The sequence below is a fragment of the Pteronotus mesoamericanus genome, unplaced genomic scaffold, assembly GCF_021234165.1.
Source record: "Pteronotus mesoamericanus isolate MK-2021 breed Mesoamerican mustached bat unplaced genomic scaffold, CSHL_Meso_final scaffold_21, whole genome shotgun sequence".
NCBI lineage: Eukaryota > Metazoa > Chordata > Mammalia > Chiroptera > Mormoopidae > Pteronotus > Pteronotus mesoamericanus.
Genome location: NW_026555310.1, coordinates 36,874 through 169,920, shown reverse-complemented (window position 1 = coordinate 169,920; position 133,047 = coordinate 36,874). Strand labels below are relative to the sequence as shown.

Below are 133,047 nucleotides of genomic sequence, written 5' to 3'. Positions count from 1 at the left end.
GCTGCCTGTAGATGTCAAGCATGTGTTAGGCACAGGAGTGGGAGGACAGCAAGGCAGGGAGGACAGTGTCCTGCCCTCTGCCAGCAAGCCCGCACTGTAAAGAAAGGCAGAAACCTCTGATGTCAGCTGGATGAGTTCAGAGGGAGGGACAGATGATGCCTCAGCCCACAGAGGAAAAAGAAAAAACCAATTTCACAGAGTTGGGTGGTACTCTCAGAAGCGACTTTAGAGGAGGAAGAAGCTCTCAGTTCCAGGGATGAGGAAAGGCCAACTGTAAACAAAGAGAAGTTTACAAATCCATGGCAGGTTGGGATTGGGTAGCTCAAAGGCCTCAGGAAGGATGTGGTGAAAGATGGGTTAGGTGGTCTGAAGTCAAGATTAAGAAATTTTATACACAGAACAACCAAGTATAATGCGTGGTCTTTGATTGAATCTTTGTCAAACAAACCATCTGTGAAAGATATTTGGGGAACACCTAGGGAAATTTGAATATAAACTGAGAATTAGACATGAGAAAATATTTTTATTAGCTATGATGATAATATGATTATATAGAAAAATTACTCTTTTTTTAAAGATGCATACTAAAATATTCAAGGGAGGAATATCATATCTGTAATTTGCTTTGGAATACTTCACAAAACACTAGGTGAAGCACAAAGAAGACAGCCTAGGTGACAACACTATTGAGAATGTAGAAGGTTACGTTGAGTATGTTCTAAAAGCAATGGAAGATGGAGGGTATAAGGGGGATAAATGGTAATGGGAAAAAAACAGACTTCCAGCCAAGATGGAGGCATAGGTAGGTACACTTTGCCTCCTCGCACAACCCAAAGAAAGAAAACAACAAATTTAAAAAAAAAAACAGAACTGCCAGAAAATCAAACTGTATGGAGGTCCAACAACCAAGAAGCTAAAGAAGAAACATTCACCTAGACCTGTAGGAGGGGTGGAGATGGGCAACCAGGGCAGAGACAACATGCAGCAAGGGGGCCGCTGGCAGATCACACATTCGCGTGCGGATAAACCATGAGGAACAGCTGAGGAGCGAGATAGACTGCTCAATCCTGGGGTCCAGTGTAGGAAGAGAAAGCCTCAAAACCTCTGGCTGTAAAATCCTGTGGGGGTCATGATGGTGGGAGAAACTCCAAGCTTCACAGGAGAGTCCACTGGAGAGACCCACGGGGTCCTAGAACTTACACATCCGGGAATCAGCACCAGAAGGGCCCAATTCACTTGTGGGTACTGGGGCGAGGGAAGTGACTAAAAGCTGGCCGAGAGCTGAGCAAATGGGCATTGATCCCTCTCGGACCTCTCCCTTACACAGAGCATCACAGCACCGGGACCTGGGTTGCCCCATCCTGGCGAATACCTCAGGCTCTTTCCTTCCCAACTTAACCGGCACGCTGAGACAAAGAAATATGGCCCAAATGAAAGAACAGATCAAAGCTCCAAAAACAGAACTAAGCAATGAATTGATAGCCAACCTCTCAGATGCACAGTTCAAAACACTGGTAATCTGGATGCTCACTGAATCGGTTGAGTATGGTCACAAAATGGAGGAAAGCGTGAAGGCTACACAAAGTGAAATAAAGAAAAACGTACAAGGAATGAACAGTAAAGAGAAGAAAACTGGGCCTCAAATAAACAATTGGGAGCTGAAGGAAAAGATAAACATTCAACCAGGAGAGAATGAAGAAATAAGAATTCAAAAAAATGAGGAGAGGCTTAGGAACCTCTGGGGCAACTTTAAACGTTCCAGCATCCGAATCATGGGGGTGCCAGAAGGAGAAGAGGAAGAGCAAGAAATTGAAACCTTATCTGAAAATATAATGAAGGAGAACTTCCCCAATCTGGTGAAGAAAATAGACTTCCTGGAGATCCAGGAAGCTCAGAGAGTCCCAAAGAAGTTGGACCCAAGGAAGCACACACCAAGGCACATCATCATTACATTACCCAAGAATAAAGATAAAGAGAGAATCTTAAAAGCAGCAAGAGAAAAGGAGACAGTTACCAACAAAGGAGTTCCCATAAGACTGTTAGCTGATTTCTCAAAAGAAATCTTGCAGGCAAGAAGGGGCTGGAAAGAAGTATTCAGTCATGAAAGGTAAGGACCTACTACATCCAAGATTCCTCTAGCCAACAAAGCTGTTGTTTAGAATGGAAGGGCATATGAAGTGCTTCCCAGATAAGGTCAAGTTAGAGTTCATCATCACCAAGCCCTCATTATATGAAATGTTAAAGGGACTTATCTAAGGAAAAAAAGAAGGTCAAAAACTATGAACAGTAAAATGACAACAAACTCACAACTATGAACAACTGAACCTAAAAAAAAAAAAAAAAAAAAAAAAGCAAACAACTAGAACAGGAACAGATTCACAGAAATGGAGATCAGAGGGGATGGGGAGGGGGAGAATGGGGGGAAAGGTATAGGGAATAAGGAGCATGGATAGTAGGTACAAAACAGGCAGGGGGAGGTTAAGAACAGTATAGAAAATGGAGAAGCCAAAGAACTTACATGCATGACCCATGGACATGAACTAAGGGAAGGGGGTAATGCTGGGGGGAGGGGCAGTGCAGGGTAGAGGGTAATAAAGGAGAGAAAAAATGGGACAACTGTAATAGCATAATCAATAAAATATATATAAATAAAAATGGTAATAAAAATAAATTTAAAAAAATAAAGGCAATGGGGAGCAGTGAGTGAACTATCTTGGCGTTGGGCTTTCATTGAAATGAGGCAGAATGAATGCCGCGTGGCCTGGAAGACAGCTGGGACAACACCGCCACAGTCCAACCAAGAGCTGAGGAAGGTTGGAACCACAGAGAGGGGGGAAGTCTGAGGAGGCATGTCAGAAGCAAATCAAAGGACTGCTTACCTGTGGGAGAGGGATAAGAAGTAGGGAGAGTCCCAGATGAGTCAGAGGGATACCCTTGCCTCTCAGCACACAGTAGAGCCAGGTGCCCTCCAGCTCCACCACCCCTCTACCTAAGTTCAGCAACGGGGCATGATGGCCAGAAGTGTCCCAAGTGAAAGTGGTGCCATCTGAGAGCACATAGGCATTAGCCAGAGCCAGTGCAACGCAAAACACCTGTGTGCGAAGCCTCCTGAACCCCACCCATGTCCATACAGGGTCCCCAGGCCCCCTGCTCTGCCACACTGGGAGGTGGCCTGCCCAGGAATGAGGTTCACAGGTGCCCTAGTAGGAGAGGCCCAGGAACTCAGAACTGCCACATCTACCACATGCAAAGATCAGGGCAAGGGTAGGGTGGGGGATGAGGGGCAGAGAGACGGGGGTTGGGTGGGGGGCATCAGAAAGGAGAAGAGGAAAGAAAGAGAAAGAGAAGGGCCGAGGAAAGTTGGGAGAGGGGTGAGGAGATAGAGGAGAGAACAGGGGATGATTCCCTGGCTGGTGTGGCTCAGCGGATTGAGCCCCTGACTATGAACCAAAGGGTTGCCAGTTGGATTCCCAGTCAGGGCACATGCCTGAGTTGCAGGCCAGGTCCCCAGTAGGGGGCGTGCAAGAAGCAACCACACCTTGATGTTTCTCTCCCTCTCTCCTTCCCTTTCCCTCTAAATAAATAAAATATTTTAAAAAAAAATAACAGAGGAGGGTGGAACACATGGCGGGATATAAGAAGGGAACATGGACATGAGAAGTGGGGAGAAGGAAGAGGAGGAGGCCAGAATGGGAGAGAGAAAGGAAACAAAGGGTGCCTCTGCGTCAAGGCCATCTCACAGAGGAAGGTAGGGTTAGTGGCTGGAACTTAGTGTCAGGGGGTTGAGTCTGAATAAGGGGCCTGAGATTCAAATCTAGAGTCCCAGGTTTGGATATGAGGAAACATAGGGACTTGATGGCAGCCCCCAGACTGCAGGGTTAGATTAAAAGCTACGGCTCTACAGGTCCTGCTGGTAGAAAGGCTCATGGACCACCCCAGCAGAGGCTCCCCGGAGAGTCAGTGATAGCCCCTGCTGTGCACCAGGGCTGAGCACAGCCCTGACAGGAAGACACCCCACACTGGCTGTGTGAGGGACTGGTTGGTAGAGCCGCCACGGTGGCCAGCTCTGACTTCCCTCAGCTGTCTGGGCAAGACTAGGTCATGGGTCACACCATGCTACCCAGGAGAACATCATCATTGCCAAAGTTCCCTTACATCCTTGCTTCCCTCAGAGGCAATGTGAAGGAAAGAACCAGGGTCTGGACACACAAACTCCAGTGCTGAGTGTACCAGGCACACTACCAGCAAAAAGCGCCCTGAGATCAGAAGCCTTAGTGCGAGACAGGTTCTGCCCCTCCCGCACCAGATGGAGTGATTTTACTAAACTCTCACTCTCCTTGAGCCTTCCTTTTCTCTCCTTACAGGAAGGCTAAGGATTACAGAAGAAATGAAGGAGACCACCCTGACCTTGTGGCTCAGTTGGCTGGAGTTTCATCCTGTAATCAGAGGATTGCAGGTTCGATATGCCCTGAGGATTCCCAGTCAGGGCATGTACCTAGGCTGCAGGTTCGATCCCTGATTCAGCCATATACAGAAGGCAGCCGATCAATGTTTCTCTCTCACATCAATGTTTCTCTCTCTTCCTCTCTCATAATAAATAAATAAATAAACATAAATACAAAGGCAAAGAAATGAAGGAGATTGGTTTTGTTACCTTAAGAATAATAAAAGCTTTATCATACCCTGTTTTTAGACACATGGGAATTAAAATGATTTTGCTTTGAGAAATATCTGGACTCCACCCTTCTTAAGGTGGCCAAGGAAAGAATTGAGAGAGGCAATCTGACCTCCTTCACCCCCTCGTCCCCAACTAGGCCTTAGCCCAGAGAAAGCTCCTGTTCCAGGGCCAGCAAGCCCCACCCCCCACTGCCAGCTCCGTCCTCAGTGCTCTGCTTTCCTTCTTGCCTTTTCCTTTCCTTACTCCTTGGGCCCCCAAACCCTGACTTCTGTCCCCATATTCTCACCCTTGCCTGGCTCCTGTCCCAGCCACTTCCCAGCCAGTGTCACTATTAACAATGGGATAGATCTAGCTGCCCCGCTGGTGACTGAGCAGGGTGGGCAGCTCCAGCCCGTGGCCGCCTACTGTACCGCTGGGATCAGGAGCTCGGCAGCTGCGTAGTTCTGGTCTAGGACGGGCTCAGAAGTACAGCAGTCTCCATGGAGAGTCACAGACCCTCATACTCAGTTTCCTCTGGGATGCAGCAAAGATGAACATGGGAGAAATGAGAAAGAGGCAGTACTGGAGTAGGATGGCTACCTCAGGTTTCTGTTCCTTGGGGCTGAGAGGATCGGAATGTCTGCCTAACCAGAGGCTGAGGAAGAATTCATTCATTCACTCTTCCTTCCAACCATCCATCCATCCATCCATCTGTTTACAGAAAGCCTTAACATGTCAGGCACAGGGACTATACAGAGAAGAATAAGGCATGGCCTTTCCTTTAAGGTGATTACAATCTTAAAATGCAGTGTGGTGAGGCCTATGAGAAAGAGTAACCCTGGATACTGGGAGCTATTTAGCACAGGTTGGGGGGGGGGGGGCGGTGGCAGCAGGACTTTACAGGCCTTGGGGGCATTCACTTAGGCTTTTCTCAACTGGTTGGACTCCTCCGGGTGAATGTGGCTTTGCAGCTCAGGGAACTAGGGATCAGGAGGTGAGGAAGGGTTTGAATGGATGGGAGTCACACACACACACACACACACACACACACACACACACACCCTCATCTGGCAACAGCCTTGACCTTCACTGTCCTGTGCTCTCTCCTGGAGGTTGAATTCACCCTGAACAAGCTTGCCTCCAGCTCCCCTCTGTTTCCCCACCAGCTCCCCTCACCTGACGACCCACGTCTTGCTTTGTCACCTCTGGGGTCCGCACATTTGCCAGTGTTTTGAAGTCCCTGAAGAAGATGTTGTACTCAGAATCCTCATTTTCTTGACGAGCAGCTGGAATAATGGTGCCTCCAGCCAGCATAGCTGGCCAATGGGGCCAGCTTAGGCTGATGTCCCCAAGCAGCACCCCAGCAAGGGTCTGGAGAGGGAGCAGTAGGTGAGAAAGACAGGCAGAGGTGGGGAGGCCTGAGGAGAGAAGAATGAAGGTGGGAAAGAATTGGAGGGTAGGCCTACCCTAAGAGGGTAAGTGGGAAAAAGTGATGGGGGGACGGTGTCTTCCAACAGCTCAAAAGGCACAGGAAGATGTGACTCCAAATGATTCTCAGAGTTCCTCGCTTGTATCCCACCTCTCTCCCAAACACAAACTCTTTGGCTCCCTCCTCCCAACCTCCAACTTCTCTTAGAGGGCCTTGGTAACAGGGCGGATCCAGGAAGGATAATTATAGGGGTCAGGATGTGGAGTGGAGAAGACGGTAATTACAGTGAGGTCCTGAAGGGGGGCGGGGGGCTATCAGGGTTTGTGGGAAGAGATCTGGAAGAGGTCCATTCCACCAACAGAACACCCCCAGCCCAGAAGAGTCTCCTTCCCTACACCACATTCCAGAGGCTTATGCTGAGAGTAGGGGAAGCAAGCCTTGTAGGAAAGCTCCCCCTTCCCTCAGCTGCTTCTCAGTGACCCAGCCTATCTCCTCCTTGGAAAGACCTGCCATGTCTGGGAATGAGTCCATCGACCCTAAAAATAGGGCCATTAGGAGGAAAATTGTAGAAGGGAGAAAACCAGGAATTCTGAGTTACTCCCCACTGAGCCCAGCTCTGAGGAACAGGCAGTTTGAATGTGGGGGTTGGCCTGTGTGGAAAGGGTTAAAGAAAGCAGGAGTCCCCTCTCCCCACAGTGGTTCCCCTTTCTGGGGTCAACTCTGAGAGTGGCCCACATGTCTCTGCCCTGAACTCGGATGACTGGCGCCCAGGATCAGCAGCACCTCTTCTTAAAGGGGGGGTTCCTCTACCGGGGGCTACACATGACTCTCTTTCCTTCAGCAGCTTTTGAAAGCTCATTCCCTCCCACCACAACCCTCCTGCTTCTCTCCCTGCAGCTCACACTCTTCAAACTTCAATGCCTCCCTTAGGCCCCGACCTACATTTTCTATGAACCAGTCAGGACCTTGAAGGAGGTGGGCCCGAAGGTTGCTTGGGTAACGCAGGAAGAGCGACACCTCTGGCAGGAAGACAGTTGCCAGGGAGATGAGGACAGTGGGCGGGACCCCAAACCCGAGTTAGCCCGTCTTGGGATAAGGAAAGATCTAAACGTCCAGACCTCTCCCAACTCCTCTTCCGTAACGCCAGCGGGGCTCCCTCCTCGGGACTGGGTCTAGGGAGAGAGGAACAAGACTTAATGCATTATGATAAATAGCTTCTTGGACTAGAAATCTAAAGTGAAAATATGTGAAGCATGCAAAACAAAACGAAAAAACAAAAAACGTTTTTAGTCCCACCTCCAAAAAGCGGAAATTCCTGATTCTATCACCAGATGGCAGTCTTGCCTATTTATTGGGTTAGGTGCCGGTTTGGATCCCTTGGGGAGGAAACCAGGAGGTGGAAATCTTTTCCGATTCACAAGTTGTGCCTGACTCTTGCTCTCTGGTACTTGTCAGGTACCCATAATTCCTCATGACCAGAAATACAGTTTTCTCTCCACATCCTGGCTCCAACCAAACCCATTCAGCAGGGTTCATTCATTCTTTATTTCATTCATTCTTTACTCTAAGCAGCTAAGGAATAGAATACTTTGGTGAGAAAACTAGGGTGGGAAGTTGGAGTAACAGTAATGACTAATGAACTCACTTGGACTTGGTGTCAGGCATTTCATTCCCATAACTGTATAGAATAGGTACAATATTGTTTTCCCCATCTTATAGATGAGGAATCTGAAGCATAGATTCCAAGTTCACAGTCAGAAAAGGCGGTGAGCTGGGACTTGAAACAAGGCAGCCTAGTTCTAGTCTAGAAGCTATGTGATTAATCCCCATATCACACAGAATGGTGCAGATAGAGCTAGGATGAGCATCTCTCTAGACTTGGGAGTCAGGAACAAACTCCTGGAAGACATAGCTAAAATTTCATCTGTACTGAAAACTGAATAAGGAATGAATTTGGTCAAGAGAGTTGGGGAGTGGAGCTAGGAGGAGAAGTTGTTCTAGGAAGAGAAAGTAACTTGTACAAAGACTCAGGGGTAATCAAGAGAAAGAAAAATAAGGCTACATCCAGGTTTCTGGCCTGGATGATGGAGTGTCAGTCACTAAAAATAAAAAACACCGTGATGGAACACATGTTAGGGGGGGAGAAGGGGTTCTCTATTTATCCTATTTAACCTAGGATGCTTTTTTTCTTTTGTTTTGTTCAAATACATTTGTCTCCATTTTCCTGCCGCCACTTTCTAACCGAGGATGCTTGAGTTGTCTTGTTGATTTGGAGCTTTGGCCAGTGCTGTTCACCTAGTGTGTTGTCTAGTCTACATGTTCTCTAAGGAAAGAAGCTGTCTTACTTACCTTTGCCTCTCTCCTCTACCACTAGATACATATTTGGTGGAGAAATGAAGGCTGGGCCAACTTCTCTGAGAAGGAAGAAGGAGGTGACACCACCTCTGCTCTAAAGGAGTTTGCAGTTTTGCTGAGGAAATGATACCAGAGAATATCTGGTAGATCAGAAAAGAAAGGGGAAAGAAAAACATGAGCAATGAGCCTATAAAGTCCACTATTAATTAACTATGTAATCCTCACAATCAGTTGAGGGTAGACACTGTGATCCCCATTTTATAGATGAAGAAACTTGATGAAATGTTACCATGTCCATGTCTTATACCAGAGCAAGGAAAGGAATCAGCTGCCTAAGTTTTTGTGAGGTTGGGTTTGTTTTGTTTGTTTGTTTGTTTGTTTTTCCATTCTGCTGCAGTCTTAGTTCCTATCCTCTATAGAAACGTATCATCTCTTCATAGCTTCCCAGCGAGTTCTTCCTAATCCCTATCCATCTCTCCTCCCTTGTACCTGGAGCCCCAGTTTCTTCCTTCATTCCACTCCAGCTCCCCAGTCCCACTCTATCCTTACACCTAGTGCTCCATCAAGACAACTTTTAGACACTGTATTGAGCTCTAATGCACAGAGGAAACCAATGTCACTCTATTCTGCTTGAGAAGCCCAATAATGTCCTTCCATTGAGCCAATAAATGTTGTGTTTATCAGGAAACCAGCAAGATGTAGTCCCCTCCAACATTTTCAATCTATTTGTTGCCTATTGACCTCTCAGGCTTTAGACTCAAGAAATAAGCCTGATGAAACTGAGGTCTGGAAAGAGGACCAGAAGCATTTCAGGAGCATTTTAGTACCTTGGCAATCTCCCACTCTGCCCTCTGGCTGTACCCAGTGTCACACTTGAAGACTAGGGTTGGTCCTGTATCTCTGGGTTCCTTCCTTTGGAACTTGCCATCTCCAACTCAGGCATCTGAGGGCAGATCACTCTTATTCTCATCCCTAAAACTATTAGCTCCCTCTCAGACCTAAGACCCTGCAGATTTATAAGTATAGTTAGAAAACCAGAGATCCAGATTCCTCTGTAAGTATAGTGGTCCTCACCCCTGCTTCTTCCTAATTGGCCCCCAGGAGCCCCCAGTTTCTGCCTCTTCCAACCTGCTTATTATCTTATCCTTTTCAAGTCTCAATTTCAAGCTAATGAACTCTTCCCAGCTCTAAGTCTTCCTCTTGACTCAGGGCTTCCCAACCACTTTACCTTCTCAGATTGTCCCTGTCCAAAGAGACTCCTAGTCTCCCTGGCTAACGCCTATCCCCAAGTCCTCCTCTCTCTTCCTGATTCCTTCCGCCCGAGGCTCCTCTCCATGGCTTCTTTAAACAGCTTCTTTGGGCAACCCTTAGTAGTTAGGGCTCTTCTGGGCTCAGATTCTCCACCTACTTCCCCTCACGCTCTCCATGCTCCCACTGACTCCTGTCACTGTGCTGTCTCTCATTCCCTCAGGAGTCTGTCTCCTCACCCCTGCCTTCCCTCGATATTCTGTGTGGGCCTCCTCCGGGCCTCCCTAGGTATCTCCAAGTCTCTGCCCCTCTCCCTCGCCCCTGCCTCTTTCCCAGAGCTCTGGTCCCATCAGTTCCTCTACCTCTGCTTCCATCTCTCTGCATCCCTGACCTCTTGAGGTCTGGCTCTGTTAGACCTTCATCTCTCCCCCTGTCTAACCATACCTCTCTCCTCTCTCTAGTCTCTCCTTTATCTTTGTCTCTGTCTCTCCCCATTCTAACTCCCCTACTAGTTGTGCCTGTCTCTTTCTTTCTCTCTCTAGCTAAGTCTCTGCTCTCGGTGTCTTCCCCTCTCATTCCCCATCCCCTTTGTCTCTCTCTCCTCCTCTTCCTTCTGCTCTTCCTATCTCTGATCTGTCTCTTCCCTCTTAATTTCTCTGTCTTTCCTTGGTTTCTCTGAGTCTCTCTCTCTCCCTTCCTCTCCCCCACCCCAATATTTCGGTCTCTCCATCTCTCTCTGGCCCCTTGCTCCCTCCCTCTCTCTCTCTTTTCCACGGCTCTCTCCGGCTCCCTCTCTCGCCTCGGATGACAGCGCTGCCTCTTTTGTTGGCTCCGCAGCCAATCGCGGCCGCTGACGACACGGGGGCCGGGGCTATAAAGGGCCTGGCCCGGGCTCGGGCCCCCCCAGCCGCCCGCCCCGGCCGCCCGCCCGCCCCGCCCGCGCGCCCGCCGCCCCCGGCCCCCCCCGGGCCCCCCTCGGCCGGGCAGCCCCCAATCCCGCGCCGCCGGGACCCCCTCCTCCTCCTCCCTCCCCCCTCCCTCCGCCCCCTCCCCGCGGGACTCCGGCGTCCCCGCCCCCCAGTCCTCCCTCCCCTCCCCTCCAGCATGGTGCTCGCGGCCCCGCTGCTGCTGGGCTTCCTGCTCCTCGCCCTGGAGCTGCGGCCCCGGGGGGAGGCGGCCGAGGGCCCCGCGGTGGCGGCGGCGGCGGCGGCGGCGGCGGGGGTCGGGGGGGAGCGCTTAAGCCGGCCGGCCCCGTCCGCGGCGCCCGAGCCCGACGGCTGCCCCGTGTGCTTGTGGCGGCAGCACAGCCGCGAGCTGCGCCTGGAGAGCATCAAGTCGCAGATCCTGAGCAAACTGAGGCTCAAGGAGGCGCCTAACATCAGCCGCGAGGTGGTGAAGCAGCTGCTGCCCAAGGCGCCGCCGCTGCAGCAGATCCTGGACCTGCACGACTTCCAGGGCGACGCGCTGCAGCCCGAGGACTTCCTGGAGGAGGACGAGTATCACGCCACCACTGAGACTGTCATTAGTATGGCCCAGGAGAGTAAGTGGATGGCCGGGCGCGAGCGGTGGGGTGCTGACCCGGACTCCGGGAAAGTGAGAGCCTCCCGCTCCGAAGCGGGGCGCTCCCGGTAGCTCCGGCCCGGAAGCCTTTTCTGCGAAAACTTGACGGATTGCGGGGCTGGGGCTGCTTCCTAGAAGTTTTTCGAGCGGTGGAGACGGGCTTTGGAGTTGTGTGCACGCCCCGTTCCTGGAGGTGGGGGGCGGCCGAACGAGAGGGTTGCGACATACCGCTTTCTAACCCGGAATGTGTGAGAGGGACCTGTGTTACAGGGAGTCTGGGGAAGCTGGGGCCCGCCTGCAGCGGAGGGAAGGGGCACCACCTGAGTCCTGAAAGAGTCGTGGTGGAGAGGCTGGAGACCAGAATCGGGAGGCTTCCGGACCCCCGCATAACTGGCAGGGCTGCAGTGCTCTCTGCCTCCCAATGCCCCTGGCATCAACTCTCCACCCCTTCCACCCTGGGCTCCGCAACGCGCTCACCGGGCTACAGAGAACTCAGTGCCCCTCTCCCTCTCCCAGGAATGAGACCCAAGAGCCCCGTGTCTCTCCCGGTACGCAGCCCAGCTGGCACACATTCCACTCGGAGACCTCTGACACCCGGTCTCCCTAAGGAACAGAAAAGCTGTGCCTTCTCGGTACGGACCGAGCTCAGAGAACTCAGCTCCATTGCGCCGGGGTTAAGGGCATCCGTTTGGCTGCTCAAACCGTAGTGTTCTATCCCTTATTCATCGTCCCCTACTGAACTCGGACTTGAGAAGAGAGAGGACCTAGGGAGAAAAATAAAGGAATAGATGGGGAAGTAGGAGGAACCCAGGTATCCAAGCCCCTGGCCAGATGAAAGATGAACATGTTAATAGACTTGAGCTGCTTTGAAATTTTATGGCCTGGAAAATCCAGGCCAACACTCCCCCCAGCACCCCCAAACTCCCCAGCCCTCCCTAGGGTAAGATGACTCCCTTTCCCCTCCCCCACTACGGTCTACCCCCCAACCTCCAACTCCGGGGGACCAGGCTCTCTCTTACTCCCTAGAGGTTTGGCAGAGTAAACTGACCCCCCCCCCAAGGCGCGCGCGCGCACCCCCCCCCCCCCCGTTTGGTTTTATGGCTGTGAACAGAAGAGGGGAGAGACTCTTTTATTGGCAGATGGGTCATAAAACTGGGGGCTGAGGGGAGTCCTAGTGGCCTACCCCCATGGGAGAGGCACAGGAACCCAGGTGTGTATCTGGGAGGCGGAGTGCCTCACACTGCCACCAATTTTTCTGCAGAGCCAAACTCCACAGTACTTGGTCAGGGCTGTAAAGAAAAGAAAACTCAAAGAACTAGGAAACTAATTTGAGAGTACGGTGGAGGTGAAGTCCTGGGATCTGATCTTGGGTTCCCTCCGTATCCCTTCTGTTCTTAACGCTTCTGCTTTATAAGAGGCTAGGGTTAGTCTGAGATTGAGGGCAGCTTGGGGGTGGGGATTTGTGGAACAGAGTTGTAGAGGAATTCCGAGGAAGGAAGAGTTTGCTAGAAAATGAAGGGTATGGAAGGAAAAGGTCCTCTCTGGTCTAAATGGTATAGTGTGTGTGAGTATTTGAGTAGATAGAGCTGTGGGCTTCCCCTTGACGATTTCTGTCCTCAGCATCCTTTAACCAACGGGCCTAAGTCCAGAGTTAGCCACGGTAATGGGGATGCGGGAAGTGAAATGGACTCTGCATGCCTGGATTGGAAAGTGCAGGCTAGGCTGGGCTGGGGAGAAGGGAGAAGAACTACAGCAGGTGGGGTTTCACCCCCAACTGCCGCCCTCATGCCACCCCAGGATTTAGATAACTAGGGATTGGGTCTCCCGCCAGGTATTGTACGTCCCCTTTAAGAACCTAGCTGAGCTCTTAAGAGAGGGAGGGGGAGTGGAGGGGAGGGGAGGGGAGGGAGAGAGGGGAAAAGGAAAAAGAGACTTTTATAGTCTAATCCCCAGGGACCCGCTTTAATAAGAGACTTGTGCTCTGCTAATCGGGGGAGGTGTTTGTCAGCAGAGATGGCCTCCGATCCCCTCCCCCTTCTCCCCTCCCCCAGCCTTCAACCCTGGACCCCAGCCCCCACCTCTCCTAGGCTGCAGTGCCTGCCCTAGTTCCCTCCACCCTCTCAGGCTCTCCCACCCCAGCCTTCATCCTGGGAACCCAGCCCCCTTGCCCTTCTGGGAACCAAGCCCAGCCCCTCAGTTTCTCTCTCCTCCCTATACCAAGAGGCCCCCGTCCTCTCGGCCCAACCTCCTGCCCCTAGGCCTTCCAGCCAGGGTAAGAAGAGTGTGTATGGGGGTAGGGGGGAGGGTGAGGTGGTGAGCAGTGAGGGGGTTGGGCTTTTGCTGAAAATAGTGCAATGACCTCTCTCCAGACCAGCACCGCCTACTAAACCTGACCTGCTGCCTGCCACCAACCCGATCAATCCAACACAGATGTGGCTCCTTCCCCTCCCCTTTGGGAGCTGGGCCTATGTGTGTGTTGGGGACTCTCTGAAGCCCCTTGTTTCCCTCTGTGGCTCTACCTGCTTCTCCTTTGTTCCTCCCTGTGTATCTGTTCTATCCCCTCTTTTTATCCCATTAGGCTTAGCTATCATTCATTCTCCTTTTGCTTCTTAACGTCCACCCACTCCTTTAAATTCCCCCTTCTCTTCCAGTGTTCTCCAAATCCCAAACTGATTTCTTCTCCCCCTACCATGATCCTCCCTCACTTCTCTCCTCCACGGTCATACACTGTCTCCGTCCTGTCTCCTTGTAGTACCTGACTGTCCCCACATCCACTGGATGGGAAGGGTACGGTGATTCCCTGGGGTGGGGATGGGGGCCTCTGCCTAAAGACTTGGAGGCCTGGGGCCCTTGGTGCCCAGTCCCCTGTCTCTAAAGCCTTGGGTCAGCTTAGAAAACCAACAATAAACCAAAGTTTATTGAGAAGTTAGTACCATTTTCACATTCTTTATTTAATGTTCAGCACTCCTATGGAGCAAGGATTTTTTATCTGTATCACCGAGAAGTTTGGTGGGTAAGGTCACATGCTGGTTAATGAGAAGTCAGGGAGTGATTAAACCCACTTCAACCGTAGCCAAAGAACACTGTTCAGATGGCTGGAAGAACTTTCAGGCACTGGCCTGTATAATTTAAGATTGGGAGTTAGGAATTCATTCAGCATTCATTTACTGAGCACTGCCTCAGACTGTGGTAGGCACTGAAACTGCAATGAGCAAAACACACAGTATCAACAGTGTCCACACTCATTGAGATTAGTACCTAACGGTCAAAACAGACAGCAAAATAAGACAATCCTTACGCTAAAATTAGGCGTAGTATGCTATTTGGATTGTTGCTCGTCACTTCCCCTGGCTTTCCTGCCTCAGCTCTCCCAGTGTCTGAAGCTCCACCAACCCCACCCCACTGTGCCATCACTGCAGCTCCAGGAGGAGGGTTACTGGGAGGGTGACCTGCGCCCTGGGATCTCAGTGAAGAACCAAGGGAAAGGAAGCTGCAGAGGAACTTGGTGTCCTATGTCTTGAATATATGAAGAGCAGTAAGCACTTTCCTCCCCATCTCACTTGGAGGATCCTCCTGCTGCTAGGGTGGAGATGGGGGAATGCTGATGGGAGACCGCAAATGCTAAGTCTGCCATGATTATGCAGAATGCAGAGACCTGGGCATGATACATAAGGGCTTGGACTTCCTAATCATACTTACATGGTTCTGGAAGCTCCTTCCTGATTCTTCTTCTTAGTCCATTTAGAGTGAGAATGGGTCTTCCTGACCAATGGAAACACGATTTAAGGCATTCCCAACTAATTTAAGGGATTAGAAAGGGGAACTGAGGGGAGCTGCAGTGGAAGCAGAGGCAGGTATTGAGAATCATCTTTTAGACCAAGAAGGGTCAGTTTGTGTCCAGAACAAGGGGAAATGGGCCAAAATATAAAGTTGGCATGTTAAACCTTTGTAAAGACTTACTAACACTGGACAGGAAGCTCAGGGGAGAGAAGAAGACTGATTACAGTTAATCTGGTGTGTTGAATATTATTTCTAATGTTTTGGGCAAGTAGGAGGAAACCACAGAGAGCTAGCTTTTCCCTTCCTTAAAAGCTGAGGTAGAAATGACAATGAGGAAGGGGCTGAGGAAACTGGTTTTCGGGTTAATGGGAGAGTCAGATGCACAGGAGCATTTGAGTAGATACATTCTTCTGGTAGTGTTATTTCTAGTGGGAACAATGCCAAGAAACCTAGGTCTGAATTCTGGTTTACTTCATGGAATAAGTTTAGCTCATGCTCTCTACCTGAATCCTAAGTTGTCCAGTCTCAGAGGCCATCTTTTTTCGAGGTTGGGGGCAGAGCTGTGCCGGGCTCCACCTGGCCACCAGACAAAACAGCAAAAATGGGGGCAGGTGACCTGAAGAAAGCAGGTGTGATATAAGCTTTGGCTTCTATGAAGAGCTTCAAAGGATCAGAAGTTAGAGCTCTACATGTTGTGGAAAGTTGGAGAATTATCTAAGAACTATCTTTGCAGATCATCTAGTAGGGGAGAACCTATGCTTTAGGGTAAACAGGTTAGGGAATGGGTACAGATCAGTAAAACCTGAAAGAGCATTCATCCTTTAGAGAAAGACAGGAGACACTGTTCTGGGTACCAGTCACATGGTAGTCAATAAGACAGGCATGGGAGAAGGGAGAACTGGAAAACTTAGGCTGAGGATTCCAAGTTGTCAGTGCCACCCAGGGCTGCTGACCCCCTTCATAAACACACTTTGCTGACCTTGTACCCCCTTTTCTCTTATCAGCGGACCCTGCGGTGCAGACAGATGGCAGCCCTCTCTGCTGCCATTTCCACTTCAGCCCCAAGGTGATGTTCACAAAGGTACTAAAGGCCCAGCTGTGGGTGTATCTACGGCCAGTGCCCCGCCCAGCCACAGTCTACCTGCAGATCTTGCGACTGAAACCCCTAACTGGGGAAGGGACTGCTGGGGGAGGGGGCGGAGGCCGACGTCACATCCGTATCCGCTCACTCAAGATTGAGCTACACTCACGCTCCGGCCACTGGCAGAGCATCGACTTCAAGCAAGTACTACACAGCTGGTTCCGCCAGCCACAGAGCAACTGGGGCATCGAGATCAACGCCTTTGATCCCAGTGGCACAGACCTGGCTGTCACCTCTCTGGGGCCAGGAGCTGAGGGGCTGGTGAGCAGGGAGCCTGAGATGGTGGCAGATATGTGTAACCTGGCCCCGAGGAGGTGGGATGTTGGAAAAGATAGATGAGGAATGTGAAGCGGGTTGGGGACCAGCATTATTTACCCGGGGCCAGAAATTGATTCTAGAGGAGGAGTTTGGGAGGGAATAAGGGGAGTAGCAGCTATTACTTTTCAGAGATCCAAGCCAGGCAACAGCTGAAAACTGGATTTGGGGTAAAGGTATGAGTTAATGGGAGATCCGTGGGAACACAAAAATGGGCTGTTGAGGAGGCCCCAGGCCAAGGGGCTGATGAGGGTTAGGTTGCTAGAAGAAGAATTAGGAAAGGTGAATTGGAGGAGAGATGGCTATCTAGCAAGAAAAGTAGGCAGAATATAGGGGCTGGGGATGGAAAAACTGAGAAGTCAGTGGTCTCTGTTCTCATGCCCCTGCTGAGGAGCAGGTGAGAAAGGAACACGGAGGAGGAACATTTCAGGGCTCTCTCACATCTCTTTCTCCTCTCCCATCCCAGCATCCTTTCATGGAGCTTCGAGTCCTAGAGAACACAAAACGGTCCCGGCGGAACCTGGGCCTGGACTGCGATGAGCACTCAAGCGAGTCCCGCTGCTGCCGATACCCCCTCACAGTGGACTTTGAGGCTTTCGGCTGGGACTGGATTATTGCACCTAAACGCTACAAGGCCAACTACTGCTCCGGCCAGTGCGAGTACATGTTCATGCAAAAGTATCCCCACACCCACTTGGTGCAACAGGCTAATCCAAGAGGTTCTGCTGGGCCCTGCTGTACCCCCACCAAGATGTCCCCAATCAACATGCTCTACTTCAATGACAAGCAGCAGATTATCTACGGCAAGATCCCTGGCATGGTGGTGGATCGCTGTGGCTGCTCCTAAGGTGGGGGACAGAGAGAGGATGCCTCCCCCACAGACCCCACCCTTAGATCCCAGCCCTGACCCCTATTCTCCCCCAGGCCCTAGATCTCCCTCCACCTCTTCTCATGAACATCACACCTTGTTCCCTGCCCAAGCAGTGTGCAATACAACAGAGGGAGGCAGGTGGGGATTGAGGGGTGAGGGGTTTGGGGGAAAGGGAGAAGAGGAGGGGGCAGGGCAGGTGGGGAGTGTTTGAGGTTTGCAGGTGAGAAGGTTTGGCAAGAAGACAGAGAGACATAGAGACAGAGGTAGAACAGAGGGATAGAGACAGAGGAACAGTAAGAGCAGCAGTGAGAAGGCAAAGGGATAGAGAGGCAGAAGAGCCAGAGACTAGGCAGAGATAAACAATGAGAAAGAGACCGAAAGGGAGTAATAAGAGAAAGCCCCATATCAAGTCTCCTTTTCTTTCACTGGCAAGGAGAGAGGCTTGGTATGGTTTGGGGAGACCCCCTGACTACCATTCTCAGTAGGAGAGGAAATCAAAAATCCATTCTTAGTTTCTTCCCTTTCTCTCTCCAGCAGTGGCCTGGGGAAGGGAAGTGAGGGCAGGGGCAAAAGTGAGGATTTTGGAATTTTATTTATTTATTTATTGTGACTTTTCATTTTTTGGTATTTGGCTTTACTGAAATAGAAGGGCCCCTGCCCACTGTGCCCCATTTGTCCCTTATTCCCCAACCCTGTTGTCCCTCCATACCCACCTACTTAAGCACTTGTGTAAAGCCTCCAGGGTTGGGAATGGGAGTAATGGCAAGAGGGCTGACAAATGGTGAAGCTTCCAATCCATAATCACCCTACTTAATTAACCTCCCTGAGCCAAAGGGGTTGAATTGAATTCCAGCAGTCACGGAAATAGTGAGGTTAGGATTTAGGAGCTGGGGGATGGGGGAGCCAGCCCTCAACATCCAGGATCTATATGAGAGCCACTAAACTAACCCTCAGGTCTGCCCTCACAGCATTGAGTTATTTAGCTGGAGGGTATGGCCTGCTTATCCCCAAATTCTCCCCAGCCAAGAGAGAGACCAAAGAGCCTGTGGAATGCCCCTGCTCCCAGCCTTTATTTTCAGGTCAATAAAAAGATGAGTATGGAGAACCCAGAGTTCCTGGGCCTGGGGAGGGTTAGGAGGGGTCAAGAAAGGAGTAGTCAGGAGGCTGATGGTTACAGGGCATTTGAATCCAAATCACTGCTCTGGGCTAGGGAATAGACCAGCAGACCAAGGTGGAAGGAATTCTGGAGGGGGGACACTTTAATCCCCCAACCCCAAAGCTCAGGGTGGAAGGGGAGAGAAAAGGGAGCAGAGTGTCTATAATTATTTTTATGTTTTATTTTTGGAATCTAGCAGTACCTGGCAGCAGGGATGGGGACAATACAGTTGGGAAAAGCATCTGACAAGGCCAGTTAGAACAGAGGATGGGAAGGAAGGGGACTCCCTGGTTCAGAAGGCTAGAAAGCAGGCAGGGGCTGGTTACCACTCCAAGTCACTAGCTGGGCCTATTGATTCCTCCCACAATCCTGACCCACCCTCCTCTGGACTCACTGTGCCTCAGTTTCTTCCCCTCGATGGAATGAAAAATAGCAGCACCCGCCACAGCCAAGAGATGAATTCTGAGCACTTACCACGGGCACTTTATGGACATAAAATACCTCTCGCTGTGGGACAGATAACCAGGGCACCAGAGTAGTGGTGAAGAGATGTGAGGCTTAGAGGAGTCGCAGGCTTCAGAGCTCAAGTTTCCCTCTGCCTCCCAGCTGGACAGTGCCTGAAGCCAAGGAGCTGAGAATCTCCTGATCCACACCCTATCCATACCTCACCACCAGACCTCTTGACTCCAGGCAAGAGCCTAGAGGGTCAGGAGAGGAGAGGGAGAGAACCTTCAGTAAAATTGTTACTCTGAAGTAGAACCTGCAGTTACGGTTCTGATACAAATGGTACTGAACTAAAGTTAAGCCCCAGCTGGAGAGCTGACTAGGAAGGCTTGTTCTTCCCAAGAGCGTGACTCTTCCACCTGGCCCAGCCAGTGGAAGGGGCAAAGGTATGTGACCACACTTGGGAAGGTGATGTTGGTGAGCTTTAGCATCTTATTCCCATAGTGAGAGAGGTGTTTCAGTATAGGAATAGACAGGGGCTATTAAGCATGTCAACTTGCCTCCTCCCATACAGCAGCTATGCTAACCCCCCAGCCTCTCCTGTCTGACCCTATTCATTCTTCTGGCCCAATCTTGGAGAACCGTCAACACCATTCACCTTTTCTTGGTGGAAGGAGAGGAAGAGAGAAGTGAAGAACAGAAGATGCCTTCTCCAAGGTCAATTGCTGATGTCTCTTGATCTTGGTACAGGGTGGGGGTTGGACAGTAGGCATCAGGTGACTTCCTTCTACAAATTCTAGAGAGCTGGGGCATTAGACTTGGGGACACTTAGAATATGCCCCTTTCATACCACCAAATAAAGACCTTTGGGGGAGGGTCTTTCTCTTATAAGTCTGTGAGTTGAAGTCTCCTTTCCCTAGTCCTCCCCATCCCCAAAGAGGCCTGGAGGCATAGCCCAGTGGCCTAGTGGGAACTAGCACCGCCCCCCCAACCACCTTAAGATGTGTGTGGACCTGACCAGTGCCCTCAGATCATAATTAGTGTAATTATTATTTACTTTGTGTATTTGTTACACTGTGTGCGTGATTGCCTTTGTTTGTTAAGGGTGTCTGAGGAGTATGGGGCTGACAAGGGCACTGAAATGCCGGGAAAGGACTTTTTCACTGAGATCAACGATTCCTGGAGGGAACCATTGCAAAAAGGCCATCAGGCAGTTTTCAAGTTATGTGACAGAGGGCAAAGATGGCCATAGGGTGCTCTGAGTTTTGGAATGGTCACATGACACAATCCAGCACTTGAACCTGAAAAGAGAAAAATAAAAGCAGTCAAAGAATTTAGAATTCAGTGATGAGCTCTTCTCCCTAACCAAGTGCCATATTTACACCTCAGAGACCAGGAACAGAAGAGGATCTGAGAGAGGATGAAACCTTATGCTCAAGAACTAAGAAGACGGGTGGGGTCTTTGGGGGAAGGAAAAACCACTAGGGGCATTTTGGAAGAGGGCTGGGACGTGCAGCCCAAGGAAGGAGACCTAGAATACCACCTCTAGAGAGCATGATCCAAAACAGTCCCAAAGATTAAAAAACCCTCTCCCAGCTTCCAGAAAACGAAGATGTAAACGTTCTCAAGGTCCAGCTAATGTCTATCCTACTCTGCAGTTCCATGATCCTAGGTTTCCTCATCAGTTTTACTAACACCTATAAACTAAACGAACATAGCCATTCACGTTACCAATGTACCAAGAGTGGTCGAGAATCTCAAAAATTTCTCCTATGTACCTACAGCACACTTCCAAAGCATGAGTTGGGTGTACCAAATGAATCTTGCCTTTTATTTTTTAAAAAAGGAAAGCTACTGTAACATCTACCTGATCGAGAATGAGGGGACAGGGCTACTGAAGGTTCAATGTGCCACTATTGCCTTCCCTGTCCCGTCAGTTTTACTGACAGATTGACTCCACCTCAAACCAACAAGACTGATGTTGAGAGGACAAAAGTACTACATACTGTAAACTAACAAGGAACTGTTTTATTCACACCTACCCCTCCTTTTTACCTGAGCTAAAAATAGGTTGTCTCCCCCTGCTGCTCACTGTTTCCTACTTTGAGAAGGCACCCAGGAGAAATTGCAAGATGACTTTTATCCCCAAACATCTTCCAACCCAATGCATGAGTAGCTATCCTATACCCTATCTTTGTTCATTTTTGGGATGTTGGGTGCCCCAAGCTAAGTACCAGTAGACAGTAGCAATTACAGCTTGTGCTATCTAGTGAGGCAGAAGCAGGGAAGTCTACCCCAGGAAACAATGTCAATTTTCCAGCCCGAGCTACCTGTAAGGGACAATGAGGACTCTCCCAACCTCCTAATGTACCTGCACATGTAATGGGTATACACACACACTAATTTCACTCAACCCCTTACCCTCTAGTTGGAAGCTACTCAGGGAATATCCTACTGTAAATCACCCGGTAAAATTAAGAGCTAATATTTATCAATTACTATGCAAATTACGGTAAGCAAATTGTGCCAAGTACATAATACAGCAATTCTGAGTTTCTAAAAATCACACCTAAGTAGTTGCTACACAATATTCCATTCTAATACATTCTATTAATAGTGATCTGAGAGGTGGAAAAACTAATGGCAGGGACAGCTGAGAAAAGACAAGAATAAAACTGGAAGCACCCTGGACTGAAAGGGTCTGCAAAGGTGTGAAGACTGCCATTAATTTGTAATTCCTTTGGAGTTTAGAAACAATGGACATGCAGCAAGAGAGGTGTTTAGTTTTTGATGGATTTCAATAATCAGGTGAGTGACCACCTGTCAAAGGTCCTTAAAGAACAGGGGAAAACAGTTCCTTCCTTCCCCTTCATTTGTTTCTCTCATCTATATGACAACAAGACTCAACACCAAGAAGTCCTGCTCTTACATCTTTCTTTCTATACCCCTCACCCCCACAGAAGCTTCTAGCCTTGTTATCTTCAGAAGTTCCCAGGAGCTGGGAAAGGGCAGTTTAGAATGATGTTGGAGAAAGAGAGAATGATCCTGAAGAACCATAAAAAGGTACAGATTTACAGCTGAGGAAGCTAGTTCCCTCCATATCTTTTATAGACTCCCTCATTAAGAGCTTCCAGGTATGCAGAGAATGTCACGGTTTTGGGACAGAAAAGAGAAGCCTCAGCCAGCTCACCACACCTAGATCTTGGATCAGCTACACTAGGGAGACCCAAGGATAGGAAGGAAGGTTACAAGATTCCAGATAAAAGGATTGGAAGCCTAGATGCATGTTAATGCCTTTAAAAGGGACTTACTATTTAAAGACTAAATTAGTAAAAGAAACGAACTATTCATGTTCAAAAACCATGTGTAGAACGACTATGAAATAGGAAGAGCAACATTTGGTGATCAGGTTTAGAAGTGAAAGACTTCTGACCAACATAAGTAAGAAGAGCTGCAGGAATGAGATAAAAGTTAGTAAAAAATCCATACTATCAAGGATTTGGGCAAAGTGAGTTGAGTTGGGGAAAAGAATGATTAGGCTTTAGAAAGAGAATCCTGAGGGGGAGACTGAGTGCTTTTATGGAAGGTTACGAAGGAGGCAAAGTAAACTTCTGAAGGATCTATTGCTCCAATCCATTATCACCATCTGTTCCATTCCTTTACCTATTACTACTTTTTATCATCCTTGGGTAGAAAACCCTAACTGAATCTGTAACCGCTCTGGAGGTGCAAAACAAAACTAATTCTCTCTGGTTCTCTTTTTAGAAGGGAGAGGAAAAGCTAGCCTCAATTCAGGGCCTGGAAAAAAGAAAAGAGAGGCAGACAGAAGAGGCCAGAGGAAGGAAAAGTTTAACCAGGATTCCCTTTTGTTCACTTTTCTAAAGTCTCAGAGTGGGGCAAAACTCACAACAAACGGGCAATATTTGGATTTACTCTCCAAGGCGGTTTTCCTAAAGTGTCTAAACCTAGGTCCCTGTCCTCCTCAGCAACCAGAGAGACTTTGTGCAAAGAGTTTCTTGTTAGGAAGGGGGACAAACCATTAATGTCTATTAATCACAAAACGAGACAGGTGGCAGTAGAAATGGGAACAAAGAATTACACTACAGCAACACAGGATCCTATTATGATACCAAAACCTTCAGCTAAGGAGCCAGGCTCTTAAGATTAAATAGCAGGTCTCAGATCTAAGTAAAACTTCAAATACAAACATGCAGCCTGCTTAGGGCAAGCCAAACCTTTCTAAGTAGGAGCCTAAGCAAAGTACAATGGATTTTAGTCATATCTAAGATACGTTAGCACCAAAACTGCAATAGTATACTTGCTAGCAAAGGGCCTGATTAGAAAGTAGAAGCCTCCGGTCCACTGCTTGTATTCCCAATGATCTAGGCAACAATGCTCAACACCTCTGACATCCTGTCAGGCTTTGATTCCCTATACCTCCTTCTGGCTTGGAGGGGTACCCAGCCCATCTCCTTTACTGAATTGCCTAACCAACTCCCACATATTGGCTTTGGCTGAAACCAGGCAGTACACACCAGGTCACTTTTGAAAATAGGGCCTTTCTGGACTCCAGACAGGGACTCTGGACTCTATTCTATAACAGACTACCAATCATTAGCCCTTGGATTTAAATCCTTTGCAACTCCTAAAACCCAGTGTTTTCCCTATTTCATCCCAATGAATCACATGAACCTGCTGAAGCAAAGACTCAGGGTGAAATCTGGCCTCTTCATGGAGGATAAAGAGGTAAAAGGATGCCTGTGAATGAGACTATAAATAGGCTTAAAGGGATGGACTCAATCCTTTTCCTTATCATCTTTTCTAATGGGTACAAAGGCATTATGGACTAACTCCGTATATTTGTCCCTGAAGTTTCTCATATCTCATCTAATTTGGTTCTAAAAACTCAAAGGAGCACCTCATAAAACACACTGTTCTCTTTTCTATTTTTTTTATTAACAAGCAAAATAATAATTAAAAAAAAACAACACAACAACCACAATCTTAAAGTTGGAACAGCAATAAGTCAAATTGCTACTGTAGTTCACAGGTGTGCCTGGGGTACATGTTCTCCTATTGCGAGGCAGGACCTAGGCACATAACTCTGTATTTAGGTATATATGTGACCAACAAAATCAGAGAGATGGAAACCACTGGAGAACAGAAAACAAGAGTTTCTCATCAGGCAATCCCAAAGCGCTCTGCTCTTTTCCTCTTCTTTGCCTATAAGGAAGAAGCAAGAAGAAAAAAAAAATTAGAATGCAAGATGACAGTGACCTAGGTTCCTGGCTGCTTTAATCCAAACTCACATGGACTGTCACAAGGTCCAAGAAGAAGGGAAGGCCCAGGCTTAAGCTTGGCAGCCAAAGACTTCATTCCTGAATTTCTCTTGTTACCCAGTTAGAGCTGGGGGAAGTTTGGTGGAAAAGGAGGGTGAGAAGGGGAGAAGATTGTAAGGAGTCGGGGTGGGGGGAGGGAGAGGAAGAAGAAAATAGTAGCAGAAAATGGAAAGATTCCTGAAGGCAGCCAGCCTTGTAGCAAGTTAGCTAGGAAACAATGGACTTGTAACAGACTGGGGAAAGTCTTCTGGTCAGTGAAGAGATGGGAGATCAGAGGACAAAGGGTTGACCAATGCTATTTTGGGGAGGTGAAGGGAATGCCCTTTTGGGCCCATGCAGCAGCTATTTGTTAGGCCACCAAATACAAAGAGAATAAAAGGCCAACATAAGTGGGGAGAGGAGGGGAGTCCCCAACATGTATCTCTTAAGGGAGGAAACATTTGAGAAATGGCACAAAATGCGGTGAGGAGAGAAAAACATTTTTGTCCTAAGAATGACTCAAACAGCACTGAATCCATCCTTACTCCAACCACTGCCCCCAGCAAAAGGGGGCTTCTTTTTCATTCCATTCACACAGGAGGTTTAATTGAAATTAAAGAGAAAAGCCGAGTGTTTACAGACCCAGACCACTCAATGTGGATTATTAACACAATTCTTTGGAATCAAATAAAAGTCATCTGGTTCATATAAACTCCATGAGCCTCAGAAGCTACTTTCTTACATACACTGACTCAACAAAAGCTGATATTCCTTGCCATCCAACAAAATCCTAATCTGCCTTATCTTGCAGAGGCCAAATGTACCAGCTTAGTGAGCATGTCTAGTTTAACAGTATCCTTGGGAAAGAGGGAGTAATTTTAACTGGAATTAACACAAATCTAGGTTTATGGTTTACTTCTAGCTCATCCTGGCTAGTCATTAAGTAAGCAGATACTAACAACAGGTAATGATTTATTCTGAATTAGCACCAAAAACACAAACCCGTTTAGTTTTTCCCTAATGAAGAATGTAAACTGATTGGACTCTAAAATTTTCAGGGTTTGTTTTTATTATTCCTAAAGAAACTTAAGATGTTGAGTGTGCGAGGATAATAGATTTTCAGAAGATACCTCCAGAGGTAGATGGAAAAAAGGAAGTAAGTTTGGATTAAATGAGAGCAAGAATATTCCAAATTCCTCAACACCCAAAAAATTTCTGTAATTCAAAACATATTTATTATTTCAAATGTTCCCTATGTACACTTTAGGCAACACTTGGTCTCCATTATACTGGGTTGGCCAAAAAGTCTGTTTAGTTTTTTTCCCCATAAAATAAAAGACATTAATTTTTATTTTCACCAATAACTTTATTGATTTGGGTATGTTGAGCAAGTCGGTTATTTTCCGCCATTGGCTTCTAGTGGGTACAGGCTAGGGCTGCTGCTAAACATCTTCCAATGCATTAGACAGCCCCACAGCAAAGAATTACTTGGCCAAAATGTCAGTAGTACCAAGAAACTTTGCAACCACTTTTGACACATTCAACCAGTGACAGGGCCTTCTCTATACACTGCACAAATCTTTTTTTTTGCATTTCAGTTGCAATTTTACCTTTAAAAAAAAAGAAAAGATTTTATCTATTTATTTTTAGAGACAGTGGAAGGGAGGGAGGAAGAGAAGGTGAGAAACATCCATGTGCAAGAGAAACAGTGATTGGGGACTTGGCATGAAACTCATGTGTGTGCCCTGACTGGGAATTGAACCAGCAACCTTTCAGTTCGCAGACTGGTGCTAAATTCACTGAGTCACATCAGCCAGGACATGTTTTTACCCTTCTTGAAATAATAAAGCATAATACACTGCAAATGTTGCATATTTTCTTCTGTCTTCAATATTAAAATGGATGCACAGAAATTCACCAATTTTGTTACGTTAAAAAAAAAAAAAAAAAAAGCATGCTGAGCCTTGGCTGGTGTGGCTGAGTGGACTGAGGGCCTGCCTGCAAACCGAAAGGTCGCTGGTTCAATTCCTAGTCAGGACACATGCCTGGGTTGTAGGCCAGGTCCCCAGTTGGGAGTGTGTGAGGGGCAAAAGATCCATGTATCTCTCACACATTTATGTTTCATTCTTTCTCCCTCCCTTCCCCTCTCTAAAAAATAAATAAAATCATTTTTTAAAAAAATGCATGCTGATATGACAGCTGCCACAATACAATTTTAACAAAGTTGTTTTGAATGAACTCTTTAAGCACTACTAGAGACATCGTATGAAAATACTAAAAAAACTTTTGGCCAGCGCAATAAATACTTTCAAATCAGCAAATCAATATTGTCTATCAATGTTCTGAGCAATCTTTCAATGTTTAGGAGTCTCAGTGAATGTGAGTTACTCCAGAGGAAGATGGAATATGGATGAACACAAGTCTTAATTTAAAAAAAAGAGAGAGAGACAAAGAGAAAGAGACGGACTGACTTCCAGTCAAGATGGCAGCATAGGCAGACATGGCTTACGTGTTTACACAACCACATCAAATTTACAACTAAATATAAAACAACCTGATCACTCAGAACCGTCAGAAATTGAGCTGAATGGAAGTCTGACAACTACAGAATTAAAGAAATCACATCCATCCAAATTGGTAGTGGTGCAAACATGGAAAGGGGCTGGTCCCACACCCATGAGTGGTAGATAAAAATTCTGAAGGGGTATCTCGAGAGCGAGGAGTCCCTGCTCCACATTAGGCTCCCTAACACTCCAGCACCAGGAAGATAAGGCCCCACAACTTCTGGCTGCAACAACCAGTGGAGACCGAGTCAGTGGAAGAAACTGCTGGCACCCCAAGCAGTTCCTCTTAAAAGAACCCACACACGGACTCACCTACTCAGACTCACTCTTTCTGAGCTCCAGTACTGGGTAGCAGCCTGAAAAGCACAGTGGCATACTGTGAGAAACTGAAGTGTCTGGCATCAAGGCAAGCACAGGCCATTGTCCATTTTCTAAACCCTCCCTGCACAGAGCCAGAGAGCCAGCAAGCTGGTGCCATATCTGAGATTCCATCTACCTGGCTAACACTGCTTAATCTGCCTTGGAGAGCCTCAGAGACTCTGCCCCACCCAAGCTGCTTTTCCATATGAATGGCTGATCTTGGCTTACACTATACAACTTCCCAAATCCTCTCAAACAACAGCTGGACTCAGCAAGCCCCAGGATCCACACTAGCAGCAGCCAGCTTAGGTTCACAGTCTGGCTTCTTCACCTGGGAATCCCCAAGCCCAGCACAAGTAGCAGCCATTTCAGATTACTTTACAGCACAGGCAGGGTGGCCCAAGGCAAAACACAGGTGATGGTTGACCCTGGCCTGCACCACCTGGGAAACCCCAGGGCCAGTGCACCCAGTGGACAGCTACAGACCACGTCAGAGCCCCACCAATCCTGCTGGTGCACAGCTGATCCTCCACGGAGGGCGGAGGTTGGTGGTCAGTGGTCATAGCCAGTCCTTGTAGCTGACTGAACTGAGTGAATCCCTCCCACTGATCTGCCAACAACAACCAAGGCTCAACTGCAAGAGCAGGGTATATTCAGCCCACACAAAGGGCACACCTGAGTAACCAACTAGATGATAAGGGAGGCTGTGACAATGAACCCTACCTACAGGACACCTACTACATTAGGCCATACTACCAAGACACGGAGTCAAAACAACTCTATCTAATAATACACAGAAACAAACACAGGGAGGCTGCCAAAATGAGGAGACAAAGAAACATGGCCCAAATTAAAGAACAGACCAAAACTCCAGAAAAAGAGCTAAACGAAATGGAGATAAGCAATCTATCAGATGCTGAGTTCAAAACACTGATTATAAGGATGCTCAAGGAACTTAGTGAGGACCTGAGAAGCATAAAAAAGATCCAGTCAGAAATGAAGGACACATTAATTGAAATAAACAACAATTTACAGGGAAACAACAGTAGAGTGGATGAAGCCGAGAATCAAATCAATGATTTGGAACATAAAGGAGCAAGAAACAACTAATCAGAACAACAAAAGAAGAAAAAAATCCAAAAATATGAGGATAGTAGTTCTCTAGGAAAACTTTAGGAGGTCCAACATTTGCATCATAGGTGTGCCAGAAGAAGAGAAAGAGCAAGAAATCAAAAATCTATTTGAAAGAACAGTGAAAGACAACTTCCCTAATTTGGTGAAGGAAACAGACATGCAAGTTGAGGAAGCAGAGAGAGTCCCAAAGAAGATGGATGCAAAGGGACCCACTCCAAGATACATCATAATTAAAATGCCAAATGTTAAAAGACAAATAGAGAATCTTAAAAGCAGGAAAAGAAAAGAAGTTAGTTCTAAAGGGGAGTCCCTATAAGACTGTCAGCTGATTTCTCACAAGAAACTCTGCAGGTTAAAAGGGATTGGCAGGACATATTCAAAGTAATGAAAAGCAGAGACCTACAGTCAAAATTGCTCTACCCAGCAAACATATCATTTAAAATTGAAGGGCAGATAAAGAGCTTCCCAGACAAGAAAAACTAAAGTTCATCATCACCAAACCATTATTATATGAAATGTTAAAGGGACTTACTTAAGAAAATAACAAGATTAAAATCATGAACAATAAAATGACAAAAATATGTATCAACAATTGAATCTAAAAAAAACAAATTAAGCAAACAAGAAGCAAAGAGAGAGAATCACAGATGGAGGGGAGTTAGGTGGTGGAGGGATTAAGCAAAAAGGAAAACGTGTTCATGGATATGGACAACAGTGTGGTGATTGCTGGGGGGAGAGGGTATAAGGGGACTAAATGGCAATGAAAAAATATAATAAAGTTTAAATTAAAAGGAAAAAAGAATTATGGTTACAGAGAGCATTTTCATGGTTGCCAGATGAGAGTGGGGTGTCAGGGAAGAGGTGAAGAGGTGAGGGGATTAAGAAATACAAACAGGGCTCTGGCTCGTGTGGCTCAGTGGATTGAGTGCTGGCCTGTGGACTAAAAGGCTATCAGTTCCATTCCCAGTCAGGCCACACGCCTAGGTTGTGGGCCAGGTCCCCAGTTGAGGGCATGTGATATGCAATCAATTGATCTATTTCTCACACATCAACTTTTTTCTCCCTTTTTCCCTCCCTTCACCGGTCTCTAAAAATAAGTAAAATCTAAAAAAAGAAATACAAATAGGTAGTTACAGAATAGCCACGGGGATATATAAGTACGGTACAGAAAATGGAATAACCAAAGAATTTACACACATGACCCATGGACATGAACAATGTTGGGGGGATTGCCTGAGGGAACAGAGGGTGCTCGGTAAAGGGGTGAAAGGGGGAAAAATCAGGATGACCGTAACAGCATAATTAATAAAATATAATTTAAAAAAATTTTAAATATAAAAAACAAAAACAAAAAAATCAAAAAACAAAAAAAGTGCTACTTTCATGTTGAGAAACTACCTGTAAATAAAGTGGTAAGACCAGGATGTATCATGAGTCAAATTGTCCTATTCCAGAGGGGAGTTAGGCACAATTATACCTGTGTCTGGGTCAGAGAGTCTTCATTAAATAGTTCAAGAAATATGCCTGGCAGATTATCAAACACATTACTACTTATTGAATACTCAAAGAATGACAGGTGTTGTCGTGTTAAGTGTTCTATATAAAATCATTCCTTTTTATGCAGAAATATTTCATGCTTAAACTACTACTTCAAAGTAGGTATTACTCTCTCTACCTCCCAGATGATGAAACTGAGGCCAAGAAAAGTACCGTAACTTGTAAATATTCTGTAATACTAAGCGGCTCAGCCACTTTTCAAATCCAAGCTTATTTGATTCCAAATCTTGTTCTCCCTCCTACCAGACTAACTGGTTCTAACACTGAATAAAGTATATTGATAGAATTCTGTGGCCACTTTATCCAGAAAACACTTTCAAGCAAGGACAAAAGATTTTGCCATTTGAGCATTTAAGAAGCAGGCTGGAGAAACAATAGTGTCTCTCCACTCGTTTGCTCACCCCCTTTTCCCTTCAAGGGCTCTATGAAGCATGTATGTATTTTTTTACCTCTGTATCCTCTGTGGTTCCTGTTCCAGCTGAACTTGTTACAATTCCAAATCGCTCCTTCCTCTTTTTCAGTTTCTCATCATCTTCAGACTGTTCAGGGACAAAGGAAAGGGTTGAAACAAGCTAGCCTCCATTAACAAGGTAAATGGGAATTAAACTACAATTTATGGATCACAATATGCCAGCCAACCTTGTGGTAAGAACTAAGGATCACACAAACAGAAAAAAATAAGATAAGAAACTGAATAAGCTAACATACAACATGTTGTCCTTAAAATAAACAAAAACTTTAAGAACAGCTTGAAGATCCTGGAGGACCCCGGTGTTGCTGACAGGACCTTGGAAGCTCAGGAAGATCAAGAAGCTGATCAAGTAAAAGCTTGGAGGCAGCCCTTAGCAATGGCACAAACGTAATATTAATCATTCCTCCCAAAGACCAGATTTCACCAGTGGCAAAAATGTCGCCAGAGTTTGGAACTGTATAACATAAAGCCATGAGTAAACCACCTGGGAGGCATTACATTTGTATAACAAAGACTCAAACTTTAAAACAAAATACCTCCTAATGGCTTGGCTGTTTATTGTGGTACAACTTTGTAACAGAATAAGGAAAAGAAAGTCAACATTGACACAGAACTTTTGAAACAAATTAATGCATTATTGTATTTGTGTGACAACAAATTCCATAAAGTTCTTCCAGCACTACTTTCAGATGATAGCAAGTTTGGATTCATTGTAATAAATGGTAGTGGTACACTTTTCGGCACACTCCAAGGAAATACAAGAGAAGTCCTGCACATATTCACTGTGGATCTCCCAAAGAAACACGGAGGAGGTCAGTCAGCCTTGCGTTTTGCCAGTTTAAGAATGGAAAAGCGACATAGCCATGTCAGAAAGCAGCTGAGACGGCTGTGCAACTGTTTATTTCTGGGGACAAAAAATGTGGCTAGTCTCATCTGGCTGGATCAGCTGACTTTGAAACTGAACTGAGTCAATCTTATGTTTGATGAGAGGCTGTAGCCAAAAGTTTTAAAATTAGCTGATATATCCTATGGAGGTGAAAATGGATTCAACCAAACTATTGAATTATCTATTGAAGCCCTTTCTAATGTGAAATTCATTCAAAAGAAGAAATTAATAGGATGATACTTTGATAGTGAGACAGGACATGGAGGAGAAAATTCTCTATTTAATTCCAGAACAAGAGAAGGATAAATCTCATTTCAAGGGCAAAGAGACAGGATAAGAACAGAAACCAACTGAGATCATGCCTGCTGGAATCGTTTGCTAACTATTTGGAGCTAGAATGGAAATTGCCACAGATAGGTCACAAGAAGGATCCCAACTTGTGAAAGGATCTGCTGAACTGTGGTATGGAGTAGATTTCCAGGGAATGGAATATCAAGGAGATAATGAATTTTTTGAACTTGATGACTACTGAGAGCTGACATGGGTCTTGCAAAATGTGCCTCACCCTCCAGCATCTAACCCCAAGGAACATACCCATGGTGAAATCCAAACACATCCCTTCCTTACAACTGGAACATCTCCAGAACTCACTCCACAAGTATTGGATATTGAAAAGAAAAATGAAGCAAAATCAGACCCAATCCCTATACTTTGCCTTGTCATGGTTTCAGCACTGGAGCCTACAACTAAATTCCTAAATACAAATTTGGAATAATTTAAATGAGAATCCCAGTTTTCGACCCTGGCTGGTGTGGATCAGTGTATGGAGTGCCGGCCTGTGAACCAAAGGGTCACTGGTTCTATTGCTAGTCAGGGCACATGCCTCGTTCAGGGCCAAGTTCCCAGTTGGGGGTATGCAAGAGGTAACCGATTGATCTCTCACACAACAATGCTTCTCTCCCTCGCTTTATCCCTCCCTTCCCCTCTCTCTAAAAATAAATAAAGTCCTTTTTTTTCAATCCCAGTTTTCACTTTTACTCAATGGTAACATTGGTTGCTCTTACATTTTATGGAAAAAATTGTAATTTTTTAACCGTCATACACAGAAGCAAAAATAACTGCTGTAAACCTTCAAAATTTAACAGAAACGAGATATTTTAAAAGAGTAGGGACTCAGTAATAACGAGTAAAAAAAATCCAAACAAAAAAAAACAGTAAGAAATATCCATAAAACAAATTTCTATGCTGAAGAAATTTCTGTAGTGTAGAGACTTGGGTTGTTAAACAAATTGAGCAAGGAAAGCTGGACAGCTGCCGTGCATTTGACCAAAGAAGAGGCTTCTATGATCATAGTTTGTTTAAAGGTAACTCCTTGGTTGGGGTCAACAGTAGAGGTATTTAAAAATTTCTGTTACTATAGATCTGTTCATTGCCTTTCCTTTTCACTGTGGATCTTGGGACACCCAGAGACACAGTCTGCCTGCAAACTGCAGGAATATGAACTCCTTGTGGGGTGGGGGGGGGGGAGGGAGGGAGGGAGGGAGGGAGGAAGGAAGGGAGGGAGGGAGGAAGGAAGGAAGGAAGGGAGGGAGGGAGGGAGGGAGGGAGGGAGGGGGAAGGAAGGAAGGAAGGAAGGAAGGAATCCAACTCAGGAACACTGCACAGAAGCTTTGTTCAAAAGTTTGGCCCTGGCCAGGTAGGTCAGTTGGCTGCAGTGTTGTCCCAATATGCCAAAGTTGAGGGTTCGATCCCCAGTCAGGGCACATGCCTGGGTTGTGAGCCACATCCTCATTAAGGGGCGTGCAAGAGGCAACCACATACTGACATTTCTCTCCCTCTCTGCCTTCTCTTCTAAAAATAAATAAAATCTTAAAAAAAAAAAAAAATCAACCAGTGAATTCATGAATAGATGGAACAACAAACTCATGTTTCTCTCTCTCCCTAACCCTCTCTCTAAAATCAATCAAAATAAAGTTTGTTTGAAATCTTTTGACCTGACCTTATGTTGGTTACCAAAGAAATTAACCTGGCCCATAGTGAGGGTATGTGCGCATGTAGTAGAGGGTCTCTTGACATGTATGAGAGAACAGATTCTTTGTTTAGATGTGCCAAGTTCAGGGAAAGGGTTGGGGCAGGGAGAGATGAGACACCCAGGGAGCCCACCTGAGTTTAGATGTTTACTAATTCCAGGGCTAGGCTTTTGATTACTGGTGAATAGGTATGCAGGGAAGGAAAGAAATGAGAAAATATCTGTTAAAGTGAGATAAATAAAATAGCAGATTTTAGGTTCTGATGGGAATATGTATGAGACTCTTACATTGAACAGTACTGGATGTGAACAGTAGCAGCTCAGTCTTTAAAACAGCTCTAGGAGAATGGCCAGCTTCAATTCTAATTCAGTGAGCTGAAACATTATCTCTAGTTACAGGGCAGGCACCATGAGTCTCTTGGATGCTTGGAAAAGATGCAGAGCATCTCTCTCTTTAGAGAGTTGGCTGCAGCTGGTTCCTTGACTCACCTTATTGCGAAATAATTTCAAACTATTCAGAGCTCTTTCAGTTTGAGAAACATGTTCATTTTCTCCCTTTTGCTGCACTTGCTTTTTCAGGTTGGTGGTTATGAAGGACTGAAAAACCCTACATATCAGTTATCATTTAATTATATTCTATTAATAACTAGAATATAGCCTACATAATTTTTCTGCCTTTTTCATTATAACCATCAACAAATCTGTAGTGGCTCCATAATTAATATAAACTACTATAAAACATTGAGCCAGGTTTTAAGAAAAAAAGTATCTTGTCTTTAACTTTAAAAATCATAAATTAACAAAATATTATAGCCACTAACATTTGAGTGCTTACTATGTGCCAGGTACTACATGAAGTTCTTTACAGGTAATATCTCATTTACTCCTTACAGCAATTTTAAAAATAGTAGGTACTATGACTAAATTCATTTAATAGATAAGAAAATCAAGGCTTAAAGAGATTATGTAATTTGCCCAAAGTTTCACAAATAGTCTTACGGAGTAAGTGGGAGAGGTAGGAATGAAAGCCAGGATATTTTAGCCCCTTTCCTAACTTTACTATCTCCTCAGATATCTCACATAGGCATTTCTTTGGAACAACAGTAGCAGAGTGGAAGAAGTGCTTAATTCCCATGGGATAAGGATTAGTAGGATCCTTAGGTAAAAGTAGTTGTGAACTACTTTAATGATTTCCATATCACTCAAATAACTTGACTCAATGTTAGGATCCTATCCTCTTTCAACCATACCAAATGCCTTCACTATATAACTATATAGGGATCTAAGGAAAGGACTGTCATTAGTAATTTTATTCTAAACATTTTTCTCAACCAAATTTGTTTCTAATTCTGGCTAGTTGGTTATTCCATCTTCTGACCTGTAATAAAAAAAATTAGGGTTTCCAATGAATATAGGCCTTACTACATTTTTCCTTACCTAAGTTAGTAGGAAAAGCTTTGTCTACCATGTAAATGGAAATTTCAAAACAAGAGCCTCTAAAGAATATTCTAGATAAAGTATCCCCATTTCACTAAGTCTCCAGGCCAAGCAAGAAAAGAGTTTTAAGGGAAATAAAAAGAACGTTCCATACTCTTCTCAGGGAGAGACAGGACTACCACACCACGTACTTTTTCCCATTCTATTCAATGCTGGGGGTACTTCAGTCAATTCAAATTACAGAGAGGGAGATGCTACCTGAAACCCAGCCTTTCTCTCTCTCAGCACAAACCCTGGGGCCACTCTTCACAAATCTCCATTCAGAATGTGTGGGACCACCTTTATTTTGGTCCACTATTTTGCTATATCCAGAAATGGGAATTTTGATTTCTAAATTAAATTTCCTGTGTTTCCTTTTGAGCTCAAACGTGAGGCAAGAACAAGGGAGGAAAAAGAATGGAGGGAGGAGAGAATATACTTCTCTAACCACTAGGGATAGTATCAGAGATTTCCCCATGAGCTTCCTTAAAAAAGAAAAAAAAGAAAAAAAAATTCCTCACCCAGGGATATATTTATTGATTTTTTGAGAAAAAGGAAGGGAGAGAGAAACATCAACTGATTGCCTCCCATATGTGCCTCAACTAGGACTGAACCTGCAACCTATGTATGTGCCCAGACCAGGGATTGAACTGACCACCTTTTGGTACACAGGATAATGCTCCAACCAAAGGAACCACCTTGGCCAGGTGTCATGAGCTTCCTCTTTAATCAGATCTTTGGTGCCTCTCCTGGAGATCCAGGCAGAGCATCTGTTCCAAATCTACCAGGGGCTCTAGAGGAAACGAAACCAAAACATACAGATCCCCTACACTTCCCACTCCCTACAAAAAGCCTGTCCACCCCTCTCCCACAGAGACCAGTGAGGGTTTATTTTGTTCATGCCTGCTCTTCCCTCACCACCCAGTGCCCCACAATTCCCCTCCTAAAGCCTCTTTCCTTCTTGCCCTGCAGGGAAAGTGCACAACAGGCCCAGTAAATCAACACAGTTCTAATGATCTCTCTCACTTGACCCTTCTAGTGTGAAGGTGTCGCATGGAAACAAACGTACAATAAACTTCACTCCATCTTTAGCTCCTTGCTGACAGGCTTTGATTCATGGGATGGTGAGATCCATCTAAGGGAAATTATCTCAATCAAAATGCATCTCTCTCTCTGCATTCATCAGGCCAATGCTCCCTTAGGCCATGCTCAAGTGCACAAATGGGGTTATGCATCTGCAGGCTGCACTGACCCCTGTAGCTCAGTGTCATATGTATTTGCAAACCTTTCTCTTCTTCATCCCCCTCCCCAATTCCCTCTTGCAAACCCTCAACCACTAACAAATTTTTATTCTTCCCATGCATGGTCCTGCATTAGAGAAATAGTGGTGGAATCTGAAGTGGCCTTATTTCCTATTAATTGAAAACTCCTAAAAACAAAACATACAACTTGCATCCAAAATCAGAGGAGAAACCTGTCCTGACTAAACACAGGCACTGGACATTCAGATTAATCCATATTGTTTTCTCCCATCCTGTCACTCAAGATTAAAACAGCAAGCCAGGTGACTAACATCAATAATTTTAGCATACATGATAATCCTATTTCTCCAAAACTGCCTTTTCTTTTTAAAAGCTCACTGAGAAAAATTAAAAAGAGAACTGTGCAAAAGAGAGAACCCACATATAAGCACAGGACAGAAAGTAAGATGTATATTTAATAAAGCCAAATACCCCCATGAATCACTATCACTGTATTTTCTATCATGGAATAAGATAGTTCCAAACAGAACTCTTCAGAAGACATCCTCCAACTTTTCCAAATTCACTTTTTTCCTTGTTCACCTTTCATATTTCCAAAATCCTCAGGCAATTTAAAGAAAATAATACCTATTCAGGGAAAACACAGAAATTCAAGGCAAGAATATAAATTACATGTGTGAACATGCTCAGTACATAGGAACGATCATATAGGTATTTAATATTAGATATTACTGTTACTGCAACATACTTTCTAGTCCTTGAAACCAAGTCTGAGACTACCAATAATTTGAAGCTAACAATGCCATACATTCATTCTTCTACATTAGAAGTCAAGTCACCAAAAGTTGGTAGGAATCAGACCTATTACAAAGGCAAAAAGGAAACTCCCTTTAGCTATGAAGCAAATGGACGAAAGACTAAACTTAGGATCAAAGTGCGGCAGAATAGTAACTGGACAAAACCAGAGTCTTCTCTACCAAAACCAGAGTCTTCTCTACCAAGTGCTATTAACCAACTTCTTCTGGAACCCCCCAAAAAATCTATGCTGCCAGGTTTTATTGATTTCATCATCCTTAATAATTAATGACTACAAAAGAAGGTATCTATATAAGGAAGTATCCAAGGGAACTGAGCAAGGATCCAATCTCCTAACTCTATGGACCTAATCGCAGCTACTCTAAAGGCACCTGAGGAACTGCTTTCACTGAATTACCTGACATCAGTTTATACCAACATTTTCAAGAACACTGAACTACAAAATTAATACATTCACCCACTAGTCATTCAATTATCCACTGAGTGTCTATTTTTGTGAGGCAGTGTATTGACATTGGGAATAGAGAAAATGAGTAAAACAAAGATCCTTAACATCATGTGGCTTATAACTCAAAACTGAGTTACTGTAAAGATGTATGCCATTGTTCACTACAGCACTGCATTATAAGGACCCATGGGAAAATTTTCTTTCTGGTCCCCAGACCCAAAATAATTATGCTTTTGCTGAGTAACTTGTTAGTTCTTAACTCCTGAAGCCTGTGAATAATTGTAAACAGTACAACTGCATTCTCCTTTCTCTACTGACTGTTATAAAGTTTGAAGCCAAATGTGTGGTCTCTTTCTGGCACGTGATTTTTGAAAATATTTCTATTAGAAAAGACAGGCCAGGGTATTCTAGTGAAAGAGAAACATGAGATCCAGAGATGGAGATCCAAAAACCAGATCTCAAAGCAGAACCTCAGAAGACAAGATGAAGTGCAGTTAGTTACACCGTTGCTCTTGTACCCTTAAGAACTTTTTCTTGCCCTGGCTGGTGTGGGATTGAGCGCTGGACTGTGAACCAAAGGGTCGCTGGTTCGACTCCCAATAAGGGTACATGCCTGGGTTGCAGTCTGAGTCCCCAATAGGGGGGTGCAGCAGAGGCAACCACACGTCGATGTTTTTCTCCCTCCCTTCCTCTAAAAAAATGAATAAAATCTTTAAAAAAAATTTTTTTTTAAAGATAAAGAACATATTCTTCTCTAAATACAAAGAGATTAATTTAAAAATACCTTAATGCCCCAAGAAGGAAAAGGAGAGGGTAAGGAGGTACTAGGTTATAACTAGAAAATTTTAAATTAAGGGCTCTTGTCAATGGAATTAAGTCCCAAATGGAAAATCAACTGCAATAATTGGCAGCCTGTATATCATAGATGCTTTTTCTAAAACAACTGCCTCTTTTTATGGCAAAGAGTACCAATGATAAGCTCTCCAAAATGGATTTCTATCTTTGTTATGTTCCAATCCAAACTGGTATTTTCAAGATTCAAATTCAAGAGAACATTAAAAAAACAAACAAACTTACTAATTTTACCCTGAATACAATAATTACTGTTCCAAGCTTAGTGTTTTAGGGTTGCCTGCTCTGCCCAAAGGAGTCCACTTTGATTTAATTACTAACAGCACTCCATGGACTACGTGTTGAAAGCACTCACTTTCTTTAGTGGTATTACCAGTGCCACTCTGGATCATATAAAGAAACTAAAAGAAACAAAACAGTAAGCTAAATGTAACCTAGGCTTATTTAGGGAATGTGAACTCAGCAATTCCCAAGACACAAAGCAAGAGTATTTCTGAATTCAAGTAAGAGACATACTCACTATTCTTAGTGGAGCCCAAAGGATTAACCAAGCCAGGCATTTTTCCTGGTCAGTGCTACAAGCTCACTCACTTATATAATGTGTAGGAAGCAGAAATTTCCATCTAAAAAATTCAGAGGCCCTGGCTGGCGCGACTCAGTGGACTGAGCGCCAACCTGTGAACCAAAAGGGTCTCTGGTTCGATTCCCAGTTAGGGCACATGCCTGGCTTGCAGGCAAGGCCCCCAGTGCAAGGGCACATGAGAGGCAACCACACACTGATGTTTCTCTTTCTCCCTCCCTTCCCCTCTCTAAAAATAAATAAAATCTTAAAAAAAAAAAAAAGATTTGTCAGAGATAGCATTACAAGTAGGAAGGGGCATTTCAGGGAAGCTCATGTACTGCTGTGAGTTGGAGCTGGCCATTCTCCTATAGCTGGTTTTTAAAAAAATATGTGTTTATTTTTAGAGAGAGAGGTGAGGGAGAAAGAAAGGGAGAGAAACAATGTGCTAGAGAATGGATCAATGTGTAAGAGAATGGATGGGTTACCTTTCTCATGTGCCCCTACTGGGGATCTGGCCTGCAACCCAGGCATGTGCCCTGACTGGGAATCAAACCAGCAACCTTTCAGTCCACAGGCCAGTGCTCAGTTCACTGAGCCACACCAGCCAGGGCATTCTCCTATAGCTGTTTCAATGACTGAGTTACTGTTCACATCCAACACTGTTTTATGTAAAAGCCTCATATAATACATTCCCATCAGGACGTAAATGCTGCCACTTTATTTATCCCACTGTAACAGTTATTTCCTCAGAGATCTTTTCCCTGGGGTAATGAAAGAGAGGCTAATAGTGACCTAAGATGGTCACACTTTGCAAAAATAACCATCTGTCCCCTTTTATAAATGAATTACCATACTATGTTAATAGTTCTCAGGTCAATCTGATTTTTCAAGGGAATGTAAGGTAAGAGTGAGGCATAAAGGAAAAGAGCGAGCCTTATGGTCATATCCTGACTTTCACTGCCATGTGACTGATGGCAAGATAAAAAGCAGAGCCTGGGGGCTTTTACGTGATGGTAGATTAAAAATGACATGGCCTTGACTTCCCAGAGGTAAAGGTTATGAAACACTCCAGGGTAAGTGGGCTTCCAATTTCATACTCTCAGGGTAAATGACAGCAACCAATGGTCTTTCTCTCAGGAACACTTCAATGCTTAAACACACAGCTGTCACCTCCCTGCCCCAGTTTCTGATATTCATCTGTACATGTTCACTCCTGAGCCTTATGCCAGCCAGACCACAAAACATGGGATGGTCCTAAAAACCAATGCACAGAGCCTAAAGGAGGACTAACGGTAAAAGACTGGACTAGCAGAGGATATACCATCTTAGCACATACATAGTAAAGACACATTCCAACACTCCCCCACACATACACATAATGCGTTTCCCAAAACAACCATCTTGCTTTCAACAATCTTTCCACTCTGAGATCAATAAACTTTCTAGGGCCAGAAGGGTGTCAAGAACTTTAAAGCTACACCAGAATAAGAGACCACTGGAAACTGTATCTCCTATCTTCACAGGATTTGAAGCTCCCAAACACAGTCAGCTCAGAACTAAACACCCTTCTGAGTCACTAGCTCCCATTACTTTTCCTTTCTCTTGTCCAAATCAAGCTCTTTCCCCAACCCCCACTCTTCTCCAACCCCAGAGGAGGTCATCTAGGTCTTGCTCTAACTGATTGTAGGACAAAACAAGGCAGGTGGAGGAAATGAAGGCTTCACACTTGAGACCCCCGGAAACCAAGTTTCTATTAAAAGTCCCCACCTCCCTCCCTCCCTTAAAAGCCAGAAGGCTGTTGGTTTTAAGAATAAGTGATGCAGAGCTTGGAAGAAATGTCAAGAAGGTGGGTAAAAACTTTGGAGGGGAGGTAAATGTTGTCTTGGCCAAAATATTCAGAGAATGAAGAATGAGAGTTACCTAAGAATTCACAAACTTAAAATAAGCACTAGGAAAAGGATTCTTTTCACCTACAGTACTTTAAAATGCATTTTTCTGGCTTCACCCAATGTAACAAATCGGAATCTCTAAAGAAGAGCTTAGGGAGCTAAATTTTAAGAAGGGTCCCCTGGTTAGTCTTATGTGCAGTTATAGTTGGCAACAACTGCAAATAGTTTTAAGGAAGTATAGACCAAGAAAAGGTTTTTTTTTTTCATTTCTCACCAAGTCCAAAGAAGGCTGCTAGTGCATTCCAATTCCTCCCTAAAAGCACTAAGGGCTTTCCTAAAAAGTTTAAGATTCCTACCAACAGGATATGACAGCTGCAGGGATGTGACAGGAAAAAGAAAGTTAAGAAGGACTCACAGCTGGCTCTAAGGAGCACACCTGTCTTGCAGCCTTCCTAGAATTCAAACAGAGGAACAGAAAGAGTCTTGTTAATCAGAGGAGTTCAATAAAGGAAGAACATGCCAAAAGAAGATGATCAGGGAACACCTTGGTATGTGGGGAAAAGAGGGAGGCAACTAGGTTCAAGCACACAAAGGTTTCCCGACCCCCCCCCGCCCCCCGCTACAGAACTGATAGAGTAAGAGAAAACGTCAACAAAGTGGAGAACAGACCGATTTTAAGGCTTATGTGGTTTGCTTGTTCATTTAGAGCTCTAAAGAGGGCCATCATTTAAGGCCTCTCAACTTATAGCACTGTTCATTTTCAGTTTCCTTTCCTACTCAACCATTTCATATCTAAACACAAGCATAATAGTGAAAATTCTTTAACTGCCTCCTCTATAACTCAATAAATCCTAACCCAATAAATACTTTCTAAAATCCAAACACTAAGCACTTCAAACATAATTTCCTCAATAATACATATTCACTGCTAGGGACTTAAAAGGTTCAATATTTGATATGAACTCCAAATGTGGAACACCCTGAAAATGTATTTCTATTTCTGTCCTGAGAATCTGCTCTGGGGATGAAAGATTTGGTTAAAGTATTTTTTTGAAAATGTGAGAAAAGAGAAGCAAAGGAACAGGAGGGGAAAAAAGTTAACATTTTTTAGATCTTAAAAAGGATCTAAGATTTTATTAAAAACAGGCCCTTTGCTAGTTAGTTTGCAAACACCACCACCAAGTAACCCCCCCCCAAAATATCTCCCAATCTAATACCATGTTTCCCCATCTCCATCTCTAAAATACTACAGATTTTTCTTCTGACCAGCTTCAGCTATCAGACATGAAAAGCAACTCTATTTCGGTGAGTACATAAAGAAAACGAACTATATTATTTAATTATTGAACCTTTATTGATTGAACCCATATGCATTTTTAAAAAATAAAATATCACCTCTCCTAATCAATGTCAGCCTAAAGAATTCAAGCGTTAACACCTCAAGTATTAAAATACATCTCAGCCCCGGTTGGTTTGGATCAGTGAACTGAGCACCAGCTGGCCTGTGAACCAAAAGGTCGCCAGTTCGATTCCTGTTTAGGTCACATGCCTGGATTGCAGGCCAGGTCCCCAGCTGGGGGTGTGTGAGAAGCAACCAACTGATGTTTCTTTCCCACTTTCTCCCCCTCGTTTCCCCTCTCTCTGAAAATAAATAAAATCTTTAAAAAAAAAAAAATCTTAAACATTCCTGTACTGGTACAGCTTTCAAATAATGAGAAACCTTCTGAACATCACAATTCTCCCCTCCCAGCAAAAATCACACACACATACCAAACACACACAAAAAGCCCACAATTTTCCCTCCCATACAGATTTTGAAGGATGGATAGACACACTTGGATTCAGGTAATTAGCTCACATTTCAACATAGCTAAGAAGGGCGCCTGGGAGCAATCAGATAGATGATTGCTCTGCTTAGAAAAGCCAGGCCAGCTACTGGTCACCCCAAAATCAGACATACAATCATATATAATGTGTTTACAGGTAGGTCTCAACAATTATTCATCTTACATACTAAAGAGTAGCACTTAAAAAAAACAAACCTGACACTCAAAAAATAATCCCACTCCAAGAACTTGGCCAGCAAAAAAACAACTGAAGGTATTTAAAAGGAAAACAGACTCAACAAAATTCAGCATCCCCCTCCTTTTCCAGGCTATGTTTACTCTTAGGGCAAAGACTAAAGGGGAACCACAGAGAGGCATAAAACTTGTTTTTCATCAAAGTCATCAGTTCTGACATATTAGAAGGAATTCAAAGACACTAGTGGGGGTGGTGTATCAAGGAGGGGAAATAGGAAAGAGAGTTTTTTACCTGACTATAAACTTTCTTACCTACTAGTTATTTGGGTTCAAACTCAATGAATGAAATCAGAGAGAGAAAAATCAAATGAAAAGCTATGTGCTGTAGGAAAGTGTAAACTCTTTATCACAAGCTTCTCAAACATCCAATTTATAGTAAATAGGGCAAAACACCAGCCATAAATGCTAACATAGGATCAAAAATTTCATCTTGTTTCCCCCAATTTTTAAAACTTTTCCTCTTTAAGTGTTCAATTTATATTCCTAACAATTCATATCCAATTTTCTCTCATACCCAGATAGGTAAAAAGTGTGTGTTAGAAAGTTAAGGCATAGTGGGAGAGTAGAAGTTGTTGAGCGAAGAAAAACCTGACTCCTACTTCTCCAGTTAAAATTAGAATACATTCTCAAGAGTCCTGAGCAGAAGAGAGAAAAATTCCATTCTGCCTCTTTGCTCTTCCAAATTCCTGCAGCCAAGTGGTTCAACAGCAGTTGAATGGCACACATAATGACATCATTGATTGGAACCATAATAGAAGGGAGTGAGAAGAGCAGGTGGGGGGAGTGGGAAGGGAGGGAGGTGAAGATGTATTTGTGTTACAGACAAAAGACAAGTTCTGTTCCTCAGCAGGAACAAATGAAGAACCAGATGAGGGGATAAACTGAGGTCAGAGAGTTTTCCCTATTGTTTCCTCTTTAAACAGCTTCTTCACCACTCCCTAAAGATTTGTTCCAATGGTTGGGTGGAGAAACAGCAGTATAAGAAATGCCAAATATTTATTTTCAAATTATGAATTAGAAGGGGATTTAAAGGACTAGTTAAATCTGGGTGGGCCCTAAAACGTTCTAAGAATTGCTGAAGACTATGTGGGGTTGGGTCTTGGTTTATCCTGAAATTCATCCTTTCTGATAGGCACTCTCAATTGCTATCCCTATCTCCCATAAATATAACCCACTTTTATCTTCTTTTCTTATTGGTTAATATAAGTTAAAAGAATAAGGTTTTTCAAATGGAGGAATCATTTTGGGAAAAATAACAATCTAGGATGAAGTGTGGGGAGGATTCCCCCAAAAGCCCTTGATCTAAGGAATATAATGACTAAGAGGATCACAAGTTTTTTTTATCTATAATACCACAGTCTGCATTTTTCTTGGGGTTTATGGTGGTGGTGGTTGTTTTGGGCTTAAACAACAGACATTTATTTTCTTATGGTTCTGGCAGCTGAAAGTCTGAGATAAGGGTGCCAGTATGATTATTTTTGGTGAGGGCTCTCTTTCTGTTTTGTAGTCAGCCACCTTCTCATTGTGTCTTTAAAGGGTCTTTCCCTGGTGCATGCATGTGGAGACAGAAAGAGCATGCGAGCGCATGCGCGTGAGACTTCTTGGTATTCTGGGTTCCTAAGAGAAGTTAAATGTCACCATTGGCCTAGGTACAGCTGCTTGAGTATATCTAGATGAATTTAAGAACCCAAACCTATTCAGCAGGTTACTTCCCCAGCTTATTCTGAGATCTAATTTTACCACTACTCCTTTAAAAAATATTCTACTGAACACCTTGCCACAGAGTTATGGTTTCTTGGTGGTGTTTGTACAATTCTGTGTTGGAAATGTCCTATTCATGGTCCCACAGACCCTCCTTTGGAACAGGTTTGTATACCCATAGGTAAACTCTCTAATAAATGCTAATTACTGGTTCTCTGGGAAGACTGAGAAACTTCCTTCTCTCCATATCTCAATGGCTTATCTCTATTCCAAAGCACAATGCTCAAGGGGAAGAACAAGCAAATATTTTCATTTATTTCAGAGAGTGGAAGGGAATCTAGGTATAATCAAATGGGCCTTCCAGAAGAGAGTGAATGGAGACCAGCCCACCATCAGTGAGCCACAATGAAATTTGTATGCTAGGAGACACTTGTGCCTTCCTATGCTTGGGCTCTTTGTCCCAGCTTCCTCTTTGATATCTCAGCCCATTTTAGTGACAAGCTCCTCAAGCACAAGGCAGGTCTAATTTCTCTCTCACTCTGAAGTGATTTATTCCCAACCAACGGGTGAGCAAAAACATACAATTATATAAGAGGCTCACGAAACTAATCACTACAGCTACCCAAGAATCCTCTAGTTACCAGCCTCATCAAGAAGATGGTGACTGGAGGGACAGTTTGTTTTCAATCTTTGTATTCTGACATTGTATAACTTAAGATTACACTATCCAAGATGAAACAGGCAAAAACCACAAATCTGAAAAAACAGCCTTCAGGGTTTATTAGTCTTAAGATAAATTAATAGCACAGTTACCTATATGAAGAGCTACAAGTAGGGAAAACCCACTTAATACTCTAGTAGAGAAGCAAGGAAGATGTATTAGAATTAATAGGGATACAAGATGCTTATATTTTCTTCTGCTATTTATGAATAAGTGGTAATACATGCTCCTCACATTCCCAGGGTGAGAGGAGAGTATAAACCATATTCCAGTTTTCTGCTTAATGCCTGGGCTTATTTAAAAAAAAAAAAAAAAAAAAAAAAAACTTAGTTGAATTTCCTATAACTTCCTAAAGCATCAAGCTTCACTTGCCAATATGCCAATATCCCAAATATGCCAGTATTTGAAAACAAAACAAAACTCAAATTCGCTACTTCAGTTAACATGGTTAACTCTAGACCCAGACTTAAGTTTTTACCAAAACTAATGTCCTATGACCCATATCTGTTAACTGATCTGGCTTCCTGTCTATTCCCTCTATCCATCTCTCTCATTCCTTTTAGAGATGAATTTCTTATGTGCCAGGCCAAGTTCTGTCCTACACCAAGATGACTAACTAAGACACTCTTTCTCTTCGGAGGCATGGAAAAATGACAGGGGAAAAAAAAAAACAAAACAACAGTAAAGCACAAGACTGAAAACCTAGCAGATGATCAATCAGAACCAATCAGGCAGAGGTTATTTATCTGGGTTTGTTTTGTTTGAGGGGAGGGAAGTTTCTTAGCCCACAGTCACCATGAGGTTTATATGAGAAAAGGCATGCCATTCTGTCCTCAAATAATCCAAAGAGTTAGAGGGGACAATTTACAGCCTCTTGTGTAAAAAATGTCTATAAATGCCAGTGCCATTCTTTGCCCCATCACTTCCCATTATCCTAAACCAACAGGATTCTATTCACTGAGACTTGAGCTGAAAACATGAATGGACAGGCCTTTCTTGGGCAGGGCAAGAGAGGGAAGATGACTGGGGGGTGGGGGAGACAGATTTAAGTTTCTGTTCACTGCCTAATGTGTATAGTATACTAGTGGAGCCGAAAACTGAAATATATGCAGTCATGCAAAAGTCAACCTAGGAAGAAGAGTTGAGGTTCAGTATCCTCAAACGGGTAATATGCACAAGCAAATAAAAACTACGAAGAGATAATCAAATTGCGAAAGTTAAAAAAAAATCAGTCATAAATACCACTGATCCATGGCTTACTTCCTCTCGCACACTTTCTCTTTATCATATAAATTGATCTGCAGTAAAATCTACTAAAGAGAAAGCAGCAAGCAATCAGTCTTAAGCTGGATCAAGTACACACACACCCTGTGAAACGGAGATGACAGGAGGTCGGTTTCTCACTGTACTCCTTAGGATACTAGGATGAAGAAGAGGCATCTCCACACCATCTACTAATGTATCACTACTGGCTTCATATCCAAGTGAAAGAGATCTGTGCCAAATTATGTAGGAGGATGCTACACTAGACCTAGGATCCCAAAATAAGGTGGACAGAGTGTGCTGATCTGGCTGTTCCATAAATACAAACTTAATCACATCACTACCTTGGCCAACCAAACAAATACTAGGTAACAAATCATCTCTGGTGATAAAGAACAGTTAAACATAAGACCAAACCAGGCAACTCTCACCAAAAATGTGTCTAATTCACAATGTCAAGATTTGGATGTAGGACACTAAGTTCTAGAAAAGAAGTTACTTGGGGGAAAAAAAAAGTACACCTTCTTTTATCTTACTTCTGTTTCTCCAATTTCGCTCCTTCTACTGATTCTGTCTAAAACTGCTTATATTCTACAAGCCCTAAAAATTCTGGGCTACCAAAACAGTGGTTCAATTTATGTAGTCTGACAAAGGAATCCCATGCTACTTCTAAGTGTAAAAGCTGTGTGGGAGATTAGCTTATTAGACCTGAATAGTTCAATAAACACGTGGCTATTTAAATTAATTAAAAATTCAGTTCTTCAGTTACACTCACTACATTGCAGGTGATCAATAACCACATGTGGTTAATTACTACTAGATTAAATAACATTATTTAATAGAATATTCTGTAGAATATTTCCATCATAGCAGAAAGTTCTATTGGAAAGTAATGGTCTAAACAGCAAAATATATGCATTTCTGGGACATTTTAATGGTTTATGGGAAAAATTAGAGCAAGCTGTTAAAATTAGGATGATTCTGAAAATCAGGATTTATGATCAACCTATGTGGAATCTATACTCAAAGAAGACATCTCAAAAAGTCAAAAACCTCCAAGCAGAGCGGTACCTGGAAAAAATCACATACTCTAATATACTGCTACTCAAAATGTGGTCTGCCCCCTGGTGCTGGTCCCTACACTGTTTGTTACCAGTCTGCAGTAAGTCCAGAAATTGAGAGTGTTTAACCATTTCCAAAGTAATTTAACACTGCTGTGCCATTTTAATTGTATTTCACACAAGTACCACTTTGCAATAAATTGGAAATTTTAAAAAGCTAGTCTTTGCCACAGAATTTGAGAAACACCACTCTAGAACACGTGTGACAATGAATGTGATTAGAGAACAGAACTCATATAGTCCGAGTTCTGCAAATTACCATTATTTACTTATAACCCTTTAGAGATTTAAAATGAGAACTGAAATCTTTTCAATGATCAAATAAAACACAGAAGTTAACTGACTCAATTAAAATTATAAAGGCAGCTGGCCAACAGAACTGAACTAAGAAAGGAAGAGCCCTGGCTGGGGGAGGTTCAGTTGGTTGGAGTACCATCTCGTACACCAAAAGGTTGCAGTTTTGATTCCCAGTTAGGTCAGGGCACATACCTAGGTTGCGGCTTTGATCCCCAGTCAGGGCGCATACAGGAGGCAACCGATCGATATTTCTCTCTCACATCGATGTTTTTCTCTCTCTCTAAAATCAATAAACATATCCTTGGGTGAAAATTAAAAAAGAAGAAAACTAGTATTTATTGAGGGCCAAAGTGTCACTATGTTAGGAAACTTCAAATATATAATTATTGACTCTTCACAAACATAGTGTTAGGTGTTACTCCCATTTTTATAGACGAGGACCAAATAAATTTAATACTTTGCTCAAAGTAACAAAATAAATTAAGGTATGTCTTCATGTTTTACTTAGCCTCCTGTGGACCAAAAATGAAATCAGGTCAAATATGGAAAAAGACCCTAGGGAAGGGAAGAAAAAACCTGAAATGCTATCAAAATAATTCAGGTGGACAGTATAGATGAAGGACAAATTCCTGTCAGGAATGTGTCCACATGAGCAGAGTAACAGGAAATATGTTCAAGTTAGTTAATTTTGATGGAACATACAAACACACATAATTCCTTAGAAGAGTGAAATTATTGCTGAGATTCTCAGACACCTAGCCCTCACATACAAAAGCAGATATATGAGAACCAGGGCAACAGATCCAAGGCACCCTTTCTTGGACTCTAGCAAAACACAATTGACTTTGGGTTTATAACAACTCTTCCCAATTAAGCTGTATGTGCTTTAAGAATCACATACTTTGCCTATCTCAACTCCTCATTTTTAAAAATCTCATATAAACCAGCAAATAATCCTACTGAATATCTATGGTCTCAGCATCAAGCTGGGCACACAGAGCTAATGTTATATTGTTGGTAAACATCAAATATATAACCTGAAAGAAAGGAAGATGAAACACAGTTGTAAGTAAAGTTATGAGTCCTACAGGAGCACAAATGTTTACTTTTCAGTGTTCAGTTTTTTTCCTTAGCAAAAACATAACCACTGTCAGGTCAATTTTTCCAATGAATTTCCAGAAAGTCAGTATTTCCATACTCAAATGGGAAATAATAAATTTTAAAGATTTTATTTATTTTTAGAGAGGGGAATGGAGAAAGACAAAGAGAAACATCGTTTGGTTGCATCTCACACACCCCCTACCAGGGACCCAGCCCACAACCCAGGCATGTGCCCTGACGGGGAATCAAACCAGTGACCCTTCAGTACGCAGGCTAGAGCTTGATCCACTGAGACACACCCAATCAGAGCTAATCATTTTTTTTCAATGATGGTCTTCTGTTAACCCTGCCACCACTTCAATAACCAAGAAAAATATACAGTATGCTCAAACAGCCTGAGTAGAAGCTATGAAAACAATCTGGAAAAAAAACAATTAGGTTTGTGAAACAATGCTTGTAATATAATAATAGCCAGTGAAGAGGTGATAGTCAAAGAACTGTGTGAAACAAAGTGTTACACTCTCAGCCTAGTAGCCCCTAAGATGCTCTAATGTTGCAAAAACAGTACTTTACCTTTCTGGAGATTGATGAGACATTCAAACCAAATCTTTGAGCTCTTTCCTTTAGCTTGTCCAGGTTAACCTACAAAAGCACAAGGGGAACAAACAAACAAAAAACAAAAACAAAACAAAAAACCCTGTATTAAAAAAATCAAAACAGAAAATACAGAAAGCAGAAACTATGGCCCAAAAATAAGACTTAAATAAGCTTACAACATCAAAGATACCCTATGTGCCAAATTAGGAAAATAAGCAGCACCCATCCATGCCACTAGTTATTAAAAGGCCTCTTCTGGAGTGCAGTGAAAGATTCAGCCCTGCCTCCTGCATTCATTGAAAGTGGCAAGAGTTTAAATAGGGGATTTAAGATCAAAGTGGGAAAACTGCTAGAAAAAGCGAACAAATGTCTAAATCATCACCTCCAACATGTCCACCATTCACAGTCCAAAATCATTAATTCCTATAGTCTATGCAAATAGTTTTTAACTCTACTCCTGGCAAAAAGAATGATCACTACAGATCTACTTTCTTCAGAACACAAATCTATCACCAGTACTCTACTCAGTTTTCTTCATTTTTCCTGAAAGCCTTGATATATCAAGACATTATCATAAGGACATTTGGGACATTTTTTTTTAAATTAAGGTAGATAAGGGCTATTTTGAATGATTAATGTATGTAATTGCCAAGGCCACTATGTACAGGTTAAGAGAGGTGGGGCTTTATTTCTTGGTCTCTTCCTCCTTGGACAGAGTCTTGATGATCTCCTACTTCTGGACCTGGAGCCATTCTACACGGTGCTTCTGTGCTTCCTTGGTCTTAGATCTGCAGCTCTTAGAATGGTCAGCCAGAAATTTCTGTGTGCCTTGTCTGCCTTCAACTTGTGAATGTGTTCCATAAAAATCCATTTTTAAAAATTTTTTATTTTTAGAGAGAGGAAAAGGGAAGGAGAAAGGGAAAAAAACATCAATTAGCTGCCTTTTGCATGCCCCCAACTGGGGACCTGGCCCACAACCCAGGCCTAGGATGTGCCCTGACCAGGTACTGAACTCCTGACCTTCTGGTTGGTGGTATGAGGCCCAACTCTCTGAGCCACACCAGTCAGGGCAAGAATCCACTTGTTTCTGAACATGTTACCTCTCACTTTCAGGTATAGGCTGTGACACATGCGGTGGTCTTCTTAGATTCACAGTGTCTTCTGAGCAGCAGGCAAAGAATTCTCATCCTCCTCATTCAGGTTACCTTATCAGGCATTTGCGCAATGGCAGTACCCTTTGCCTTACCTTGCCCATATGCCTGCCCTTCTTGCAGGCCAAGGTGTTTTCCTGGCATCAAGCTCAAAATGGATAATCACAGTCTTCCGGATGATTAGTACATCTTTGACCAGCTTCCGCATCTGCTGATGGGAGTTGGCTTTGGCAACTTCCCTGGTCTTACTGGGAAGACCTTCTTTTTGCCAGAAAAGGACACTGGAGGTAAGTCTCTTGTGAAGCCTGAGCATACTCATGAGTGAGGCCACCGTAGCGAAAGTATTTTAGACATTTTCATTAAACTGTACCCCCAAGAGCAAGATTTCATAGAACTGAACATATTTTACCATATCCTGTTTCCATTTTCTAAACATGTTTACTAGTCACAATGGCCCAGAAGTGTCTTATTCTACTAGTCTTTACTTTCTGATTTTACATTTACTGGGTAGTCTTTAAAAACACCACTATCTATAAATAGAACTCATTAAATTGCTTTCATAGATTCTCTCGTGGTAATTAAGAATTAGACATCCAAAGCCATTTGACACAGCCTAAAACTTCATAAAGCAAAGAGTTACATGGACTGTGTCCTCTAACAAATCTATTCATTTTTTCAAGAGGAGTGGTGGGAAGGAAGATTGCTATAGCATTTTTTGAAGATGTGGCAATTCTCCTGACCTCTTAGTACCTCAAAAAATTCTTTTTATTAAGGACAAAAAAAAAAAAACCCAAAAACCACTACTGAAAACAGTCACCAAGCTCATATGATCTCAGAGTTTCCTCTGACCTGGAGAGGAGGAGGAGTCTCTAGCTTTAAAACTAACTGCAGAGTTAAGCTCTGGCTCTTAAGGTATAAGGAAAGATTTCTTACCACAGGCTTGGTGTCAGATGACAGGCCTAAAAAAGAAAAAAGTTTTATTTAATATTTTAAAAAGTCATAAAGGAAGTCTATAGTCTTCAAATCAAATTAGATAGCACAGAAATAGTATATAAGACAAATGTCCTTTATGGTGAGAAAGACAAGACAGATTGTATCCAAAGATCCTATCTGCATCTACCAAGAACATAAAAATGATATAGCCACTTTGGAAAACAGTTTGGCAGTTCTCAGAAAGTTACACACAGTTTATCATATGACTTGGCAATTCCATTCCTAGGTATACACAAAAAAAGAAACGAAAATATACATCCATACAAAAACTTGTCTATGAATGTTCACGGCAGCATTGTCCATAGTAGACAAAAAGTGAAAACCACCCAAATGAACCATCAGCTGATGTATGGATAGATAAAATGTGGTATATCCATTCAACAGAACATTATCCAACAATAAAAAGAAATGAAATACTGATACATGCTACAACACGGATGAACCCTGAACACACTATGCTAAGTGAAAGAATTCAGTCACAAAAAAACATAAATTATATGATTCCATTTATATAAACATAAATTTATATATATATAGAAAAAAAAAATCAGTGGTTGCTTGGGGGAAGGGGATGGAAAACAATTACTAATAGGTTCAGGGTTTCTTTTTTGGGTGACTGATATGTCCTAAAATTAGACTGTGATAATGGCGGCACAACCCTATCAACAACAACAACAACAACAACTACTGAATTATGTATTTTAAATGGATGAATTGTATGGTATATGAATTATATCTCAATAAGGCTGTTAAAATAAAGAGAGAGAAAAATGTCATATCTGGAAAAAAGAGCAGAGCTACTATCACTGAGTAAAAATTATGGCCTCTTGAAGACAATGTTCTGTACTGAAATTATCACTAAGCAAGTAGTAAATTGGCCTATAGGGTCAACCCTAATCTAGTCAATAATTATTTACTTAAGACTTTCAAAATTTTATTTTAAGCAATCTCCATTTTGTAATTGGTTCCCTAATAAACTTTTCTTTTTTAATTGAAAGAGAGAGAAACATCAATGTGCGAGAGATACACAGATTGATTACCTCTCGAACACCTGCAACCCAGGCATGTGCTCTGACCAGGAATCAAACCAATGACCTTTCAGTTCGCATGCTGCCACTCAATCCACTGAGTTACACCAGCCAGAGCCAACATTTTATGTATGAATTCAACTTTTACCACAACCAATGTACTAAGAACTATTAGGTGCTTTTATATTCTCACCCATAAAACTATATAATTCCTTTTACACGTTCTATTCTTTTAAGAGCTACTTTGTAGTTCTATGATGTCAGTTATATAATAACACTGTAAATGTTATATATACATTATTTTACTTTTTTGATTAGATTTCCTTTTCAGACTAGGAATTAATCTGAATTTTTTTTCTTTGTTCTTCAAATAGCACCATCTAATGTCTTTAGTAATTTTTGTTGTACTATCAGCAATCCTATTATATCTCTTGACATAACTAAAAGCCAGAAAATATCTTATTTCTAAAACACACAGTGATAGTAGCCAGAATTTCACTGGTCTTTAAAAAATAAAAACACAGCAAGTGGGTCAGTGGACTGAGCACCGGCCTGTGAACTGAAGGGTCACTGGTTCGACTCCCAGTGTAGGGCACATGCCTGGGTTGTGGGACAGGTCCATAATGGGGGTTGCTCAAGAGGCAACCACACACTGATGTTTCTCTCCCACTCTTTCTCCCCACTTTCCTTTTCTAAAAATAAAAAAAATCTTTAAAAAAATTAAAGAAAAACACTGCTTGAACTTTTAAAAAAATTAAAATAAAAAATAGAAAAACCACAGGGAAATACTTTAAGATCTTTGGAGGGCATTTTCTTAACATACTTGAAACTACTAGCAGATCACTAGGAGGACTGTATTGGATTAGGAAACTACACTGAAATTGTAAGTCTCCGAAAACAGGGATTGACTATGTGCTTTTAAAAAATAATAACTTTTTTCCTAATTTATCACAAAATGCACATTCATTGTAGAAATTCTAAAACAGAGACAAGCAGAAAGAAGTCACCCAAAACTCTACCTATCAGAGATAATGAGTATTAACAATTTAGCATATATCCTTCTAATCTTTTTCCTAGCCATACATGCACTTTTATTACTAAAATGGGAACACACTGCAAATTTTATACTTGCCTTTTTCACTTAATATCTTCACTTAATATTCTTCAACGTAATTTTTAACTTCTGCATGGTCTTCCACTACTCTATCGTATGCATTTACTTAACCAGTTCTCTACTGTATATCACATTATTTCCAGTTACTGACCACTATAATTACTGCATGATCATCCTTGTGGCTAAGTTTATAAGTATATCCAAGATTATTTCCTTGTAAATTCCTAAGAAGACAGTTGAGGTAAAAAAGATTCTCTTTCCCTACACTAGGTAGTATACCACTACACTAGGTAGTATAACACAGGACAGGTACACTCTAATTATATGCTGATTGGAGGCACCAGAATAAGCAAGGTACTAGAAACTTCTCTGAAAATGTCCAAGAGAAGAAAAACAAACGCTGGTACTTCTTCCTATTCTCTTAACTTCAGTACCCTCTCTAAATTCCCCAGAAAGGCTTAAGTATAGTTTTACCTAAAGCAAAGAAGTAAATATTATAATCTCTTTAAGGTTTCTAGAGCTAACAAGTTTACCTTAATTAGGAGAAATGAAATCTGTTGTGCCAGAAAATAAGACTGTAGAGGTAACTTTCTCAGAAGAGTCTCTGGATGCTTACCTTTTGATGAAACTGAAGAAATTCCAAATCTGTAGAAAGAAAAACAAGCTAAATTTTAGGAAGCTGTTCACACTCCTGGTCTCCGTGTCAAGTATACATATGGCACTTCTTGCTTGTGATCTCAAGCCTTGCAATCATTAGCTAATTTTAACAAGCCCATGAAAGAAGTCTCTTTTACTCTTTTTCTCACCAAGAGTCCAGATAATAAGCTAAAAGGAAGCCTTACCAGAATTGGAAGTAGCAGTTAGTTCCTGACCTCTACCTATTACAAATCCCTGCTTGATAATAAAAACCATTTATAGCAATGATATCCAAATCAAGAGGGTTCTGAATGGAGCAAAAAAAGTGTTTCTTTTCAGCAAGGCCTATATCCTACTTAGAGTCAATAATTATATTTATACCCTGGCTAGTGTGGTTCAGTGGGCTGACTGCTGGCCAGCAAAATGAAAGATTGCCAGTTCAATTCCCAGTCAGGGTATATGCCTGGGTTGCGGGCCAGGTCTCTGTCTAGGGGTATGTGAGAGGCAACCAATGGATGACTCCCTTGCACATCAATGCTTCTCTTCCTCTTTCCCCTTCCCTCTATCTCTCTCAAATAAATAGATAGGGAGGGGGGGAGGGAGGGAGAGAGGGAAGGAAGGAAGGAAGGAAGGAAGGAAGGAAGGAAGGAAGGAAGGAAGGAAGGAAGGAAGGAATTTCAAACCTAGGATCACAGCTCTTCACCTCCATACCAGTGCTATCTCAGGTTCAAAAGGCTGGGGACACTCACCTAGCTGCCCGAGCAGCTTTCTTACTCTCCAAGCTCACAGGTACATTGAATCGTTCAGCTCTCTTCTGCATTCTCTAAGTGATAATGGACAAAAGAAGGGGAAAATAAAAATTCAATTTCTGGTTTCCTTCTTTTAAGAGAAAAGTTGTTTAGAAGTGTGTTTCTTTAGAACATCAGGAATAATTTCTAAATTACATCAGGAGTAATGTCTAAACTGAGAATACTGACAATCCTAGAGGATATCAGGTTATAACCATCTGAGGACTTAACAGCCTTTTCCAAAAAGCAAACACAAAAAGACTATTATTACATTCATATCCTCTAAAACAAGAGAGAAGAAATAAAATAAAACCCACATTCTTCACGAAGCCAAGAAGACAAAAAGCAGTGTCTAGTTGACCTTTGAAAAGGGATCAAAGGAACAGCTTGGTTCCAACGCTGGTGGTACTCTTTCAGATAGAAATGAAGAGTGTTGTTCTATGCCACCTTTACTTTAAGGTACAAAAAAAAAACCAACCCAACACAGATCTTGGAACCTAATTTCAGAGATCTAAAGACAGAATCAAGAGAAATTTCAATCTCACTAGCTAGTGATTTATAACTTAAAGGTGACATCTTCCCTTGTTACTTTTCATCTCTTTCAAGACACAATCCTCCCAGACTCCAATCCTAGTTTGTAAACATCTGAAAGAGACTTACCACTAAGACCACAGTGCTATATACAAAAAGACTAGGGCTTCAAAGGTGACTATGCCAGCCCAAATATTTCCTCAAGTGCAGTTGGTGGAAAAATACATTAATACCAAAATTTGTCAATACTGATTGACAGGTAAATACTGATTTACAGAATGAGTAAATTTTTTAAAGTGATAATACAGATGGAATAAAGGGTAAGAAACAGAAAGATACAGAGAGACTGCTCTTCTACCAGGAAGCAAAATACCCACCTCAGTCTGTGGTATTTCAGATGTAATTTTTACCACTTTCTTTTCTGATGCCCTGGAGAAAAGAGATTTTTTAAATTAGAAAACTGATATTCTAACCCAGAACTTTAGAATTGTGTAAGAGTTTACCCAAATCATGTCCTCTGCACCATCTCTGTCTACCATCCACTAGACCAAAAAACTATAAAGCCCACTAGAACTTCAGTTCCTTGGACTGTCATCTATTTATAAGAGTTCAGTAACAGACTAAGCTACTTTGCTAAAGTATATGGAAGTTATTAGGAAAGAAGTCTGGTTAAATACATTGGGCTGAAGGGAAGTACTCAAAGGATACTGGAAACCATTCAATTTAGGAACTTTAAATTTAGTTCTGGACTAATAACTATGCCTCCAACCCTCATTTAAACACCAGCTCTCAATTTTCATCACAGAAACAATTAATGTGTGCTCCACAAGCTCTGTTTTTTTTCTTTTACAAATTCCTTATTCCTCCCATGGGGATTGTAGCTTCAGCTGGAACAAAGTGGGACAAATAAAATGCCAAAGGGAGTGCGGGGGGGGGGGAAGGCTAAAGGAGTCTGAATTAGGAAAACATGTTAAGTTACAAGTCAAAAGGCTTAAGAAAAAACAAAAGAGGGGGGACCACAGGGGCGGGAGACAAAGTTCGGAAGTACCCAGCATAAATGGAAAGGCATTAACCCTCCACCAAACAACTCCCATAAAACTGTGGGTCATAACCAGTCTCATTAAGGTCCCTCGTTTAGAGACATGGGCGGCTTTTGTTCCAATATCCCAGACACTTTTCCCATTTGATGCCCTGAAAGGTAGTAATGGTTTAATGGCATTTTCAGAGGAAGCAATTCTGGAACAGGAACTTACTCTCTCTCCCATCCTTTTGTTGGAGGTCCCAGAACTGACAAATAAGCAATGGGTGCCCCCTGCTGACCATAACTAAGTCCTACAATATTTAACTGATTTGACAAGGAAATAAAAAATAAAAATCAAACTGTTAGAACAGGAATATTTTTGGAGACACTCAAGCCAAAGATGACACAAGGGGACCTCCTTTTGAATGTTCAAAGGACCTGAGTTAGCCCTAAATATTCTGACTTTTAAAGAAAATCTGAATTCTTCCTATTTCCCGGTCACTCTTCCTTCCCAAACCCTCTGCCATGTTCAAGCAAAAAGGGACAATGAAGTTTAATGTTTTTCTTGAAGTCCAATGCCATTAAGAAAGCAGTTCTTTCCACCAGCCCCAGGTTAATGACTTCCTTCACATTCCTGTCTTAAACCACAATCATTGCAGTACACCTCAGCAAAAAGGGAACCCCAGAGAGGAAGCCTCCTCCTATTTCATTCTAATGCCCTCAGGCACAATTAAGCACAAGCAATAAAAACACATCACATTCTGGGACTCATGGGAAATTTCATCTCTTTACTGAAATTTCTCTCCAACCCACAGTCATATACAAAACACTATCTAAACTAAAGGGACCCAGAACCTTTCTGCACTGTAGATATTTAGTCTAACCATTACTTCCCTCTAAAAAACAAAATGACCACCTCCATACACATTCATCTTCCCTGTTTAGAAATTCATTAATAAAATTAAAATTCTTTAAAGGAATCACACATTTTACATATTCAAAGGATAATAAACTTCTATAAATTTTCAATTTCATTATTTTTAAATCACAAGCCAACTATCATTGTATTTACCTGATCTGCCTTCTTGCCCCAGAGGTCCCCAAAACATCTCTATTTATTTATTCATTTGTTTATTTTAGAGAGAAGGGAAGAGAGAAAAAGGAGGAAAGAATTATCAATGCGAGAGAGAAACACAGATCAGCTGCCTCTAGAATCCATTTAGACCGGGAACCAAACCAGCAATCTAGGCATGTGCCCTGACTAGAATCAAACCAGTGACCTCTTTGTTTGAAGGACAACACCCAACCAACTGAGCCACACCAGTCAGGGCAAAACATCTCTATTCTAAAGCTATCTCATAAGCCATTTTCTCAAAGCATTACATCTAGACACACACCTCTTATAATGGAAGATAACTAAAGGTTTTTGAAAGCAGTAATATGATAAAATCTAATAAAACATTAAATGCACATCCCCTGTGATGCAGCAAATCTAGGGATTTATCCTATGGACTTATTTGCGTAAGTATAAAAACACTTCCAGCATAAGGACATGCAGCACTCCATTTTTTGCTATTATAAACAGTCTAAATGCCCATCAGCAGGAAACTGGTGAAATTACTGTTCATCCCTGGAATGGAGTACTATTAGCTGCTAGAAAGAATATGGTTTTAAGCTGATAACTACTAAACATGCATAAATGTGCGCGAGTATTTCAGGGCCTATTTCACTATTTGCATAACTTTTACATATGTTTACAATTTCCCGTAATAACAAGCTGAAAAAAAAAAAGAGTCCTACGCTAATTAGGATAATTATCCCTATTTCACAGGATTGATTTGAAGATTAAATGAATATATATGTGAAACACTTAGAACCTTACCTAGTACATTAACTAACATTTAAATAAGAACATTACTGTATGATATAGATCTCCAGATATAAGGGGAAAAAAAAAATCAAGAAACCAACAATATATATAGTGTGCACATATTATCTGTATAAACATATATACACACACCATGTAAAACGTTACAAAAGAAGGTATTGAAAACCTCTAGGAAATCAGATAGAAGTGAAAACAAGGGGTACTTCAGGGTTCATACTGTTTAATTTTTTATTAGTCCACATATTACCTCAAAAATGTTAAAAAGGACTCAACTGTTCTTAATGTGGAGTATAAGATGGCCAGACATCTGTGGAAAGGGCCCCAAATAAAACATGTTTACGATAACACTGTGGGATAGTTTAAATAAATTCAGATCTGCCCTAGCCAGGTAGCTCAGTTGGTTAAAGCATCATGCAGAAACATCAAGGTAGTAGGTTTGCTCTCCAGCCAGGGCACATACAAGAATCAACCAATGAATATGTAAATAAGTGTAACAAACAACAGGTGTTTCTCTCTCTCCCCCCTCCCGCCCCCCTCCCAGTCCTCTCTCTCTAAAAATCAATAAATAAAAATTTAAAAATAAATAAATCAAGATCTACTTTCCACTTTAGTTCTTTGCCCTCCCCTACTCCCCTGTAAATCAAAAAGGAAGAGAGGACAGTGTTATCTGAGACACAAAAATCTCTGGTCAGCACCATCTTCCCTTACAAAATTCTTTATATGCAGAGAATCTGTATGATTTTCTATACAGAAAGAGAATCACTTATTATGGTGATACAACAAAGGCCAGGAGACCTACAATTGGTCTGGGCTTGAAGTCTCCTGATCCTAATCATCTATTACATAACCCAGAGACAAACTAGTTTGCTTCACTGAGACCATGTACTTGAAATGAAATAGACTCTTCTGAAAATATATAATCTAATGAGAAATTTTAAAATGCCATAAAAGGTAAACAAAGTGAAAACACTATGCCTCCCACCAAAAAACCCCCAGAACTATCTGCTCTGTACTCAGATTACAAAAAAGAAATAGTTACACATCAACAGTTTTTTCAGGGGGTTCTTCCTCTTTGACAGGCAGTTCTATGGGCTTTGGTTCTTCTTCCTAAAAACAAATGAAACAAGATGGTTCACATAAATCAAGAGTAAAAACCTGTCAACAGAGGAATATGAGAACTCTAAAATGAATCAGTCTTTCAGAAATGTAATTCCACCATGACGCTCCCCTAGTGAGTTAGCATTTAAGTCCTCTAATGATTGATGTGAAGCAATGGCCAAGGTAGTGGCACATTGCCAGGGCAGTCACTACTAGCCTTTCTCTTTCCAACTCACCTCTGTTTCATCTCCCAGTACATCTTCTTCATTTGCCTCCTCTTCAGCTAAAGAATATTAAAATATTCAGGTCAAGCGCTGCTACATAACCATATTGATTGCTGTACTCAGGCTAAAATTACAATCATTTTTCTTTCCCAAAATAAAATTCAATAATAAAGGCAGAACTAATGCTTACAAAATTTGCTCCATATGGAGATAAAACTGTTTTCTCTACCTAACATTAATATAAAGTTGAACTCCAGATGGACTGAAGAACTAAACTGATGAAGTCAAATTTAAACATTAATATAAAGTAATATGAAAGAACACCTTTAATATTTAGTGGTGGTAAAGGATTTCTTAAACAAAAAGAACAAAACCCAGAAGCAAAATCAATTATAAGAAAAATTTTAGATGTTTTAGAAACACCATGGAAAAAGAAACAAATGACAAAGAAGTTACTAGTGTCTAAGACCAACGAGGGAACAGTTACTAGAATATAAAAGAAATGGCTTGCAAACTCATAAGTGAATGTTGGAAACCCCAAGAAAATGAGTGAAGGAGAACCTCAAAGAACCATAAACACAAGAAATGTTTAAACTTTTTAATAATTAGAGAAATATAAATTGAAACAACCTACAGATTAGCAAAAAGTAGGGCACTTGATAGGATAGGACAGATTTGTGGAGGAGAAACAAGAACCCTCATACACTCTACAGATTTACAGAGCAATTCTGGAAAGCAATTTGGCAGTGCTTAGTCATGGTAAGTATACACTTTTATATAGGTATTTATTAGCAACCCTGAGTATATATCCCAGAAAGACTCTCATACAAGAATATTAAGGAACATCAAATAAGGAGTTCAGGAGGCAGTACAGATGTCTATCACTGGGTGAAGTAAAATGTGGTGGATTCTACACATTGTAGAACACTTTTCAGGAAATGGAATGAATATACTAGATGACAACACAGCCATAGGCCACAAAATATATCTTTAAAAAACAACAAAACAAAACAAAAACACAGCCCTGGCTGGTGTGGCTCAGTGGACTGAATGCCAGCTTGTGAAACAAAGGTTCACAGGTTCAATTCCCAGTGTAGGGTACACGCACAGGTTGCAGGTCTGGTCCCCAGCAGGGGGCACACAAAATGCAACCACATGTTGATGTTAATCACTTGCCTCCTGTACACACCCCAACTGGGGATTGACCCCACAACCTTTTAGTGTACAGGATGATGCTCCAACCGAGCCACCAGGCGCAGGCAATGAAATTGTTTTAAAAAAGGTGGAATTAGCCCCGCAGTGGAGTGAATGCTGGCCTGCAAACAGGTCGTCAGTTTGATCCCAGTCAGGGTACATGCCTAGGTTGCGGACCAGGTCCCTTGGAGGCATATGAAAGGCAACCAACCAAATGTTTCTCTTGCACATCATGTTTCTCTCCCTCTCTTTCCCCTTCCCTTCCTCTCCCTAAAAATAAATAAATAAAATCTTTAAAAAACAAAATAAAAAAATAAAAAGGCGGACTTAGAGAATATCAGAACTAGAGGGACCAGAGGTTACCTAGGTTTATGAATTTCAAGGGTAGAGACACTTGTCCAGAGTTACCCAGTATATTTCTGGCACAAGAGGAATTGGAATTCAAATCTTCCAATTCTCAGGCTAACGATACTTGTTTTTAACCATACTTCCTTTTAAATAATTTGCTGAAATAAAATTACAATGTATTAAAAGGGGGGGAAGGAGCATTTCTTTGCATTATAACCACTGTTCTGGATAAACAAGAGTTTTCTTGGTATAGTTAATTAAGCGTTTATGCCACCAACAATGTAAAGGAAAAGAAGAAATCTTCCATACAGCAGAACTTAGAAATTAATACCCTTAATCACACCACTCTGCCTCCACAAAGCACTTACCATGCTCTTCAAGATAGGCCTGGAGCCTGTTGATGAGATCTTGTTTTATTCCCTTGGTCTCCAAACCACGAGCAAGACATTCCTGCTTTAGTTCAGCAAGCTGAGAAAAAAAAGAGTAAAACTTTTCCTTAGTTAATACAATGAAACTAGTGAAAAAAAAGAGAGGTACAGTTGACCCTTGAACAATGTAGAGTTAGAGGTGCTGATGCCCCATGTAATCGAATATACAGATATAAATTCTGAATCCCTCAAAATGTAACTACGGCCTTGCCCAGTGTGGCTCAGCTGGTTGGAGCATCATCCTGTACACCAAAAGGTTGGGGGTTCGGTTCCTGGTCCAGGTACCATATGGGAGGCAACCAACTGATGTTTCTTTCTCATATCGATGTTTCTCTTTCTCTCTCTCTCAAATCAATAAACATATTTTAAAGAAGAAAAACCAACATAAATACTAATAGCCTACTGCTGACTGGAAGCCTTACTTACATAAATAACACATATTTTGTACATTATTATATACTATATTCTTACAATATACTAAGCTAGAGAAAATGTTATTAAAAAATAATAAAATATACTTACAGTACCGCAAATATTTATTGAAAAAAATCCAAGTATAAGTGGACCTGAACAGTTCAAACCCATATTATTCAAGGGTCAACTGTAGTTCTCACAAAAAAGAAAAAGAAAGTTCAATCCCAAACAATTGCTCTTAATCCCACCAAGCCTCTAGGTCCATGAAGATAGTTTACTTCTTTCTAATATTCAATATGTAAGAGGACTTTTCTAACACATGATGAATAAACATCCTACTTTAATAGAATTCTGATCTATTCATGCAACTACTTATTATTACAAATCTTTAGTGTTTTTGATAGAAAAAAGATTTCTCTGCCCCCAAAATTATTGTACCAGCTAATGGAAAAAAATTAATCTTTAGGTATAAAATCTAATTATCTAAAAGCAGATTCTTCAGTTATTCCAGATCTTTTACTGAAACATACCATAAATATGCATTCAAGTCTGATCACTGTAGATTCAGGTAAATGCGTTAGCCAGCTTAATGTCAACAATGAATCAATTAAAACACCTATGTCAAAATGGAAAAAAATATCGAAATGCATACCACAGAATTCTGTTGAAGATTTTAAAAATCAGTACTTGACTAAAGATGTAACAGGTATGCTTACCAAGTTTGCAGATAACAGAAGGAGGAAGAATTGATGGATTACTGACAGAACTAAGCTAAGGGCAAGGGAAGAGCTCTTCAGGAAGAACAATGAATCAAAAAAAAAAAAGATTCAATTTAGAAGAAATAAGATATACCTATAAAGTACTATAATTATATTTGAAACTTAAATTGTTCTAAAACCAGATGAGCAAGATCGGGCTCAACAGTAACTCAAAGGATAAAGACCCCAGGGTTTTAGATGATTAAGCGCAGAGGGTTAATATGATTTGCTACCAAAGTAATTCTAGGTTATGGTTAATTGAAGAACAGAATATATTTAATGATGCAACAGACTTGTTGGGCTCCAGACTCTTATTTTAAGAAGCATGAGAACATGCTAATAGAAAACAAGAAGGAAAAGGGAGGCTCCAGAAACCCTATATGCAGATCAGTGCACAAATATCATAGATGTTTGGCCTGAAAGATTTTACTTGTTCTGAGGTATAGTTTATAGACCAACCAGTAGAAGTTAGAAAGCAGATTCCTATAGGAGAAAGAACTTTACAATTAAGAGAATATGCTGGGCATCTCTAGGTTTTTCAAAACAGAGAACCTGAAAATGGAGAGAGGAAGCTTTTTTCCCTCCCAACAATAACTGGTCAGGTCGAACATTCAGCTGAGTGGGACGAGCAGGCAGCAATAATATAGGGTAGAGTGCAAGTAGATTTACAATTGTATGTGAAACAGAGTTTATGCGTGTACTGTTATTTATTATTGTATTTTCCATAAGAACTGCAGACCTACTTTGGCCCCATCCTGTATGTAGAGATTTGACCTACTAAACAAGCCAATAGCACCCTCTACTGAGAAACATGGTAGATAATCACCCATTAAAAGTGTGGAGTGGCAGGGAGGTGACTCCAACTGAAGAGGCCTACACAGAATGAGGGCCATGCAGCTTTCCCAGGCACTGATTCACTCCTTTAGCTCAACCAACTGCCTGGAAGCGCTCTAGAGAATCTAGTGGCCGAGGAACAGAAACTCTTTCAGGCTATCAACAACCTTCCGGGTGTACTCCTAAGACAGGGGAACCCACAACATTCTGTATAAACTGACGACAGCACTGTGGGCACTGTGTCTGGGAGGCACCACCTACAGTCTGTATTGCTTTGGCTGGGCTTCCTTCCCCAACAAAAGTGAGACTACGAAGCCTGCAGACTTGAAGAACAAGCATTAATACATATGCAGACTTCTTGGGAGGGGATGGCAAGAGGAGTGTGGAGTGTGGCTGCAGAGGCTAACATGGCCTCTGAAGCCAGACTACCTGGGTTTAAATTCCAGCTTTACCACTAACAGCTGTGTAAACTTAAGTAAGTAACAATCTCTCCGTGCCTCAGTTTCTCATGAAATAGGGATAATGAAACAGTACCTTTACCAGAGTTGTTATGAAGATTAAATCACTAAGTATTTATAAAGCATTTATTGTAGAATAGTGCTTGGCACCTAGTAAGTACTTTGTAAGTGTTAGACACTGGGTGGGAAATGAGACAAGATTAGACTTGAATAGCATTAATCTAGAATTTAGACTCTAAGTGACCTCTAGGTTCATTTCTTAAGAATCCTGATTTTTCCCACCTTGGTACTTTAATCCTTTTGGCTTCCTGAAGTACAAGTATTGCATTTTAGTTATACTTTTAAAAGGTTTTTGACTTACTATATAAATAGTAGTATGTTCACACAGAATTTGAAAATTCTGAAAAGTATAAAAGAAAATAAGTTTTAGGTAATCCCAGAACCTAGAGATCACCTAACATTTTATTTATTTTTAATATATATTTTATTGATTATGCTACTACAGTTTTCCCAATTTTTCCCCCTTTGCCCCCCTCCACCCAGTATCCCCCATTCCCTACAGCAATCTCGTGCCTTAGTCCATGTCCATGGGCTACTCCATTTCCTATACTGTTCTTAATATCACTCTGTCTATTCTATACCTACCAATTTGTAGTTCTTAATCCCTGCACCTTTTCCCTCATTCTCCCCCTTCCCCTTCCCAAATGATAACCCTACAAATGATCTCCCTACCTATGATAGTTTCTGTTCTGCTTGTTTGCTTAGTTTTTTAGATTCAATTGTTGATAGTTGTGGATTTGTTGCCATTTTCATGTTCATAGTTTTGATCTTTTTCTTAGATAAGTCCCTTTAACATTTCATATAATGAGGGCTTGGTGATGATCGACTCTTTCAGCTTTACCTTGTCTGGGAAGCACTTTATCTGCCCTTCCATTCTAAATGACAGCTCTGCTGGACACAGTAATCTAGGTTGTAGGTCATTGCTTTTCATCACTTGGAATACTTCTTGTCAGTCCCTTCCTGCCTGCAAAGTTTCTTGAGAAATAAGGTGAGTGTCTTATGGGAACTCCTTTGCAGGTAACTATCTGCTTTTCTCTTGCTCTTTTTAAGATTCTCTTTATCTTTAGCCTCTGGCATTTTAATTATGATTTAACGAAATGGTTCTGTGTGTCCATCTTGTTTGGGATCCTCTGTGCTTCCTATATACTATTTCCTTCACCAAATTAGGTAAGTTTTCTTTAATTATTTTTTCAAGTAAGGTTTCAATTTCTTGCTCTTTCTGTTCTCTTTCTGGCACGTCTCTGATGTGAATGTTGGTACATTTGAAGTTGTCCCAGAAGTTCCTTAGCCTTTGTTTTTAAACTCTTTTCTTCTTCTTGCTGGTCTGATTGAATGTTTTTTTATGTTCCAAATTACTGATTTGACTCTTGGCTTCACCCAAGCCACTGTTGGTTTCCTGTAAATTCTTTATTTCATTTAGTGTAACCTTCATTTCCACCTGGGTCTTCTTTATGTTGTTAAAGTACCCAGTGAGTTCCTTGAGCTTCCCAATAACCAGTGTTTTGAACTCTGCATCTGATAGATTGCTTATCTCTATTTTGTTTAGTTCTATTTCTGGAGTCTTGTTCTGTTCTTTCATTTGGGACATATTTCTGTGTCTCCTCATTTTGACAGCCTCTGTGTTTGTTCCTATGTATTAGGTAGAGCTGCTTTGACTTCCATCTTATTAGTGCAGCCTATTGTAGAAAAGCACACATGTGCCCTGGTTGGTGTGGCTCAGTGGACTGAGTGCTGCCCTGCAGACCAAAGGGTGGCTGGTTTGATTCCCAGTCAGGGCACATGCCTGGACTGTGGGCCAGGTCCCCAGTGGGGGGTGCACAAGAGGCAACCAAACACTGATGTTTCTCTCCCTCCCTTCCCCTCTCTATGAAAATAAATAAATGAAATCAGAAAGAAAGGGAGGGAGGCATGGAGGGAGGGAGACGCGCACACACATAAGTTGGATGGGGCAGAGCCTTAGGTAATCACCAGGGTGGGGCAACCCGTGTGAACCAGGCTGATGGAGTCTAAGATACGAGGTCTCCACTCTGTGGCTCCATGTGGGGGAGGGCTCAGAAAAGGGACAATGGTCAATGCCTGGCCTCTAGGGTTTTGTCCAGGAGGAAGCTGTCCCCTGGCACTCACCCTGATATCAGACACTTCAGTTTCTCCCTGTGTGCCACTGGTGCCTCTCCAGCTGCTGCCCTGGTGCTGGATCCCAGAGGAAGTCAGTCTGCATTAATTCCTAAGTACGTTTCTGGCCCTTTAAGAGACACCTGAGAATCCCACAGTTTCTTCCACCACCCAACCTCCACTGGTTTTTACAGCCAGAAGCTATAGGGACTTAGCTCCCTGACACTGGAATCCTGGGCTGGGTGGTATGGTTTGGAGCTGGGATCTCCTCCTGTTCCCAAAGGTATACCTCCTAATTTTTACCCCCACATGTAGGTGTGGGACTACCTGTTCAGCGTCTCCACCCCTCCTATCCCTCTGGATGAATGTGACTTCTTTAATTCCTTGGCTGCTGGACTTTCACACAGCTTGATTTTCTGATGATTCTGGGTAATAGCTGTTTTATATTTCAGTTGCAATTTTTGCTATGGCTGTGTGAGACAGCGAGCCATGTTTACCTATCTCCATCTTGACCGGAAGTCATAACATTTTGAGAGAGAGAGACAGACAGAGAGAGAGAGTGTGTGTGTGTATTTAAGTGGTGCTGGTTGTTTGTCTGCAAAGCCATACAGCTTTTCCATTTTCCGTAACTCCTCATTTTTCCCAGAAGCTTCAACCCTCCCCCCTCCCCCAGTTTAAGTAACATTTTTGGTAAATAGGCAATTCAGAGTTCACCTTTCTAATAAGAGAGCCGTTTCCCCCTTCTTCCATCCCAAAATTGTACCTAGGCAAAAGTTTACAAAAACTTCCAAATGAAAAGGAAATGTGCAGTCAGAGATGGTTTTTGCACAGGGTGCTGATCTAATATAGTCTAATCTAGACTTGGAGCTGTCAGAATGGTACAGCTGGTTGTTTACATGGGTACTATTCATCACTGCTGACCACTGACCTTACCACTGCCTTTGGTCACTGAAATCTCAGCCCCCCACTGGCTCCCAGTTCCTAACTTCGAGTCTATGGTTTATTCAGCAGTCTTCTCAGCACCTCCATTTCCCTTCCCTGGTCAAATAAAAATGTTACATGTGGTTTTTACATATCATAACTATATAAAGTATAATATTACTTTAGTTATTTTATGTTGGGTTCTGCTCATACACTAGGACATAAATTTCAAAGGGAATACAGATGAGTGAAAACACAAAACAGCTGAAAATGAAGTCATTGCTTCTAGCACATTTCCTTTATGTTAATTATGTTAATAGTAAATACAATTACTTATTTATACAATTATGTATAATAATAGTATCTTATACTATAATAGTAAATAGTATAATAGTAAATTATACTATTTTTTAGGATACAACTATGTTAATAGTAAAACAAAAATCTTTTAGAGACTCAATAACTAACTTATAATATCCAATCTTACCCATTTTGATATGCATTTAACTTTAAAATATTTTAAATTAGCACATTTAAAAAGCAAATTATATTGAGTGGGTTGTATGGTATGTGAGCTATATTTCAATAAGACTATTTTAAAAAACAAAGTTATAGAACACTATACAGCCCACTAACTTTAATGTTATTGTAAAAAATAATGCACACGCACACACACATCCCACACTCTACATGATGTATATATACAAGATGCCTGGACAAGAGACAGGTAAGTTAACACTGGGAAGAAGTAGTTTGTTAAGGACAAGGGAAGGAAGAAAACTCTTTACCATATACCTTTTTGTGCCTTTAGAATTGTGAACTTGTACATGAATGACCTATTTAAAAATTAATTTCCAAAAATTTTATTTTTCAGTACCAATAAGGCATTTTCCATTCTATCTATCCAACCTACAGAGAAAAAAAATCAATGCACTACATAATACAGTTAACACTAATCATTTATTTCCCTGTGATTTCTTCTATTTGCTAATCTTGAATTTTGATTCAAAGCTTTTTCATATGTTATCTCTTGATATGGTTTGTAACTCTTTGAGGGCAGAGACATTTCATATTATTTTTAACATTTCACACAACAGAAGCTCAAATTTATTTTTAAGTACTAATACATGCTAAACTTTGAATGTTATTTCCTCATTTAATCCTGACAACAAACCTAAATAGTTGGTATTATGATCCTATCTTAAAAGTTAAGAAACTAAGGCTTAAAAAAATTCAATAATTTTCTCGAAAATCATACAGGTAGAAAATAGTGGATCCAATGTGTCAGCTCAGGTCTCCTGATTTAAACCCAATCTTAACTACCAAGATGCCAACACTGCTCTCATGTGCACACTCTAACTCTCCATTTTCCTCTTAATCCCTTCTCCTCAGCCTCCTTGCTAGCTCACTAGCTGCTTCTTTCACTCAACCCTGTAAATACCAATATTACTAAGATTCCTTCTTTGGCTTTCTCATTCCACTTGCATTAACAGCTTTTTACTTCCCAGAATCAAATCACCAGCAAATCCTATCAGCTCTAACTTCAAAATATATTTAAAATCTAATCCCTTCTGGTGTTTTTTTTAATCCGATTATTGTAAAACTTCTGCAGCCCTTGCACCTTATTATAGTACATTCTTAACAGGGTAGTCAAAGTGATCTTTTGAAAATTTAAGTCAGAACATGTCATTCCTCTATTCAAGACAGAGACCTAACAGTTATCTACAAGGCCCTCTTATAACACTGTGCACAAGGTTCGCTCCTTTACCTCCTCTAAGTCTCTGCTTAAACATCACCTTTTTCACTGAGGCCTTCCCAAGTCACCCTATTTTAAATTACAACAGCTGTACTCCCTATCCTGTTTTCCTATTTTTCTGTACAGGCTTTATCACTATTTGACATACTATAAATTTTACTTTATTGTGCCTTCCCCCAGTAAAACACAGGCTCCACAACAGCAAGAATTTTGTCTGCTTTGCTCATTGCCGTATCTCCAGCACCTATGTTAGCAGGCACATGGTAGGCACTGCATAAATTTTTTTTTAATAAGTCCCAAACCTTTAATATCAGCTCTCAACTCTTGAGCAGAAGACCCACATTTCCAAATGACTACTAGACATCTCCAAGTGTATGTCTCAAAGACACTTAAGCCCAAAACTGAACTTATATTCTCTACTGCACAAAGTTGGCTTCTCTTCCTCCCAACCTAAAGGTATCACTACTCAAACTTGGAGTCATCTTTCATTACACCCACATCTAACTGGCCTATAAATATTTAAAATTCTATATCCCAAATCTCTTTTAAATTCATTCCTTTCAAAGTAGCCACTACCTTACTTCAAGTCTTACTAAGTTTATTCACTTTACAACTATTGAGTACCACATGCATGTCAAGCATTATTTTTTATATAGAGGAATAATCATAAGCAAAACAAGAGAGTTCTTGCCCATAGGAAGCTTACAATTTAGTAGGGAAACAAAGCAGTCAATGATTACATATGTAATACTTAACTGATTTTTTTTTTTAAAGTAGAGTCTTATGAAGGAATTTAAAAAGTGGTCTGATAGCAACAAGAAAAATAAAGTACCTAGGAATAAACTTAACCAAGGAGGCAAAAGACCTGTACTCAGAAAACTACACAACACTGAAGAAAGAAATTAAGGAAGACACAAATAAATGGAAGCATATACCGTGTTCATGGATCGGAAGAATTATCATCAAAATGTCCATACTACCCAAAGCAACTTATAGGTTTAACACGATCCCTATTAAAATACCAATGATGTACTTCACAGATATTGAACACTTAAAAAATTTATATGGAATCATAAACGACTCCAAATAGCTGCAGCAATTTTGAGAAAGAAGAACAAAGTAGAAGGGATCACAATACCCGACATCAAACTATATTACAAGCCCACTGTAATCAAAACAGTCTGGTATTGGCATAAAAACAGACATATGGACCAATGGAACAGAATAGAAAGCCCAGAAATAAACCCATGTCTCTGTGGTTTCGACAACGGGGGCAGGGCATAAAATGGAGTAAAAATAGCCTCTTCAACAAATGGTGTTGGGAGATCTGGACAGCTACACACACAAAAAAGAAAACTGACCAACAATTTACACCATACACAAAAATAAACTCAAGATGGATAAAAGACTTAAATGTAAGTCATGACACCATAAAAGTCCTAGAGGACAACATAGGCAGGAAAACTGTCAGATATTCCAAGCAGCAATATTTTCACCTATATGTCTCCTAGAGCAAGGGACATAAAGGAAAGAATAAACAAATGTGACTTCATTGAAATAAGAAGCTTCTGTGCGGCTAAGGAAAACATCAGGAAAATGAAAAGAGAACCAACCGTATGGGAAAATATATTTGCCAATGATACCTCGGACAAGGGTTTCATCTCCAAAATATATAAAGAACTCACAAGACTCCACTCCAGGAAGACAAACAATCCAATTAAAAAATGGGCAAAGGACCTGAACAGACACTTCTCCAAGGAGGACATATACAGGGCCCAGAGACATATCAAAGGATGCTCAGCATCACTAGCCATCAGAGAGACACAAATTAAAACGACAATGAGATATCACTTTACACCAGTCAGAATGGCCATCATTAACAAATTAACAAACAGCAAATGCTGGTGAGGTTGTGGAAAAAAGGGAACCCTAGTACACTGTTGGTGGGAATGCAGACTGGTGCAGCCACTGTGGAAAACAGTTTGGAATTTCCTCAAAAAGCGAAAAATGGAACTACCTTTTGACCCAGCAATTCCACTGCTGGGATTATACCCTAAGAATCCTGAAACGCCAATTCAAAAAAACCTACGCACCCCAATGTTCATAGCAGCACAATTTACAACAGCCAAGTACTGGAAGCAACCTCTGTGCCCATCAATAAATGAGGGGATCAAAAAACTACGGTACATTTACACAATAGAATACTACAGAGCAGAAAGAAGGGAAATCCTACCCTTCTCAACAGCGTGGATGGAACTGCAGAGCATTATATGCTAAACGAAATAAGCCAGGGGGTGAAAGACAAATACTGTATGATCTCACCTGTATCTGGAACCTAATCAACATAACAAACAAGCAAGAAAAATATGACCAGCAACACTGAAAGAAAAAACAAACTGATAGTAAGGGGTGGGGAGGGGAGGGGAGTAGTGTGGAAAAGAAGGGGAATGGTCAAGTCAAAGAACAAGTATCTTTAGGACCCATGGACAAAGCCAAAGTGGGGAACGATTGAGGATGGGAGGTGGGAGTGCGTAGGGCAGGGGAAAGTGGTGGTGGGAAACAAATGTACTTGAACAATTAAAAAAATAAGTTAAAAAAGGCTACATAAATAAATAAATGATCTGACCATGTGTGAATAGGGAGAACCTAGCCTACCTAAGGGTTCCTTAGGTAGATGACTGACATCTGAACAACTAGCAGTTAGATGAAGATGTGGAGAATGGGGGTAGCAGGAACACTGCAGCCAAAAGCATGCTGTAAGCCTGAAGGGGTGCCCAAACTACAGCCACTGGGCCACATGCGTCGCAGAATGGCTATGAATGCAGTCCAACACAAAATCATAAATTCAGTTAAAACATTATGAGATTTTTTTGTGATTACATGTCATGATGTATTTAATGTATAGCCCAAGACAACTTTTCTTCTCCCAGTGTGGCCCAGAGATGCCAAAGTGTGGACACCCCTGTAAGGGTTCTGAGTTCTGAGGTAAGGAGTACATGACAATTAAGAAGATGAATTTTGGCCCTGGCTGTGGTGGCTCAGTGGATTGAGTTCCAGCCTGCAAAACAAGGGGTCACTGGTTTGATTCCCGGTCAGAGCACAGGCCTGGGTTCTGGACAGGTCCCCTATGCAGGGCACACAAGAGGCAGCCACACATTGATGTTTCTTTCTCTTTCTCCCTCCCTTCCACTTTAAAAATAAATAAATAAATAAATAAATAATCTTTGGGAAAAAGCTCTTAAAAAAAAAAAGAGAACATGAATTTTGAAGACACACTGCCTGGATTTGATCCACCACTCATTAATTAGTTGTGGGACCTAAGGCAAGTTACTCAGTTAATCTCTCTGGGCTTCCGTTTTTTTCTCCAGTTAAAATGGGGATAATAGAGGCATTTACTTTCCAGGGCTATTTTGAGAATTAAATGAGTTAATGTATGTAAATAGCTTTGACAAGTGCTTTCCACATAGTAAATGTTATGTAAGTGTTAGCAATTAATGGACACATTCATGCTGAGGAATGAAATAAAGCCAATGTGGTTGGAGTGTGAGAAGTTAAGCTGGAGAGATTGGCAGGTATAAAGTTAAAAGGTTTTAAGCAGGGATGTGAATAGTATATTTAAAATGTAACTGGGGAAATCTCTCCCTCTCCAGACCCCATCCTCCAAAGTGCCAAAAGAACACACATGGATCACATCAGCTCCTTCTTTCAAATTTCCAAAGGCTCCCCACTTTCTGCATACATGACAAAAACCAAATGCCATATACAACTTAAAAGGCCTTTTTCAATTTCACTCTAATCTATCTTTACAATCACACAATTCACCTCGTTCCCTTTACAAATGGTCTTCAACCACCAACACATATTCACTTTACACTTCAAAATTACACATCTCACTGTTTTTCAACACTCTGAGACTAGTAAGTACACCCTTCTCGTTCTCTCCTCTACAGTAGTCTCTTTTCTCACCATTGATTGGAAATCTGGTGAGACTATTGGAAATCTGTGAACTATTACAGTTCACTGTATTTTCACCCACAATTCAGTCTCTGTAACTATGTTAGAATGACGGCATATCTACAAAATCTTGAGAAACCTGCAGGTGATGTGGACTTACATATCAATTCAGGCATTTTTCCTTCCTTCTTCAAATCTTGTTCCTTTTCTCTGAGATCCCATTCTAAAAGCCCAAAACTTCTTTATAAAAATGGAAAGGCTTTTTAAAAAAGATAAAAACTCTAAGTCAACCCAAGTCAGGATTACTCCAGCAAGATCAACAGCGGAACTAAACATTAGCTGTCCTGGAAGTCAGAATTAAAGGCATGGATTCTTAACCAGAGGTCCAAGGACTCCTCAGGGCTAAAAGGTAATTTTATGAAGCCCCTCAAATCGCATGCAAAGTATGTGTACATGCCTTTTTCTGGGGAGAGGGTCCATACCTTTCATGAGAGTTTCAAAGATATCTGTGACCTCCAAAAGGTTAAGAAGTGCTCTAGAGAAAAAGCAAAGACAAGCAAAATGTGATTAAAAGAATGAATCCTTTTTAGGCTGTCAGGAGTGCCTCACGTTCTCTTAGACTATGACACTTGAAATCAGGTCAGAGGATATTATACAATCAAAATAAAATTTAATACAGTCCAAACAAATATAGCTTTTATGGAAGAAGGAACTCCATAAACCAATACAAAATCCATAAAGGTAAGTCACAAGGCTGGCGCCTTACTTAAAGGGGTTTTAAAAATGGGACTAATAGGAAGAAAATATTTGATTTTCTATTCATATTTCCTTTTTATCACATTCATTCAAACATTCCTTTTCTGTGTATGTTCTGTAACATACATGACAGTAAGGAAACATAATTTACGTAAGTATACATATAGTGGAAGTGGCTGATCAGTTTTTTTTACTTTTGGAAATAGGAAACCACTGATATAATCGACACGTTTCAGTACCACCAAGTTAACAGTAAGTCCAGTATGACACAAAAACCCCCCGGTACAGATTAGAATCCAAGAGTAAGAAATCCATCAGCTTTCACAAAAAATTTAATTGATATCAACTAAAAAGTAACCAAAGGACCTCTCCCTACCCTAACTCTTTTTTTTTTAATTTTTTTTTTTATTTTTAAGCTCAACAAGCTTTAAAGGGTAGGTTTACAACTTCAGCAAAATCAACACGGTTTGTCCAAGGCTTCCAGGATGATGTGACCAAAACATTTAATGGGAAAACTACTTGTGAAACCATAAATGGACACAGTATTCTCATAACTCACTCTAAAAGAAACTACTCTTTTCTTCCAGGAAAAAAAAAAATAATGTAAATATGAGAAAGCCATCAAGGTTCCCAAGACACGACTTAAAACAGGTGATTGAGAGTGTCACCCAGTGGTGATATCAAGAGATGCAGGGAACATCCGTGATATGAAATGGGGACAGAGATAACTCTAACCTTGGAAATGTTCTTCTAAAATATTACAGCTAAACTGAGTTGTCTGTATGGCGGTGGCGTGGGGTGGGGGGAGGGAGGCTGGCCGCAGGAGAACCGCGTGAGAACTCGAAAAACTTTTAAATCCGAGCTACCTGTGCCTTCATTAACTCTAAAAGGTTCCTAAACCCCAAGTGTCTATGGTGAGGTCTATAATCTGAGGCCCCTCCTCAGGTTTCAAAGTTGCCCCTGGGGGCGTAACCCCATCTTAAAAAAAAAAAAAAAAAAAAGAGTGGAGTATTTTCTGGATCATGTTTGAGACCTAGATAGATAGAAATACACAAAGATGCCAACCTCTACTAAAGGGAATCCCAGCTTGGGACAATAGGTAGGAAAGCATCAACCCAGGGAAGGAAAAGGGGTACTGGGTCCGGCATGGGGCAGAGAGGAAGGAACCACTGACGTAACGCATCTCTGACGAAAAACAAGGAGAGATCAGGTTGAAGGCATTTACACACCCCGGTGGAAGTGACGGACGATACTACGATGAGAAAGGAGCAGAAATAACAAGTGTAGATACAATAAAACCGTGAGGAGCATGAGAAATTAGGACAGACGTAGTGAGGAGGGAAGCACAAAAGAACTACAGAGGGAGCCGGTAAAAAGTGGAAAAGCCTACAAGGAGAACACATAGAAAAAGGAACAAACCACTCCGCATAATTCAGTCCCCAGAAAAGTTCCAGTTAGCCCTTTCCCTCGTTCACGGTACCTTCAGCTTATGAAGCTCTACCGTCTCCGCCGCCATCTTGTTACCCCTCTACTCCACAAGGTCCCCACCCGCTGCCTCCGCTTCCAGGAGCTCCCGCCTAGGAGCGGACAACCTGGGCCAACCAATCATTGTCACTCTTACTAGCACCTCATACCATCCACTCTTCCCATTCGTCAATATCTAGCGTCCCTCTCACTCCTCTAGGCAGCTTTCCCAACCTCTCTCAAAATATGGGGCAGGGAGAGGGGCGGGTTCTGCAACTACCGAACGACGGAAAAGGCGGCCAATTGTGATTCTCCATTGCAGACCACCAGCCAGTGGGTGGCGGCAGCGCTAATTCTGTTCCACCAATAGGGAGACTGCAGATGGGCGAGGGTGGCTGCTTCCTGGAGACCGCAGGTGTTGAAGCCTGCGCTGCGATCGGCTTCCGAAGCTCGCAGGTAGGGCCTTCCCGAGAGAGTGGCAAGGGATGCTGAGGGAAAAAAATGGTGGGAGGCGAAAGGGGAGGCGGGCGGGGGGTAGAGGGGCGGCGAGTTAAAAACAGAGAGAAGCGCTGAAGAGAGCCGATTTACGAGAAGCATGGGGCAGACTCAGTGTGAGTTTAGGAAATTTTTGGTAGAGAAGGGCGGGCAAGAGCTGCTTCCTAACTGGACATGATCAACTTGACTAGCATGATTTTAAGGAGCCAAATTTAGATGATCTGAGCCGCCCCTGGATTAGGGGCTAGGGCTCCATCTGGAGGCACTCAAGTCAAGTTCCCTCCCAGCTCAATCCAAAACCCTGGGCATCCCTTCCTCCTCACTACGCCTGTCCTAAATTCTTCCAATGCCCCACGCTTGAGAGAAGGAATTGGGATGCTGGCTGGTTACATGCTAAGGGGATGCGAGGCAGAGCGGGCAAACACCAGATTAAAGGTGGGGATTGGAAGTAGCCTTACCCCCTCACCCCTCCTTGGTGAACGAACCCTTGTTTCCCATGACCCTCTTCTGGAATGCTGGGTGTATGCAACCTCTTCATGCTTCCTCATTATCTTAAGGGAAAAAGTGAGATACTTGTTTCCCTTGCCCCTTGACGCGGGTGCCTGATGCCTAGGCTTACTCCTTCAAGTTACAGCTGAAGTTTAAGAATCAGAATATAAGATTATCATATGTCTCTAAGATGTAGAAAGGACTCGTCTAGCCTCCCGCCCTGCAACGTCTTCAGTTCTTCATTTGTGCATGATGGGGATGTTCTTTCATTCCTAACAGAGTTCAGGAGATTTGGGCAATTGAGGAGGCAATATTGGGAGAAAAAAAATCAAAGAGGGGTTGAGAGGAAATTGAGGTGGACTCCTACCTGATCCCCCCTGTGGTAGGATGAATGTGGGGGTGGCACACAGCGAAGTAAACCCCAACACTCGAGTGATGAATAGCCGGGGCATCTGGCTGGCCTACATCATCTTGGTAGGACTGCTGCATGTGGTTCTACTCAGCATCCCCTTCTTCAGCATTCCCGTCGTCTGGACCCTGACCAACGTCATTCATAACTTGGTGAGCGCTAAACCACACCCTATACCCACCCCAGGCCTTTCCCCAATCAAAAATAAGAGAAAATCCCCAATTATTTGGGGATATATGTCTTCCTTGGAGGATCTTAATTCTTGGACCAAAGAACTACATTCTGCCCCTTCAAACTGCTCCCTTCTCTCCTCCCAGGCTATGTATGTCTTCCTACATATGGTGAAAGGGACACCCTTTGAGACCCCTGACCAAGGAAAGGCTCGGCTACTGACACACTGGGAACAGATGGACTACGGGCTCCAATTTACCTCTTCCCGAAAATTCCTCAGCATCTCTCCTATTGTACTGTGAGTCCTGGGGGAGATATGGTAAATGCTCCAGGAGCCAGGTACAAAAGCCTACAGAGAAGCTTTAAAAAAGTAGAAGGCAATAATCAAGCATTTGTTGCTGCCTCCTAGGTAATAGGAGAGTGGAGAAGGGACTGGAAAACCAAGTAAACCCAAATGATTTGACATTTCCAAAAGATCAGTCAAGGCAGAACTGATGTAAATCTGTGAAAACTTTGTGGGGAGTGGAAGCAAAGAGGACTTAACAGTCATACAGGCTGAAACTGCTTCAGCTGTCATTTGCCAAATGTCATTAACAATCAAACACATTAACTTACAAATCTCCAGTTAAAGGTGATCTCCCCAATCCCTAGGATACTTTGAGATATTCTAGGACTACATGCAATAAAACTGGTCATTTAAAATGGAAAAGACAATCGCTGGAAAGCCATGAATATGGATAGGGAAGGCCAATTTCACTCAACCTGTTTCTTTTCTCCCCAGCTACCTCCTAGCCAGCTTCTATACCAAGTATGATGCTGCTCACTTCCTCATCAACACAGCCTCATTGCTCAGTGTACTGCTGCCTAAGTTGCCCCAATTTCATGGGGTTCGTCTCTTTGGCATCAATAAATACTGAGGGATGGAGCTGAGGACGACGTTGGAACAAAAGTCTGTAACATCTTTCCCTTCTCTGTACTGTCTTCTGTATCTTGAAAGCCTGAGTATACCATTCCCAGACTCCCAGGAAGAGAACAGAATGGGATGAAAAACGGGGCTTCCTGGGCCTAGCCCTGCTAGGAGGAGGTTTATTTGAATCAGGAAAGGCAGGTGAGATAAGGGACTAAACAACTCTCCTCCACAGGAGGCCATGTTTGGGCAACTTGTTTGGTGATTAAGTTTTTCCATAGCTTACACCCCATCACCTTCCAGCTCTGTTTTGCTGTATATTTTCCTTATAATAAAGGTAATTTTTTTTCAGATACGGCTACTATTTGGTCAGCACAGAAGAGTAGGGAGATGTCCTCATAAGGCTGGGGGGGAAAGAAGGAACAGTGACTTACTGCACAAATCTTCTCTAAGTGTTTTTTATCCCCTCTCCCTCTGTTCCATAGGAGGTGCCCTTCACTCTCATCTAACACAGAGAAAGGATTCTCAAATGAGAAAAGAGATACCAGCTATTATAAGAGCAAAGAAGAGAGGAAAGAAACAGGTTGCCAGTTACATATTTATAGAAAGATAATTCCCTGGCTTTAAATAGATATGTACATACAAATGTGAACAAACTTAAAAAAATACAAACCCTTGGATCATAAGGGGGCTGCCAGGAGCCCCTTTATCCTTCCCCCTCACCCAAGGGCAGAGGGCGTAAATTTGATTTTTAAAAATTATTAGCTTGGGCCATCCCTGCAGCAATAAGCATGAAATTGGGCAGTTACCCACAAGGTGAAAGAGGAAAAATTCAGAGTTCCCACTTGCTGAACTCGATGTGTCTCCTTAATTGGGGCTACATATTTTCTTGTTCTCTTAAGTATTACATTGGGCTAAAGGAGGAGGCTCACTCCTGAAGTGGGTCAAGAAATAAGAGAGACTCATAATTTTAAAAAGGGGGGGAAAGTGTCATCTGCTATAGAAGCAAAAGACAAGACAAAGGCATACAGACACCAGGGAAATACCCAGTCCCCACCCTACTATAGGAGGTATTATCCAGTCCAGGTCAATGTCCTAGGTTCTTTGCTCTAGCCATCCCCTATTTCTTTGGTATTGTCAGAAGACAAGATTCAGTTCCTGGGTGCTGGTGGAGGAGGGAGAGTGGTTCAGGAGCTTCCTACAAGTACTGAGTGAACAATTTGAGCTTAAAATTTTCCCTTTTTTAAATAATTAAAAATAAATCAAACTCCATCCTGTGCTGTACACAGCCCTTTTGACTCCCTGACATTGATTTAAGGAAGGAAGAAAACAAGTGTCAACGTTGGAAGGGCCTCCTCACTTTCTTCCGCCTCTTCGGTCTGGCTTCTCCCTTGGGTACTGTGCTGTTGGGCTTGGAAGCTGCAGTGGCCCCAGAGCCAGAATGGGGAGCTGCAAAGAAGTTCCCATTGGACATCTGTCCGGGGGGTACTTGAAAGATCCGGCTCAAAAAGTCCTGAAGGTCTGCAGGAGGGGCACCTGGGGTGGCTCTGGAAGGAAAACAGAATCATGAAACGGGAGATTTTTTAAGTCAAGTGGTTACTTATGTTGCCTATTAATACCTAATTTAAAGATATATTGAGCCCTGGCTGGTGTGGCTCAGTGGATTAAGTGCCAGCCCGAGAACCAAAGGGTTGCCGGTTTGATTCCCAGTCAGGACACATGCCTGGGTTGCATGCCAGGTCCACAGTGGGGGGTCGCTTGAGAGGCAACCACACATTCATGTTTCCCTCCCTCCCTCTCTTCCCCTCTCTCTAAAAATAAATAAATAAAATGTTTAAAAAAAAGAAAGATGTATTCAGTCAATTACCAAACTTTTTAAGGAGTGAGACACCTAGGTATCCTAAACACCACGTCATTTGAGACCATATTCAGAACCAGAATAGTGGGTGGATTATTGAAAGAAATACCACCTACCTCTGTCGTCCACTGGTGCCTGGGATCCGAGAACCAAATGAGATGTGATAGGGGACTCTGTGAGTATCTGGGGAGATTCCCACACGCTGGCATCCAGCCCACTCTACAAACATGAGAAATAATTAACAATACATCACAGTTTTATGTATATATGAGCTCATATTTCTAGAGAACAAAAGCGTACCTGTGATGTCATACACCTTCCCATCCATCAGCGCAAAGTAGGTGATCTTGAGGCCCAACATGCTTGACTCTGCCCAAAAGTCTCCTTCTTCAGCAGGATGTCGTCTATTACACTCAGCACAGTATCTGGCACTCTTAGGTTCCCGGTCTATTTCAAACCTTCTGCAACCCAACAGAAGGATAATTCCTTAATAATCTGTCAAGCCTGGGATGTTGCTGTAGTCTCATCGTTAACTGACAAATGTGGCTGAAAGATGTAAAATTATCTCCACTCAGTTGTTACATATGCCTATGCATATCCTGCTCTCAATCTTCTATCTTAAAGCTGAAAAGTATTTTTTTCTTACTAATTCAAATCCCCAGTCTCTTGACAATATGGCAGAAGTGGAAACCTAAGGGTTTTTTTACTCACCATATGTATCCCACCAACTACCAATACTACTCACAAAGAAGGTTTTTGGCAACCCAGGCCTTAAACTGTGGCTGTCCTATTCCTGTCTCTTTCATACCTGTGTTTTCCTTGGCATCGGCTGCACATCATAGTATTCATTGCCTCTTTGAGGTCATCCTGCAGCTTGGACAGAAACTCATTCACTGACCGGCTCAGCTCATTCTCTGCCATTCGTTTCCTAAGAGAAGAAAGGCTTTGTAAATCAGAGGGTATTGAACAAGGGATAAAAGGAGACAGAGATATCTATTGGCCTCTTAAGGCCTGTGGCCTGCTCAAAAGATAAGCAACCTCAATTCTCTCCACCTCAGAGCCTCCACCCCTAAGTCCAGGGACTTCTGCTATTGAAAATTATTCTTTTACCCCACCTGACAATTTCCCATCTCCAACTTACATCTCATATTCCTTCCGCCTTTCAGGGTTACTGACAATGTCCCAAGCTGCCCGCAAAACCTTGAAGGCCTCCTCAGCCCGGGGATGATGATTTTTGTCAGGATGAACCTACCAAGACAAAGATTTCATCACAGACCCATTCCAACCGTCTCCCAATTATGGGTCAAAACTTCACATGAAATGGTTCTCTCTTACCACCCTTTTGGATAGTCAGTATAGCTTAATAATTAATTGCACTGGCTCTGCAGACAGATCTCAGTTCAAGTCCCCCAGCTCTGTCACTGTTAGCTCCATGACCTAGAATATTTTATGTCATGGATTGTTGGGAGTATCAAATGAGAATACATGTGAAGTATATAGCACAGAATCTGTACTAGGATGATCTGCCATCCCAGTGCACCTGGGATTGTCCCCGTTTTAGCACTGAAGTTCCTGTCTCCAGAAACCCCTCAATCTCAGGCAAACAGGGATGGTTGGTCACCTGACCTGGCACATGCATACTAAGCCCTCACATTTTAACTTCATTGTCAGTTATAAAGTAAGAGTTCCAAAGATATTACATCCTCAAACACTTTTCTAACTAGAAAATTCTCTTACCTACTCAAAACTTCCTACAACATTTCCCTATCTGTCCCAGAAATGAAATAGCATATCATGATACAGGCCTTTTATCCACTTTTCAGCCTTTTCTACAAGACAAATAATAGGCTCTCTCTACACTTCTTTAGTGTTCCCATCCTCCCCCAAAATACAGAGATAGAGCTAACCTCCTAACTGATGTCAAATAAGCAGAATGCTGTTATATCTCCCATATTCCAAGCATATGGAACATCCCTTTAGTCATGATCTCTCTGGGGCCTAAAAAGAGCAGTGAGAGGTTCTATTAAAGAAGCCTACAAACACTGACCCAGAACAAGGGGAAACTTTGGGGCATGGGGCAGGGGTGTGGAGAATCAGAGAACCTAACATCATCTCTACTCCAAGAAATTAAGTTGAAAATGAGATATTTTTGGAAGAATGATATTCCCCAAGAGAGGATATCTGCTAAAAGACACTAAGGTGAGAAAAGAGCTCTACTACTAGTAAGAATTTGAGTGTAAGTAGTTGTTCCCCACTCAGACTTTCCACTGCGGGGCATGCATTTTCCACCAAACTAATTGAGTCCTCTGGTAAATTGAATGGTTAATAGAAACCATGGTTGCCCTGGTGTCATCAACTGTTGAGGTAATCTGCACATTATGATATTTTATCGGTTCAGTTCCATACATTCAGGCAAACAGAACTCCAGTATAATTTATACATATTACCTAACATAATATAGTTTTACATACACAGAAATAGCCATAACAATCATATCTAAAAAGAGCAACCTAATATCAACTTCTAATAGCAATTTGCATGCTTTTATTAAATTGTTTCAAGAATGTGGTGCATCACAACTCCCACATATAACTCCGTTTTTATCAAAAGCAACCATATTTTTATGTATGACATACATTAACATATCTCTATGATTTCTGTTCCCTTTTTCTGCCCTTTCCCATTCTGGGTTGCTGGGCTTGAAATAGCTTGTTTTCTTTCACCTGATTCTGGAGTAATCACATGCAGTCCCTGAACTGTCCCATACTAGGTCCACACTTGCCTTTCTAGGACACATTGTTGGATTTCTCCGTCAAAAAAAGAAAACCAAAAAAAAAAAACCCTCATTTGTTCAGGGAGAGAAACTGACAAGCCTTCTGAATAGGTCTGTCTCCACTCTAGTTAGAGGGACTTCATGTTGGTATTTCAGGGTGAATGAATCCAATACTGCCTGATATATCAGGTTCATTTCTTTTCATTAAGAAAAGGAATCGCATGACAAAAAAACTTAAAATGAAGAGAAAGTCAGGTCCTATAGTAGAGATGGAAAAGTTACTCTTCAACTTAAAATTGACTTTCTCCTCTGCCTTCCCTTTATTCTACTCTCCCTAAAATTAGAAAATAAAATATAGGAACAAAAGAGGGACAGGAAACGGAAAGGATACTCACCATCACTGCCAACTGCCTATAGGCCTTCTTCAGTTCAACATCTGATGCTGTGGCTTCAACCCCCAACACATGGAAAGGGTTTAGCTCATCTTCAGGAACCCCGGCCATGGTCAAGAGCCTAGTCACTTCCTCTTCAGGCTGGCAGCAGCGACCACTCGCTACAGGTGCATCCCCCTGCCTATTAGTTCTCTGTTTGACCAAAGGCAACTCCAGCCAACCCCATTGAACTATTCTTACGAGCTGCTGCCATGGCCTGCTATCTCTCAGCAGAATCAGACAACGCTGCAAGGTGGGAGATTCCAGCCAAGAAAAGAGCCAGGTGGCTTTACCCCTCCAGCCTAACCGGTCACCTAGTCCCACAAGAAACCGCCAACCCAATTGCAGACAGCCCAAGAAGAGGGCCAGAGCCAGAAGCAGCAAAGCACCCAGTAGCCTAAGAAAACGGGTGAAGAGCCCTGCCCCATAGCAAAATCCCTGGCTCAGAAATTGGAACATCACCCGGGCCCAACCCCCCAGCTGCCCTGCCCAGTCTCCCACCCAGACTCGAAAAAGGTCCAAATCACTGCCTTTCAGCTGCCTGCATGCATAGATGAGATGACCACAAGTTTCCACATACTCTCCCACCAATACCAGCAGTTCAATCAACCACCAGAAGCCTGCCTGTCCAAGCTGACACAGTTCTTCTGCTCCCCATAATCCCAGGCCTCTGTGCTTATCTGCCTGACTTCGTTTCCGGCCCAGCCGATGTCGACCAGGGGTCCTGGGATCTCTCCGTCCACCCTCCCGTGTATCCTCCTTGGCTGGAACACGGTGCCGCTGTCTCCGGGGTGGAGGTTTCTTTCCACTGGGCATACGTGAAAAATCACTGGGGAACTTGGGTTCCTCATCATCATATTCCTCTTCAAACTCCTCGTCTTCCCCCAAAGCTGGAGAGGTACAGTGGTGGCAAAAGTTGCTAGAAGAGTTATCTCCTCCCCTAGAGTAAGGCCCTTCAGGGATTCCAGGGGTTCCCTGGCAGTTGCAAGAAGATGGAACAGAAAGAAAAGGGTTCCCATCCTCTTGGTGCCCATCCTCATTCTCTCTTGAGAGTTCCTGGTCCACTCCTGGTTCTTCTTCTGAAGATGCCTCACTCTGATCAAGGTCCTCTCCATCTCTAGGGGGTCCTGGACCCCTTGGGGGACCATGGCTTGGATCCGACCAGTGAGCTGGGTTTGGGGGCTGAGTGTACTTAAGACTAGAGTGCTCTGTGAGGCAGCGGGTACCATTAGGAGCAGGCCTCCTTGAGTCCCTGAGTCCTGAGAATGAAAGTATTTCAGGGTCTACAGAGGGTCCTAAAGTCCCAAGAGAGGCACCACTACTGTGGTGGGCTCTACACAACCCTCTTTGTCCGGGGTGCTTCTGGGCCATGACCCCGGGGGTTCCTGAAGATTTTAAGTCACAGCCATCATGGTAAGTTCTGATGCCTGTAACAAAGGTATCAAGGTGTGAAAAATCAAGGATAAGATCAAGAAAGAGGTTAAATAATCTTAAACTGTGGACATATTTAATGCATCCACCTCCCTTGTTTTCCCAGGTTCCTTTGGGGTATTCATTACCCCTAGCAATAAGCCAATACTACCTTAACCACAACACTGCTCCCTGCCGCCTCCTCTAAATCCACTCAAGTTTTCTTCTCACCCCCTGAAACCTACGATCCTGAATCTGGTCCCGAATCCGAGAAAGAGGGAGGTACGGCAAAGGGTGTGGTCCTAGGCTCACTCTTGGGAAAAAGGGAAGGACGATCGGAAAGGAGGGCCATAAGCTGCTTGAAAAGGGGGTGCACCGTGCAGCCCTTAAAGAAAAGCTGGGGGAGGAAGGAAAAGCTGGTTGTCCCAAAGATAGATGGGTTGGAAGACAACGTACCGAACAGCGGCAGTAACTCCTCCCCTGTAGCAGCTGGGCCCAGCGCCAGGGGGCGCTACGAGAGCAGCTACCCCGGCTCCGCCTCCCGCTCCGCTCTTCCGCCTTGCGTCCCCGCCGCAGCCTTCGACCTAAGCCTACTTCCACTTCCAGGGTTACCAAGGAACAGACAGGAAGGAAAAGAAAAAGCGGTCGGTGGAGGCGTTAACCAGTCTAGCAAGCGGGGGTCAAATCAGAGGAGGCGGTTCAGGGGAAGTACTGGCCCGGCCCCTTAAAGGGCCCTCTGCTGCGGTCCTCCGCGTGCTGGAGCGGAATCCCCTCAAGTTGCACCTCTGGAAGCGAAGCAAATGGGTGCTGCAGCAGTGCCTGCGGTCTGGGGGTATTCTTAGGGTTCCTCTGGTTGGATTCTTGGGCTTTACCGAGACTGGGAGATAGAGGACAGCCACCGAGCCACGAACTGTTTGTCTTGCAGACACAACTAGGGAGCGTTGAGGAGTCACCACCCTGATCCCTTCACTGCTGGCAGTGCTAGGATAGAGGCCCTTTTGTATCATGTCCTCTCCTTGGATCGAGGAGAAGACACCCAAGGCCAGCCTCCGCCCTGGTCCCCCTAGCGCTGTGCCTTCTTTCCCAGCAACCCTCCGCCTCCCCAGCTCCTGAACCAGCTGGCGAACTGCTCCGTATAACTGCAGCCCCCACGGCCTTGACCCGCCCCTCTGGACACAGCTCTCAGACACCGTCACCGATCGGGGCTCGGGGGCTGAGAGCGTAGCTCCGCTGGGCTCCGGACCAGAGCGGCGTGCCAAAAAACACTGCACTCATCTGCATGCTGCTTTACATCTCATTTGCATACCGAGCTGGTCGTCGACGTCGACAAGCGCCCCCCTCCCCCACGCAGACCCGTCTCGGGTCCCCTCTTTGTCGGTCCCCTTCTCTGCACACGCCTCTCTCGTTAGTCCCCCTTCCAGACTCTTACTCCGCAGGTTTGTCCACCCATGCACCTCGTCGGCGCCCCCAGAGCAGAAAGACCCCCTTCCCCGAATCCCCAGTCCGAACCACCAGATTCTCCAGAAAGACAATACTCCAATTCTCTGGGAAGTGGAAGAAACCAAGCCGGAGCGAGGGGGACGCTGAGACCCCAGTGGAAGCTTCGAGAGCTTCTAGTTTTCGAGTCATTGCCTAAGTAATTCAGAGACCTTTATCTAAACTTCTTGTGCACCCATAACTCTTTCCTGCTACGGTTGGGGGAGGTTCTCTGGTCCCAGCCTGGAGCAGTAGGCAAACTGGGTCCCCCACACACAAGGGAAAGAGTTGGAGGGGCCTGCCCCGTGATGTCACCCCCCTACCCTGTCCCCTTCCTCCACCCCACCCCACCCCCCAAAGCTGGTTGCATTTAGCTCACGGGGCTTGGGCTACGACTTGTAAGAGTTTAAGGGGAAACTAACTGAGTGGCCCTGGGGGTGCCCACGCCTGACAGTCGCCCGGACACCTAGGATCTCCGGGCAGGGATGCAGCTGGGGGTCTAGGGAAGCACTTCTACCCCCTTCCTCTCCTCAGCCCTGGCAGGGTGGTGAGTAGTTAACACCCCCTCTCTAACCTTTCCGTATTGAGGGTCCCTAGGCTTCCAAGAGGATTGAGAAGAGCAGCCCTAGGGATTCCCCAAGCTAACCCTCCAGCCTGTTAGGACCTTGATGTCCAAAAGAAGATAGCTGAAGGAATGTACCTGCGTCCACCCTACCCCAGTCCCAAAGTGCCCCTAATGCCAGCCCCTCCTTGGTGTTGTCACAGAAACTGAATTCAAACCCCACTTGGCAGCCCTGACAACGCTGGGGAAAGGGAGGGGTAGGAAAAGTCCCAGTGTCCTGAGGGGAGGAGTAAGAGGCTACCAGTACTGTAATATATCTGTGGGCAAGGTGCCCGCTTATTCCATGAGGGTTCGTTGGAGTTGGACTGTGATTAGATGTCCCTTTCCCCAACAACTCCATCTCCTCAAGACGCGGAGGCTTCAGAACCCTGACAAATGTGAATGGCTATCTCTACTTAATTCCTTTTCCCACTCTTTTGGTTGCCTGGGGTTTTTTCCCCCTTCTCTGGGGTTGGAGCAGCTGTCAGGAGACCCCACCATGACTCGTTCTCTCCTCTTTCTCCTCCTTCTCCCCCCTTTATTAACCACACCCTTCCTAGTCCTGTGGGGTAATATTGAGTCCCAGCTGCAGATGTGGGCAAAGCTTTCTTTTCAGCTGGAACAGGCTGCTAGGCTTTTAGCCCCCAGTCCCTCTAGTGCCCCTGGACACCTCCCTCCACTGACCTTAGGACATCCTACTCCTCCCACCCTACCCTGGAAAGCTAGGGGACAGACATGGCTCATTACCTTGTAAGATTTTTCATTTAAGTTTTATTTAGCTTCCTTGTTGCAGAGAGTAGTAAAGAGACAGCTGGCTCCCCTCAACCCCAGAAATTGGCCTTTCTTTAAAAAAAAATAGAGATACAAAGTCCTCAAGATTCATGGGCACCTGAGTTCCTGCCCCCTACCCCCTTGCAGGTTTCCCAACCCCCTCAAGACATTCATGGATGGATGAGAGGAGCTGACATTGACCTCCCCCATCTGTGACCACCTTCTCTTCCTGCCATGGAGGAAGCTTTGCTGCCCCTGGCCATGACCTCTGACCCCAGGCCCTTTAATCAACAACTCCCAGAGCCTCCAGATCCAAGATGTCTCTTGGAACCCCAGGACAATCCTGAACTGGCACCTGCCCTGGTGTGTGCTCTTTGCTGCTGCTTTGGAATCATCTACTGCTGCTTCGGTGAGGGCAGAGCCAGGGCTCTGGGGGGCAGCTGCCCAAGGCTGTCACCCTCAAGGATGATGTTAACTTTCATCTTTGTTCCTGGGCTACCTCTACTCTATCAGGGGATGCCTACCTTCAGTATGGCCCATGCTGCTCTTGCCAGCTTTTCCTTTTCATCCCCCTACCCATGCCCTCCAGCTCTGACCCCTGGCACTCTCACTTACCTTCCCTTTACCTTCTATCTCAAAACTCCATTCCCAAATTATCCTCCATGTTTAATGCTTCTTCACTCTTCCCCAATAACCTGAATCAGCCTATGCTCACTTCTCTCATCTACTATCCCTGGAAGGATTAAACCTTCTTTCTATACTTACTCCCCTCAATGCATCTTACCTCCTGATTTTTCTTTCCCATCGCCTCACACTCTCTGCTCTCCCTGAGGTTATCCCTTTCTGCCCCTCGCCTTGAGGTCCTTGGGTGTGCCGCTCCTGTTATCTGCTCCTCTGCTTAGCATCAGCGCCATCCCTGTGGACCCGCCATCCCTTCCGCCTCTCAGTGCCTCCTGCCTCCCTTCCCAGGCTACCGCTGCTTCAAGGCAGTGATGTTTCTCTCGGGCCTGCTATCAGGAGCTCTGGTGATCTTCCTGCTATGCCACAAGGAGCGAGTGCTAGAGACACAGCTGAGCCTGGAGGTGAGCGCGGGCATTGCGCTGGGCATCGGACTCCTCTGCGGCCTGGTCACCATGCTGGTTCGCAGTGTCGGGCTCTTCCTGACTGGTCTCCTGCTAGGCCTAACCCTGGGCGCCGGGGCCCTGCTGGGTACCGAACCCTTCTACCAACCACCTTCAGCCTGGGTGCCGGCCGGGGGGCTGGTGGGGCTGGCACTGCTGGGAGCCCTGCTCACGCTTCGGTGGCCACGTCCATTCACAGTTCTGGGCACAGCCCTGCTGGGTGCTGCGGTGCTGGTGGCCTGTGCTGACTACTTCTTGGAAGGGCTGGCACTGGGCAGTCGGCTGGGCCAACGCTTGCAGGCACTTCCAGCCTTGCCTCCTCTCTGCTGGTATAGCTGGGTCTTGCTGGGGACCTGGCCAGCCCTGGGAGCTCTTGGGGCACTGGCCCAATGGAAGCTCATGGATGAGGAACATGGAGGCCACGCTAATGGTAAGTTAGTGCCATGGTACAGCAGCAGCCAATCTGTGCCTTCTCCTGTCCCCAGGTCCCAGACTTGAGGAGGGGAAGGGGGGAAATACCCTTGAGAGGAGGGTGGAGGTATCTAAGGTGAATGGGGTAGGACATTGAAAGGAAGGTAGAGTTGGAGGAACCAAAGGTCTGAGTAAGAATGAGAAGGAAATTTGTCAGGGGAGCAGAGAAGAGTTATTGGAGACTGTTATGGAAGAAAAGGGAGACCTCAGGAAAGTCTAGGAGAGAGAAGGAAGGGTTTCTCAAGTAGGAAAGACTCAAAAGAAGGGTTTCTTTTAGAAGAACTGGGGGGAAGATGAGGTGTGATAGAGCTGGAACAAAGAGATCAAATGGACTTCTCTTGTAGTGTGAGAGCGTTTGGAGGTAGAACTTGGGGTCTAAAGAGGCCTCTCTCAGTCTGTACTGCCCCCTCCCAAGCAGTGGTCTTGAGCCACCATCGAAGGCATCTCCAACTCCTTCGCATCCGTCAGCAAGAGGCCAAGTGGCACCGGACCTCCCCTGCGGTGGGGCTCTGTGAGGGCAGCTACCGGAGACAGCTCCCCACCAACGCCCGGAGTCCTGCTGACAGCCTGGCTCCTGTGAGTCGGGGGTGGGGGGGAAAGGGGCACTCTGGGGGATGGAGCAGAGGGTACATGGGGATGGTCAGGGTGGGGCAGGGACTGACCCAGACCATTCTGTCTGTCCTCTCCACCCTGTGTCCCTCCAGAGTTATCTCCAGAGCCTTCGAGAGCGCCAACTGGGACCAGGCAGCCAGGCCACAGCCCCCCACACCATCTTGGACCTGGATTCTGACTGCGGTTCCACCGTTCCTCTCACCACACCTTCTGGTTCCACCCAGACCTGAGCCTAAACCTCCACTGATACCCCCACCCTCCTAGCAAGGGCGTGGGAACACTAGGTAGGCAGGGCCTGAGCCCACAGGACCCACACACAAACTTCCCCACCTCTTAGACTTGGGGATGGAATCTGTGCTCCAAGCTAGATCATCCCTGTAGAGAAAGGTTTCAGAAACAGAGAAGAATCTTATAGAGGAGAGAGGAATGGAAGTATGAGTAGCTACCTCTGTCCAATAATAGAGGTGCCCTGGTCCCTAAAGAAACTGACTCCCTCATTCTTTCCAAGTCAAGGCGGGGGGCCTTACGCAGATAACCTTTTATATACTCTTATCAGTGTGCCACACAAGGTAAAATAAGGAGTTTTCTTTTTGTAGGAGCTTTGGAAAATCAGGAAGCCTCCTAAAGCACTTGATATCTTTTTGAATGGGAGAAGAGCACAGAGGAGCTCCAGAATCTCCCAATCTCCAGGCCCCTCATTAGGGGATAATTGGATTCCTGATTAGCCTTTCCTCCCGGGCCCCGGATAGGCTCAAGCCTCCTTCTCCTACCTCAGTTGGGAGTGTTGGCCTCCACGGTGCTTCCCTTTCTCTCCTCCTTGACGTGGGGAAGACCATGAGGCAGTGCCTGGTTCAGCCCCCATCTCTGCTAAAAGCCGACTTCTTGCTCCGAGGAGGGAGCATTGGCCCACATGCCAGAGTGTTGCCCTTTTGCCCAAAGGAGCCTGGTCTTCAGGCTGCATGGGAGACAAGTGCCTTCTCTGCCTCTCATTGTAGATGATGCTAATCTCGTCCTTAACCAGAACTTGGTCCCAGACACTAACCCACTCTAACTCTCCCCGCTGTGACTCTCCTGCCCAAAGTCAGTTCCCTGTTCCCTAGACAGCATGAAAGAATATATATCCCCTCCCCTTGGCAGCAAGGCTATGATGGGAGGGAGGAAGAACATGGGAGTGTGTGAATAAAGTGGCATTGAACAATGAATCAGGGAGTCCAGCCTCTACTCTTGCTGCTCTTTTCTTTCTTTGCACCCCAGAACAAACAGTTACCCATACTGAAAAGTCCTCTGTCAACTAAAGATTTGGTAAGGGTTCCCTTAGCAGACTGGGCTACTGTAGGAACAACACACAAACAGCCAGAGGAAGAGTTGCTCGGTCCTCTCTTATGAACACGGACTTACGCTTTATTAAGCACAAATGTGCCAGACACTGTCAGACACTTCACATATAGTATTTCATTTAATGCAATAACCCCGCAGGGTTGGTCACCTCATTTTGCAGATGGCAACTCTGAGTCTCAGTGAGATTAGTTAACTTGCTCAAGTCATAAACAAGCAAATGTGATTCTCAAGGATTCCAAAACCCTTGCTCATTTTACTGGCCATGCTGTTTTCTTGCACTCGATCTAGGAAGAACGAGGCCCAGGCATTCAGCTTTCCAGCTGTTGTCTCATTAGGCCCAATTGAAAACTTCCCTCTCTCACTGTCTTCCAGAGAGTAGATAACACAGTTGCAAGTGCTATCTAGGATGGGAAGAAGTGGATAGAGCTGGGGACTGACCCAGAGCACAGGGGAATGGTGGCTAAAGCTGGGACATTTAAAGGTCTGAGGTCTCTGTCTCATGCCCCTGCATGGGTCTGCAGTCTAGTGAGTAGACATTTGGTTCAGGTCTTAGGCCTCTGGAAGGGCGACATTACCAGGGAATAAAAGAGTGGTGGATCCTGTGGCTGAGGGGGTCATATCCAAGATTGTGTCTCTGGGCAAGTGGTCAGTGTTCAAGGTGGTATCTGTGGATGAGGAAGTGGTATCCAAGGTTGTTCCTGTGACTGAGTGGTCAGGGCCTGTGGCTGAGGGGGAGGTCTCCACCTGATGGGGTAGTGTCTGGGATCTGGGGGTGACAGTGCATCCAGTTGTGGGCAGTATCTCTGGGATAGCCCTTCTCCACTCGAAGCTGCCTGTTGAGGTGCCAGTACTGTTTGTCCTTGAAGAAGTAGACACGGCCATCCTGCCTACTCATAGCAGCTGAGGGCTGGTTTGGCGCTCCTGTAAACAACCCCTTGATTGGTTTGGGGTAGCGGCTGAAGTCCGTGCGTGCCAGCTCGTCCCACTGCCAGTACTTGGAGCCCTAGGTGTGGGATGGGTAAGGAGAAGAGGATGATGAGTTAGAGCTTACGGACCCCAGATGTCTACCCCCAGCCCACTGCAGCTGCAGATCTCCCTTCAGCAGTGTTAGCTTCTCTGTGTGAGGTAACCCACCAGTCTTAAGAAGGGATTTGCCCTTGCTTTATACCTTAAAGAGGAACACCTTTTGGTTGACTGGCCAATAGAGAGCTGCATCCAGGTTGGGTTCTACTCTATTCAGCTTCTTGGGGAAGCCAGGAGACATCTTGAAGTTAATGTAACGCCACATCTTGTCTCCTGAGAACATGTAAGAACAAGTCACCTCTGTCCTCAGGGGATAGTTTTTTGATTCCTCCATTCCACCCTCTCAGAAACTTCTCATCTCTCTCTCCCTTTTATGGCTTCTTTGATGGCAGGCCCTCCTCAAGTAAGACACATAAACTAGTCCCTTTACCCTTAAAGAAGTAAATCCATTGTGTTCGAGGAGAGTAGACAGCAGCATCCAGGTTTCCTGGGAGCCCCTCCCAAAGAGCAGACACTTGGAACAAAGGACCCAGCCCTGAATCTGTCACGGTCCACACGTAGCTCCCCTTGAAGGCATAGGTCTTCCCGCGGGGCCCTGAGAGCAAAGGTGTGTCAACAAATTAAAAAGACAGTGATCAAATAAAGACTGGTGGGTATCTCAAGCAGGCTGATAATTTGCCCTTCTGCCACAGGCTGGGTCCTCAAAAAATTCAATAAGATTAAGCAGGCAGAGAAGCAGGACCAGCAGTTCAGCCTCTCCTTTGTTGTTCAGAGCAACTGAGTTCTGGTCCACTCAGCAAAACAAAAACTCTACAGGTAGGTACTTCTACTTTGGGGACCTCACTCTCCACTCTAAATGACTTCCAAGTTGTCCTTCCATGCAGGTATAGTACCGTCTCTAATAGACATTTCAGTTAATATAGTTCTCTCCATCTTGCTGTATTTCCAGATGTGTTCTGGGGGCCCTTATAGGGTAGCAACCAAGGTAAATGCCTGCCTGGCTCATCTTTAATTTGGCTCTGAATGCCCCCTCCCCATGCCACATGCCTCCTTCTGTGACCACTAACTCTACCTGGTGTCTAACCTCCATTGCTCATGCTGCAATCCTGTGTCATTCTCATTTGTCCAGGTCTCAAGGTCAGCAAGCTCCCCCACTGCTTGCTTATAGCCTGCAGGGGAAGGGCCTTACCCAGCATCATGGCATCCAGTTCACCACTGCAGGGGTCCGGCATGGGACTGGGCTCTGTGGGCACTTGTGGTACAGTGGAGAGCTCTGTCTCCTCTTCCTCATCCCCTATATCAGGGCTCTTCTTGCCTGTGAGGTAATGTAATGCTACTCAGAGAGAGACCTCGAAACTCCTGACCTGCTCACTCTTCTGAAATTTGGCTCAGAGGCCCCATAGAGGGGAAAAGGGAGTCCTAGAAAGTTCCTTTGGGGAGCAGGCAAGATAATATTGATATCAGCAGGAGACATGCTTTAGTTTAGGAGGAAGGTTTGCTGGAATCTTCATTCTTCATCCACAAGAATGGGTCTGAGGGGAGAGAGGCCCCAAAGGAAGACTAGACATGGAAGTGTTCGAAAAACAGTTCCTGAAAATAGAAGTCTGAATAGAAGGGCAGGAAGAAGAGAAATAAGCCAAGCCATTTCCCTCCCTGGAGGTTAGACCTGCCTCATCAAGCCTGAGGAGATGCTGGTCAGACCGACCTTCATGATCACTAGGGAAAAGGACTACCATAGAGAGCCTGGATCCCCGCCACATCATCTGGGTGCAGCTTGAAGTGGGGCCGGTATCCAGAGTAGATAGGGGCCATGAGGGCTTGGGTATGTCGGGAGTGCCCAAGCCCCAGGGCATGGCCCAGTTCATGGGCTGCGATGATGCGAAGGTTCACCCCCTGGTAGGTCCTCTCAGTCCAGAGCTCATCTTCATCAAAGTGCACACTGCCCAGCTCTGGGATGTCAGCATGGGCCAGGACCTTCCCTGAATGAAGGCAAAGGTGGACAGGGAAGAGGTCAGAGCTTCGAGGCTGGAGCTCCCCTGACTGTTATTAACTCCAATTATCCATTCCCATAAAATTCCCATCTATGTGACATCTATGGTCACTGTCTTTTGGATGCCTCTCTCTCTCCTTTCAGATTCCCCTGTCATCACCCAGTTCTCATAGGGATGCCCACATTCTGTCACTTCACCTCCAAACCACTCTCCCCTCCCTGGCCTAGTCTTCCCTGGGGTGTGCCTTTAGCAGGGTCCCAGGGAGGTGATCAGCTGCTCCCCAAGGGAATGTCAGAAGGTGGTTAGAGAGTGGAGGGTGCAGCTGGGCATAGGGGTCAGCCTAAACATTAAGGATCCAGAGTCCCTGGCTCAAAAGGACAGAGATAATCTCAGAGGTCCGTTTGGTGAGAGCCAAGAGCTGGTACCTACCAGGCCCATCAAAGGTACTGGAGCAATACAGGCTTTGACGGCCATGGAAGGAGAGGCGGATGTCAGCCCAGCCAGCTTTTACCTCCCGGAAGGTCAGGGGGGCCACACTGCTCCAGTACTGAAAGGCTTTACGCAGGGCTTCCCGGGCTGTGTGGAGTGGGAGGGTGGAAGGCAGGTTCAAGATACGGAAGGTCAGGTGCTTCTTTCTCCAGCGGCCTGGTTATTGGACCAGAAAATAGATTAGAAACACGGATCCGTCTGCCAACCCCAGGGAGCTCCCCTGGGTTTGTGCATTCACTCAGCAAAGCTCTGTAACAATCTCTCCAGGCAAGACCAGGTAGTTACCAAGTGACCATCCATTCAATACTGAGCTAGTCTAGGCTGTTCATGCAACGCCTGTCTATCTCTCCCTTTCCCAGGTTCAGGCCTCACCCAGCAGCCGGTATTTAAGGGTCTTCTGATTGAAGGGGTCCTCCAGACCACAACGGGGCTGCCTCATGCGGGCTCTCGTGGCATCGTCCAGCTGACCTGAGACAGGAAGCTCAGATGCTTCCTGAAAAGCTCTGAAAAGCAAGAGAAGGACAGGTCCAGCAACCTGCAATGTCTGGGAACCGGGGGAAGCTCTTCAGCCCCCTGCTGCCCAAAGGGATAGCCGAGAAAGCATAGAATCTCTGAAACTGATGGGGTTGCTTCCATATCCAGCTGTCATAACTGGGACTTTCTCTTCTGTTCTGGAAGGCATGGCAGTATTCCAACTTGACCTCCCTATCTCCAGTCTCTTATCTGGGTAAGGATCCCCTCAGGTGTAGCTTTCCCTCCTACTGCAAACTAACCTGCTCTGGAGACATGTTCTGACTCCCTACTCTGGAGACTACCACCACTGCTCCCACCTGAGGGCCTGTTTTCCCTCAGCCTTCTCCCCTCCTGTCTGGAGACCCCTCTCAGCTCAGCCTGCTCTGGAGCAGTTTCATCCATCAGGCACTGCAGGCACTGTGGCTTTTCAAGGGACTGTGAACATATTTGAGAGCAAACAAAAATGATCCATTAGATCCAAAATATAAAAAGAAAACTTCAAAATATAAATAAATGATTAATTAAATGTCTACAAAAGGCAACATCAGGTCAACAACTCAACCCCAACTCAACTCAACTCAGCTCATAATTTTACATATAAATTATATTTAATGTGGAATGTGACTTAATGTTAGTATTTCAATACAACGTAAGCAGAGTCTCCATCTCTTCTTGGCCTTTTGGCTAAGATCAAGCGTAGAGTCTCCAAAGGAGTCCCTAGAGCCTCAGAAGATCCAATGACTGCTCCTCATCTTTGAATTCCCATCTCACCCCATGCCCACCAACCTAGTAGTGATAACCACCCCTTCTCTAGATCCCAACATGAATTTGGTCAGGCAGAGGTGAGCCTGGGGAGAAGAAGGGCTGAAAAGAGGGAAAGACCTTGCAACATTGACCCTGAAGGCCTCTCACCTTATGGTACCTTATGACCTCTCACCTCAGAGCCTTCATGATGTCTTCTAGACTGAAGTCATCAGGTCCTTCTAGAGGCTTCCGTAGGTACCCATATTGCAAAAGGTAATCCTATAATAGAGGTGGGGGTTAGTCTCAGGTAAAACCTCTAAGTGACTTAGCAGGCCCATGAGGATAGGAGGGGACTGACATGGGAGGATTAAAGGAGAGGCACCTCAGGAAAGGGGCTCAGGTAGAACAAGGGGAAGGAGTGGGAGATGAGCAGGGGTAGATCATAGAGTAGAGGATGGAAGGGAAAGGCAGGCAGGTTGAAGGGCAGGAAGGAGGCTTGGATGGGACCGTGGACCAGTACCCCAGTCCCTCTCCTGATCTGGGTCCCTCTTACACAGGGGACTCACCACTGCTCCCTCCTTTTCTGCAGGCCCCAGGGCCCGGCCTGTGACTGTGATGGGAAGTAGGAAGCCCAGCCACAGCGGCTGCCAATTCATGGTCCCACCGAGCAGGAGTTCCAGCAGCAGTCTGTGGCCTCTGCCCTGAGATCTCTGGGAGCGTAAGGGAGCAGGGCTTGGTGTGGGGGGGCCCAGTTCTTTTCACGCTCCAGTCTCTGGTCCTCTTTATAAAATGTCAGGGGAGGAGAACTGGGGGGAGTGGCAGTTCGAGGTGACTCAGCCCAGAGATATGTTGTAATTCACCATTAACCCCTGACCTGCCAGAGTGCCGAGTCAAAAAGATCCCCCAACCCATGCCCCAGAATCTTCTGCTGGAGATGGGAAGACTTTTCATGTACTGTCCTTGAGGGTGGGCATCCCAGAAGAATGAGAAGCAGAATCTCTGCTGGGACTAGGGACAGGGACCATGCTCATCCCCTGCGGCTGGACATTCCTGTGCCCCAAGGGACCCTGAGTCAGCAAACTCTTCATCTTCAACCTTCATGTCTCCCTGTCTACTTTGGAATAGGGAAAAAAAATAAAATAAAGGCTAGGCAGCAGAAAGCAGCTTAGGTGCTTCAGTTTCAGGTGAAGGAATCAAGGTTGAGGTCTTAGATTTTTTTGCACCCAAGACTAAACTGGGAATTTCAATGCTCTTTAAGCCCACTTGTATCTTCTTTAAGAAAAAAGTCATGGTTTCAAGAATTTAATGAGCCTGGTGTGGGGGTAGGGGTTAACAAGGGCACAAAGAAGTAAAGGGCAGGAGCCTATACATGGGGAACTTAGAGATAGGGTAAGTCCAACACAAGTACCGGAAATGAGAGGAACCAGGACGCCAGGCAGGAGGTGCCCGTCCTAAGGGTCATGGGGCTATGGGAAAGTTCACTGAGAAGGCAGACTTTGGAGGCTGCCTACAAGGTGGATAGTGCGAAAGAGTACTGAGAGACGGGGACAATGCCAGTCTTGAGTAAAAGTGCAGAGCTGAGAAGAGCCAGCTGTGCTCAGTAAGTGCTGAGGGTCTATGCTATATCATTCACCACTGACTCCCTAGTGCCTACCCCAGGCTAACTCAGTGCTTCAGGTGGTGCTTAATGAACCTTTGTCAAATGAATGATCAGGACCAGAGTTTAGAGGGTCCTGAATGCTATATAAGGAGGAGGAAAAAAACTTAAATTTTAGAAACCTACTGTGTGTTAGTTGATTTATACTATCTCATTTAATTCTCACAACCCTCCTATGAAGGAAAAATTATGTGACAGGAAGTGGAAACCCACAGAGGAGAACTTGACCAAGGACATGGAGCTCCTAACTGGTCTTGTCTATATTCGAATCCCACTGCTGTCTCCATAATCCATGCACACTGGCTCTTAGAGTTTTGGCCTGGGAAGATTCCACTATCATTTATATATCACACAACATCGGCGTCCCATTCAAATGCACAGGGAAGCAGTGATAGGAATGGGGGAAAGGGTTACTAAACTCCTGTTCTCAGCGGGACTCCAATTTTGAGTGCTTCCACAAACATCAGCCTGCAAAGCTGATAGACTACAGGGGAACACTTCACAACTCAGGATCGAGGTTGGGGATACTCCTGACTCATTGCTGCCCTCAGCGCTGGTGGTCACTTTGACCCAGCCAGCATTCAACTGGGTAACAATCAGGTGACTAAGTCCCAAATGGCCAGTGACGGCAAAGGAGGACAGAGAACCTCTTACTGATGAGTCATAGAGGCCATGACTGAGGCCACCACTAAGGTTGATGCCCCCAGGAAATGATGGAGTTGGGGAACCAGGTCACGCTCAGCCCCCTGCAGGCCTCTTTCTCCACCCTTCCCCTGAGCCCCTCTTCTTTTGAGTACAAGATGTGGACCAATTGAAAATTATATTTTTCTGATTAAAGCTTTATTGTTTTTTCTAAATAAAAGTTATTCATTGCTTATGATAGTAAATTTGGAAAATGCCAAAATAAACAAGGAGGAAAATGAAAATCACCAGTAAATTCTACCCAAAAGGGAACCACTACTAACATTTTGATGCATTTACTTGAAGCTGTGGCTCTGAATTCGGCTCCAGCTCTGCCTGCCCAACCTCAGCCCCTGGAAGCTGACTGGGATGGAAGAGAAAGCAAGCGCAGATAGTAAGGATAATGGGAGAGGGACGGGAGCTGAGGGTGGTGGGGGGAGAGGAGAATACAGACAAGGAGGATGGATACAAAGAAAACCAGTGAAGTAAGATTAATGTCATAGTAGATTATTCCCTTCCTTAGGCACCTCATACAAGAAAAAAAAAAAAGGTGGGTGATGTTTAGGAATGTATGTTAGTGAAAGAGAGATGGTGGTTATCATGAAAGATGACCAGGTGTGCAGTGGGCACTTACTCTGGCCTTTGAAGATCATGGGATATGGAATCACATTCTAGATACTAAGGATTCAAGAGAAAACAATGCAAAATAGTAAAAGTTGCCAAATCGTTTACTCATTGAAATCTCAACAACAACTCTGAGGGCTGGTATTATCACTGTTTATAGAAAAGGAAAATGAGTTGCTAATTGGTTGCTTTGGGTCACACAGCTGGAAGCAGCAGAGCCTGAAGCTCAAGCTATGATCTTTGCAGCTTCCCAGGAGTTTCCAGGGGCACCCACACAAAACCCCCTAGAGCCAGGAGCCGCAGATAAGTACAAGGACTGCATGACTAATGCTGTTCACACAATGGCATCATGACCATCCCTTCTGCCAGCCCTCCCCCCACCCCGGCCCCGAGCCAGGCTGACCCAGCTCTTTTCCCCTATGAATTTGTCATCTCACTGGAAGACATGTGGGAATGCATGTGAAGGGTTAGAGCATGTGGTCTGCCTGCCCCCAGAAGAGAACTTGATTCTGAGAGACAGAACTCCTGGGTTCTTTGGCTTACTTGCTTCATTCCTGCAGTCTGGTTTCTGTCTCTGCCCACAGATTGCAGCAGAAGAGTTTGTATAGAAATATTTTAAATTAAAGTATGTTAAACTGTCACAGAAGGGATTGGGTGAGATTCTGAGGGTATTTTCTAATGATCTGAGGCTATGGGGCTATGCGTGGACGACAAAGGTTTGTGGAGGTCTCTAAGTCCAAGAGAAGCCATTCTCTAAACCATCATCCCTCCTCCCACCCTGACAGCCACCTTTACTCAGATGCGGTGGCCTGAAGGGCTGCATCCTGGTATATAAAGGGCAAGTGTGGGGCCTGAAACTGGAAACTGGAAGTGAGAAAAAGGTAGGTTGTTAGTGTCGGCACTGCTCTTGATCTATAGATGCTGCTGGTTTTCCCCTCAGAGCCCTGAGGGAACCAAGATAAAGGGAACTTTCCCTGGCTGAATGGCATTGAGTTCTTTCCAAGCCGTTACTCTGGAAACCTCTGTTTTTAAGAAGAGCCCCGCGCGCACACATGTACATTTTAAATTAGTCATGAGTTCCTAGAAGCCAGATGGGAAGCCGTGGCTAGGGTTGTGCACAGCTGGAACTGGTTAGTGACCAGGGAAGTGGGAGGAGTTTGTGGATGGCTCCAGGGCCTGGGCCTGCACATTCTGTTCCCAGGATGCCTCAAACTTCCTCAGCCCCCATTAAGAGCACTTCCCGGCATTCCCTCCAACCCACTGCCCCCGGAATACTCAACCACTCCGGCCCTGGCCTGAACTGGCTCCACTGAAAGGACATCAGACCCAAATCTTTAAGTTCTTCAGTTCCTGCCAAAGTGTGAGGGAGACCAATATCTGCTTCCCTTCTCCAATTCACAGAAAAAGATGTTATCCCACAAGACTTCCCTAGAGATTGTTGTAGGCTTCTGCTGGTGGTCCCATACCCAGCAGAGTGCCAAAGGGATGCATGAAGGGATAAATGCTAGCGTCTGGAACATGAAGGGGAATAAAAAAATAAGGAGCTTAAGTGTTCTTTCAGCATCTGGGATGATAAGGAAATGATGGTAACAAAGAATTTTTGCTCCTTCTGGGAATGACAGCCTTTTTCTTAACAAAAACCAAACTGATCTTTATTGCTTTTCCCAAGGAAAATGGAATGTAGGGGAGCACTTTAGCTTCCTGTCCTCACTCTGTGACCCCAGGAATCAGATATGTCCTAATATCTGGGGACGGTCATGGGCCTGGAAAGTTCATCTTTGGCTCCTTCTTTTTTGGCAAAAGGGTTTGACAAGGGATTGGCAAAGGAAGGAGCTCAGCACTGACTTCCCCTTTTGAAGAGAGTAGTAACTGGATGGAGGAGGGAGAGTTGGAAAAGACTCAATTCTGTTTTCTGCCAGACCAGCAATGCTGCCCTTGATGGGGGAGCTATGAAGGGAAAGGGTTTGCCTCTGTATCTCCCGTTTTGCCCAACTTACTTTAGGATAATAGGTGTTCACCTCTGTGTGTGTGTGTGTGTGTGTGTGTGTGTGTGTGTGTGTGTGTGTGTGTGTGTGAGAGAGAATTCATTAATTTGACAATGGAGGAAGGGTTGACATTGTGCACACGTATATCCTCACATAGCGGAAAAGGAATATAAAGGATTTTAAAGTGCCAGAGGGCACAATTCCAGTTTGAGTTTGAGCAGCCTGCAGCTTTGGCATAATGAGCACCGCCCCTCAGCTATCAAAGAAGTTTTGGAAACGGAAAATAGGAAAAACAGCTAAGGGAGAAGACCACTGATCCTAAGATGGCATTCTCAGGTTTTTTTCATCCAGAATCTAATCCTAAGGATGTGTGTGCTTGCCTATTGCATATTTTTAAAAATTTATTTATTTATTTTTAGAGAGAGGGGAAGGGAAGGAGAAAGAGAAGGAGAGAAACATCAATGTGTGGTTGCCTCTCACACACCCCCGACTGGGGACCCGGCCCACAATCCAGGCATGTGCCCTGACTGGGAATCAAACCAGTGACCCTTTGGTTTGGAGGCCAGCACTTAGTCCACTGAGCCACACCAGCCAGGGCCTATTACCCGTTTTTATAAGACCCTTTATAGTGCACATGTGTGTATGTGCACATGCACGTGCATGCACTTTACTATAAGAGTGATGCTTCTTTGTTGTAAAATACCTGATGATACTTAACTGTCTGCCTGCTTTCAAAAAAGAAGCCAGATATTGACAGGATAGGAGCACACTGGGAGGAAAGGTCTAAGAGATCTTTGAAAACCAAGAGCTAGAACAGAAGCAAAAATACCCAGTTAATCACTGGCCACAGAGCAAGGCTGACCACTGACCAGAATAGCTGAGGTGATCAATAAGATCAGAAAGAACTGATCAGCAAGGGTGTTAACCCCCTAGTGTGAGGCCACTGGTGGTAGCCGTGGCAAAAGGAGAGTAGAAGAGAAACAAGTAAAAAAAGCCAATCAAATGAGGAACTGAAGAAGCATGGAAAACCAAAACCCAGCTTGGATTAAGGTTGTGTATTGAGGGCAAATCTAGAGTTCGGTTGTCAGCTTTGTTTTATTTATTTATTTATTTATTTATTTATTGACTAGAAGGCAAATTATACCCTTGCAAATAAAAAGAACGACTATTAGCAAAAGATATATTAATCCATCATTCACTGTTTCACTAATTGAATCTACCAGTGCTTCTAAAACTTTCCTGACAGAATTCCCTAATTCTGGACATGGTAATTCAAATAATTGTTCCCCTATATGTAATGTGTTATTTTTCTCTGTTTTCAAGGTTGGTTCTATTTTTCATTTTCAACAGTTTGACTGTGGTATGCTTAAGTGTTGTTTGCTGAGTTTCTCTTTTCTGAAAATTTGTATCTTTCACCAAATATGGGAAGTTTTCTCAGTCATTATTTCTTCAAAGGATTTTCTGCTCCATTCTCTCCTTCCTCCCCTTCTGTGACTCTAATTACATATATGTATATTAGATATCTGATATTGTCTTGCAGATCTCTGAAGTTCTGTTCATATTTTTCAATCTTTTTAAATATATACATATATATATTCTTCAGACCAGATCATTTCTATACATCTTCAAGTTCACTGACTTTTTCCTAGGTCTTCTCCAATCTGTTATTACATCCATTTAATGATTTTAAAATTTCAAATACTATATTTTTTAGTTATAGAATTTTCATTTGGTTCTTTTTTATAGTTTTGATTTTTCTGCCAATATTTTCTATTGTTCCATTTATTATTAGCATATTTTCCTTTACTTCATTCAGTACTATTATAATAACTGCTTTAGAGTCCTTGTCTGATAGTTTTAACATGTAGGTCATTGTATAAGTTTGGGTCCAACCAGGAAAGAGAAACCACACAGTAATTGAAGCAAGAAAAGTTTAATATGCCAAATGATAGACAAGAAGCTGTTGTACCACGTCCACAGGACGTGCTGGAAGCTTGACTTCTGGAGTATCAGGGAAGGCTGTTCGTGGGAAGATGTCTCATCTTTCAATACAAAACCTCCTGCAAGGTGGGTTGGTATGGAAAGCTGCTGGCCTCTGGGAACTGCAGGCTACCATGCAGTGGAGAAGCTATGCGTAATGCTGGAACCTGCTAAGTGAGCACATCAGAATCAGGAAGTAAAAGTCTTTTTTCCTGTAATGTCTCTCTAGTATCTTCTGCTGAGAAAAGTTTAGTGCCCACTGGCAAAGGAAAAAATATTCAAAGGACCCCATCCATTTTTTAAATTATATTCTATTGATTATGGTATTACAGTTGTCCTGATTGTTCCCCCTTTGGCCTCTCCACCCAGCACCGCCCATTCCCTTAGGCAATCACCCCAACATTGTTCATGTCCATGGGTCATTCCTATAAGTTCTCTAGTTACTCCATCTCCTATATTGTACTTTACATCCCCCATGGCTATTCTGTAACTATGTATTTGTACTTCTTAATCCCCTCATCTCTTCACCCATTCTTCCCCACCGCCCTCCTGTCTGGCAACCATCAAAACACTCTCCATATCCATGATTCTGTCTCTGCTCTTCTTGTTTGCTTATTTTGTTTTTTAGATTCAATTGTTGATAGATATGTATTTTTGCCATTTTATTGTTCATAGTTTTGATCTTCTTTCTCTTAAATAAGTCCCTTTAACATTTCATATAATAATAGTTTGGTGATGATTAACTCCTTTAGCTCTTTCTTCTCTGGGAAACTCTTTTATCTGTCCTTCAATTCTAAATGATAGCTTTGCTGGGTAGAGCAATCTTGGCTGTAGGTCTCAGCTTTTCATGGCTTTGAATATGCCTTGCCAATCCCTTCTAGCCTGCAAAGTTTCTTTTGAGAAAAGAGCTGACAGTCTTATGGGAACTCCCTTGTAGGTAACTAACTTCTTTCTTCTTGCTAATTTTGAGATTCTCTCTTTATCTTTAACTTTTGGCGTTTTAATTATGATCTATCTTGGAATGGGCCTCTTTGCATCCATCATAATTGGAACTCTCTGTACTTCCTGGACTTGCATGTATATTTCCTTCATATATTTCCCTAAGAAAATTAGGGAAGTTTTTTTTTCACTTTTTTAAAAAATAGAGTTCTAATTTCGTGCTCTTTTTCTTCTCCATCAGGCACCACTATGATGCAAATATTGGACCTCTTGAAGTAGTCCCAGAGGCTGATTATACTATCCTTTTTTTTTATTCTTTTTTCTTTTTTTGTTCTGATTAGTTGCTTTTTTGTTTCCCTATATTCTAAATCATTGATTGGATTCTTGACTTCATCCAGTCTACTGTTGTTTCTCTGTAAATTGTTCTTTATTTCAATTAGTGTATTCTTCATTTCTGACTGGATCTTTTTTGTGCTGCTGAGGTCCTTACTAAGGTCCTTGAGCATCCTTATAACCAGTGTTTTGAACTCTGCATCTGATAGATTGCTTATCTCCATTTAGTTTAGCTCTTTTTATTGGAGTTTTGATCTGTCTTTCATCTGGGCCATGTTTCTTTGTCTCCTCATTTTGGCAGCCTCCCTGTGTTTGTTTCTATGTATTAGGTAGAGCTGCTTTGACTCTGTGTCTTGGTAGTGTGGCCTGATATAGTAGGTGTCCTGTAGGATCCAGTGGCACAGCCTCCCCTATCACCCAAGCTGGGTAGTCAAGGTGTGCCCTTTGTGTGGGCCAAGTACACCTTCCTCTTGTAGTTGAGGCTTGGTTTCTGTTGGCAGATCAATGGGAGGGACTTACCCAGGCCAGTCAACTGCAAGGAATGGCTGTGACCACTGACCACAAACCTCTGCCTCCTGTGGAGGATCGGCTGTGCAGGGGCAGGATTGTGGTTCTCCGACATGGTCTGTAGCTGTCCAGTGGGTGTGCTGGTCCTCCTGTTTCCCAGGTGGTGTTGGCCAAGTTCAGCCTTCACCTGTGTTTTGCCTGAATCCACCCTGCCAGAGCTATTAAACAATCCAAGATGGCTGCTACTTGTGCTTGGCTTGGAGATTCCCAGGTGAAGTCAAGCTGTGAATTTAGGGTAGCTGGTGCTAGTGACAATCTTGGGGCTCACAGAGTCCAGCTATTGATTGTTTGAGAGGATTTAGGAAGATATGCAGCAAGAGCCAGGACCAGCCATTCATATGGAAAAGCAGCCTGGGTGGAGCCTCCCCCATTTTTATAGAGCAGGCAAATTGGGTGAATTTGGAGCAAAGAGGCAATAACCAGCAAGATCATTCTATGGTTGGTTTCTGTTGATTGTCTTTTTTTTTTTTTTGAGAATTAGTCACATTTCCCTCTGTGTGTTTATTGATGACTCTGGGGTTGTATCCTAGACATTATGAATATCATATTGTGGAGACTCTGTTTTCTGTTATATTCCTCTGAAGAATATAATTGTTTCTGAGTAGATGATTAACTAGATTAGAATCAAACTGCACAATCTATACCTGTGGTGGGTGGTAGCTCAGATCTCAGTTAAATTATTTCAGCCTTAACTGCAAGCTGTTCTGAGTCTACCACAAGCAATATTGTCTAGACAAATCTTTGTCTAGCAAAGATTGACAGTGTTTATGCACAGATGTAGGGGACACATTTTCTGGCTTTTTTATTTCTGGGATTGCCTTCTCACTTTACCATGGCTGTAAGTGCCCTGAGACTGAACTCTGGTTCTTCAGGCCAAATAGATGGGTGGTTTGCTATCAAACTTTTAGCTGTCACATGCAAAACTGTTACTGTGGTTTGCCTTGAAGCTAACATTGCAAAAAATGAGAATCTCACTCTTGGCCAATTCCTTCTTCCAAGTTTTGATTCTCCTCTAAAATACCTGATTTTATTCACTGTCCAAAACTTTCAGGTAGTTATTTTTTTATATTGTGTCCTGAGTTTACAATTGTTATCTGTAAGGATGTAGGACTGTTACAACTTTACTATTCTGGAAGAGAAAGCCCATACACCCATGTTATTTTTTTTATTTTTATTTATTGATTTTAGACAGAGAAGGGAAGAGGGAGAGAGCGAGGCATCAATTTGTTGTTCCAGTTATTTATGCATGCATTGGTTGATTCTTCTGTGTGCCCTGACAGGGGATTGAACCTGCAGCCTTGGCATATCAGGACAATGCTCTAACACAGGGGTCCCCAACCTCCAGGCCTGTTAGGAACTGGGCCACACAGCAGGGGGTGAGCTTGAATGTAATGTGCCTGAATCATCCTGGAAACCATCCCCGCACCCCACCATCTGTGGAAAAATTTTCTTCCACAAAGCTGGTCCTGGTGCCAAAAGTTTGGGGACTGCTGCTAAGCAACTGAGCTACTCAGCCAGGGCCCATGTTATTTTATTAGTAAAGAAATTGTCCGTTCAGAATTAAGCTATAAACATGAACAAGGTGTGACTTATAACAGCTAGGTGAAGCCACTAATAAAAGAAATAGAAAAGCTTCCAAGCTAGAGGAGGAGGAGGAGGAGGAGGAGGAGGAGGAGGAGAGAGAGGAAGGAAGGAAGGAAAGAAGCAAGGGAGGAGAAACAGAGAGGGAGAGAAAGAAAGAGAAAGAAAGAAAAAGAAAGATAGAGGGAGGATGGGAGGGAGAAAGGAAGAAAGGAGAAAAGAAAGGAAGAAAAGGAAAACTAGGCCAATCAAAAGGAGTTTTGTTAGCATGGGGGCATCAAAAAGCAGGGTTACAGAATCAAACACTGGCAATGCCCATTCAAGCACTGTATTGAGAGAATGAATCTTGGCAAAGAACATGAGTATTCAGGCTCTTTGACAAGGCCATTTCTACTGTGAAAGTAAATGCATTACACAATGTAGCCTTATGCTTTCAGTCTTTCTAATAGTATAATTTACTTGCTAGTCCCAATTCCCATCCTGTGGTAAACTGAGAAGTGTCCTTCCCCAAAAAATATAGCTACCTTCTAACCCCTGGACCTAAAAATATTACCTTATGTGGCCCCCCAAAAAAAAAGTGTTGGGGGGAGGGTGGTATATCTTTGCAGATGCAATTAAATTAAGGATTTTGAGATGAGATTATTTTGGATTACCTGGGTGGGCCCTAAGTGCAATCACATGTATCTTTATAAAGTAGAAGGAGAGGGAGATTTCACATACACAGAGGCAGAAACAATGTGAAGATGGAGGCAGAGATTGGAGTGATGCTGTGGTAAGCCAAAGAATGATGGCAACCACCAAAAACTGGAAAAGGCCAGGAATGGATTCTCTCCTACCTAGAGCTTCTGAGAGGAGTGCAGCTTTGCTAACATCTTGTTTTTGATCCAGTAATACTGATTTTGGAATTCTGACCTTAAGAACAAAGAACAAATTTCTGCTGTTTTAAGTTACCATGTTTGTGGTAATTTGTTACAGCAGTCAGAGAAACATGCATATACACAAAGCAACCTTCTAAATATAATTTCATGAACCAAATTAGGATCAATGCTTGTGGGAAGTTAGAATACTGATTGCACTAACTCAAATGTTCTGTTCCTCATGGCAAGTATAGTATGCGTAAATTGGTAGGTTGACATTCTAGTTTATATCTTCTGGTTTACATATTAGCCTGTGAGCTTGACTAATATGAGTCTGACCCAAGGATATACTCTCTGTACTGACAAAACCAGATGTCTGTGTCTGTAGGGAGATTTGCTAGATCCTAGACATGGTAAACACACCAAGAAAATAAATGCCACTTTGTTAAGTTTTCTTGGGAGGTATATACAAGGGGGGGACCCAAACCCCCCCCCTAGAATTTATTTATTAAAAATCATGTATTTACTCTTACACCTTTAAACTTCAGTCACCTTCAGAGTACTCTCCATCTGACACAATTCACCTATCGAGACTTTTTTTCCCCCTGCTCAAAACAGTTTTTGAACTCGTTGATTTTGAAGCCTTTTAGTGCTTCTGCTGTTTTTTGTTTCACTTCTTCAACATCAACAAAACATTTCCCTTTGAGGACATTTTTCATCCGTGGAAACAAAAAAAAGTCACTTGGGGCGAGGTTGGGTGAATAGGGAGGGCGGGGCATGGGGGTCATGCGGTCTTGGTCAAAAACTGCTGAACACTCAGGGCAGTGTGGGGAGCTGTGCTTGTAAATCATCCACCGTGGAATGAGCAAATGCACTGAAAAAGTCTTTAAAAAAACTCCTGGAAGCCAAATGCAGCTTCTCACAACAATACCAGCTGGTACACTGATACAGATGGGTTCCTAAAACACTCACCTAGCAGAGGAAGACTGTGCTACAAGAGGCCCACCCCCTGAAAGACAATTCCACTTCTGGGGGGAGGTTCCCCCTCATATGTGGCCTCCCCTGCTTACTTCATGATCTTACCATCAGTTCTCTCTTTCAAAACTTCATTAATAGTAACTTTAGCATAGGATTTACAGTTTACAAAAAGCCTTCGTATTCATTATCTCATTTAATTCTTATAACAATATTGCAGATTAAGTTTTATCATCATTCTTATTTTTATAATGGTGGAAAGTAACATTCAGAGAAATTAAGAGTATTGTCCACAGCAGGTTGAACTGAAATTTGAACCTGGTCCTCTGACTGTGAAACCTAGGGACGAGATTCATTCAACAAGCAAACATCTACATTGTGCTTCATTATGTGCTAGGTACCAAGAACCAGGGAATCAGGTACGAATAAGACTAATTTCTACTGCCATAGGAGCTCCCAACCTAGTAGGAAAAAGTATCTACAAAGTGTAAACATGTTTGAATTAAGGGCAGAAAGAAGTAGAGCAGGAAACATTAAACTAACATTGTACATTAAGAACTATAATTCATTGAATTTGTGTTTGTATTACAGAGTTTTAGGATTGTTACAGTGTGCATATTATTATCTGAGACATTATGGGTAGATAAGATATTGTTTTTATAATCCAATTAAAACCAACTCGCCTCCCCAGAAGAGGAAATCCAGGCAGAGGGAGTTGTATTAAACAAAACCACACTTGTGCCCTGGCTGGTATGGCTCAGTGGATTGAGTGCCAGCTTGCGAACCAAAGGGTCTCTGGTTCAATTCCCAGTCAGGGCACATGCCTGGGGTGTGAGACACGTCCCCAGTAGGGAGCGAGCAAGAGGCAACCACACATTGATGTTTCCCTCTCTCCCCCTTCCTTTCCCATCTCTCTAAAAATAAACAAATACAGCTTTTTTAAAAATTTAAAGAAAAAACAAACCACACTTGTAATTAATGATATGTATGTCTATGTTAATTGTTGATGAACATATAAGTTATTTACATAGAGTTGTTCTTCCCAATAATTTTCTTTGTTTCTAAAATTCTGGATTATATATTCCATCCACGTATCATTAACCCTAGAAATACCTACACTCAGGAGGACCCAACCCTTCTTGATCAGGTTTGGTGCCTGGGTCAGACTAGGTTTTGCCTGAGTGTACCAACTTGAGTGATACAGATTGTTAATCAAGTGGTTCTGAAATATCACCAATTTAGGGAGCACTCAGCAGGAGAGGTAAGCCAGGTTCATGAATAACTTTGATACACAGGGCCGATGCGATAAGTACCATAAGAGACGTATAAAGGGCTATAGAACTTGGGAAAGGAAAGAATCATTTTCAGTTGGAAGATTCTGAGAACAGTTCACAGGTGAAGGGACTTTTCAGCTGAGCACTGAAGGATGGTTAAAATGTATTTCAAAAAATGTTTATTATACTTTTCGCCATGTCTGGTGTGGCTCAGTGGATTGAGCTCCGGCCTGTTAACCAGAGGATCACCGGTTCAATTCCTGGTCAGGGCACATGCCTGGGTTGCAGGCCATGTACCCTCTTGGGGGCGCGTGTGAGAAGCAACCACACATTGATGTTTCTCTCCCTTGCTTCCGCTTTAAAAATAAAATACATAAAATCTTTTAAAAAAATGTTTATTATACTTTTCAACAGGTCTTCAGTTCAATTCCTGTTCAGGGCACATGCCTAGGTTGCTGTATCAGTCCCTGGTGGGGCATCTACAAGAGGCAACCAATCACTCTTTCTCTCTAACATCAATAGCAAAAAGGATTGGAGAAGGGAAAACGGGAGAATGCTTTTGTAAAGTTTTTACATTACAATGAAGTCATATATTACTTGAAGGTAGACTGTGATAAGTGTACATATAGTGAACTTTAGACTGACTACTGAAAAAGATAAAGAAGTAGAATTAATAGGAGGAGATAAAATAAAATCCTAAAAAATTCAACCTAAGGTCAATAGGAAAAGAGAACAAAAATAGATATGACAAGTAGAAAACAAATAGCGTGGTGGTAGACACTTAAACCCAATCTTATCAATTGGAATTGTCTATGTATTTTGCCTTTTTCTATTGGTTTTTTTCTTGTTGATTTGTAAGACCTCTTTGTATATTAAAATATAAAACTCTTAACATATATTTTCTGCCTTTAATATTACCATATATTCAGGAAAACTTCCCCTTCTTTAAATAAATAACATTTTGACAAGAAAGATGAGAAGAATATGTAAACTTAGACAATGAGATGAAAAGCATAATTAATATGTAGGAAATAAATATTGATTAGGTGTGTTTGGCTATAAAAGGCATTTAAGGGAAGAATGGAATATAAGGTAGAAAGAGTAATTTAGGAATAAAATTATGAGTGCTGTCATAGTCCATGTGAGCTGCTATAACAAAAGGCCACGGACTCATATATTATAAACAACAGAAATGTGTTGCTCACAATTCTGGAGATTAGAGGTCTGAGATTAGGGTGCTAGCATGACCAGGTGAGGGCCCTCTTCCAGGTTGCAGATGTCTTGTATCTTCACATAGTGGAAGGAGCTAGTAAGCTCTATGGGGTCTCTTTTACAAAAATACTAAGGAGCTCAGACTTCATTGTAGATCAAAGGAAACCACTGAATTTGTTGTTGAATGAAATGACATTATCAACATTGGGCTTAATGGTGATAAATCGTATTGAAGGTCCAAGTGTGTAGGATAGACTGGGAAAGTAGGCGGTGGGAAGAGATTTAAGCTGGAGACCAGTTGGTGTGCTTTTTAGTAGCTCGGACAAGGAGTGACTAAGATATCTATCTGGATAATAAATAAGGATAAATATTATATGATTACCATAGAAATCATTAGCCTGGCCGCTTTCAGTGTCTGGGTTTAGACTCATTGAATTTGAAGCCCTAATATCCAAACAAGAGATACTGGATGGTCAGGTTTTAGAGATGACTGAGCTAGAGGAAGATTGGAAGTTATTAGCACAGAGGTAATTATTGAAATCACAGGAGTAAATGAAGTCACCAGGGGAGACAAGTACAGAGAACCTTGTAGATTCCTAGGATGCTGGAGACTCCGATTTATTCTTCCAGGCTCAGCCTCAGCCAAGGGGTCATCTCCTCTGGAAAGTCTTCCCTGATCACCACCTCTCTACCTCCACCCCCTCAGCTGACTTTGGGATCCCTTTTCTGCTTCCACAGCACCCTGTGTCTGCCCCTGATAGAGTTATTTGTCATGCTGTATTATTGTTGTTTACCTCTTTGTTTTTCTAGAGATTCTAGAAAGGAGGTACCAAAATTTATTCGACTTTGTATCCTCCTATCCTACAGAAGGCTCTTGAAAAGTGCTGAATTTAATGAAGATTCCATGACTTGTTGTCTTCCCAAGGAAGAGATTCTTTAACATTTCCTCTCTCTTCTCTCAGCCAATTCTGTAACCTCCACACACTCAGTTATTTACTTGGAGTATAACCTTCATCAATTCCACTGCAGTTCATCTTTGAACTCCAAGGGAGAACAAAAAGCAATCCTGATCTCTTCTGAGAGAAGGCTATACTGACCAAAAACTGCACTCTCGAGTCCCAGATTCTCTATCCTCCTCAAATGTAAGAGTAGGTTATAGTTGGAGAGGGGAGGGAGATCTAGGTACCCTCACCTGGAATGCCTGGGAGCCTGAAAAGATTTTCTAGCTGATAAACATATGTGCTAATCTCAAAACAAAGTGGAGCTGAGGGACAAGAAAACTTGCAGATATTGGCCCCCCACAGTACCACCTAGTGGACTAACTATAAGAAACTAACACATGGGCTCTGAGCACATGAGAGTAAATGACCAGTCCTAAAATAACTCACTTCTAGATCCCTAGAATTTTTGCCAATTATATATTAGAAGGGAACCATCCTCAAGGAAGAAAGAAATTCCAAATAAATAGTAATGTAGCTTCAGGGGTCAAAAGAAAGCCAGAGGCTAATTTACTGTGCCGTAAGTTACAAGGGTTCTAATGGGGAAATAACTAAACTAATATCCTTCCACCCCACCCATCCCGAGCATAGAGACCAGAAGGAGAGTGTGTGATGCTTCAGCCCCTCAGTATTGGTTTTATTAATGTTCTTCAAATTTATTTTCCTGCAAGCCAAGGTAAGGAATATTTCTTACATTCTAAACACACACACACACACACACACACACACACACACACACACACCCTTATTAAGCATCAGTGTTTGATATTTTCTCTACTGGTCACAACTTTCTAAATCACTTCATTCCCCAGATTTTTTTTAAAGATTTTATGTATTCATTTTTAGAGAGAGGGGAAAGCAGGGATAAAGATAAGGGAAAGAAACATCAGTGTGAGAGAGAAGCATGGATCTGTTGTTTCTTGCACACACCCCTGACCAGGGACCAAATCCACAACCCAGGCATGTGCCTTGACTGGGAATTGAACCTGCGAACCTTTGGTTTACAGGACTATATTCTAACTAATTGAGCCATGGTGGTCAGGGATCATTACCCACATTTAGAAAAACACTAGATTACATGCAAATTTTTTGTCCTATATCAGGTGATTAACACTGATTTTATGTAAGAAAATGTGGTCTTGAAAAATGGAAAGCAAATTTATGTGTACCTTTCATTGCTGTCAAGCCTTTCACATACTTGCTCTCCCCTCCCTGCCTTTCTTGAAATGCAAGTCCTGGTCTTCTTCAAAATCTAACTCCACATTAAACCTTTCCATCTCTCAAATCAGAATAGTATATTTTGCCCTGGCTGCTGTGGCTCAGTGGATTGAGTGCTGGCCTGCAAACCAAAGGGGCACCAATTCGATTCCCAGTCAGGGCACGTGCCTGGGGTGTGGGCCAGGTCCCCAGCACAAGGCACGTGAGAGGCAACCACACATTGATGCTTCTCTCCCTCTTTTTCTCCCTCCCTTCCCCTCTCTCTAAAAATAAAACCTTTTTTAAAAATAGTGTATTTCTTAGCTCTCCCTCAACACATTGCTAATACCTCTACCACAAAACTTAATTAAACCCGTTACCACTTAATTTGTGATTTGCATGACTTAATAGCTTTCTTAAATGAAGGTTCTATATGATAGCATTAACAAGCATGATGACTGACAGAGCCCAACAAATATCAAAATAAACTTTAATTAAACCACTAAATACCCAGGAAATTTAAAGGTTTACTGAAGAGAATCATTTTGCAAAGCAAATAATGTCTCCTTAATACTAGTTTTTAAAGTATAGACTCCTCTAAAATGTCTAAACTTACAAGGCATCAAACACCTACATATAAGCCAATTAAATGTTATTTATAAAATCCTTATAATTGTGTAGAGTTCCTACACAAGGGAGCTCAGGCTTTTGGTCTCACTCTGAGGTGCACAGTCAAGTCCTCATTAACTGCTCATTTGTGCAGGCACAAATCCCTCCTCTTCTGCCTCTCCATGTGCCTTGTGGCCTCATTCATTTAATCAAATATTTGAGAATTTACTATGTTAGGCACTGGGATGCAATGATGGTAAACACAGTCCCAGGGCTTGAGACACATATGATGTAATGAGGAAGAGGACTAACAAATAAACAAGCATGACAACATAATATAATACACACAACTGCAAAGGTAAGTGTGGAATGATAACGAAGCAAGTTAAGAGAGGCACCTAGCCCTGGCTGGTATGGCTCAGTGGATTGTGCACCAGCCTGTAAACCAAAAGGTTGCTGGTTTGATTCCCAGTCAGAGCACATGCCTGGGTTACAGGACAGGTTCCCAGTTGGGGGCTTGAGATAAGCAACTCTTTCTCCCTTCCCTCTTCTCTAAAAATAAATGTTTTTAAAGAGAGAGGCACCTAAATTAGTAAGTGAAGGTAATGAAAGTCTTCCCAGAGAGGATAACATTAAAGCTGAGATCTAAAGGATAAGAAAGAATTGACTAGGGAGGTGAGGTCAGGGAGAAAATCGAGGCAAAGGAACCAGCAAGGGTAAAAGACTGAGCCTCAGAATATAGCTCATTTGATGAACTGATAATAATTCAGTAAAGTTAGAGCAGTTTGACCAGAGTTGAGGAATGGCAAGAAATGAGGCCAGATTGTGTGGGACCTTTTGAGTCAGGCTAAAAACTGAATTCCTGAGATAGGTTATTACAGCTGACTTCCCCCTCTGTTGGTTTCTGCACTAGCAGCCGACTAGAAAGAAAGATTTTGATAGGCGAGGATGTGGAAATCAAAGGATATGCAAAAATTAGGTGACAGCTCTTATTAGCTGTAATTTCTTTTCCCTATATCAATAGTTTGCCCCTCAATGCTACTTGCAGCAGCATCTGATGAGGTAAAAGTTCAGATGAGCTGCTCCAGTGAAGCTGTGAAGGCTGATTTATCTTAGAAAGAACCAGTAAGGGCATTGCAAAGGCCCCACTGCTATGCAACACAGTGATGACACATGCAAATTAACATGTCAAATGAAATTTGTTCTAAGTTTCATTTTATTATAACACTAATTTCTTTTCACTTAAATCTGAACAAACATACAGAAATCAGTGTTGCTAATTTGGTCATACACTCATATAACTGTTTAAAATTAAAAAGAATTATTACTTCCAAAACTTGTCTTCCTGTGCCAAACTGAGGGAGATAAAACACCTGCTAGAAGCTGAAAAGAAAGAGGCAAAGCTAGACAATTTGTCTACTTGTTTATTCTGTTCTTTAAAAAAAAAAAAAAAAAAAAGGGTCAGGGATAGAGGGGGGAAAAAACCCATAAACACTGTGAAAAGGAATCAAGACTCCAAGACTTGGGTGTACTCCCCTTACCCTCAACTTCAGTTCTTCGAGATCCCCACCCACCCAATTTTCTTTTGAACAAGACACCCAAATCAGCAGCAAAGGAACACTGAGATTTTTGAACATTGGGAATGGGAGGGGGAAAAGTCCAAAAAATAGGAGTTTGGAAGAAAAGGGAAGGAATGAGGGAGAGGCTAGGCTCTGGCGGACAGAATTGGGCCATGAGAGATGGAGGTAAGCCAGTGTGGGGAGGTGCCCCTCCTGACTGCTGCTGCCCATATTCCCCACAACCCCAGAGAGCCCCATGGTTTGTTCTGCAGTCCATTCCCTATTCTCCGAAAGCCTCACAGGCCTAACTCCAAGTCTTCTAGCTCCTCCTCCAAGGCCCTCCTCCTTGCTAGCTTCTCTAGCTGCTCTTTGCTGGGCTGGCTGATTTCCCCAGCCTGGATCCGTTGCTGCAACTCTTCCACCTGCCGAAGCTTCTTCTTTAGGTTCTTTATCTTCTTGGCCTTCTCAGTGGTGGCAGCTGAGTCAGGCTGGTCAGAGGCAGCTGTAGGGGCTGCCCGGGAGCCCTGTGGAGCACTAGGGAGTTGAGCTGTCTCTCCCAGGGACACTTTATCCAGAGTCCTGCTCAAGGCCTCTGCCTCCCCTTTCTCTTGCTGCTGCCGCCTCTTCTCCTTCCGCTTCAGGTTGCGTTTGGCTGTCTTGGAGAGGCCTGGTTCACCGCCTTCAGGCCTTGATGGGGTGACAGGAGCAGTGGCCTCAGGGCTCAACCCTGGGGGCAGGTCTGGTTTACTCTTGAAAAATTTCACATACTTATTCTCATACCTGCACGGAACAGAAGACGTCAACAGTTAACCACTTTTGAGCCCCTTTCTTTCTTTTTAACTTTTTATTTATTGATTTGAGTGTGAGAGAGAGAAACATCGATCTGTTGTTCCATTTATTGATGCATTCCTTGATTGATTCTTGTACGCACCCCGAATGGGGATAAGACCAAAAGCCTAATCTATCAGGATTACGATCTAAGCAACTGAGCTACCTGGCCAGGGCCTTGAGACCTTTTCTTTTCTCTTTATTTCTTAAAAAAAATTTTTTTTGTTTATTGTTGTTAAATTATAGTTGTCCCCATCCCCGCCACCCCATTACTCTCCCCTGCCCTACTCATCCCCTACCTTCCACTTTTTTAAAAAGATTTGTTTATTTTTAGAGAGAGGGGAAGGGAGGAAAACATTGATGTGTGAGAGAAACATTGATTGGTCACCTTTCACGGGCCCCCAACCTGGAACCTGGCCTGTAACCCAGACATGCGCTCTGACTGGGAATCGAACCAGAGACCTTTTGCTTTGTGGGAGGATGACCAACCCACTGAACCACACTGGCCAAGGCAAGCCATTTTCTTAACATTCCAAATCTCTTTATCCTTTTCAGATAAAGAGATCTGGATAATTAAAGAAATTATCCAAATTTCTTTATCCTTCCTCTCCCTTGGTCCGTCCCCAGCTTTCTGCTGTTTTGCAGGTTGTGGGAGTATCCCTAGGTCTCAAAGCTTTAAACCTCTGAATGCTATTTCGAGGTCCTGATGAACATACGCTATAGGAACAGGACTAGTCAACCCCCCCTCTTCTTTCACAGTTGCCCCTCCTTCCATTCCTGTCGTTTGGGGGCATCAGGAGAGTCTTCCCTGAACTTGTAAGCACACATGTTCTTTCTTTCTCCAAGGACCCCATTAAATACCCCTTCCTCATGCCTAACCACGCACACTGGGACCTCCTCCTGGGGCACATAGCCTTCTTTCACCCTCCGCTGCTTGCGCCAAGTCCCGTCAGGTCGCTGTGTTGAGGCGATGTACTTGCCTGAAATGAGAGAATTCGGTTGAAGAGTTACTCTAATTTTCAAATAGTTCCCAAGATGAAAAAATATATGAATGCACACAAGTTCTCTCAGCACCCACCTGGACACTAAATGGAACCATTAAGGTATCCTTTTCTCACAGCAACCCTCAATCCTGCTGTGGTCATTATTTACTGGGTGTCTATACCCTGTATGTATAACACATCATCCCTGCCCTCAGGGAGTTTCTATTTTTATAATCTAGTTGGCAAGACAAGAGAGGCACAGAGGAAGAGTTTTTAAAAAAACAAGAAGAAGACAATAGCATGGGGACATCAAAAGACAATAAATGATTAAGAGGCTAAAAAGGGGCAAAAACAAGGAGAAATGACCAGAGAGATGTTGTAAGATGGGTAAGTTTTATTAAAATGGATCATGAAAAGCAGGTCAACTTTTAAGAATCCATATTGCAGATATAAAAGCACCAATGCACAGGGACATATGTAAAAAAAAAAAGTTTGTTGCTGCATTATTTACATTAACAAAAAGAGGAAAGCAACTTGAATGTCTATCAAAAGATGGATGATTGGATAGATGTAAGTCATCTACATAACGGAATACCACATTGTTATGGAAAAGAATTTTAGAACTGGCCCTAACTGGTGTGGCTCAGTGGCTTGGGCATCTTTCCACAAAGCAAAACGTTGCCAGTTCGATTCCTGGTCAACACATGCCTAGGTTGTGGACCAGGTCCCCCATTGTGGCCTTGCAAGAAGCAACCCATCAATGTTTGTCTTTTGTATCTCTGTCTGTCCCTCTTTTTCTCCTTCCGTCTCTAAAAATAAATAAATAAAAAGTTTTTCAAAAAAGAATTTTAGATATAAGTGCACTGACCTGAATGGTGTTTGTGATACACTAAGTAAAAAGTTGCAGAAAAATGGATAGTGACCCTCAAACACCTCTTTATTTCAGGATTCCCCCTTATACTTCTATCGTTATGCATTTAACTATGCAATATAAAAAATCATATTTGTTAATATCACCAGAAAAGTCTTTATTGGTAAGCTGACAAGCTCACAGTGGCAGATACAAATTTTCCAAAATTCTAATGTTCACATGAAGGCTTCAATCTTATCACTGGGAACAATACTGTCAGTTGTTTTCCTTCAAATAACAGGCTCATTTCCTTCATTTTCAGGACAATGTCTATTAGATACCCAGGTCTGAATTACCAGTTTGTCAGTGGTTCTTTCAAGTAAAAAATGGTGGCCCCGACTGGTGTGGCTCAGCTGGTTGGGTGTCATGACGCAAAGTGAAGGGTCGCCAGTTTGATTTCTAGTCAGGGCACATGCCTGAATTGCAGGCCTGGGTGCAAGAGGTGACCCATTGTTTTTTCTCTCTTTCTCCCTCCCTTTGCCCCCCTCTCTAAAAATATAAACGAATCTTAAAAAACAATAATGGTGGCCCTGGCTGGGTCGCTCAGTTGGTTGGAGCATCTTCCTGTACACCAACAGGTTGCGGATTCAATCTCTGGTCAAGGTGGTAGTGGAGGCTTCTCTTTCTCACTCTCCCTTCCTCTCTCTCTCTCTCTCTCTCTCTCATTAATGAACATATCCTCAAGTGAGGACTTAAGAAACAAAAAATAAAAATAAACTTGATCTATGAAAAGAAAGCTATTTAGCTTTCAACTGGGACAGCTGTACCAGCACTTTTCCTTGAGACACAACCTTCGGTGTGCAGCGGAAAGTTTCATGTTTACTTTCCACTTAGTCCACAGAGAACATTAAAAAGATGTATAACTTTCAGTTATAAGATGAAAAACATGAAAAGCCAGTAAGATGAGTAAGTTCCAGGGATCTAAGGTACAGCATAGTGACTATAGTTAACAAAACTGTATTGTATCCTTGAAATTTGCTGTGAGAGTAGAGCTTTAATGTTCTCATCATTACAACAAAATGGTAACCATGTGAAGAATGTGTTAACTAACCTTACTGTGGTAAATCTTTCACAATATACACAAATATGAAATTATCACATTGTATATCTTAAACTTACATGTTATATGTCAATTATATCTCAATAAAAATAGGAAAAATAATAAACAAAAATGTGTATTCAAGGGCCAGGGTTTAATCAAATAAATAACTTTTATTGCATCATCAAGGACATTAAGTGAAAAACTGACATTTATAGTGAGCTCGTGGCAGTGAAGAATACAACGATGAGTGTAGTTGGTGCCACCACCTTGATTAGTGCTAAGGGGCCAGCTGTTTTACTCACCTCTGTTTTTGTACATCAGTGAAAATGTCAACCCAGCAAATAGGCAAATAACATCTTAGTGTACTATGAATAGTTATGCTTTCAGACCTCCTGAAAGGGTCTTAGGAAACCCCAAGTGTCCTGTACATTTTGAGAATCCTGGTGTAGAGTATGCTCCCATTCTCTTTTTCTTTAAATCCTCGCCAGAGGACATGTTTATTGCTTTTAGGAGAGGACGCAGAGGAACATCAATGTGAGAGAGGAGCATTGATTGGCTGCCTCCTATACATGCCCCAACCAGGGATGAACCCAAAACCCAGAAATGTGCTCTGAGGAGGATCAAACCCACAAGCTTTTGGTGTATGGCACGACATTCAAACCAACTTAGCAACCCAGCCAGGGCTGTTCCCATTCTTGTTGGGTCAAGGAGCAGCATTTAAAGCCCAGTCTGTGTTAGGGGAAATAGACAGGTGTGGAAGGGTTCAGACCAAGATCCAAACCTTTAATGTTAGTTACCTTAAGAGGAATAACCTGGAAGAAGAGGTGGTAGGAACCATTAACAACAAACAAATATATATATTTGTTCCCAAATATATGTCCCAAATATATATATTCACACATACACACACAGGGTGTGGCAAAAGTAGGTTTATAGTTGTGAGTACTTGAAATAGAGTTAATAAAGCTACTGTAATAATCATAAACTGCATGTCTTTTTCCATATGAACTATAAACCTACATTTGCCCATATATATAGGTATGTATCCTACATTACTCTTTAAGTACACTGTTACATGATTTGGTTTTTGTGTTCAAAATACAAATATTAATAAGTTAAAACGAAAAATAGTGTTAAAGAACACAGATAAGATTTGACAGCTAGAGGGGGATGGGAGAAAGAATATAAGCAAAGGCAGGCATGGATGTGGGAATGGGCATGGAGCACTTAAAGAACAGGAAATAGATGCGTCCAGGGGAATCAGACAGTTCATGTTAGGAAATAATAGGAAGCCAGATTGGAAATAAAAAGTTGGGCCAGATCTTGGAAAACCTTAAAAACAAGGTCAAGGATTTTAGAGTTTTATCCTGTGAATATATGAGAATGAAGATATTGTTTGCTTAGCTGTGGCAGTTTAGAGACAAGAGTAGAAACTGAGGAATGAAAAAGACAGGCTTCAGGGAGGGAGGACTGAGACTAGAGTGGGGCTTTGAAGAGTCAAAAATTGAGAAAAGGGGAAAGCAGAATGGATTCTAAATAGAAGCTCATTCTAAAACAAAACTTCAGACATGGGAATGTAGATGGCACGTTCAGGAGATGGTGAATGGACCAGTTTGGCCGGGTGAGAGGGCTGGTGTGGAGTAAATGATGGGAGAATGTTCATACCTGAAAATGCCAATTATGGAATTTAGTATCTGGCACATGGTACGCATTCACTAAGCATCTGTCAAATGAATTAACCTTTTATCCAAAGCAGTGCTTTAGGAAAATTAATATGGCATAATGAGAAGGTGAATTGGAAAGGGAAAACATTTGAGCCCTGGCCAAGTGTCTCACTTGGTGGAAGCATCGTTTCATGCACCAAAAGCTTGTGGGTTCGATCCCTCTCTCACATCATTGTTTCTCTCTCCCTTCCTCTCTATACACAATCAATAAACATATCTTCAGGTGAAGATTAAAAAAAGAGAGAGAGAAAACTTTGGAGACTGGGGAAATCAGTTAGGAAAAAAAGATTGCAATAATCCTGGCCTGAGAGACAGAATTGGCTGAAATAGTGATAATGAAAAGGGAGAGACTGATACCAGATATGTTATTAAAGAATCAACAACACTTGGTAATTCAGTGATTGGGAGAAGGATAAAGGTTAGTGGGTTCAAGTCAAAGATAATGCAAAACACTTTGTTTTAGTTATTGCAATCTTGAGATTTAACATAAGGAAATAGTTCCAACAGAAAAAAACAAAAAAAATAAGGGACTCATATAAAATAGCATTATCTATAAATAACTAAAAATTAAAACAAACTTCACATTCAGTCACGTAGGAATGATTTATAATATACCCATTAAAAATGATACAAAAATTTAAATTATATGTGACATAATATCAAACATAAATATATATACCATGATTTTAATTGTCATGCATATTTGTAAGTTCATTTATTTTAGCAAGAGGCATATTTATAAGTTTGTGCAATATTAATATTAAGGCATATTAAATGTGCGATATGAAAATTTGTTAGGGTAGATTATACTTTTTCTTTTTTAAAATTCCCATTATCGTTGTTAGATTGTAGGTTTTAAAAATATCTTATTTCAGGTTTTAAACCTAAATGCCTTGGAGAATGGATACACAAAGGAGAGCGAAACCGCTTTTGGCCAAGTGAGTTACAAGGAGTTGAAGGGGGACACAGCATCTGTAGTAAATCTTCGGAAGACGAGCAGGATTTAGACAGGTGGAGGCTTGGAGCTTGGCCATGAGGAAAGGAGAAAAGGAAGTATTTCAGGCATATGGGACAACATAAGCAAAGGGGCGGAGTGGACTAGCCATGCTCTTAATTTTTTTTCCTGGGTTCCTGTTGTCCTCAGAATATATACATGGAAAATGGAACTGCACACAAAAGGCCTTCTTGACAGCCTCCAGCCTCTTTGTACCCAGTTACTCATAATTTCTGCTTCAGCCACCGAAATATTCACAAATCTCACCTGGAGGTGTCTCTATTCTTTATGCCTTTTTGCTTTGGCTTTGGTCTGAAACAGACTTTCCTTAAATCATGTTAGTTAATTCCTATTAGTCTTTAAAGGTCAAGATCAAGTATCAACTAACTACTCAGTGAAGTCTTCCCTGATGTACTCACCCCAAGACAGGTTAAAAGCTGCCCTTTGTGCACCCACAGCCTGTTTTGGCCTTTATCATGCTCTAATGTTTAACATAATTGTTTGCTTGCTTGAGAGCAGAAACTTTGTCTTTGATCTTTGAAGCAAAGGGTTTGTCCCACAGAAGATTGTAATTAATTCAGATTAATGAATAAATAAATTTATGTATCATTTTAGGGAACAGTAAGAATCCAGTACATTTTGGGCAAAAAGCATATGTAATGGGAAGAGAGACTAGTGGTAAATTAGAAGATCAAAGGTATCCAGTCTCCTCTTGACTTTGGACTTGAGCTTCCAATTGTGGGAGAACACTGAAGGCCAACAGGAAGTACAGATAATCTTCTCAAAGCAATGCTTTAAGATTAACCTGAAAATATGTAACATAAACTAAAGGTAGAAAAAAAGCAAAAGCAATAGCCACAATGCAAGAAGACCTGATTTAGATGCTCCGTATGGGTGTTGAAAGGAAAATGAAAGAAAAATTCATCATGGAGAATAAGTCAGTAAGATCTGAAGACTGCCAAGATTTGAATTAGAGAGAGGAAATCATTGAAACAGTGCTACCGTGGATTTAACTTGGTGATTTTCACATGTATTCTTACTTTTCACAACATACCTGTGGGAAGGTAGGGCATATGGTAATAACATTTATTCACGCATGGATTTTAAATGTTTATTGAGCACTTACACTGTAACAGAACCTAGGGCTACAACAATGAATAAAGCAGCCAAGGGTCTAGCTTCCTTGTAGCATACATTCTAGTGAGAAAGAAAGGTAATAAGAACACAAAAAAATAAACAATTACAATATCACTTTTGAACATGGAAAATTTGGAGAATAAAAACTACTGATACAACGAAAGTCCTGAGAAGAAAACTCTGAAAATAACTGATTCTAATCTAAACAGGTAGTGTATACATGGAATTAAGGAGAAAAGGACACTGATAAGAAACATATATTTCAGTAAATTGTCCAGAGATTACAATTGAAGCCTTAAGGCCAGTAAAGGTGGAATGTGAGAAAAGAAAGGGTGGCCCTGGCTGGTGCGGCTCAGTGGATTGTGCACTAGCCTGCAAATCAATATATCACGGGTTTGATTCCCAGTCAGGGCACATGCCTGCAGGCGAGGTCCCCAGTTGGGGGTGTGTGAGAGGCAAAACCAAGAGATGTGTCACTCACTCATCAATGTTCCTCTCCCTCTCTTTCTCCTTCCCCTCCAATTTCTCTAGAATAAATAGAATCTTTTTTTCTAAAAAGGCAGAAGCTTATTGAATGGCCACCCTAACTGAAAGATCTCAGAGATACAAATAGCTTATTGTCACAAAAGAACACTTATTTTATATTATCTTGATTCCATTCTCTCGCCTTGATGGTATGTATCCAAAGGTAAAGTCAAAGAGAAGGAAGAGGTTTGGCAATTCTTACCCCTAAAAATAAAAACCAAGGGCAGATTGTCAGGATTTTCCAGAAACTACAGACTAGAGACTGTTACTTTAACAGTTTTGTAAGCTTTGTTATTTCCCCACATCTGCTGTTTGAAATCCTCAATCTGCTCCCTTAAACTAAAAGGGCCCTATATTCAGGGATGGCAGGAAGACAGTGAAGAGGCAACACCACAAGGCTTGGGAAGAACACCAAAGGGTTAGGTGGAACTGCTAAAGGTTTGCTGAATCCCTGGGACCTGCTTCAAGGAAAAACAGAGATCTGGGTCACAGATCTGAGCTTGAGGATGATCTCAGAGCTAACAGTTATAAGATCCAGACATAATTTCTAACCCTGAGAAAATATAAAAAGATCCAATTTGGAGGACTGACCTGGAAAAACGGTCATGATCATTTTTCTCAAAGAAGAAATGGTGTCAGCAACAACAGAAAATAATTCTAGGAAAGAAAAGCCATGCTATGCCATGGAGACCAAGAGTTTTAAGTAAGGGCAGGTGATTAACAGTCTTAAGTACTACAGAGACATTAAGGAAAAGGTTTTGTTAATTTGGAAATCTCTACCTATTTCCAAGAATGTTGCCTCAAAAAAGTTAGAGTGGTCAGAAGCCAGACTACAAATTAATTAAATGCAATAAATTGCTGAAAGCCTCCCGAAGAAAAAGCACTATACAAAGTGCTACAGGGAGTAAGTAAAATGGTCCCACTTTCAAGAAATTTACAGTTTAAGTAAGGAGGGTGGATAAGTTAGGCAAACAACTAAGACAAAAATATAAATATCTTAAACATCCTAAGAGACACTGACACATACTGATATGAGATTTCAAGAGAATAAATGATCACACCCTGTTTAATTGGGGAAAGTAACATAAAATCATAAAAATCTACCCTGGCTGGTGTGGCTCAGGGGATTGAGCATTGGCCTGCAAACCAAAAGGTCACCACTTTGATTCCCAGTCAGGGCATATATGCCAGGGTTGATGACCAGGTCCCCAACTGGATGCCTGCAAGAGGCAACCAGTCAATGTTTCTCTGGCACATCGATGTTTCTCTCTCTCTTTCTCCCTTCTTCCCCCTCTCTAAAAATAAATAAATAAAAATATATTTTCATCTATCAAAGAATTTTTATTTTCTAAAGATTTTATTTATTTTTAGAGAGAGGGGAAGGGAGAGGGAAAGAAATATCCATGTGTGGTTGCCTCTCGTGCGCCCCCTACTGGGGACCTGACCTGCAACCCAGGGACGTGCCCTGACTTGGAATCAGACTGGCAACCCTTTGGGTTCACAGGCCGGCACTCAATCCGCTGAGCCACATCAGCTGGGGCTATCAAATAATTTTTAAAGATGAGAATAAATACCAATGCCGTCAAAGAAGTGGTGAAACCTGCATATTCATATATTGTTGGTGGTTTAAAAAAAAAAAAAACCTTTAGAAAGCAATTTGGCTAACATAGCAAGAGGAAAAAATAAAAAAACCTTTAGAAAACAATTTGGCTAACATAGCAAGAGAACAGTCCTATCATTTTTCAGCATTTCCCAAAGCTTTTGTTATATTAAACACTACTTCCATAAGACATTAACAAGGGCTACCTTTAAAAAAAAAATGTTAAATACGTTTGGGAGATTGTGGGTTAAACACAAATAAAAAGATTTTGTTATCAACAAGACTTACGTGAGTTAATATGTTCCTATTCATGTGAACATCCAAGACTGCATATGGTTACAGTGTTTCCCAAATGTATTTGACTTCAGAAACCTTTTTACTTTATTTACTTTGTAGCACATCTCACAAGACTAGTAAGTGTTCTAAGAGTCCTATTTTGGGAAATACAGTTATTTGCTATGATCCCAATTATGTTAAATATAGATGAATTATATGTGTGCATAGAAAGAAAAACCTAAAAGGAAATGTAACTATAGTCACCTTTAGGTTCTGGAATTACCAAACATGTGAGTGACTTGTATTTTACACTACTTTTCAAATTATTTTCCAAGTTTTCTACAATCAATGAGTTTTAATTTTATAACTAATAAAAACCCAAATGTTTGTGCCCTCCAACCCAGTGATTCCACTTCTGGGAAATCTATCTTTAAAAAATAAGCCTAAATGCAGACAAAAATTTATACATAAAAATATTCATAGAGTTCTTATAATAAAAATTCCGGAAAAAATCTAAAAGTCCAATGACAAAAGAAAGGTAAGAGAGGGTATGTGTCCAAACAATAAAACATTCTGCCAGTATTACAAGATATTTACAAAGAGTTTCTAATAGCAAGAAAAATATTAGCCATAAGGTTAAATAAAAAGGCAAGACATAAAAATGTATTTACCATTTGATTCAAAAGTGTTTTTAAAATGCACAGGAAAAAAGATCAGAGGAATATATGACAAATTTAACAGTGGACTCGGGGTTAATGAATTTAGGTGGTCACAGCAATATTTGCAGGATAAAGGAAACTAAAATTTTATCAGGTACTTAGAATGACCCAAGTACTATGCTTGATACTTTGTATACATAATCTCTTCTAATTCATATAATAATCTTTATATAATAGTAATAATTACAGAACCATTTGTTGGGCACTTTCTATGCGCCAGATATGTACATTATTTCATTTAAATTCTCACAATAATCCTATATTTAGGCTGGGTGGAAGTAGGGAAGGGTAGAAAAAGCAGGAACAACTCTAATTGCAATAAAAAAATCCTATAAGGAAATGGAAAAATGCAATAAAAATACATTTTTAAAAAATCCTATCTTTAGAAGTTATTCCTATTTCAATGATAAAAAAAAAACTAAGGCTTAGATTCCCTAAACTTAAAATTCCCAAGGCCATACAGCTAACAAGTATTGAAAATGGGATAGGGTAATGACAGTCAGGCTAGAAGAATGAAATTTTGACAACTGTTGTGTGTGTGGGACAAGCAGCAAGAGAGAAGTAAATTACTTAAAACAATATTCCAATAGCAGCAAACTATAATTTTGGTTTCCTGTATCATCCCCCAATAAAAGGAACAACGTTTTCTTGGAGAAGTGGCTGATTCTACTACTGGAGTAAAAATTAAAAAGATAATCCTGGAGTATATTCTAGTGCCAGAAAGTAAGTAAGAGCTAAAATAACAAAAACACAGCCTTACACTGATGGGGTGTGCCGAAGGGACGCAGGGCCGACTAAAAGAGCTCCCAATGTCCAAAGATGGAACATTTGAACAATAAAATACATAAAATAGTATTGTATTATAACCAGAGCTCCATGCTGATATAAATATTAAATGACTAAATAAATACACGGGAGAGAACAGACAAATCTCATGTGCAGAAGACTTCCAAATAACGTATATAAATTATCCATCCTTACAGAAAGGAGCAAAACTCTCCACTCTTCAAATGTGGGCCTTGATCCCAGGCAAGAAAAAGCTGAAGTTCATCATCACCAAACCATTATCACAAGAAATGTTAAAGAGACAAGAAGAAAAAAGGAGGAGGAGGAGGGAGGAGGTAAAATAAGGAAGGAGAAGAAAAAAACATGAATAAGAAAATATCATAAAAAAAAAATTACCACTGACAAAGGCGAACAAAATTAAAGCAGTGGATCAACCAACACTAAAGCTAGTACACAAAGGTTAAAAGGCAAAAGTAGGAAGATCATGTGTTTAGTTTATTACAGCAATAAACTAAAGAATGTAAACAAACACACACACAAACGAAGTAAAAAATAGTGACAAAAATATAAACATGGAGGGGGTGAGTAAAAATGGTAGTGATTTCAGAAAATGTTCAAACTTAAGCAATCAACTTAAAACAGAGTGCCATGAACATAGCTTGGTACATATAAAGCACACTGTAACCACAAACCAAAAATCTACAAGACATATAAAAAAACTAAGAGAAAGAAATCCAAACACAACACTACAGAGAGTCATCAACATATGAGAGAGCTAGAGAACTACAAAAACAATAAAAGGGCAATAACTATGTACTTAACAGTAATTACTTTAGCCCTGGCTGGTGTAGCTCAGTGGATTCAGTGCCGGCCTGTGAACCCAAAGGGTCACTGATTCGATTCTTAGTCAGGGCACAGGCCTGGGCTGTGGGCCAGGTCCCCAGTTGGGGGCGTGTGAGAGGCAACCGACTGATGTCTCTCTCACACATTGATGTTTCTCTCCCTCTCTTCCCCTCTCTCTAAAAATACATAAATAAAATCTAAAAAAATTTACTTTAAAAAGATTTTATTTATTTTTAGAGAGAGGGGAAAGGGGGAGAAAGAGAGAGAGAGAAACATCGATGTGTGGTTGCATCTCACACACCCTCAACCAGGGAACCTGGCCCTCAATCCAAGCATGTGCCCTGATTAGGAATCAAACTGGTGACTTTGGGTTCTCAGGCCCGGTGCTCAAACCACTGAGCAACACCAGCCAGGGCTCAATAATTACTTTAAATTTAAATGGATTAAATGTTCCAATCAAAAAGAGGAATGGATAAAGAAACTATGGTACACATTTACAATGGAATATTATTCGGCCGTAAAAAAGAATGAAATCTTACCATTTGCAACAACCTAGATAAACCTAGAGGGTGTTATGCTACATAAAATAAGCCAGACAGAGAAAGCCAAATACCATATGATTTCACTTATATGTGGAACTTAAAAAACAAAATAAACAAATAAAACAGAAACAAACTCATAGATATGGAGAACAGAACAGTTTCCAGATGGGAAGGAGGTTTGCAAGCTGGGTGAAAAAGGTGAAGGGATTAAGAAGTACAAATTGACAGTTACACAACAGTTACAGGATGTAAAGTATAGCTAAGGGAATATATACAGTCAATAATATTGTAATAACTATAAATGGTATCAGATGGGTACAAGAATTATTGGGTGGACACTTTGTAAGTTATATGAATGTCTAACCATTATACTCTACACCTCAAACTAATATTGAATGTTAACTGTAATTGAAAATTTTTGTTACGAAGGGAAAAAAAAGGTCCTGACCAGGTAACTCAGTTGGTTACAGCATCGCCCCAATACGCCAAGGTTGCAGTTCAATCCCCAATCAGGGCACATACAAGAATCAACCAATGAAGCCCTGGCCGGCGAGGCACAGTTGGTTGGAGTGTCATCCCGTAAACCAAAGGTTGTGGGTTCAATCCACAGTCAGGGTGCGTACAGGAGGCAACCCTTTCTCTCTCTCTAAAAGCAATGAAAAAAGTGTCCTCAGGTGAGGATTAAAAAAAAAAAGAATCAACCGATGAATGCATAAGTGGAGCAACAAATCCATGTTTCTCTTTCTCTCTCTCTCCCCTCCGATCAATAAATTTTAAAAAAAAATTTTTTTTAAGTATGAGCTGTGAACAATGACTTTCTTCTAATGAATAGAGTATGGAAAGAAGAGGGGAAAAAGAGTAAATTTAACACTGGAGAACCCTTACAAACATTATCTTAGCCAGGTGATCATGGTCAATATCAACAGTAAAAAGTCATTGTAACACTACTTTCCCTTGACATGGTGAAAATGTCACTTTACCTCAACAGTTGATCCCCCAAAACATATAAACCCAGTCTAATCATGAGAAAAACATTAGACAAATTTCAATAGAGGGTTTCCTACAAAATACCTGACCAGTACTCCTCATAACTGTCAAGGTCATCAAAAACAGGGAAAGCATTAGAAACCGTCACAGCCAATATAGGAGCTTAAGGAAATAGGGAAAGTAAATGTTATGTGGTGTCCTGGATGGGATCCTGGAACAGAAAAAAAGTTAGGTAAAAAGTAAGGAAATCTGAATAATGTATGGACTTTAATTAATAATAATGTATCAATATTGGTTCATTAATTGCAGAAACAGTATCATACTAATGTAAGGTGTTAATAATGTCAAAGTGACTGTAAGGTAGATGGGAGTTGTATCATCTTCTCAAATTTTCTTTAAATCTAAAAAGGTTCAAAAAAATAAAATTTATTTAAAATTTTAAGGAGAGAAATAATGCAGAAAAATGTTGATCTTGGTTTGGTTAGAACAATGGTACCTTTAACAGAAATGAGGGGGGGAAAAAACTGATACTGATTTTGGTCAGATTGTCCTTGAGGTGTTGTGACAGTATATCCATGAATGAAAGCTATTTACCAAAAAATCTGAAAAAGGAATTGGCAACTCAGGAGAGGCCAGTGCTAGAAATAAAAATTGTAAAGAATTAAGGATCAAATAAGCAGAAAAGAAGGGGAAACAGTACATGTAGACCTGATATTCAAGAAATCAAGCTGTGGAAAGGAAAGAAACAAATGACAAGCCTTGATTTTTCAATGAAATGGAAACTGAAGTCATTTGCTACAAGAGGGATAATTAAAAGGGAGGGATATAGAGAGCTAGCAAAGGCTGAGGAAATAACCATGGTAGAATGTAAGCAAACCAAAGGGAAAAAAAAAACAAAAAACAAAACTGGAGCCCTGACCACTGTGGTGGCTCAGTTGGTTGGGTGTCATCCTGCAAACTGAAAGGTCACCAGTCGATTCCTGGTCAGGGCACATGCCTGGGTTGTGGGATTGGTCCTTGGCGGGGGCATGTAAGAGAAGCAACGAATCAATGTTTCTCTCCCTCTCTTTCTCCTTCCCTTCTCTGTAAAAATAAATGAATAAAATCTTTTTTTTAAAAAAAGAATTGGAGAGAAGCTCTGATCCTGGCAGAAGTTAACATTAAGTTACATTATACTGGATCTGCTAGCTCCTGTGCTTTTTCTCAAGCCATATCCTGTGGCCTAGAAGAAGCCAAGAAAACATTTTGATGGGTATGACTCAAGATAACATAAGTGCTTGCTTAGTATAGATCAAAACAAATGAAGAGAGCAGAGATGATAGTGACTGGTTACAGAGGTCTAGCAAGGGCAACATCAAAAAACAGTCATGAAGGTAATGACAGATTCAATGAAACGGGAAAGGTCAAGCAGCAGCAAACCTAAGGAGGGCAAAATGCTGATTCTGTGGATGTGAGGTAGTGAAAAACTGACTAGTAAGGAGGCTAAAATAAGTGATGTGGAGCACCTGAAGGGGAAGCTGTATCATAAGTAAGTTCCAAGTTTTAGTGATTCTGATTTGTAGCTAGTTTGAAAATACGAAGAGTCGATGGTCTCATGCTGAGTAACTGTAACATCAGAGTACCCCAAAGGCTCTGGAGATACTGGGAATGAAAGCAAGAAATAGTGAAGAAAAAAATGATGATAGCCCTGAGGATTTAAAGAAAATGCTATAGTTGCATGGCAATACCTTCCATGAGTATTAGTGTGATAGTGGTAGATCAATGATATGGAAGTAGGAGGGGAAAGCCAAAACACAATGTGATTTCTTCCCCTTTTCCACATGGTCACAGAGAAGAGAAGATACCCCTTGATGGGAGGGGAGGGTGAGATGTGATATCTGGATTTTCATTAAATTGGTTTAAGAAACCAATCCAGTTGGTTGGAGTGTCATCCTGTAAACCAAAGGTTGTGGGTTCAATCCCCACAAGAGAAGTGTACTGGAAATTGAATAATATTTTCAAGGCACACATTAAAAGAAGCTAGTTGAAGAGGGACCTACTGAGTAGGGAGAAGTTGTACACCACTTTGAAAGGTGAGGTTGGGGAGAAGTAGCAGATACCTGGGTTGTCACAGAAGTGGTTGGTATGTAAAGAACATGAAAAGCAACAACGCAAGAAGCATAAATGGCACACTTTAAAACAAACCATATGTACCAAATCACAGTCACAGTATCACTTCTACAAAAGACTAGATATACACAGTAAAGGCTACAGAAAAATAAAAAATAAAAACCCACAAAACCCAGCAGCATCTTGCCTTGCACAGGATTTTAGAAGTTGCTTTCACATCAACTACCTTATTTGACTGTCAATGATTAGATATCACTATGCATATTTTTTTCCTAAAGATGAGGAAATTTGGGACAAAACCACAATGAAAATCTTAATTTTCAGTTTTCAACACATAAAGCTCACATACACAGCACACACTTCAGCATCTCAATCAGTAAAACTGGAAATTCTTCTCTAACCAGAAGGAATAGTGGGTTCTATCAACTTGTCAGAGGGCTAGAGAAGCCACTAGACACATTCCTTGTTTGCCTTCTTCCACCCTAGATCTCTCAACTCCAATCACTATCAACAAAGAAAGTAGAGAAGGGTTGGGCCATCACGGAGAAAACTCAGGCTGGAAGTTATATTAAGATCTTCGTCCCTTTACACCTGTGAACCTTAATGACCTAACAATGAAGAGGAGGAAGAGAGTGGAAAAAGCATTATGTAGCAATGAAGAGATCTTCTACAGATACAGCTTCGAGAAAAAGAATTAAAACGTGGTTGGGGTAGGGCAGAAAGTAGGTATAGGTAAAAGTGGGGGAGGGGAGGAAGGGGCGGGCAGGAATTGGAGGGAACTAAGAGTGTAGGAACCCCCAAGGTTGGAGAACCCAAAGGACATACTGGAGCTTCAACTACTACAGAAAATATAAATGGCCCGTTAGGGTCCTGGAGTAAGGACTAGCCAGCATTGAAGGACCCCAGGGTTTGGGTGACCGGAAGCAGAGACCCCTAAACTCGAGACCAGAAGGGGGCGCAGGTGACACCCCGAAGGAGAGAATGAATGGGGAAGGCGGTCCGGAGGGCGGGGCAAAGGAGGGGCCCCGGGATGGGCGGGGCACAGACCCCTTTCCAAGTCCGAACCCCTGTCCCGAGAGCCCGGGGAAAACCGGCTCCGCGCCTCCCGCACTCACCGCCGGTCTCGTCAGTTACATAGGGAGTCGCCATCTTGAAAACGCAAACCACTTCCGGCGTGAGCGGGCTGGGGTCCCGCCCCCCTCCCCACCGGAAGTGGAGTCCAGATCATTGCTAGCCACCATTTTCGTCTTAAAGGGAAAGCACAGAATTTCATGGACGAAGGTGGAGGAGGAAGAAGGGAGTAGACTCTGAAGACTTTAGTAAAGTAAAAGCAGTGCGCTCTTTTGCTGCCACTGATACCATTACTGAGCGCCTGCTGCGTGTAAAGCAGTCCTCTGGGCGCCGAGAATTCTGAGGCACAGCCCTCTCCTTGCAGGCACTCCGTGCGTCCAGGACCTGCTAGGAAAAGGGGGCAAAGCCCACCTGCAACCCGGAAAAGGGACCTGTAAATAAGAAAAAGAATAATATTCTGGCCTTGGTCTGCGCCCAAGTCCCAGGACGGCTTGGGGACATGGAGCCGATCAGGCAAACTCCGGGAACGTACTGGGGCGCACTAGTGTTGTGGGGGTGCAAATCTAAGACCCCCAATCCTCTCATAAGGTGAGCAGTCGAAATCGAGTGCCAATTGCCCTCGGCCGCCCTGCTCAACTCGCTGGATAAAGACGCGCGAGAGAAAGCGGAGTGCATTGCGGGTCGGTGACCTGTCTCGGCAGCCTCAGGGTTGCCGGCAGCTTCCACGGCTGAGGCGGCGGCGGGCCGAGTTGGACGGGCAGTTCTGGCCTGGCCCTGCCCTTGGGCGGCCCCGGAAATTCAGGTGGCGAAGTGAAGACGGCTTAAGTTTGCTCTAGCCTCCGACCCCGGGAGACTCCTCGGGCTGAGCCCCAGGGTCAAAGGGCAGGGTGAAGCCTTCTGGGCGGATCCAGTTCGTATGCTAATTAACCTCTTCCAAGTGTCTGGGCGCTGGGGATTCAAAGCGAGGCAGCTCGCCGGTAATCCCTGCCCATACAGTCACACCTTTTGCAGTCCTGCCCTGCCCTGTACGTTTCCTTTACGCGAACCCAAATGTTCTCCCTCCCCCGTACTTTTCTGCAGCTCTTGTTCCTTCAGGGCTAAATCCTGCTAAACTCGTTTCCCCTGCAGCCTGGGAGGGGCCGGCTGCAGGTTCCTCTCCTCAGGTGTCACTTCTGCCCTCCCCCACCCCCATGTTGCTTTTTCCTTAGCAACCCTTTTACTTTCCTGCAAATCCCCTACTTCGGTTTAGGTTAATTTTCTACAGCAGTACTGGAACCAGGGAGAAGGTGAATATTGATGACCACCTCTAACACCAGGTTGCGTGCCCCACTTAAAAAACAAAGAACAGAGCAGTGGCTGACTAGGAACATCCTAAGACTAAAAAGAAGCTTCAGAAGTTTTCTGGGGTAACAGCTTGCCTTCCTGTGCTCCACCTCCCTGACTTTCAGCAGAGGCCTA

The 133,047-nt window shown here is 42.9% G+C and overlaps 7 protein-coding genes and 2 pseudogenes across 9 annotated transcripts; 4 read left to right on the top strand and 5 right to left on the bottom strand.

Annotated features, from left to right (window-relative positions):
* Window positions 1-10,793: 10,793 nt before the first annotated feature.
* GDF11 (growth differentiation factor 11) lies at window positions 10,794-17,442 on the top strand. Its single transcript, XM_054590707.1, has 3 exons — window positions 10,794-11,229; window positions 16,034-16,431; window positions 16,952-17,442. Exons 1-3 carry the CDS (start codon window positions 10,794-10,796, stop codon window positions 17,330-17,332), a joined length of 1,215 nt encoding a protein of 404 aa, XP_054446682.1. The 3' UTR covers window positions 17,333-17,442.
* Window positions 17,443-23,832: 6,390 nt separating this feature from the next.
* On the bottom strand, window positions 23,833-75,492 carry SARNP (SAP domain containing ribonucleoprotein). Its single transcript, XM_054590984.1, has 11 exons — window positions 75,409-75,492; window positions 61,846-61,945; window positions 59,948-59,994; window positions 59,653-59,720; window positions 56,082-56,133; window positions 55,135-55,208; window positions 54,366-54,394; window positions 51,548-51,573; window positions 49,440-49,508; window positions 30,339-30,428; window positions 23,833-24,179 (listed from the first exon to the last, which is right to left on the bottom strand). The coding sequence occupies exons 1-11, from the start codon at window positions 75,442-75,444 to the stop codon at window positions 24,138-24,140; spliced, it is 633 nt and encodes a 210-aa protein (XP_054446959.1). The 5' UTR covers window positions 75,445-75,492; the 3' UTR covers window positions 23,833-24,137.
* On the top strand, window positions 30,517-31,779 carry LOC129084778 (eukaryotic peptide chain release factor subunit 1-like; annotated as a pseudogene).
* On the bottom strand, window positions 49,522-51,335 carry LOC129084785 (60S ribosomal protein L19-like; annotated as a pseudogene).
* A 282-nt stretch (window positions 75,493-75,774) lies between the features above and the next one.
* Window positions 75,775-78,751, top strand: ORMDL2 (ORMDL sphingolipid biosynthesis regulator 2). The gene is made up of 4 exons (XM_054590983.1): window positions 75,775-75,848; window positions 76,763-76,937; window positions 77,103-77,254; window positions 77,738-78,751. Exons 2-4 carry the CDS (start codon window positions 76,764-76,766, stop codon window positions 77,871-77,873), a joined length of 462 nt encoding a protein of 153 aa, XP_054446958.1. The 5' UTR covers window positions 75,775-75,848; window position 76,763; the 3' UTR covers window positions 77,874-78,751.
* A 446-nt stretch (window positions 78,752-79,197) lies between these two features.
* DNAJC14 (DnaJ heat shock protein family (Hsp40) member C14) lies at window positions 79,198-84,867 on the bottom strand. Of its 2 annotated transcripts, XM_054590981.1 has the most exons (7): window positions 84,792-84,867; window positions 82,890-84,352; window positions 80,863-80,969; window positions 80,530-80,649; window positions 80,022-80,182; window positions 79,838-79,940; window positions 79,198-79,410 (listed from the first exon to the last, which is right to left on the bottom strand). In XM_054590981.1, exons 2-7 carry the CDS (start codon window positions 84,294-84,296, stop codon window positions 79,200-79,202), a joined length of 2,109 nt encoding a protein of 702 aa, XP_054446956.1. In that variant the 5' UTR covers window positions 84,297-84,352; window positions 84,792-84,867; the 3' UTR covers window positions 79,198-79,199. The 2 variants fall into 2 exon arrangements, with proteins under 2 accessions (XP_054446956.1, XP_054446957.1); XM_054590982.1 differs by lacking the exons at window positions 79,198-79,410; window positions 79,838-79,940 and having other exon boundaries at window positions 80,049-80,267.
* Window positions 84,868-86,239: 1,372 nt separating this feature from the next.
* Window positions 86,240-90,550, top strand: LOC129084508 (transmembrane protein 198-like). The gene is made up of 5 exons (XM_054590706.1): window positions 86,240-86,358; window positions 87,331-87,592; window positions 88,153-88,734; window positions 89,194-89,351; window positions 89,480-90,550. The coding sequence occupies exons 2-5, from the start codon at window positions 87,418-87,420 to the stop codon at window positions 89,615-89,617; spliced, it is 1,053 nt and encodes a 350-aa protein (XP_054446681.1). The 5' UTR covers window positions 86,240-86,358; window positions 87,331-87,417; the 3' UTR covers window positions 89,618-90,550.
* An 801-nt stretch (window positions 90,551-91,351) lies between these two features.
* On the bottom strand, window positions 91,352-96,141 carry MMP19 (matrix metallopeptidase 19). Of its 2 annotated transcripts, XM_054590704.1 has the most exons (9): window positions 96,055-96,141; window positions 95,679-95,764; window positions 94,601-94,731; window positions 94,169-94,384; window positions 93,482-93,727; window positions 92,938-93,063; window positions 92,179-92,343; window positions 91,894-92,021; window positions 91,352-91,728 (listed from the first exon to the last, which is right to left on the bottom strand). In XM_054590704.1, exons 1-9 carry the CDS (start codon window positions 96,139-96,141, stop codon window positions 91,438-91,440), a joined length of 1,476 nt encoding a protein of 491 aa, XP_054446679.1. In that variant the 3' UTR covers window positions 91,352-91,437. The 2 variants fall into 2 exon arrangements, with proteins under 2 accessions (XP_054446679.1, XP_054446680.1); XM_054590705.1 differs by lacking the exon at window positions 93,482-93,727.
* An 18,103-nt stretch (window positions 96,142-114,244) lies between these two features.
* Window positions 114,245-131,783, bottom strand: PYM1 (PYM homolog 1, exon junction complex associated factor). Its single transcript, XM_054590980.1, has 3 exons — window positions 131,634-131,783; window positions 116,228-116,321; window positions 114,245-115,293 (listed from the first exon to the last, which is right to left on the bottom strand). Exons 1-3 carry the CDS (start codon window positions 131,665-131,667, stop codon window positions 114,810-114,812), a joined length of 612 nt encoding a protein of 203 aa, XP_054446955.1. The 5' UTR covers window positions 131,668-131,783; the 3' UTR covers window positions 114,245-114,809.
* Window positions 131,784-133,047: the final 1,264 nt, after the last annotated feature.

Bases quoted from the DNA above. Each gene is read 5' to 3' on its own strand.
- GDF11 (XM_054590707.1), top strand. From the start codon at position 10,794: ATGGTGCTCGCGGCCCCGCTGCTGCTGGGCTTCCTGCTCCTCGCCCTG. The intron at 11,230-16,033 runs GTAAGTGGATGG...TTCTCTTATCAG, and splicing joins CATTAGTATGGCCCAGGAGA to CGGACCCTGCGGTGCAGACA. The intron at 16,432-16,951 runs GTGAGCAGGGAG...CTCCCATCCCAG, and splicing joins GGCCAGGAGCTGAGGGGCTG to CATCCTTTCATGGAGCTTCG.
- SARNP (XM_054590984.1), bottom strand. From the start codon at position 75,444: ATGGCGGCGGAGACGGTAGAGCTTCATAAGCTGAAG. The intron at 59,995-61,845 runs GTAAGTGCTTTG...AATATTCTTTAG, and splicing joins GGCCTATCTTGAAGAGCATG to CTGAAGAGGAGGCAAATGAA. The intron at 51,574-54,365 runs GTAAGCATCCAG...TTTCTTTTTTAG, and splicing joins TTCTTCAGTTTCATCAAAAG to GCCTGTCATCTGACACCAAG.
- ORMDL2 (XM_054590983.1), top strand. From the start codon at position 76,764: ATGAATGTGGGGGTGGCACACAGCGAAGTAAACCCCAACACTCGAGTG. The intron at 76,938-77,102 runs GTGAGCGCTAAA...CTCTCCTCCCAG, and splicing joins CCAACGTCATTCATAACTTG to GCTATGTATGTCTTCCTACA. The intron at 77,255-77,737 runs GTGAGTCCTGGG...TTTTCTCCCCAG, and splicing joins AGCATCTCTCCTATTGTACT to CTACCTCCTAGCCAGCTTCT.
- DNAJC14 (XM_054590981.1), bottom strand. From the start codon at position 84,296: ATGGCCCAGAAGCACCCCGGACAAAGAGGGTTGTGTAGAGCCCACCAC. The intron at 79,941-80,021 runs GTACGCTTTTGT...TCATGTTTGTAG, and splicing joins GAAGGTGTATGACATCACAG to AGTGGGCTGGATGCCAGCGT. The intron at 79,411-79,837 runs GTAGGTGGTATT...TTTTCCTTCCAG, and splicing joins GGCACCAGTGGACGACAGAG to AGCCACCCCAGGTGCCCCTC.
- LOC129084508 (XM_054590706.1), top strand. From the start codon at position 87,418: ATGGAGGAAGCTTTGCTGCCCCTGGCCATGACCTCTGACCCCAGGCCC. The intron at 87,593-88,152 runs GTGAGGGCAGAG...CTCCCTTCCCAG, and splicing joins AATCATCTACTGCTGCTTCG to GCTACCGCTGCTTCAAGGCA. The intron at 88,735-89,193 runs GTAAGTTAGTGC...CCTCCCAAGCAG, and splicing joins ACATGGAGGCCACGCTAATG to TGGTCTTGAGCCACCATCGA.
- MMP19 (XM_054590704.1), bottom strand. From the start codon at position 96,141: ATGAATTGGCAGCCGCTGTGGCTGGGCTTCCTACTTCCCATCACAGTC. The intron at 94,385-94,600 runs GTGAGGCCTGAA...TCCAATAACCAG, and splicing joins CCTTAAATACCGGCTGCTGG to GCCGCTGGAGAAAGAAGCAC. The intron at 92,022-92,178 runs GTAAAGGGACTA...ACATGTTCTCAG, and splicing joins ATGGATTTACTTCTTTAAGG to GAGACAAGATGTGGCGTTAC.
- PYM1 (XM_054590980.1), bottom strand. From the start codon at position 131,667: ATGGCGACTCCCTATGTAACTGACGAGACCGGCG. The intron at 116,322-131,633 runs GTGAGTGCGGGA...CTCTCATTTCAG, and splicing joins TGTAACTGACGAGACCGGCG to GCAAGTACATCGCCTCAACA. The intron at 115,294-116,227 runs GTGCGTGGTTAG...TGTTCCGTGCAG, and splicing joins CCCCAGGAGGAGGTCCCAGT to GTATGAGAATAAGTATGTGA.